This window comes from Rattus norvegicus, chromosome 8, assembly GCF_021556685.1.
Source record: "Rattus norvegicus strain SHRSP/BbbUtx chromosome 8, alternate assembly SHRSP_T2T, whole genome shotgun sequence".
Taxonomy (NCBI): Eukaryota; Metazoa; Chordata; class Mammalia; order Rodentia; family Muridae; genus Rattus; species Rattus norvegicus.
Genome location: NC_141541.1, coordinates 94,407,045 through 94,551,223, shown reverse-complemented (window position 1 = coordinate 94,551,223; position 144,179 = coordinate 94,407,045). Strand labels below are relative to the sequence as shown.

General features: G+C 41.3%; 2 protein-coding genes and 2 pseudogenes across 6 annotated transcripts; 2 read left to right on the top strand and 2 right to left on the bottom strand.

The window, feature by feature from the left end:
- Positions 1-9,733: 9,733 nt before the first annotated feature.
- Fam162a-ps1 (family with sequence similarity 162, member A, pseudogene 1) lies at positions 9,734-10,257 on the bottom strand (annotated as a pseudogene).
- An 8,890-nt stretch (positions 10,258-19,147) lies between these two features.
- On the top strand, positions 19,148-20,114 carry LOC148004285 (nicotinate-nucleotide pyrophosphorylase [carboxylating] pseudogene; annotated as a pseudogene).
- Positions 20,115-20,328: 214 nt separating this feature from the next.
- Rps20l4 (ribosomal protein S20 like 4) lies at positions 20,329-20,732 on the bottom strand. Its single transcript, XM_087564173.1, has one exon. The coding sequence runs from the start codon at positions 20,721-20,723 to the stop codon at positions 20,364-20,366; it is 360 nt and encodes a 119-aa protein (XP_087420299.1). The 5' UTR covers positions 20,724-20,732; the 3' UTR covers positions 20,329-20,363.
- Positions 20,733-64,601: 43,869 nt separating this feature from the next.
- Positions 64,602-137,852, top strand: Ibtk (inhibitor of Bruton tyrosine kinase). Of its 5 annotated transcripts, none has more exons than XR_015626659.1 (29): positions 64,602-64,785; positions 69,856-70,536; positions 76,627-76,723; positions 78,359-78,483; positions 84,363-84,473; positions 85,817-85,987; positions 88,052-88,169; positions 88,257-88,437; positions 90,512-90,635; positions 92,656-92,833; positions 94,418-94,592; positions 95,536-96,138; positions 96,923-97,009; positions 97,754-97,836; positions 97,912-97,949; positions 98,376-98,472; positions 101,075-101,176; positions 102,914-103,498; positions 104,602-104,662; positions 105,176-105,297; positions 108,381-108,493; positions 111,110-111,258; positions 112,534-112,694; positions 115,318-115,410; positions 115,911-116,054; positions 123,921-124,067; positions 134,446-134,517; positions 134,911-135,043; positions 136,699-137,852. XR_015626659.1 is itself a non-coding variant. In XM_087562234.1 (29 exons), exons 2-29 carry the CDS (start codon positions 70,216-70,218, stop codon positions 136,828-136,830), a joined length of 4,056 nt encoding a protein of 1,351 aa, XP_087418360.1. In that variant the 5' UTR covers positions 64,602-64,785; positions 69,856-70,215; the 3' UTR covers positions 136,831-137,852.
- Positions 137,853-144,179: the final 6,327 nt, after the last annotated feature.

Here is a 144,179-nt window from a genome sequence, read left to right as displayed (position 1 = left end):
GCCATGTTTAAAATCTATAAATTTCCCACAAAGCTGCCAGCAGTTCAACTTTGAAACAGTTACTTCCTAATCTTATAAAAGTGCAGAGGAGTTGTGCAGAGGAAGCAGCCAGACTTCATGCTCCATTATGGGCCTTTACCATATGCATCTGAAGACCACGAACATGGTGTTGCCATTCATGGTACATAACCCTTGCTCATCACGATGGCACGATAAGATCCAATAGAACCTTGCTGGACAGAAAGGAAAGGTTTTGTGCAGATTATCGAAAAGACCAGGGTGGTTCTATTAAGGTCTAATTGCAGGTATTTACAAGTGATTCTCAACCTGTGGGTCTTGACCCCTGTAGGTAGGGGTTGGGGGAGATTTAGTGACCCTTTCGCAGCAACTACATATTGGATACTTATATTAAAACTCACAACAGTAGCAGAATTTCCATTATGAAGTAGCAATGAAAATGATTTTTTGGTTGGGAATCACCACACACGAGGAGCTGTATTAAAGAGTAACAGCATTAGGAAGGTTGAGAAACAATGGTCTTACACTCTGCAAGAAAAAAGCCTTACCTTTCTCCAGCACTGTGTTCTACATGTTCTTCTGCCCTTTGTTGCATTTAAGTAGATGGGAGCAACATTTCGAGGAACAATTAGAAACTCCAGTGCTCTACAAAAGGAAAAAAAAAAAAGCACATAAAAAGTTGTCTAATCAAGACTTAAGACCTTATTTCTAGTCCTTTCTTCACCAAAACTTTATATAACCTTGGGGGCACTTCTCAGAGCCTATATTTCCTCATCTGTGAAATGAAGGCATTAGACTAGAATGATCTTTCCTTTCAGTCTGAACGCTCCACAATATGTTTCTGTTTCTCAAATGTAATATACATTTAACATGGGCTATATCAGAAATCTAAATCTCTATGTAGGTCTTTGAAAAATTATTTTGCTGCCAGGATCAGAGGATATTTTTCAATTTGAAGTCATCAAAACGTTTTATAGCACAAATATATAGGATGTATACGTAAAAGGCTGAAAGTGGAACCTTGTTTGTAGTGGTTTGAACATGTGTGGCCCGCACAGACTCATGTTTGAATGCTTAGCTCATAGAGCGTCACTTTTAGGAGGTGTGGCCTTGTTGGGAAAAGTGTGAAGTTTGAAGGAAGTGCGTCACTGTAGGGGCGGGCTTTGAGGTCTCCTATGCTCAAGCTACTCCTGCGTGGTACCCAGTCTCCTGCTGCCTGCAAATCAAGATGGAAACCTCTCAGCTCCTTTTCCAGCTTCTCCAGAAACCGTGTTTGCCTGGACACTGCCGTGCTTCCCACCATGATGATAAAGCACCAAATCTCTGAAACTGTGAGTCGGCACCAGTTGAATGTCTTCCTTTAAAAGAGTTGCCTTGGTTTTGGTGTCTCTTCATGGAGATAAAACCCTAAGATAGAAGTTGGTCCTAGACACTGGGCTATTGCTGTGATAGCTCTGACCATGTTTTTGTTTGAAGGAATATAGGCTTTGGTACTATGGATTTGACACGTAGTTGAACACTTTAAGTGGGACTTAATGGGCCATTCTAGGAGGACGTGGAAGGTAACAGTGCTGAGGGTGATTTGAATTACGGGGGCCTGGCTCAAGAGGTTTCAGAGAAACCATGTTAGTATGTAGCCTAGAGACCGTTCTTGTGTTAGTTTGGTAAAAACAAAAAAAAATGTGGCTGCTTTTTGCCCTTTGTCGGAAAAGTTTGCCTGAGGCTAAAGTGAAGAGTTTTTGGATTAATTGCATTGGGTAAAGGAAATCTCAAAATAGCCGAGTATAGACTCTGCCATGTGGTGACTAATGTTAACTCTTATGAAGACTGGTTTGGTTTTTTTTTTTTTTTTTTTTTTTTTGGTTCTTTTTTTCGGAGCTGGGGACCGAACCCAGGGCCTTGCGCTTCCTAGGTAAGCGCTCTACCACTGAGCTAAATCCCCAGCCCCATGAAGAGTGTTTTAATGAAATGGATCAAGCTGAGCAAGGAAAAAAATAAGTGTGTGGTTCAAGGATTAAAAGGGAACCAGGAAGTGGAATGGAGCTAAACAGATAAACAGTGAGATAAACAGATTAAAGATATTAATTTAATATCTTTAAATATAGAATTTAGGGAGTGGTGGCCTCAGGGCAAGATTCCACCTTGTGACAAGAAATTATTAGAGAAAATCTTAGGCTCAGATGTTATGGTACATTACATGCCTTTATTTTTTTTTTATTATTAACTTGGGTATTTCTTATATACATTTCGAGTGTTATTCCCTTTCCCGGTTTCCAGGCAAACATCCCCCTAATCCCTCCCCCTCCCCTTCCTTATGGGTGTTCCCCTACCCATCCTCCCCCCATTGCCGCCCTCCCCCCAACAATCTAGTTCACTGGGGGTTCAGTCTTAGCAGGACCCAGGGTTTCCCCTTCCACTGGTGCTCTTACTAGGATATTCATTGCTACCTATGAGGTCAGAGTCCAGGGTCAGTCCGTGTATAGTCTTTAGGTAGTGGCTTAGTCCCTGGAAGCTCTGGTTGCTTGGCATTGTTGTACATATGGGGTTTCGAGCCCCTTCAAGCTCTTCCAGTTCTTTCTCTGATTCCTTCAACGGGGGTCCTATACTCAGTTCAGTGGTTTGCTGCTGGCATTCGCCTCTGTATTTGCTGTATTCTGGCTGTGTCTCTCAGGAGAGATCTACATACGGCTCCTGTCGGCCTGCACTTCTTTGCTTCATCTATCTTGTCTAATTGGATGGCTGTATATGTGTGGGCCAAATGTGGGGCAGGCTCTGAATGGGTGTTCCTTCTGTCTCTGTTTTAATCTTTGCCTCTCTATTCCCTGCCACGGGTATTCTTATTCCCCTTTTAAAGAGGAGTGAAGCATTCACATTTTGATCATCCGTCTTGAGTTTCATTTGTTCTAGGCATCTAGGGTAATTCAAGCATTTGGGCTAATAGCCACTTATCAATGAGTGCATACCATGTGTGTTTTTCTGTGATTGGGTTACCTCACTTAGGATGATATTTTCCAGTTCTAACCATTTGCCTACGAATTTCATAAAGTCATTGTTTTTGATAGCTGAGTAATATTCCATTGTGTAGATGTACCACATTTTCTGTATCCATTCCTCTGTTGACGGGCATCTGGGTTCTTTCCAGCTTCTGGCTATTATAAATAAGGCTGCGATGAACATAGTGGAGCACGTGTCTTTGTTATATGTTGGGGCATCTTGTGGGTATATGCCCAAGAGAGGTATAGCTGGATCCTCAGGTAGTTCAATGTCCAATTTTCTGAGGAACCTCCAGACTGATTTCCAGAATGGTTTTACCAGTCTGCAATCCCACCAACAATGGAGGAGTGTTCCTCTTTCTCTGCATCCTCACCAGCATCTGCTGTCATCTGAGTTTTTGATCTTAGCCATTCTCATTGGTGTGAGGTGAAATCTCAGGGTTGTTTTGATTTGCATTTCCCTTATGACTAAAGAAGTTGAACATTTCTTTAGGTGTTTCTCAGCCATTCGGCATTCCTCAGCTGTGAATTCTTTGTTTAGCTCTGAACCCCGTTTTTTAATAGGGTTATTTGTCTCCCTGCGGTCTAACTTCTTGAGTTCTTTGTATATTTTGGATATAAGGCCTCTATCTGTTGTAGGATTGGTAAAGATCTTTTCCCAATCCATTAAAGGCTAGGCTCACAACCATTACATGCCTTTAATCCCAACACTCACTTTTGAGACAGAGGTATGCAGATCTCTGAGTTCAAGGCCAGCCTGATCAACAGAGCAAGTTTCAGAACAGTCAGTCTTAGGCAGTGAAGGAAACCATGGAAAATAGACAACTGGCAAAGAAGTAATTGAACAACAGGGCCATCTTTCAGCCCCAACAAGCAGCAGAACTTGGCAGTTTTGGGCACATGGTTCTGGCTTTGATGACAAAGGAAAGTCACTGAAGCTAGATGTGTGGCAGGAATATCCTTGCATGGACTCCTGGAAAGGTTATTGTGTACTATGAAGGTGAATCCTATTTTGCCTTAGAGACCCCAAAATGTTCGAGATGCCAGAACACTGGGATACCTTCCAGGAAAAGCTGCCAACAGGGAGTAGAACCAGCCCAAGAGAAAGAGGTGTGTTGTGGTCAACAAATTGACTGGAAGGACGTGGAGATCTAAAGAATATTTTGATATCAGATAGGGAGATGCAGGGTTTGGAATTTGCCCAGCTAGTTTTCAGTCTCGCTTTGGTCCAATATCTCTTCAGTATGCCCCTTTCCTACCTTTTGGAACAATAATGGATAGCCCGTGCCACTGTATGTTGGAACTATGTGATCTGGTTTTGATTTTGATATTATAGGGAATTAAAATTAGGAGGTTGCCTTTGAACTTTAAATATTTAAACATTGTTGAGACTGTTATAGAATATGGGGAGCTTCGAAGCTGAACTAAACGCATTTTTGCATTATGTTATAGCTACAAGCCTATGGGAACCAGGGAGTGGAATGTTCTGATTTGAATAGGTGTGACCCCCCCATAGACTCATGTGTCTAATTACTTGACCCATAAGGAGTGACACTCTTTGGAGGTGTGGCCTTGTTGGAGGAAGTGTGTCGATGTAGGGGTGGGTTTTGAGGTCTCCTGTGATCAAGCTATACCCAGTGTGATACCCAGTCTCCTTCTGCTACCTACAGATCATGATGTAGAACTCTCAACTCCTCCAGAACCATGTCTTCCTGGACACTGCCATACTTTCCAACATGATGATAATGGACTGCACCTCTGAACATGTAAGGCAGCCCCAATTAAATGTTGTCCTTTATAAGAGTTGCATTGGTCACGGTGTCTCTTCATAGCAATAAAACCCTAATTAAGACACTCTCCAACCTGAGACTGTCATTCTTGATAAGAAGCAGGGTGACACAGTGGTTAAGACACTGCTCATCCTAATAAATCTAAAGGTCAAATAAAGATTCCAGAATGTGTGTAGGCAAGGACATTTCTAAAAAGAAAGCATAGATGTGATCAAAGGATATCTGGAAGAATGCTCAGAGAGACATGGACAGTAAGACTGCAATGAGAAACCACCTCACACTTCTTAGATATTGACTACTATCAAAGAAAAGAGACTGGAGAGGTTAATAGGGTTTAAAACAGTTGCTATGCAAGCCTGAAGACCTGAGTTCAAATCCCAAGCACCTATATAAAACACCATGGCTATACATGTTTGTTACCCAGCACCATGGAAAGCATAGGCAAGAGTACTGTGGAAATTTGCTGGCTGCTGGCCTAGCTCCAAGTGCAGTGAGAAACTCTCTCTGAAGAGAATTAAACAGCAAGCAGCACAGCTGGATACCTGAAATCTGGCTGCCACATAAAAATGAATATATACGCTCATACCCGCACATGAACATATGCTACATCTCTCTCACCGTCTCTCTGTCTCTGTCTCTGTCTCTCTCTGCACGCCCCACATGTACACAATGAAAGGTTAAGTGTTGGCAAGAAGTGGGAAACAGGAAAGTCTTATACACTGGTGATGCTATTGAAAATTAATTCAGCCACTTTAAAAAAACGGTATTGAGGTTCTCCCCCCACACCCACACACAAAATTTAAAATAGAACTACCATGTCCCCCAGCAATTCTACTTCTGGGTGTGTATTTAAAGGATCTGAAATCAGCATATCAAAGAGAAGACATCTCACGTTGCACTGCAGCCCTGTTCACAGTAGCCAGAATATGGAGACCTCCTGGAGGTGCATCAGCAAACGTGTTGACTTTTTAAAATGAGGTATGCACTGTGGATTACATTCATGCTTTGAAAGACAGGGAATTTTACCATCTGTGGCAATGTGGATTAACTCAGAGAACACTGTGCTAACAGGAACGAGTCAGGTGTAGAGAAACAAACACTGACGAACTCACCTAAAGATGGACTCAAAAGCTTTCTAGCAGAGTCTGGAGGGGAGAGGGTGGATAGAGAAGGGAGAGATGCTGGTTAAAGGGCACAAAGCTTCCATGAGAAATGAGGGGTAAGCTATGGTGTTTTATTGCACAGCAGTGTGATTACAGTTACAATAGCTAAATGATAGATTCTGGTTCATCTCACACAGAGATGACAAGTGACGAATGGCAGGTGTGGCTACATTAAATGACTTGGTTTGATCATTGTAGAGTGCGCGTATACATCAAGATATCACAACATACCCCATAATTACACATATTTTTACATTTTAATAAAGGATGTGAGGTGTGTGTCTGTGAGGTGTGTGTGTGTGTGTGTGTGTGTGTGTGTGTGTGTGTGTGTGTGTGGTGGGGGCGGGGCAGTGAATTTCCTAGTGATACCTACTTCCTCTGATGTTTGAAAACAACTGAGAATCTGAAGTCTTTGAAGAGGGAAGGAGATGCAGCGAGATAGTTGAATAATTCTGGTTTCTTCTCGGTTGCTGTGATAAAAATCCTCTGATCAAAAGCAACTAAGGGGAGGAAAGGACTTATTTCAGCTTGCCGGTCTCAGTCCATCACTGAAGGAAAGGCAGGGCAGGACCTTATAAAGGGACCAGAAGGCTTGCCATTCCACACAACACGCCCTTCTACCAAGGAACTCATAGTCACAGAAGTACAACGGAACCATTGAGAAACACTGCTTACTGGCTCACTCACAGATCCATGCTTAAGTAGCTTTGACCACCTACCTGGAAGTGGGGCTGCCCACAGTAGGCTGGACTGCCCCCCATCTATCAGCAATCAAGATAAATCCATACAGATAGGTCCACAAGTCTCCCTTCTCAGGGACTCTAAGTTGTGTTGTTGACTGGTAAAGCTAACCAGAACCCCAGCCCCTCATACCAAATGAGAAAGCAGCAAGTGGCTGGAAACTTAGGTCAGAAAGGGAAAAGCTCCTGGAGAATGTCCTTCATCACCAGCATCTGCCACCAGGGCTGCACGGTCCTTACAGACTCTACGCTCTATGGTCTCCATGGCAATGAGGACCACTTAAGCAAACATTCCTTGCAGTCACTGCATTGCCAGATAGGCTGTTTCTCTAGCTTGGGTTTTCTGTGATGTTCAGTACAGAAAAGAAGTTGAGGTTACGTCTCATGAATGAGAAAACAGAATTCCTAGGGAGGCAGAGAAAAAAACTGAAGAGCATGAGGTAAATTTAAGATTTCTGGAGATTTTTGGAAGCATAGACATAAATGCATTGGTGAATTCAAATACATTCCTGCTGTGGTTGGTGTTTTGCTCAAATTCACTTTGTTTTGCTTTGCCTGCATCTACTCTCCTGGGATATTTAGGCCTGATCACTCTCTGAGAAAAACACATTCTTTGTCACCATAACAGTCTGGGCAATTTGTGTTTTTATGGTGATGATCTTGGAAACTTCATGCGTCATCATTGTCCTTTCTACTCAAACATACATACAAGATAGAGAAGAGTAAAATTCCTCATCATTTGCTATCTTAACGTGGCAGCTTTGTGATCAACCATCAGATCCAGTCTGCGTTTATTTCAAAGGATTTTGGAAGCAACAGCTACAAAAAGTGTTGGCATTTACACAATCAAGTAATTCTGTATAAGTTTTTAGAATGGGACCAAGCATCAAATAATTATGTACACATGGTGCTTTACTGTCCAAACAGAAGTCTCCATTAATACCTCACTTCTCGGAATGGGGAGGTGGCTCAGTGAGCACACCCCTTTTATGACCTGAGTTCGGATTCTCAGTATCCACATAAGAAGTCAGCCATGGTGGCTGTGATGAACCCCAACACTTGGGAGAGGGAGACAGGCAGAGCCCGAGGGCTCACAACCATCAGCCTGCCCTGCTGAGCCGGGTTCAGTGAGCCCTTCACTCTCAAAAGGTGGAAATGGTAGTGGAGAATATTGGGTGTTGATTCTGTACCCCATTCACATAGGTGAGTGAACCCCCACAAATACACAGACATGTATACAACATGTATACATATATATAAACACTACACACAAACAAATCCACACACACACATCCATGCACACACTAACTTCTTAATAAAGTCCTGCAATTTTGGAAGGATGGATGGAAAGATAGATTTTCTTTCTGGATTGTTTGAGGTGGTCTCAGTGGTAGGTCATGGTGAAGCTTAAAACAAGGCTTTAATATAAACCCTTTTAGTTTTAAAACCATACTACATTCTGGGTTGCAATAACACTATAAAAATGATTTGATAAAGGTTTTTGAAGAAAAAAGAGGAAAACTGCAAGTGAAAACAAAAACAGAACTCCTCTCTCCCAGGAGGAATCGCTTTTGTCTAGGGACAAGGCCCCTGATAGGTTGCTTATCCAGTCCCAAACATTCAGCTCCAAACGGAGGCACACACAAGCAACACCATCATCTTTATTGCCTCGTGTCTCCCAGGCCTGTGGTCCTTATAATTAAATTTAGGCTATTGTAGACTCTTTCTTTTATCACATCTATCTATCCTAACAGTCAGATTTAGGATAAAATAAAGGAGTATTTTTTTATTTGTCCTATAAGACAGCTCAGTGGTGAAAGGCTTTCCAACAATGGTGATGACCTTAGTTCAGTCCTTAGGGTAGGAGAGAATTGACTCTAGGAAGTTGTCTGCTCTTCTCTCCATAAGCACCATGATGTGTGTCCACCTTCCTCAGAATAAATGATAAATCAATGTACCATATAACACACACATATGTGTGTGTGTATATATATATATATATATATATGATTCTGTCCTTCATAAACATAGGTGAGTGAAGCCTCCAAAATACACATACATGTATACAAATATACACATATACACAGTACACACAAATACACAAATACCACATACATATCCATGCATACACTAACTTTGTAATATATAAAGTCATGCAATTTGGTAGGATTTATATATGGGTCGGATATGTTCATATGTATGTATGTGTGTGTATGTATGTATGTATGTATGTATGTATGTATGTATGTATGACATCCTTGAATATACCTGCTTTCCAAGTCTTTGCTTCACATTCTTGGTGTCCAGGAACACCTGTAGAAGAAATATTGAAAGGGTTTATGAACCACATTTATCTAGATCCTAAAAATCCATTAAGGACTGAGCTAAATGCCTTACCTGAATCATCTCAAAACAAATCTAAAGATGTGAACTACAGTGACCCCACTTTACAGAGATGTGTCTGGAGAACAGCATTTGGCAGAGTTACTGGTACCAGTCAGTCCTGTCTGACGCCAAAGCCTTTTCTCCTAACAACCACCTTTGCCTGAGAAAGTATGAGGGGGTGTCAGACTGAGGGCAGAGACAGGGTAGATTGTATGGATCCTGAAATGTGTTCCCATCATTAGGAACTCATATATCACAAGAGATTTAACTAGGCAGGAATGTTAGACAGTAGCAAAACCTCACATTAAACTAGGTTAAGCCAAGCAATTTTTATTTAGTATAAAAATTGGTAGCTTCCAGAAGGGAACCAGTCTAGTTTGGTGTTTTATTATATAGGCTGACTGTGTCCATGATGAAGATGATAATTCCTGATGTCTTACAGTTAGGATTATGGTCTCTGTAGCTCATGACTTCAACTAAATAACCTTCTTCACACCAGTTATGTTTTATTTTTGTGTGTTTGTTCTTTTCTTTTTTTTTTTCTTTAAGAAAATTTACTTGTTTCTCTACAGCGAAATAGGAAAGCAGAATACGTCTGTGCAAAGCACATGTCTGCAAAGTGGGTCTCAGATCATATCCTTTCTAAAGCAGGCTTCTTGTTGTAACCTTACTCCTGGCTTTTCCAAATCCAGCACAAATACATCTAGTCCGTTTTGGCCTTCATAGCTGCCTCCACTCTCAGACGGGCTTTCCTTTCTAGGTTCAAGCTTGTTAAAGACTCATGTCTTTTCGCAGCCTTCTTGCCCTCAATAACCATATTGACGCATCCTGCCACTGTCAGGGCAATCATTAAATAGCTGACCTTCACCCGGATCTTGTTCTTTGCAGCGTCAAGCATCTCAAATGAGATTGTCTCTGGTATCTCTTCCTCCTTCTTGAAGTGGCCTGACCATAGCAGAATCTTCCTCTTGAAGTCTGTGGACTTGTGCAGCGGCATCCTGTGTCTCTAAGACTGGGTTTGGAGCTTTGGGACTTTCCTGTGGCTTGGTGCAGAATCCATTGATCCTCTTCAAGTCAGTGTTTCTAACCTTAGAGACGAGGAAGCATTTCTTTCATATAACCTAAAACAATGTCCAGCCGCCAGGCGCAGGCTGCGGAGGCTCCACATGGCCGCCTGCTCCGCGCACAGCACCCCACGCGCCGCTGCGCTGGCGCTCCTCTTTTCTTTCTTTTTTTTTTTTTTTTTTTTTTTTTTTGGTTCTTTTTTTTCGGAGCTGGGGCCCGAACCCAGGGCCTTGCGCTTCCTAGGTAAGCGCTCTACCACTGAGCTAAATCCCCAGCCCCCTCCTTTCTTTTTTTAAGGATCTCTCTGTGTAGTGTGTAGCGTTGGCTGTTCTGGAACTCACTCTGTAGACCAGGCTGGCCTTGAACTCAGAAAGATCTACCTGCCTCTGCCTCCCCAGCACTGAGATTAAAGCACACCACCGCCCAACATGACACCAATTCTTAAAAGAGAACTCGGTTGATCTTGGATCACGTGCTCATTTTTTGATTAGTTACTATTGAGGGAAAGTGCAGTCCTCCTGTTGGCTAGCCCAAGAAAAGCAATATGTTATTAACAATAACCCTTTCTAGAGGGTCACACTACTTGGACAAAGAAATATCTAGCTTATTCTTAAACCGTAGATCAATAATACTGGAATAATAACCTTTTCCCCTAAAGCTTATTTTTCTTCTTTTTAGCAAAGAAATCATGAAATGTACAGAACTGTTGCTTCACTCTGAAAATAATAAAAAAAAAATTACCTAAGGTAAGAGCCATTCTTATAAGGAGAAGTGGAGATGAACCATTTTTATCTGAAATAAGTCTGATGGATTGAAAGCAATCTTTAACTTGGAATCTCCCGTGACAAATTATCTGCTAACATGCCTACCTTTGTTCTCCTCATCCAGCGTCCTCTTCTCTAATGGTGAGCAGGTGACTTATATTGAGAACTTGATGGTAGGGATATTGACAAACTAGCCCGGGGGTGGGGGTGGGGGATTGTTCTTTTCTGTTCTCCTTCCCTTCTTTCTCTAATTGCCTAGAAAACCAAGCTTTTAATACTCTCCAGAAGACTTCTTTACACTTTTTTTTCTAGTGGAGAACTCTTCTTATATTGTATCTAAGGTATTGAGTGTGTTCCCTTACTTTCTCCCATCCTTCTACTAGAAGCAATGTGCTTAAGCTCCCATTTACTATATTTGTGCCTTAATCAGAGCTATTATCTGTTTAAAATATAGTGGTGATCAATAAATATTGACTCTGACCTCATAGGTAGCAATGAATATCCTAGTAAGAGCACCAGTGGAAGGGGAAGCCCTGGGTCCTGCTAAGACTGAACCCCCAGTGAATGTGATTGTTGGGGGGAGGGCGGCAATGGGGGGGGAAGGACGGGGAGGGGAACACCCACAAAGAAGGGGAGGGGGAGCCCAGACCCGGTGAGAGAGAGACCCAACCGCCTGGTCAGGTGGGCACTCCTGAGGCTGCAGAGCGGAAGAGACCACCAACACTGCTCACCCCTGCCCACATCCCTGGCCCAAGAGGAAACTGTATAAGGCCTCTGGGCTCCCATGGGGGAGCGGCAGGACCCCTGCCAGAGACACCGCCGGACCCTGAAGGAAACAGACCGGATAAACAGTTCTCTGCACCCAAATCCCGTGGGAGGGAGAGCTAAACCTTCAGAGAGGCAGACAAGCCTGGGAAACCAGAAGAGACTGCTCCCTGCACACACATCTCGGACGCCAGAGGAAAAAGCCAAAGACCATCTGGAACCCTGGTGCACTGAAGCTCCCGGAAGGGGCGGCACAGGTCTTCCTGGTTGCTGCCGCTGCAGAGAGCCCCTGGGCAGCACCCCACGAGCGAACCTGAGCCACGGGACCACAGGTAAGACCAAATTTTCTGCTGCAAGAAAGCTGCCTGGTGAACTCAAGACACAGACCCACAGGAACAGCTGAAGACCTGTAGAGAGGAAAAACTACACGCCCGAAAGCAGAACACTCTGTCCCCAGAACTGACTGAAAGAGAGGAAAACAGGTCTACAGCACTCCTGACACACAGGCTTATAGGACAGTCTAGCCACTGTCAGAAATAGCAGAACAAAGTAACACTAGAGATAATCTGATGGCGAGAGGCAAGCGCAGGAACCCAAGCAACAGAAACCAAGACTACATGCCATCATCGGAGCCCAATTCTCCCACCAAAACAAACATGGAATATCCAAACACACCAGAAAAGCAAGATCTAGTTTCAAAATCATATTTGATCATGATGCTGGAGGACTTCAAGAAAGACATGAACACACTTAGGGAAGCACAGGAAAACATTAATAAACAAGTAAAAGCCTACAGAGAGGAATCACAAAAATCCCTGAAAGAATTCCAGGAAAACACAATCAAACAGTTGAAGGAATTAAAAATGGAAATAGAAGCAATCAAGAAAGAACACATGGAAACAACCCTGGATATAGAAAACCAAAAGAAGAGACAAGGAGCTGTAGATACAAGCTTCACCAACAGAATACAAGAGATGGAAGAGAGAATCTCAGGAGCAGAAGATTCCATAGAAATCATTGACTCAACTGTCAAAGATAATGTAAAGCGGAAAAAGCTACTGGTCCAAAACATACAGGAAATCCAGGACTCAATGAGAAGATCAAACCTAAGGATAATATGTATAGAAGAGAGTGAAGACTCCCAGCTCAAAGGACCAGTAAATATCTTCAACAAAATCATAGAAGAAAACTTCCCTAACCTAAAAAAAGAGATACCCATAGACATACAAGAAGCCTACAGAACTCCAAATAGATTGGACCAGAAAAGAAACACCTCCCGTCATATAATTGTCAAAACACCAAACGCACAAAATAAAGAAAGAATATTAAAAGCAGTAAGGGAAAAAGGTCAAGTAACATATAAAGGGAGACCTATCAGAATCACACCAGACTTCTCGCCAGAAACTATGAAGGCCAGAAGATCCTGGACTGATGTTATACAGACCCTAAGAGAACACAAATGCCAGCCCAGGTTACTGTATCCAGCAAAACTCTCAATTAACATTGATGGAGAAACCAAGATATTCCATGACAAAACCAAATTTACACAATATCTTTCTACAAATCCAGCACTACAAAGGATAATAAATGGTAAAGCCCAACATAAGGAGGCAAGCTATACCCTAGAAGAAGCAAGAACCTAATCGTCTTGGCAACAAAACAAAGAGAATGAAAGCACACAAATATAACCTCACATCCAAATATGAATATAACTGGAAGCAATAATCACTATTCCTTAATATCTCTCAATATCAATGGCCTCAACTCCCCAATAAAAAGACATAGATTAACAAACTGGATACGCAACGAGGACCCTGCATTCTGCTGCCTACAGGAAACACACCTCAGAGACAAAGACAGACACTACCTCAGAGTGAAAGGCTGGAAAACAACTTTCCAAGCAAATGGTCAGAAGAAGCAAGCTGGAGTAGCCATTCTAATATCAAATAAAATCAATTTCCAACTAAAAGTCATCAAAAAAGATAAGGAAGGACACTTCATATTCATCAAAGGAAAAATCAACCAAGATGAACTCTCAATCCTAAATATCTATGCCCCAAATACAAGGGCACCTACATACGTAAAAGAAACCTTACTAAAGCTCAAAACACACATTGCACCTCACACAATAATAGTGGGAGATTTCAACACCCCACTCTCATCAATGGACAGATCATGGAAACAGAAATTAAACAGTGATGTAGGCAGACTAAGAGAAGTCATGAGCCAAATGGACTTAACGGATATTTATAGAACATTCTATCCTAAAGCAAAAGGATATACCTTCTTCTCAGCTCCTCATGGTACTTTCTCCAAAATTGACCATATAATTGGTCAAAAAACGGGCCTCAACAGGTACAGAAAGATAGAAATAATCCCATGCGTGCTATCGGACCACCACGGCCTAAAACTGGTCTTCAATAACAATAAGGGAAGAATGCCCACATATACGTGGAAATTGAACAATGCTCTACTCAATGATAACCTGGTCAAGGAAGAAATAAAGAAAGAAATTAAAAACTTTTTAGAATTTAATGAAAATGAAGATACAACATACTCAAACTTATGGGACACAATGAAAGCTGTGCTAAGAGGAAAACTCATAGCGCTGAGTGCCTGCAGAAAGAAACAGGAAAGAGCATATGTCAGCAGCTTGACAGCACACCTAAAAGCTCTAGAACAAAAAGAAGCAAATACACCCAGGAGGAGTAGAAGGCAGGAAATAATCAAACTCAGAGCTGAAATCAACCAAGTAGAAACAAAAAGGACCATAGAAAGAATCAACAGAACCAAAAGTTGGTTCTTTGAGAAAATCAACAAGATAGATAAACCCTTAGCCAGACTAACGAGAGGACACAGAGAGTGTGTCCAAATTAACAAAATCAGAAATGAAAAGGGAGACATAACTACAGATTCGGAGGAAATTCAAAAAATCATCAGATCTTACTATAAAAACCTATATTCAACAAAACTTGAAAATCTGCAGGAAATGGACAATTTCCTAGACAGATACCAGGTATCGAAGTTAAATCAGGAACAGATAAACCAGTTAAACAACCCCATAACTCCTAAGGAAATAGAAGCAGTCATTAAAGGTCTCCCAACCAAAAAGAGCCCAGGTCCAGACGGGTTTAGTGCAGAATTCTATCAAACCTTCATAGAAGACCTCATACCAATATTATCCAAACTATTCCACAAAATTGAAACAGATGGAGCCCTACCGAATTCCTTCTACGAAGCCACAATTACTCTTATAGCTAAACCACACAAAGACACAACAAAGAAAGAGAACTTCAGACCAATTTCCCTTATGAATATCGATGCAAAAATACTCAATAAAATTCTGGCAAACCGAATTCAAGAGCACATCAAAACAATCATCCACCATGATCAAGTAGGCTTCATCCCAGGCATGCAGGGATGGTTTAATATACGGAAAACCATCAACGTGATCCATTATATAAACAAACTGAAAGAACAGAACCACATGATCATTTCATTAGATGCTGAGAAAGCATTTGACAAAATTCAACACCCCTTCATGATAAAAGTCCTGGAAAGAATAGGAATTCAAGGCCCATACCTAAACATAGTAAAAGCCATATACAGCAAACCAGTTGCTAACATTAAACTAAATGGAGAGAAACTTGAAGCAATCCCACTAAAATCAGGGACTAGACAAGGCTGCCCACTCTCTCCCTACTTATTCAATATAGTTCTTGAAGTTCTAGCCAGAGCAATCAGACAACAAAAGGAGATCAAAGGGATACAGATCGGAAAAGAAGAGGTCAAAATATCACTATTTGCAGATGACATGATAGTATATTTAAGTGATCCCAAAAGTTCCACCAGAGAACTACTAAAGCTGATAAACAACTTCAGCAAAGTGGCTGGGTATAAAATTAACTCAAATAAGTCAGTTGCCTTCCTCTATACAAAAGAGAAACAAGCCGAGAAAGAAATTAGGGAAACGACACCCTTCATAATAGACCCAAATAATATAAAGTACCTCGGTGTGACTTTAACCAAGCAAGTAAAAGATCTGTACAATAAGAACTTCAAGACACTGAGGAAAGAAATTGAAGAAGACCTCAGAAGATGGAAAGATCTCCCATGCTCATGGATTGGCAGGATTAATATAGTAAAAATGGCCATTTTACCAAAAGCAATCTACAGATTCAATGCAATCCCCATCAAAATACCAATCCAATTCTTCAAAGAGTTAGACAGAACAATTTGCAAATTCATCTGGAATAACAAAAAACCCAGGATAGCTAAAGCTATCCTCAACAATAAAAGGACTTCAGGGGGAATCACTATCCCTGAACTCAAGCAGTATTACAGAGCAATAGTGATAAAAACTGCATGGTATTGGTACAGAGACAGACAGATAGACCAATGGAATAGAATTGAAGACCCAGAAATGAACCCACACACCTATGGTCACTTGATTTTTGACAAAGGAGCCAAAACCATCCAATGGAAAAAAGATAGCATTTTCAGCAAATGGTGCTGGTTCAACTGGAGGTCAACATGTAGAAGAATGCAGATCGATCCATGCTTATCACCCTGTACAAAGCTTAAGTCCTAGTGGATCAAGGACCTCCACATCAAACCAGACACACTCAAACTAATAGAAGAAAAACTAGGGAAGCATCTGGAACACATGGGCACTGGAAAAAATTTCCTGAACAAAACACCAATGGCTTATGCTCTAAGATCAAGAATCGACAAATGGGATCTCATAAAACTGCAAAGCTTCTGTAAGGCAAAGGACACTGTGGTTAGGACAAAACGGCAACCAACAGATTGGGAAAAGATCTTTACCAATCCTACAACAGATAGAGGCCTTATATCCAAAATATACAAAGAACTCAAGAAGTTAGACCGCAGGGAAACAAATAACCCTATTAAAAAATGGGGTTCAGAGCTAAACAAAGAATTCACAGCTGAGGAATGCCGAATGGCTGAGAAACACCTAAAGAAATGTTCAACATCTTTAGTCATAAGGGAAATGCAAATCAAAACAACCCTGAGATTTCACCTCACACCAGTGCGATTGGCTAAGATCAAAAACTCAGGTGACAGCAGATGCTGGCGAGGATGTGGAGAAAGAGGAACACTCCTCCATTGTTGGTGGGATTGCAGACTGGTAAAACCATTCTGGAAATCAGTCTGGAGGTTCCTCAGAAAATTGGACATTGAACTGCCTGAGGATCCAGCTATACCTCTCTTGGGCATATACCCAAAAGATGCCTCAACATATAAAAGAGACACGTGCTCCACTATGTTCATCGCAGCCTTATTTATAATAGCCAGAAAATGGAAAGAACCCAGATGCCCTTCAACAGAGGAATGGATTCAGAAAATGTGGTACATCTACACAATGGAATATTACTCAGCTTTCAAAAACAATGACTTATGAAATTCGTAGGCAAATGGTTGGAACTGGAAAATATCATCCTGAGTGAGCTAACCCAATCACAGAAAGACATACATGGTATGCACTCATTGATAAGTGGCTATTAGCCCAAATGCTTGAATTTCCCTAGATCCCTAGAACAAACGAAACTCAAGACGGATGATCAAAATGTGAATGCTTCACTCCTTCTTTAAATGAGGAAAAAGAATACCCTTGGCAGGGAAGGGAGAGGCAAAGATTAAAACAGGGACTGAAGGAACACCCATTCAGAGCCTGCCCCACATGTGGCCCATACATATACAGCCACCCAATTAGACAAGATGGATGAAGCAAAGAAGTGCAGACCGACAGGAGCCGGATGTAGATCGCTCCTGAGAGACACAGCCAGAATACAGCAAATACAGAGGCGAATGTCAGCAGCAAACCACTGAACTGAGAATAGGTCCCCTATTGAAGGAATCAGAGAAAGAACTGGAAGAGCTTGAAGGGGCTCGAGACCCCAAAAGTACAACAATGCCAAGCAACCAGAGCTTCCAGGGACTAAGCCACTACCTAAAGACTATACATGGACTGACCCTGGACTCTGACCCCATAGGTAGCAATGAATATCCTAGTAAGAGCACCAGTGGAAGGGGAAGCCCTGGGTCCTGCTAAGACTGAACCCCCAGTGAACTAGTCTATGGGGGGAGGGCGGCAATGGGGGGAGGGTTGGGAGGGGAACACCCATAAGGAAGGGGAGGGGGGAGGGGGATGTTTGCCCGGAAACCGGGAAAGGGAATAATACTCGAAATGTATATAAGAAATACTCAAGTTAATAAAAAAAAAAAAAAAAAAAGAAGGGGAGGGGGAGGGATTAGGGGGATGTTTGCCCGGAAACCGGGAAAGGGAATAATACTCGAAATGTATATAAGAAATACTCAAGTTAATAAAAAAAAAAAAAAAAGAAGGGGAGGGGGAGGGATTAGGGGGATGTTTGCCCGGAAACTGGGAAAGGGAATAACACTCGAAATGTATATAAGAAATACTCAAGTTAATAATAATAAAAAAAGATGAAACAAGAAAAAAAATAAATATTGACTAAGTGAATGAAAACATATTATTGTTGTTATTTCTGCTGCTGCTGTTGTTGTTATTATTATTATTATTATTATTATATGTGTAAGATGCTGATTCTCTGATTTGGTAAGATTCAAGACAATGGAATCCAGAAAATCATTTGTAAAACTCAAATCACCACAGACATGTCTAAATTGATATCTCAATGTATAATCATATACCCAAATGATTCTCATACCAGACTTTTGGTATGAAGTAACAGAATCGAATGCTTAAGGAGGCATAAAATGCATACATTTCGGTGAGTTTTGGAGTCCAGCAGAACCAGGTTCTATTGCTAGCTCTTCCGGTTGTTGTTACTATGCACTGAGTGCCTGTAACACTGGGTGGTGTGACACAGCAACCAGGTAGCACTCACAGAAGTCCTTCATGCACTTGTTGTGCACAGAGAAATCAAGCTGGAACTGGACTGGAAGTTTCCTCCGATGAGAGCTTTCAAAGTGCTTTGGAAACTGCTGAAGGAGAAAATTCACCCAGCATAGCAATGTAACAGGCCAGACTTGCCTGCTAGTGCAACAATGACAGCTTATGTGGAAGGAGCCAGCCACTTTCAGATTAGATTTGAAGCCCACTACACAGAATGGATGAATACCTGGTACTGTAAACCTAGTCAAAGACCCTGGCTTTGAATGCCAGAGGCCCACAGGGCCAACCTACGACTATTGTTTTGTTAACTGGAATGATGTCAGATTTGCCTCTAAGTGTTTATATTCATATACATAGATGAGTGCTATTCTCGGCCCTGATCAGAGAAACTTGTTTCACACAGGCAATTGTTGGTGCATTGACCCAAAAACTGATCGATGTGCTAAGAGTAAGTGACCTTTAATTGCTTGTTCCTTAATAGGGCTCGAAGCTCCTTCCCTCACAACAAGGCTCATGAAAGATCACAAAAGAGAGAGCAGGAAGAGTGTAAGATATGGAGGATGGAAACATTCGATCTGAACAATGGTGGACACACGGACCAGCTGGCTGCTCCAGGTCACCATGAGCCCTGAAGGCCTGCTGCCCCTACTACCCTGAACAGCTGACTGAAAGAGGAGATGCTTGGGCCTCAATTTTGCATCCTTGATTACCATAAAAGTCAGCCCCAACGCTGGCTGCACTTGTGAGCCAAATCTCCCCGGGTTCTGGCAGGGAGACCTTTCTTTGATGCCATATTCACTCAATTGCCTAATGTCCTGGTGACTCCGGGAGGGAGGAACCTGTAGTCACTGTGGCAGAGGTCAGGGGACATGCTGCTGGGGAAACGGATGGCCCTTAACACCTTGGCCTGCCGCAGTGGAATTGCCAGCAAACGGCAGTGACAGCTGTAAATGTGGCCAGGAGCACCGGCTGGACTGGATGCATGGCGGGCACAAGGAAGACCATACCGGGGTTCCGACTGGTAGAGAAGTGTGGGCTCCTATTAAGCAGGGCTGCATGTCACCAGTATGACCAGGAATGGTTGGTGATGGTGAAAGACAACCAGGTGGTGGCAGCCGGCAGCATGAAAAAGACAGTGCAGCGTTGAAGGCCCCTCGGGCAGCCCATATCTCCCTGAAGGTAAGAGGCGGAATGTAGCAGCCTGAAGGAGGCCTTGCAGGCAGCAGAGACTGGGGCTGACCTGGTAATGCTTGACAACCTCAAGCCTGAGAAGCTGCATCCCACAGTAGCTGCACTTAAAGCCAAATTCCCCAGGGTGGCTGTGGAAGCCAACGGGGACATCACACTGGGCAACCTCCATCACTTCTGTGGAGGGCACACTGACGTCATCTCATTCGGGATGCTGACCCAGGCCACGCCTCATGCCCGCCAGTCCTAAACTCGAAGAAGATGCCACCAGAATAGACTACTGCGGCCTGTTTTGTTGGGCCTCTCAGGATCATCTTTAGGTTCAGAGGCCAACAGGAATACCTGGCATTAACCTAGGCTTCCTGCTGGCTCTGCCATCTCCAGCTTCTGTGTCTTGCCAGGGCTGACTTTGGTTTTGCTCGCTTCAGTTTTTTCATCTGTTAAATGGGTCTAATAAATGTTCAGCCTTACTGGGCTGTAGATGACAACTAAATAAAAAAAAAAGATTTGCAGGATGAGAAAATGCCATAAAACTGCCATTCTTTTTTTTTTTTTAAACAATTAAGTCAATTTATTTAAACAGTGGACTTAGGCATCTGCAATGGTGACTTCAACCTCCACTCCAGGCTCAATACTGATGGAAGTAATCTGCTTAACAATCTCTGAAGGACTGTGTAAGTCAATGAGTCGCTTGTGGATTCTCATCTGGAAACGATCCCACGTCTTGGAGCCTTCACCGCAAGGGGTTTTTCTGGTAGTGATTCTCAATGTCTTGGTAGGCATGCGCACTGGTCCTTTCACTTTCAGATTCTTCTCCTTTGCGCCTCTGATCAAGTCCGCACAAACCTTTTCCAGCGACTTCACGTTGCGGCTGGTGAGCGTGATTCGAATCCGGTGAATCGCCACTTCGGGCTCCACGGGAGTCTTCCCGGTATCTTTAAATGCCATGGCTGAGGCGTAAAAACTGCCATTCTTAACATGCAAGGCAGCAAAGTCTATTGGACAAGACTGGTCCTATCGACATTTCATCCTGGATAATAGGGGCGGGGCTTAAAAGGCCCCACCCTCCCTGAGGCGGCATAGGCACCTAATGATGGCTGAAAGAGGGGAAGTTACATTCCTCAGTTGTGTATCCACTGGTACATTGCCCTTATTTATGTAAATAATCCCTGACTCAGGCTTAAGTACTGTGAGCTATACATACACACACAAAACAGACGTGAAAGCAAGACGTGGATTGAGAAGGAAGAAGGGATGTGGTGTAGGGAAAAAGAAATGAGAGCTTTGAATAAAGAACAGTGTGTGTGATAAGAGAATAACTTTTTACAAAAGGATAAAATATCAAAAACAAAAGAAAAAGTCTCTCATGTCATTGTAAGCAGACACGGGTCTACAGCCCCTGTGGCGCCATAGCGTTAGACGTAACCGCCTCACTCCCGTGACTGACCATTGATGCTAACTCTTGACCAGTGTGCCTACATGCCGCTTCCCTTGAATAAAGGTCTAAAGTAGATACGATTTATTGTAAGTCCATTGGTTTCTACGAGGAAAAGCACCACAAAGAACAAGGTAGAAACTGCATGACCTTTTCTGACCAGGTTTCAGGAGTCACTCCCAGTGGATTCTGTTAGCCACAGGTGAGTCACTCAGGTCAGCTCAGTTCCAGAGGAAAGGGGAATGTTTTAAATTCACCACACGGGCTCTACCACCTAGCATTTTAGTAGGCAGAGGGAAAATTATTCTTCTGAATTTTTCAATCTATAAAATGTGATCCTTTGAGGATTAAAAGAGATGCTGACTGCATTTATCTCAGCAAGCTTTCAAATATCCTTCTGCTATTGAGAAAAGATACATGGGAAAACCCTTACAGTCCCCCCAAAAGCTGCCATGAATTCTATCACCCTGGCTATCAGAGAAGAACATTACTCTCTTATATTTTCCTCCAATTATCCCTTGCTAGCCTACTGTGTTCTGCAGGAATACATTTGTAAAAAACAAATTCTAAAATATTTTTAGACATATTCGTTCCGAGTGCCAATCAGTTAGCCCAAATATGAGTTTGTTGAGCCCCATCCATGTGTCTATCACCATCAGGTTCTCTCCCATATCTGCATATAGTTCTATTTACTTATTATTAGCCATAGTTACTTGCAACATTGTAATTCTCTCAGGAATGAAATAAAATATCTTACCAGAAAAAATATCTGTTACTTATTAAATGATAAGATGCTTTATGAGGCTAAAAGAGAACAGGAGAGAGTGAGAGCTGATCTTCATCTAATACAAAAGCAAAGACTTTAGAGATTATCAGGTCCTGGGCTAAAATGTCACACTGAATCTATAACTAGTTACACAATTCGTGAAGAATGGGGAAAAAAGTCGGTAACACGGGTGGGATAATCATCCTTATTTTCAATCTTTGATCAATTCTGTGCCAACAGTTAATTTCATCAGCAGTAGTCAGAGCTGCTCCCTTGTTCTTTTCCTCCCACAGACCAAGGCAGATTTGATCTCAGCACAGGAACCTTTCTCATGGAAATATATTAAAAGGCTTAATCAGTAGGAAACTCTGGATAGTGTATCTGTGAAATACAGAAATAATTCTGCATGGAGAGCTCAGAACCCCTAGAAGCCTCTGCCCTGGGAAGCCCATTGCCGCATCTGTTCTCTGACATATGAGACTCCAAGACTCAGGGACAGACCCGGGTTAGCCATAAAGTTTATATTTAACATTTGTGGTTTCCTAGAACTTTCTTTTATGAAATGTGGATCTTAAAATTGGCCAAGAAATTCCTCTTAGCTCTGATTTTGTTTTCTAATCTCTGGAAGCCTTTGCTCTGTTTCTCAGGGCTCTGACTTACCTTCCAGAAGGCACGAGAGAGATGGGTTTCTGTGGGATGCAAACATCCGAAGGACTGTCTGTCTGTGTCTCTCTGTCTCTCTGTCTCTCTGTCTGTCTGTCTCTGTCTCTGTCTCTGTCTCTGTCTCTGTCTCTGTGTGTGTGTGTGTGTGTGTGTGTGTGTGTGTGTGTGCACGCGCGCGCTTCTCCTATTGTCACTAAGAAGGGAAGTTAGCCAATTCAGCAGTGATCACCATTCTGTTGCTATGACAATATTCTTACCTTGTGAACAGTGGTGTCTCTTGACACTGGGTCTTCCAATGCCCTTTCTTCACTTTTCATCTTCCCAGTGACTGGTGATCACTGTAGGTTGGGGAGAATGTCCTAATCCCTAAAACCTCCTTTTTTTTTAATCTACTCTCAGTCTCCCTCTGAAGGGAGAGGATGCATCAAGACCAATGTTCAGAAAAGTAGAAAAGAAGGTAAAAGCTCTCTGTGGTTTCACAAAATTGATGTCCACCCTACGTTTACACCATGAGCCCCAAACAGGCTGGTTGTAAGCATGGAACACCCTGTCCCTTTCTTGGTGATCGCGTTGTAAAGTGACTGTGGTCAGGAGGAGACTTGAGAGGCTTCTGGGAAAGCAGAGCTGTTTGCTACAATTTAGTGACAAGTTGACAGGAAGCTCTCACAAAAACCTCCCTGTTCTAAGAAAGGTGGTCTTTCTAGCCAATTTTCTCTTGGAAAGTAAAATTTTAAAAATCAGGGTATTAATTATTCCAGCAGCAGGATAAATCAGCAACCTATAAAAGTGAGTAGAAGGAAAGGTTTGAGTTAGCCTGCTCCATCCAGTGTGGTTCAGCATCTCTGGAATTAATAATTTCTGTAGAATTTCGAGTTGTCTTACTTTTCCATATTAAATGGCCTCTGGAAAATCACAAGTGTATATGAGTTTTTTAATATTGATGAAAATTAAACATATAGGCCCAAAATATCAATACCCAGCTAATCTCATTATTTAAAAAATCAGGGGCTGGAGAGATGGCTCAGAGGGTGAGAGCACTGACTGCTCTTCCAGAGGTCCTGAGTTCAATTCCCAGCAACCACACGGTGGCTCACAGCCATCTGTAATGGGGTCTGGTGACCTCTTCTGTATATATGCAGAACACTGTATATATAATAAATAAATAGATCTAAAAAACTCAGTCACATTACAGTTTAATTACGTGGACAGCTGTCTTTAGTTCATAGTAATTCATTCCAGAACAGACAAAATATAACAGTAGATATTAAGCGTTGCTACACTGATTAACTACACATCACTACGCAATCATCAAATGTGCAAGGATAATTCTGTTTTACCCCTGAAGCACTGAGTTCATTGCCAGAGAGACTTTTGTGGAAAGTGTTAAAGGCAAAGACTGTACATGTAATTGAGCCTTGTTCATTGAAACACATAAAACTTTCAAAATTATTCTTAAGGTTACCAAAGTAAGATTTCTCTTTCATCTGTCAAAGTTTTCCTACAAAAATAAAAACCATGCCGTCTATGGCAGTGAATCAGAGTCTATAGACTAACTCTAAGCTGCCGTTCTTTCACTGTTTAAAAAACAATCACAACTAAGTAAATCACACATTATTTCAAATAAAATTGTGTGTGTACATGTGTGCATGTTATACATGTATGTTGATGTGTATGGTGTTATAACCAACCCAATATTGAGGTTTTCCTGTCTTTCCTAAGTACAATTCTCAGGTAGACAGTGAGCAAGAGATATATAACAACCACATGGAAAGGGCCCTTTAAATATCTAAATAAGTGAATTATTTCGGGTTTCAGATGTAATCTGAGATGAGAAGTTTCTCTCCTGAGTTCCTATAGACCATATGATCATGTTCACACACACACGCACACACACACATGCACACACACACACACACACACACACACACTGAATATAAATAGAAAATTAAGAGTGTCTAGTAGGAGTGGAGAGATGGTTCAGCGGTTAAGAGCACCGACTGCTCTTCCAGAGGTCCTGAGTTCAAATCCCAGCAACAACCACATGGTGGCTCACAGCCATCTGTAATGAGATCTGATGCCCTCTTCTGGTGTGTCTAAAGACAGCGACAGTGTACTCATATATAATAAATAAATAAAAATTTAAAAAAAGAGTGTGTAGTAGTGTGTCCTTTCTATGCATCTCAAACCTAGTATGTCCAAGAAAGTGAGCATTTGGGCAAATCATTCTGCTGACAGTTTAGTAATAATAATAATAATAATAATAATAATAATGATAATAATAATAATAATACGCGGTGCTTCTTGTTCACGGCCTTGCCTTGTTAATACAGGCTTACAGACAGGTCTCCCAGCCACTGTTTTACCCCCTTGAAGTAATAAAATCCAGGGATTTGGCTGCACCAAAGGAAAGAGGATGTGCAAAAGTACCAGTCTATGTCACATGTGGGAAAAAGTGTGACCTTGGGTGATAGTTCATCTTTCTGACCTTTAATTTTCTGCTTCCTGAAATGGAGATGATCACAACTTGAGGAAGTTTACTGGGAGGAGTAAATAAAATAATGAAGGGGGCGTGGTGACTCAGTGGCTCAGAGTTGCTGTAATGAGGAACAGCCTCTTAGACCCCTCCAGGGTCTGCGTGTGACTTGCGGGGTGAGTTCATTTCAGCAGGTTTCTTTATTCCCTTGTTAATCACCTGCAATAGACTGGACAAGAATAGTAGCTTGTAGTCATCCAAAATATGAATAAACAGCATTGAAACTGGCTCAGAGCAACTGAGAAAGCAAAGGCTGTGGGAGGCCAGTAGCCATTTACTCTGCCCAAAATAAGAGTAAGTGAAAGAAGCCTTCTAAAAAAAGGAAAAGAAAGGAAGAAAGGGAAAAAAGGAAGAAAGAAGGAAGGAAGGAAAAAAGGAAAAGAAAGGACAGAAGGAAGGAAGGAAGAAAGAAAAAGAAAGAAAGAAAGAAAGGGAGAAAGAAGGAAAGAAAGAAAGAGAGAGAGATTTGTATGGTAGAAAATAATATTATACTAGTCACCAGGTACACAGAGAAACAAGACACTATAAGCAGCTCTTCTCAACCTTCCTAATGCTATACCCCTTTATTACAGTTTCTTGTATTATGGTGACCCCCCAACCATAAAATTATTTCATTGCTACTTATAGTTGTAATTTTGTTACATGAATCATAATGTAAAGATCTGACATGCATGGCATCTGATATGTGATCCCCCCCCCAAAGGGGTCGTGACCCACAGGTTGAGAACCACTGTTCCATTGAGCGAGCTAAACAAGAAAATCGAAGAGCACACTATGCCTAGGAAAACTTTGACTGCAGTGTATGCCCGGAGAGTGGGAGAGAAAGGTCGGATTGACCGGTGAACTTAGTTTAAACGGTGTGTGCTCCTGAAATGCTCCTGAAAATCCTTCTTTGGAACTTGTCATTTCTATAAAATCAGGACAATTGATCGCCCTAGCTCTGGGACACGGCGTGAGCTAGCTAATGCAACCTGGGATGGCATAAACTGAAGGAGATCCTAGGTGAAGAAAGACGTTGGCAACACAGAAAGATTAGGAAGCTCCATAGTGCGTGTAAAATGTAGGGCCGTATGGAGAAGTGCTGCAGATACATCTGGGCATTTACTACACGGAAAGAGAAGGCTGACAAGGTTGCTGCCTTAATAAGAAATGTGGCTGAATACACACATCTTTGTAAAGTAAGCCATAGAACAACATGAGATTGGTCAGGCAATGGGGAAGGAGGGGAGATTCAGAGGAGGATGTTATGGGGCTGGCCTGAAGGAAGGTGTTCTTGAGGACATTAGGATGATTTTATGGGGAAAATAACCTGGGAGAAAAGGTGAAGGGAAATCGCAGGAGGATGCAGAGAGATTAGAAAGCCAGCCCTGCTCTGCGGGAGGCGAGCAGAAAATACACCTGGCACCTCACGCTCTGGCAGAACAGAACGGCTGATGCTATAATGCAAAAGTGAGTCATTCCTCCAGCTGGACTCTTTCTCCCTTAAAATTTCACTTTCACCAAATATTGTCCTGGAATTCTATTAAAAAAATTATCCTCAGCTGGAGTCAGTTCAACCATGGCTCTATGTCTCTTTCTTTCTTTCTTTCTTTTTTTTTTTATTAACTTGAGTATTTCTTATATACATTTCGAGTGTTATTCCCTTTCCCGGTTTCCGGGCAAACATCCCCCTACTCCCTCCCCCTGCCCTTCTTTATGGGTGTTCCCCTCCCCATCCTCCCCCCATTGCCGCCCTCCCCCAACAATCTAGTTCACTGGGGGTTCAGTCTTAGCAGGACCCAGGGCTTCCCCTTCCACTGGTGCTCTTACTAGGATATTCATTGCTACCTATGAGGTCAGAGTCCATGTATAGTCTTTTAGGTAGTGGCTTAGTCCCTGGAAGCTCTGGTTGCTTGGCATTGTTGTACATATGGGGTCTCGAGCCCCTTCAAGCTCTTCCAGTTCTTTCTCTGATTCCTTCAATGGGGGTCCTATTCTCAGTTCAGTGGTTTGCTCCTGGCATTCGCCTCTGTATTTGCTGTATTCTGGCTGTGTCTCTCAGGAGCGATCTACAACCGGCTCCTGTCGATCTGCACTTCTTTGCTTCATCCATCTTGTCTATATGGGTGGCTGTATATGTATGGGCCACATGTGGGGCAGGCTCTGAATGGGTGTTCCTTCGGTCTCTGTTTTAATCTTTGCCTCTCTATTCCCTGCCAAGGGTATTCTTGTTCCCCTTTTAAAGAAGGAGTGAAGCATTCACATTTTGATCATCCGTCTTGAGTTTCATTTGTTCTAGGCATCTAGGGTAATTCAAGCATTTGGGCTAATAGACACTTATCAATGAGTGCATACCATGTATGTCTTTCTGTGACTGGGTTAGCTCACTCAGGATGATATTTTCCAGGTCCAACCATTTGCCTACGAATTTCATAAAGTCATTGTTTTTGATAGCTGACTTGCTTTTTCTTTAGTTGCCCTGGGTCTTCACAGTGCTAGCACTAGCTGAGCCAGTCACAAGCATGTTAGTAACCATCTTCAGGGGTTCATTCTCCACAACACTGGCTTTTCAGGCATAAGTGTGAATGAGAATGGTCCACTGTCTTAGTTAGGGTTTTACTGCTGTGAATGGACTCTATGACCAAGGCAACTCTTATAAGGACAACATTTTTTAAAAAAAAAAAAGATTTATTTATGTATTTTATATATGTGAGTACACTGATGCTGTCTTCAGACATACCAGAAAAGGGAATCGTATCCCGTTACAGATGGTTGTGAGCCACCATGTGGTTGCTGGGAATTGAACTCAGGACTTCTGGAAGAACAGTCAGTGCTCTCAACCGCTGAGCCATCTCTCCAGCCCCCGCTTAATATATTTATTTTTATCTTTGTTTTATTTTTTTATGCTTGAGCATTCCGCTGCATGTACACTTACATGCCAAAAGAGGGCATCAGATCCCTTTATAGATGGTCCTGAACCACTACATGGGTGCTGGGAATTGAGCTCAGAACCTCTGGAAGAGCAACCAGTGATCTTACCTGGGTAAGCCATAAATGGGGCTGGCTTACAGGTAGTCCAGTATCAAGGTGGGAGCACGGCAGCATCCAGGCAGGCATGGTGCAGGCAGAGCTGAGAGCTCTACATCTTCATCTGAAGGCTGCTATTGAAATATTTACTTCCAGGCAGCTAGCATAAGAATCTTAAAGCCCACACCCACAGTAACACACCTACTCCAACAAGGCCACATCTTCTCCAACATGGCCATACCTTCTAACAGTGCCACTCCCCAAGCTGAACATAAACAAAATATCATCCCTCCATAAGCTCCTGTGTTTGTAAATTGGCCCCCAGTTGGTGGAAGTGTTTGGGAAAGATTAGGAGAAGGATATGTGGCTGGAGGAGGGCGTAGACATTTCCAAAGATTCTCACTGTTCCCAGTATTCCCCTCTCTGCCTCTGCTTGCTGTCCAATGTGAGCCCTGGCTGTTCCTGTAGCTATGCCTTTGCTTCACCATCATGGACTTTGACCCTCTGAAACCATAAGCCCATCAAACGCTTTCTTTTACAAGTCACCCTGTCACGGTGTTTTGTCACATTAAACAGAGGTGATAGATGAGAATCAGTAGCAGAGTTGAAATTGTATGTTTTTCTAGTGATCCGCCCCTTTTCGTCACTCAGATCTCCCATAAGTTGAGTCCCACTGCTCAGCCACGTTCTCTCCTCAGCCACTACGTCGTCCTTTCTCTCCCCCACACCCAGCTTGCCCTACCATAAAATGCATCATTCACGTCTCATTTCTCGACAAAATTATGAGATGTGTTGAGTACATTCTCACATTAATAATATTTCGGCTAACAACACTTTCAAGAGTCTACAGACCATTTACCAAGGAAACTAAATTATTTTAAATACTCGTGTCAAAATTAATGAGCCGAAGCCTTTCTAAAGTAGTAACCTAACGTTTTATTGTGGGTGAAAGCACAATTCCCCAATCTCTGAAATTCAGCATTCCTTATTAGATCCTTTCTTAATTAGTGAGAGAAAAAACAAACGTCATGCTCTGTATTTTTCCATACTTTTAGTGACAGCCATGTTTTCTCTAAATTCAAAGGACCATGAAGCCCTTTTCCAATGTGAATGTATCTTCGGAACAGCACAGGACTGCTACGAATGGAAAGTAAAATTTATGTTCTTGTCATCAAAAATCAAAGTGGAGGTTAATCTATCTTTTGTTTTGGTTTTCTTTCTGCATTTCTTAGTGGGTGTTTTGGTACCCAGGTATTTCTAGCTGCTGAGAGCACACACTCTGTCTGAAGAGTGGGATGACCTTTTCAGAAAGGAGGCAGTGTTTGTAGGCTAAACCACAAAGCGAGAGGAAAGAGTTTATTGGGTGACTGTGCAGGAGGAAAGCTCATTAAGGCAGCAGCCCTGAGTGTTCTTCCCATTTCTCCATTCCTCCCTGGCATTGCTAGATGGGTCATACTGGCTGCTCTGTGTGTGTGTGTGTGTGTGTGTGTGTGTGTGTGTGTGTGTGTGTGTGTGTGTGTGCGCGCGCGCGCACGCGCTGTGTGGGGAAGTGGTACAGAGAGGAAGCAGTAGGTGGCACACCAGATATGTGAAATACAGCCCCAGTGCTTCTGGAAAATGGAGTGCACACAGTCAGCCTTCATCAGGAAGGCAGTTGGCCTAGGTTATCCCAACCCACCATCAAGTCTCAACTGTGCTATTCTGTGTGACTGTAACCAGATGTTCTCAATTCCCCAGGCTCTGAATACACTTAACCTTTCTTCCCGAAACTATTCTAAATGCTTTACCTTTCCCTTAACTTAAAAAAGAAATGATGCAGGCTCCGGAGTTATCTGTATGCTGACTTTTTCTCCCAGCTTTGCAGAGCCCCTTTCAAATAGCCTCTTCCTTTCTCTGTGCTTTTTAATCTTGTAATTTTGCTTTTTGATAGCAACCCCCCAAAAATTTCTGTGTGCAACTTAAAAGAAATAGTACAAGACAAATCATCTCTAGTCCGAGAGCAATGGGGTTATTTGCATATGTAATCCCTTCCTGCATCTTCTGCCAGCATGGCCTTTCATCTCCAATCTTCCTAATGTAACAAAAGAATGAGTTATGGTATTACTGACAGAACACTAAGCCCATCATCTTCTGAGGCTCTGGCAGCTCTAATGGGAACCAAAGAAAATTCAAATTATACATTCTCTCATGAATTGATTCCTTGTTCCTGTCTCCCTCTCCTATGTTATCAACTGTCTTACCTTTTTAAAATTCAGTTCCCTATCTGTCATGTAACAGCCCTAAAGCTGCCTTTGAGCCATTCTCAAAACCAGTCAGTATTCATTGATAGAGACTTAAAGTATTTATGTGTTGTTTTGTAAGATAGTTAGGTTTACTATTAAAGATTTATTTATATTAATAAACCACCAATTTCAAAGAGATGAAATGGAGAGCCTTAACTAGTGATTTGTGTTTATACAGCGCCATCTAGTGACTGATATGTTTTAAAACCCCATGTCATTGGGTCCGGTTTAGAATGGCGTTAATTCCATCTCTTTGAAATTGGTGGTTTAAAGCGATTATTGAGTTTAAACTTTGAACTTTTCTGTACTCTTTTACCCCTACCTGTCACAGTAAATAAAAGACATACTTAGCTGAGATTAGGTGTTGTGCCAGGAAGTATTCCTGATCCCCAAAAGACCATCAAGGAGCTGCTTCCGATGCAGTAGCATTAGGGTCTCTTTATTTCAAGCCCTGGCTCTTTTCCAACCCAACCCTGACACAGCAGGATAGAAGGGACGGTGAAGCAACCTGGAACCCTCAGTAGGACAAGGTTTTATAGGAAGTGGAAGTAAGTGAGGAGCACAGGAGAGGTCTCCCCTGGCAATCATCTAACTGAATGTCTGTTATAAGTCAACTGGTGAGTGCTCTGAAGCAAGACCATATACAATCACAAACGTCCAAAAGTACATGTGAAACAATCAGACTAATCTTTGATTAAATGTTACTAGGAATTAGCTAGGGGGTAACTGTTGCAAGGGCAAGACATGGGGTCCTTCCTGGTCCATGGGCTGGTTGGTCCCAAGATGGAGTAGGTTTGGCCTCTCATAGGGAAGGGCTCTTCTTTTAAAATCCTCTGACTTAAATCTGTCCTCAATGTTTACATGCATGGGAGTGTTTGAAAGTTGTCTTAATTATGCTCATTAAAGAGATATGTCTACGGGAATGATAACCAGGCTCTAGGAGCTGACTCCCTTTTAGGAAGATTGAAAAATATTAGCAACCTTCCCTCTGTCCACACAGAAAGAAAACTTCGAAGATCCTACACAGATCTAAAACTTCTGATTGGTATGATTTGTTCTTCTTAGAATCCATTTTCTCTTCCAGAGACATCTCGCTTGTCCTTGGAGGTGGCTTTGCTCCCAGTATGATGTATGATGTATTTCCCCATGGGATCTCTCTCTCTCTCTCTCTCTCTCTCTCTCTCTCTCTCTCTCTCTCTCTCTCTCTCTCTCTCTCTGCTGTTCCAACCTCCTCCCAGCTGCGGGGTTTCCAAAGTCCTTTCACGTTTCCCAGGGCCTCTCTTCACTGGGTTCTCACCAGCCCTCTAAATCCGCAGTGTCTATCCCCACCTTCCGCCCCTCTGTGGGTAGTGCCCCATTGCCTCTGGAGGGCCAGACTTTCTCAGGATCAGGATGGCTTTCATCCTATTGTGCCTTCTTACGCTGTCCAGCCATCTTGCGGATAAGTGGCTAGACATTAAAGCATAGAACATGCTGAGAGAAGTCTCAAATGTTTTGACTAATTGGAGAAAATTAAAGATATAACTTTTAGGCTTCACATGGTATCTGTTGAACTCCCTAGTACATATAACCCATCACCGGGATTCCTCCTCGGTCGGTTTAATAGTCTTCTCAGGGTTCCTTGACACTCAGGAAAAGCATTCTTCATCACTAAGATACAAACACGAGTACTCTCTTTTGGAGTGGCAGATGTCTAAGCCCATTCATTGTGTCGAGTTAAATAAGAACCGGTGGATGAGGTCCAGAGATGTTTCTGTTTCAAAGGACTCCCATACCTTGTTCTTCATTTCAACTAAACCACTGCAGCGTTCTCCTTTCAGAAGTGGCATGGGGAGCTCTTGATCTCTTCCAACACCACCCCCAGACTCTTAACTCAAAGGCTCCTTTTCTGTCTATGGCATTAGCGGTGATTTCGTAATTAGTGGTTAGAACTGACAAGCAGCACAGTTTAAGTGGTTGTTGGGACCCTCGTTGATTAAAGATTTTTAAATTAAACACCAATTCAGTACTCAATGTTATTTGAAAGAACCAATCTTCCACAGCAGGAAGTTTGGTGGAAGAATGCCAGGCAGTGTTCACTTCCAACCTTCTCTGGTGGTGCCAAGCTTATTTTATGTTAGAAATGGAACAGGATTAAGCAGCAGATTTCTAGAATGTAATCATTTCATTTTCACATCGAGATCTGAAGGAGGTTTAATTATTTTTAATTGCATAGCCAGATCCTTCCTGTTATGATACAAGATCATGATGAATACACTATCTTACAACCTTAACTATGGCAAAAGCTCTTCAGTCTCTCTCTCTTTCTCTCTTTCTCTCTTTCTCTCTCTCTCTCTCTCTCTCTCTCTCTCTTTCTCTCTCTCTTCTCCCTTCCCCTCCCCCTCTCCCTCTTCTAGTCACATGAGTACACATACACATGCACACGCATTTTAACTACATACAAAAATGTATTTATTTAAAGCAATACATAATTCATAATTCTTTGTTGGTATTCCTTGAGGGACCATTCACTTTTTCTTTTTTTAAGAGACAGGGGCTTCTCGTGTGTTGTTTCAGGTTGTCTAGTTCTGGGCCTTTGTAGGAACCTATAAGATACTGATGAATTTTCATCAATCCTATACAAGTTAGAAATATTTGGGACAATCAAATATTCACTCCCCATTTCCACCCCAACTCCTCTTGGACCACCCCCAAAATGTACCCCCCTCAATTGTCTGTTTCCTGCCCCGAAGATCATGGACTGATTAATCCTTCAGAACTGTAAACAAGCCCCCAATTAAATGTTGTCTTTTATGAGAGTTGTCTTGGTCATGGTGTCTTTTAACACAACAGAACAATGACTAAGACAGAAACCTAACAATACAATAGTATCCGGAGCATTGAAAGGTAAAAACTCAAGGATGCAGGTTACTAGGCTTTTGCCATTATTGACAGATTTATGTCATTATGTCAGGATTGTGTTATCAGGAGACTAGATTGGTGGATTTGTTATAAAAATGAATTTCTGTCTCACCTTCTCCTCTCCCTCTCCCTTCTCCTCCTCTTCTCTCTCTTTCCTTAACAGATGACATAACAACAAAGAACCCCTTACCACATGAACACTCCCTTGATTCAGAGCTTGTCAGCTTCTAGACTTACAAGAAATACATTTTTTTAAATGTAGTCTTGATTGTCCAGGAACTAACTCTGTAGACCATAGAGGCCTCGAACTCACAGAGATCCGCCTGCCTCTGGCTCCCAAGTGCTGGGGTTAAAGTCATGAGCCACTTCCACCCACCTCCACCCCGCAAGAAATTCTTAACTTTCATAGGTTACTTAGTAGCAGAGAATCACAAAACCGACTATGATATTGGGTAAGAAATGATGGAGAAACCAGTCATCCTTCCACCTGAAATGTGAAAACTTCCACATCTATCAGCTAGAGATGCTAACCACCAGAACTACTCAGTCATCGACAGTTTCTGCAATTTATAGAGCCGTAAAGTAGCTTCCAGGTAATGAAAGAAAGACCAGTGACCTCAAAGAATCAGGCAAACCACCTGGTTTCCCTTTGTAGCATCCTTTTGACCCAGTTCAAGGTTAAATTGTTAAAACTGTAAGTCTCCTAAATCTTTTTCTGTGTTGAAGATATTGGAATTATAGATTGGTTTCAGGAGCTCAAAAAATCCTTTCAAGCCCCAGTTGTTCACAAATAACTCCAATTAGAAACTTTTCCCAACCCCCCTCAGATGACTGTGATTGTCATTTGTGCCATGACAACGCCATTGTCATTTACGGGGGATGTTCTAACTTTGTTACCTGTGATATATGCCTCAGTCTTATTCCAAATGATGCTTTACACTGGTTGTCAGGGTTCCTATGCCTGTGCTCAATAGATAAGTTTCATTCAATTTACTGTCAGCCGTATTAATTCAGTTAGTTCGCATGGATTTTGTTTGCAGGTAAATATACGATCTTGGAATCCCTTCCTCCACATTCATACTACATTCCTCCTTCCCCACCTGCCCCCGCACTGGAATAATTCTAACCTCAGATTTACAAGTGGATTTTGAGAATCAATGCATCATTGGAAAGGGGCCAGACGAGAGCATCACTTAACTATTAGCCACTGTGAATTTTGGCATTTAGAAATGGACCAGCTTGATAGGTCCAAAAGAGCAATAGCGAAACCAAGGAAGTAGATTCTTCTTTCAAAGAGGGAACAAAGGCGCAGAACACTTGCCTTTGAGTGTGTGCTGTGTCAGCAGTGAGTAAGACGAGCAGGACTCCTTGTGGTCCTTAGTGAGATGTCTTTTAGCACAATTTGCTCCATAGAGTTAAGTTTAGAATAAGGTAATCATTGATAACCACATATTCAATTTATTAAAGAGAGAAGATATGGTGTTTGTTTTTCTGTGCCCAGGGTTACCTCACCTAATATCTATCCATTTACCTGCAAGTTTCATGGTTTCATTTCTCATCACAACTGACTAGCATTCCATTATCACTTTGTACTCCATCTTCGTTATTCACTCGACTGCCGAGAGACAGTGAGGTTGTTCCCACTTCCTGGCTGCTGTGACTAGAGCGCAGTGGAACATGGCTGCGTGAATATCTGTGGAGTGGATGTTGAGTCTTTTGGGCACGTGCTAAGAAATGATATCACTGGGACCTAATATGAGAGACTGATATTTTAGTTGTTTGAGAAGTCTCCATAGTGATTTCCAGAGAGGCTGTGCTCTCTCTGCTCTCTTTTATCTGAGTTCCTAGCTCCAAATAGCCAGGTATGAGTATACAACATGGAGTAGCCACAGAAACCGGTAAATTATACAGGACAAGGGGGTGTGAGTAATAGGGCAATCGTAGGATACTGGTGACGTGAAGCTGGAAATGGAAAACTGGGGAGGAGGGATCCAACTGGGGAATAGGGAGGGGCATCAATACCAAAGGGAAAGAAGGGGGTGTTTGATGAAGCCTTGAGGAATCTTATTACTTTATATTTACCTAAAGAATCATCCAAATTCATGTAAGTATATGAACACATATGTACACATATGCACATACATGTAGTGTAAATGAGTTTGTGCCACTAGGGCTGACAGTGCTCCACACAAGAAGTATAAGCTAACCAAGACCCCTCCAGTCTGAGGTACAAGGCATCTCCTTTAGGAAGATTGGTTTGAATAGTTGAGGTGACTCACAATATCTGTGGACTACGGCTGTTGGCTTTGGTTGCCTCTTAGTGGGTGAAGACACTGCCAGAGTACCAGGGGTAGACCGTGAAACATTTTCTCACAGAAATAGCCACATCATCATGTATGAACGATGACAGTATCACTAGACATGCTGACTTGGCAGGAGTAACACTCTCACAGGGTCACACCCCAGGACAAGGAAACAACTGCTGACTGCTGAGGGAGGGAAGGAGCCCCCTAGTTGGTTATCCAGTGTAATGTGGTGAGCCCTGAAACCATATACACACAAAGACAGACTCACAAGTTGTACGTATATATCTGTACATGCATATACATAAACGTGTATGTATGTATGACATGACAACTGGGAAAGAAAAGGCTACCAAGTTGACAGCGATGGAGGTCATGGGAGAAGATGAAGGTAGGGGACTTGGGAGGAGGAGAAGGGGAGAAATGATGTAATAATGTTTTTATTAAATATATAAAGATTTTAAAACAAGCAAAAAAATAAATTTATCTTTGTTTTTTATTTTTATCTGTGTGTGTGTGTGTGTGTGTATGTGTGTGTGTGTGTGTGTGTGTGTGTGTGTGTGTGTGTGTAAGAAGATCCTTTGGAACTGGAGTTTCAGGAGGCTATGAGTTACCTAATATGAATACTGGGAATACTCAGGTCCCCTGGAAGAGCTACCAGCCCTTTTAACTACAGAGCCTTTTAACTGCCAGCTTCTGTATTTAATTTTTTAAACCTGATTTTAAGGATGTTCTGTTGTGAAACACAGTTTAGATCATGAGCATAAGCTAACAGGTGTGAGTTGGTATTACACTGAAATCCTTCTCCCCAGTGTGTGTGTGTGTGTGTGTGTGTGTGTGTGTGTGTGTGTGTGTGTGTGTTTGCACAAATGCAGGCTCTGAGTCCAGAGGAGAATGCTGAGTGTCCTGTTCTATTCCTTTCTGTCTTACTCCCTTGAGACAAGGTCTCCTACTGAAACGTGAAGCTTGCTCTTTTAGCTTGGCCCACTGGCCCAAGCAACTTTCTTCTCTTTACCTCCAACAATAGGGGTTACAACCTAGGCATGTTAGCATGCTTGGCTTTTTACATGGGTGCTGGGGATCAAACTCAGGTCTTTAGGCTTGAAAAGGAAGTGTTATTACCCAGTGAGCCACCTCCCTACCCCTTGATATCATTAGCAATGCAAATAGACTGGAGGAATTTATTTTCTTCAAAATTAGAAATAAGTGCATTGGAACTCAGAATTAGGTGGCACCCCTGCCTAAAAGACGCATGGTGTCAATTATTTGTACAGTAAATGGATAGAGAATCCCAGATTAAATTATTCACAGTTTGAACCAATTAGCTTTTGATTCAATGACTGTATCTTTAATGACAAAGTTATTCCGGGAAAAGTTGAGCGCCAGAAAAGTTTTTCCTACCTGAGATTTCCCTGAAGGGTAGATCTTCGGTGAGTCACTCTGTACTTACATTAGCCAATAAAATCACGGTGTGTATCTGCTTCCTGCAGATTTTAATTTGCAGCTACAATAAGCTGCAAGTAATGGGCCTTAGGTTAAATGGTGGGACATAAAGCTCAAGTCAGAACTGGGATAAAAGATGCCTTGACAAAAGGTGAGGTAAATGTCAGGGCCATGGAGGCCTAAGAAGCCTTGTAGAAAACCTTCTCCCATCGGGTAGCTTGATTAACAGCCCTCACCCCTGATGTCATCATGTATACTTGCACTGGGGTTCTTGCAACTAAGGTTTGGTGCACACAGCATCTCTGGGAGAGGACAGAAATAGATATTTTGGTACTGGACAAACATGGATTTCCCACTGATTGCTCCCCACCCCTTTAAGTTATCCTTTGATTCTCCAAGTATAGTTGTACTGGCTGGTTCTGTGTGTCAACTTGATACAGAGAAAAGAGCCTCCCTTGAGGAAATGCTTCCATGAGATCCAGCTGTAAGGCATTTTCTCAATTAGTGATTAAGGGTGGGAGGGCTCATTGTGGGTGGTGCCATCCTTGGGCTGGTAGTCTTGTCTTCTATAAGAAAGCAAGCTGAACAAGCCAAGGGAAGCAATCCAGTAACAGCACCCTTCCATAGCCTCTGCATCAGGTCCTGCCTCCAAGTTCTTGCCCTGTGTGAGTTCCTGTCCTGACTTCCTTTGGTGATGAACAGCCATGTGGAAGTGTAAGCTAAATAAACCCTTTCTTCCCCAACTTGCTTCTTGGTCATGATGTTTGTGCAGGAATACAAACCCTGACTAAGACAACAGTGTTTGGAATGATTTCCCCCATTTATTGATTCACAATTTTTAATGTTTTTTCTTTATTATACTATCCCTGTATGCTATACAATTATTTAATAATATTCTTTTTATTTCAATTTTAAAATTTGGATGCCAAGGAACACTCTGAGTGTTTATGGCACCCTACAACTAGGCATACTTCTGCCTAAGTGAAATAGAAGGCTCCACATATTGGCATATGGTATGATCCTGTTCAGGTATTTTATATGGGGAAGAGGGAATGTTTGTGTTTTTCCTACAGGATGCTGCAGGAGTGTGTCAGCGGCCAGAGTGGCTGGTGAGATGCTGATCCTGGGAGCATGAAGATTCAGCTCTTGTGGTTCGGGTCCCTGGAGTCATTCCTGTGCTCTTAGAGGAAGATGGAGAATTCCCCTTCATCTTTTGTCATCACAGAGATTTTGGCGTTGCTCCAGTCATTGTTACTGCTGCGCATGTCCCGTCCCACCACAGTCTACACTCAGACCCTCTGTGCACTGCTGCTTTCTGGAGAAGACTGGACTCCAGCTGTTACCCCTGCCCCGCCCCCCACTCCCCTGGCGGCTGTTGCCACTGTGACTGGTGTTGCCATTTTGCAGTCTGTAGCTTCACAGGAATGTCATCCGTGTGAAGCTGCTGGAGACCAGGGAACTCTGCCCTGGTTGTGCAGATCTCAGACATGGTTCCATTGCCTGCCGGTTGTTCCAGAGAAGGATGGCCCATCCTGAACTGTCTTGGGAAAGACCTTGGCATTTCTGCTGCTATTGTAGCAGCCATCTTAATGGCTGGAGTTAACCTCCCCCTTCCTTGTCTTGCTTAACATGAATAACCTGTGTGTGTGTGTGTGTGTGTGTGTGTGTGTGTGTGTGTGTGTGTGTTTCTTTAATCCCACAGGCTTTCACCCGATTCTTGGTGCCGTGTTGGTGTGGGCATCGACACTATACTTACTAATTTTTAGAATTTTATTCATTCCTAAACAAGCAACTATTGAGAACACATTGGTGTTTCAATGAGTATGATGCTGGTATTTTATATAAGAGAATCCTTGGTATTAGACAGTATGCTACATCTCAAGATGATACTTGATACAGGAAGAAGGTGAATAGAGGTGCTGTCTTGGGCTGTCTCCTTCCCTGGCCCCAGTTGACCCCCGTGATCGTCAAAATGTCAGCTTCTTCTGAAACAAGGCACAGGATCATTGGTTAATGATACGCTGTGGATAGTTTAAAAGGCAATCAGAGTTCAAATAGTACAATAAACAACGTCTAGGTTGCCTGTAACTCCTTTCCACACTCTGGCCTTCATCGATGAGAAGGAGAGCAGCCCTGGCTCTTTAGCGAGTGATGAACATCTGCAAGCTGCAAACAGGAAGTGGCAGCATGGAAGGTAAACAGGACCTTAAACTGACCCAAAGATAACATAACTAGAAGATAGGTGGGCAACAATAAACATAGAACTAGTTAGGTATTATCCTTAAATTATAGGAAGAAACTTCTAGCTACCAACCAGGCTTACAATGCTATGGTAAATCATGTCCCCCTTCATTGATCCAAAGGAAAAGGGTGCTGCTCAAGACTCAAGTTCTAGAAGAAGAGAACAACTGTGCTCCTTCAATATGGTCTACCAAGGACAATGTCCCTGAGTGTCCTTTTGTTTTTCTTTTCTCATCTTGTTTCCACTTTTATTTTGTGCTGTGTCAGTTTCCAGTCTCTTTCCACCTAGCACCTGCGGGTACCTCCAGCTTGCTTTTGGGTTTCCTTCTGCAGCTCTTCTTAATACTCATGGGTAAAGACCAGAAAAGGGACTCTGTGCTCCATTACCATGACACAGACATGGATTATCTAGGGGCTCCTCCACAAAATGGTAATCAGTTCCCAAACAACCCAGCCCCCTTTGCCCTACTTTGTCCCCTAGAACTTGCAAAACAATTCACTCCACAATTTGCATTTCTCAGCATTGCAGAGGAGCACCGGGTAAGGTCCACTGTGGAGGGATGAGGAAAACAAGATTCTGAACCCAGGAACCTTGCAAGGAAAGCAAGTAAGTACTCCACAGGGTGATGTAAGACAGCAGGAAAAACCACTGACTCACAAAGATTTCAAAATGGCTTCTCAGAAGAAGAAATACTCAGCAAGAAACTGAGTCAAGTCTTGAAGAATAAATAAAAGTTATCTAGTCAAAGATTTCCAGACTCAGAAAAGGCCAAAAGATAAACGGAGGTTCAGATAATGGGTTTGGAGAAGTCCCAGGCAAACTCCTCAAAGCTAATCAGTGAAACGGGAGTTAGGGAGTTGATGCCTCATGAACAGCTGAAGAACAAACCAGAAACTCTCACAGGCAAGAACATATTCTGAGGTAGTTAGGGCATGAGATGATGCGATCAGATCTGAGTCCCAGAAATATAGTTCTGGCAAGGACTCTAGGACATGGCTTGGAGGAAATAAATCTGGGTAAAAGGAAAACCTTTTTGTAAATATTTGAGTAATTCAGAAAAGGAGTGAAGAACACAGCTATGGATTTCAGAGGGAGCATACATACAATAAGGACCAAGGAAAAACTTCTGGGAAAACACATCAAGAATATACCTCTAGTTGAACAAGTTGCCTTCATTGCTCATGGTACAGGAATGTTTCTCATCATGAGGGACTAAGGAGTTTCAAGGAGATGGTAGTAAAAGGAACCTATTTGTCTTGAGTAATTTGGGACATAGTTTAAAGACAGGGACTTAGTCAATGGAGCAATTTTATGTTTGGAAATCTCAATAAATCTTACGTCTATTAGCAGGAGAGAGACTGAGTCCATTTTTATGGGTGTATAGCGACCTTTTTTTGAACCCATTTTATCATGGTTTACATAGTATAAAGACATAGAATGTTTAACTATGAGTAAGTGAGATAACAATCAAAAGACAGTGATTCCGTGAGGATTTCTATTGCTTTTTATTACTATAATATTTGATCAAATTAATCAGCTGAGGAAAAACACCAGAGAGAGAGAGAGAGAGAGAGAGAGAGAGAGAGAGAGAGAGAGAGAGAGAGAGAGAGCACAAGGGAGAGGGAGAGCTCACTAGAGTAGGACCGAGCCTGTTGGAGATCGTGACTTCATTAATGCACTTCACATACTGTTTGATGCCTTCCTTTACTATGCACTGGCTAAGATACAGGAAAGCCAAGGGAATGTTCATCTTATCTCCAGCATCGTTTCTGTCTGTCCAGTGGCTATTAATGTCCATTTGATTCCCAGGAAATTGTTCCTTTTTAGCTCCTATGCGGAGGTAAGACCGAGGCTTTCTTTACTTTCATCACCAGAAGAAATGGTTCAGTGGTGGGCCCATGACCTATGACCTTGACTGTGACTATTAGAACACGCTTTCAGCATTTTTCTGTTGAGTGTGAATAACAAATGATTTCGCAAGGGCATCTTGAGACCTTCAGGGTCTGGTATGAAAGCAAGCCAACCCTAAGAGAGAAAACAGTAGAAACTCCATCCTGTTCACATTATTTGATCTAGAAGATTAGGACTCCCTTGAAGCCAATTTTACCTTTGGGATTTTCACTATGATTACATTTTATTAATTGAGAAATCTAATCTCACTATTCCATGGTTTCTATCATTGCCTCTTAAGAAATCACTGTATGGAGTGGGTAGAGGTGTCTGTTGTCAAGCCTACCAACCTGAGTTCAATCCCTGGGACCTACTTTATGGAAGAAGAGGACAGTTGAAAGATGCATGCACTCTTGAAGATAAAAACTAAATAAAATATAATAAAAAAGAATGATTAAGATGATGGTGTCAGACTTAACAGACAGAAGAGTACCTGGCCTATGTCACTAAATGACAGAATCAACCAAGGTATCCATCAGCAGGGGACAAATGAGATGTTTTGAATCTTCTGAGGGCCAAAGTCTTACTTACCTTACTATCAAATAACTTACTTAATTTAAAATTAAAAACACCAATCCATTTCAAAATACATTGTACGAAATTTTGTGAAAGTGTATCTAGACTTTTACTTATGAGTCTCTCTCTCTCTCTCTCTCTCTCTCTCTCTCTCTCTGTGTGTGTGTGTGTGTGTGTGTGTGTGTGTGTGTGTGTGTGTGTGTGTATGTCGGTCTATCGATCTGTCTGTCTGTCTCTGTGTGTATGTTGGTCTGTCTGTGTCCCTGTGTCTCTGTGTCTCTGTGTCTCTGTGTCTGTCTCTGTCTCTGTCTCTCTCTCTCTCTCTCTCTCACACACACACACACACACACACACACACACACATACACACACACACACAAAGAAAAGGCAAAATATAAGGAAAGTCCAAGTGAACTTGTCAGATGGCAAATGCAGTGGGGTTTGTGAGGTAGAAGGCAATTTGTCAGGCAGCTAATATGGAGCAATTACAGAAAACTCCCCAGGGTTCTTCCTCTTTCTCTGCTAATCTGTTAGCATTAGAGAAGGCAATGGGCTTGCTCTGCTTCTGATAGGGGAGATGGGAGTATTTCTATCTCTGTGACCTTATGAGCAAGTCATTTAACCTCTTGAAACTTCATCTCTCTCATTTAAAATATTTTTATTCTAAGATTTAAGTGATACACAATAATATACTCTCACCATAATATAATAATTGTTACTCTAGTCACCTCACTGTGCTGTAGAACATCTGAACTTAATCTCTGTGTTTTTGGTGTCTTTTATACAACCTTCCTCTGTCCCCTGCCCTTCTCCATATCCTAGTGTCTAGAGATGTCTCTTCCATGAAATAGACCTTTCCAGATCGCAGAGGGGAGGGAGAAGATGCAGTATTTGTATTTGGACCCTAGTTTGTCACTTACCACCATGGTCAGTTCTTCAGTCCATGTTGCTGCAAATTATTGGATTTCAGTCTTTCATGGCTAAATAAGATATATTCGTACCTATCACCTTGGGTGGTACTTAATATTACCTTTATTCAGTGGTTTCCCTGCCTTCACATGGATTGTATAGCATTTCTGGTTTCTGTTGGAGAATCTGCACATTTACATATTGCTTGGATGTATTCATATTCCTACCAATGACATGAGATTCTCCCTTTATCCACATTCTCACCAGAACCTATTCTTTTGTGTCTTTTTTTGCTAGGTTATTAAATGAGGGGCTATCTCCTTAAGATTTTGGTTTGCCTTTTCCTAGCAATTACTAATGGGAGAATTTTTTGCATATACCTGTTGACTGCTTGTATTTTCTTTGGGAAAGATGTCTGTTTCAGTCATTTAATCATGTTTAGTTAAGTTATGTTTTACTGCTACTCAGCTTTTTAATTCCTTATATACTCAGTATATTAACCATTGATGACATGAATAGTTGGCAAATGGTTTCTCCCATTCTATAGATTGTCTTTTCACTCTGTGGTACTTCATTAGTCATGCACGATCTTGTTTAATGTAATTCCATTTGTCTGTTTGCCCTCCCTCCGTCCCTTCTTTCTCCATTTTCTACTTTTTCCCCTCAAGAGAAAACATTGCACTATATGACCCAGGCAGGAACTCAGAATCCTCCTGCCTAGACCTCTTGAGCACATGATGATGATGACGATGGTGGTGGTGGTGGTGGTGGTGATGGTGATGGTGATGGTGATGGTGGTGGTGATGATAATTTTGCTTTTATTATCTTATAAAATAAGGTTTACTTATAGTTATAATTGAAGTGTTCACTGTGCTTTATTATAGTGGTCTCATAGTCTTGTGTCTTACCCATAGTACTTCAATCCACTTTGAGATGTATCTTTTTTTTTTTTTTTTTGAGATGTATCTTTATATGGTAAGAAATAACAGTCTGGTTTTGTATCAGTTTCTCCCAGTACTGTTTATTGACAAGACCATCCTCCTCCAATACATGTTTTGTTGTTGTTGTTGTTGTTGTTGTTGTTGTTGCTGCTGCTGCTGCTGCTGCTGCTGCTATTTGTGTGTGAGAGAGGGACAGTCACAGGTCAGGGAACTAAAGCTGTATGGACTTATTTCCTGTTTCTTTATTCTAGCCAGTTAATTCATATGCTGGCTTTTATTCCAGATGTGTGATGTTTTACTTACTATGGCTTCATAGTACATTTTGGAAATGTCCATTCTACACAAAGTGCTTTATAGTTCAATGCAATTTATAGGACCCAATCAACCCTATGTCCAGGAGATCCCACTCATGAAAACATGGAGGCAGACAGTGATGCAATAAGCAAGAGGTTTAATGATCCAGTGCACTGGGGTGGCCCTGTAATCGGGACAGAGGTGATTTTTGGCGTTCAAATGGAGGACTGCTAAGGGCCCTTCCCGTTTCCCAGTTAGCCCTTCCCTTTTCAAGGTTAGCTCATTCACATGGATGACTGCTAAGGGTGGCTAGCTCATTTCCTGGAACACAGTGTTATCCTACATTCTTTGGACAGTGTGTTAAAGTCCCAGCCACCTGGTATTTGCCTGAGGCAGCCTTTGTCCTTAAAGTTTGAATCTTACATTCCCCCTTTCTCTTTGTACAAGCTCCAATCCTGGAGCTATGCTCTGGGGTCTTGGGTAGCTAACTCATATTCTTTAGGTCCTGTCTTCGGGGTCTCATATCGTTGGCGCAGGACCATCAGCTGTACTGTACCTATTCTCTCTTCTATGAAGGCTATAAGCTTGTTCAATATGCAGGATCTAAAGGTCAACAATAGCAGAACAAATAGGGTCTTAACAAGGTGGATATGATGGTGGCTAGTCAAGGGGATGAGTTAAACCAAGCTTCAAACCAGCCCTGACTGTTCTCTCTTTCCTTTGGCTAGCCCTTCTCTCCTCTTGGGCATCATATCACAATTTGTTCAACCCGAGTCCACAACTTTTCTCTTTAGCCATCTCATTGGCTCTTTGCCTTTCTGAGTGAATCTGATTATTGGGTTATAGGTAGCATTTGCTCAGAAAATATCTCAATACCTTCGGTTCCCTTGGTAAGGCCTCTCAATAGTGTAATTTCTTTGTTTACCGTGACCAAGTCCCAAGAAGAGGAGGGGTTCCAGTAGGTGTCTCCTGCAGTCTTGCATCCCCAGGTGGCATAATAAAACCGGTGTGGACCCCCACACCAGTGAACTTCTGCCCAATTTCTTCCATTGAGGGTAAACGTAAGTGGACACCTCTGTGCAAGGAATGCACATCTTAACACACCCCCCCCCCAGGCCAGAGTCCTTTTTCTCCCACATGGGCAGTTTGCTTCTGCCAGCACTCTTGCCATGGGTGGGGATGTCCCAAGAGTCAAGTCCTGCTGCCAGCTGACACAGGTCAAAAGTGAGGTCAGGCCAACAGGTGTTAAGGGGTTTGGAGCCCAGGTTTGACAGACCCACACATGGGGGCAACAGGAGTACCTGGGGGAAGAGGGGGTTGCAGGTTTCACATGAGAAGTATGTACCTGGCCTGCAGCACTGTCCACCGTAAGGATTGTCCAAGTGACTAACAGTACCAGGAAGGGTCCCTTCCACTGGGGTTCTAGCAATCTTGCCTGATATATCTGGATGTAGACCCAGTCACCAGTCTGAAGATGGTGAGGGCTCTCTGGCATTCCTGGAGCATATAAGGCAGATGGTTTGGGCCAAATCTCATGTTATATTGACTGAATGGCTTGAAGCCTCAAGAAGAGGTTCCTATCAGTGAGTTGGGATACCTCTAGGGAAAGCCCAGTGAATACCAGGGGAGTTAGGGCACCAAACAGGATCTCAAAAGGGGTCAAGTTAAAATGGAAAGGGGTGTTCCAGGCTTGGAACAGGGCCAGGGGAAAGAGAACCACCCAGTCAGCACTGGTCAGTTTAGTTAAGGTGTATTTTAGGTTCCTGTTCATTCTCTCTACCTGCCCTGAGCTCTGGGGACAGTACCCACAATGGAGCTTCCAATTAGTCCCCAATATCTTTGCAAATCCCTGACTTACCTTAGAGACAAAAGCAAGATTGTTGTCCCATCCAATTATCTTGGGCACCCCAAACCTCAGTAAGATTTCTTCTAATATCTTCTTGGCTACCACAATAATTATTTCCTGCTTGGTAGGGAAAGCCTCAACCCATCCAGAGAAAGTATCTACAAACACTAGAAGGTATTTGTAACCATATTTTCCTGACTTAACTTCTATAAACTTGACTTCCCAACAAACTCCCTAGGTCTCTTTGCTGTTTTACTTGCTGACATTGACATACCTTACACTGTTCTACTGTCTTTCTGGCTAAAACCCTAAAGTTTATTACATATAACTTAACTACTCGGATAAGCTTCTTATCCCCTAAATGAGCCCATTTGTGCATTTGGCAAAATGAGTCTTTTGTTTGTTCTCTAGGGAGTATAGATTTCCCCTCGAGTGTGCCATTGTCCTTCCTCTTCTAAGCAATTTGGGCCTCTTCTTCTGTTGCACATTTTAAGTGAGGCCATGCCTTAGTCCAATCCCAGTTTCCAGTGGCTGTCTCTTGTAGGCCTGCAACCAGGATAGGCTCCTGCATAGCCATTTCTCAAGCCACTTGATCTGCCTGGTTATTGTCCTGTGCCACTGAGTCTCTCCCCTCCTGATGTCCTGGGCAATGAATAACACTCACAGTTGCTGGCTTCATCAGGACATCCAAGAGATGGCAAAGGCATCTGCACTGATGTACTGTGGGGGTAGAGGTTCAGCCATCCCAGATGACATTTGTGTTGTCCACCATGGCAGCATCCACTCATTTCTAGCCCTCATGACAAAAACTGTTCCTGTCTGTAGACAAGATAGCCTCGGCTTTCAGCGGGGGTGGACAGGTCAGTCAGAGGGGTCTTCCCTCCACCCGTGGGCTTCTGCCAGTATTTGACACTCATGCTGGCGTGGCTCCAGGTTGGGATTGGGCAGCAATGTGACCAGATTGAGTCCAACCAGTGGAGAATCCAGTCCATGTCAGCTGATCAGTGGTCCCATCCTCTGGGTCTTTCCATTCAAAGGCAGAGTATTTTTATTTATTTATTTATTTTTTTTATTATTAACTTGAGTATTTCTTATATACATTTCGAGTGTTATTCCCTTTCCCAGTTTCCGGGCAAACATCCCCCTCCCCCCTCCCCTTTCTTATCGGTGTTCCCCTCCCCACCCTCCCCCCATTGTCCCCCTCCCCCCAACAGTCTAGTTCACTGGGGGTTCAGTCTTAGCAGGACCCAGGGCTTCCCCTTCCACTGGTGCTCTTACTAGGATATTCATTGCTACCTATGAGGTCAGAGTCCAGGGTCAGTCCATGTATAGTCTTTAGGTAGTGGCTTAGTCCCTGGAAGCTCTGGTTGCTTGGCATTGTTGTACATATGGGGTCTCGAGCCCCTTCAAGCTCTTCCAGTTCTTTCTCTGATTCCTTCAACGGGGGTCCTATTCTCAGTTCAGTGGTTTGCTGCTGGTATTCGCCTCTGTATTTGCTGTATTCTGGCTGTGTCTCTCAGGAGCGATCTACATCCGGCTCCTGTCGGTCTGCACTTCTTTGCTTCATCCATCTTGTCTAATTGGATGGCTGTATATGCATGGGCCACATGTGGGGCAGACTCTGAATGGGTGTTCCTTCAGTCTCTGTTTTAATCTTTGCCTCTCTCTTCCCTGCCAAGGGTATTCTTGTTCCCCTTTTAAAGAAGGGGTGAACCATTCACATTTTGATCATCTGTCTTGAGTTTCATTTGTTCTAGGCATTTAGGGTAATTCAAGCATTTGGGCTAATAGCCACTTATCAGTGAGTGCATACCATGTATGTCTTTCTGTGTTTGGGTTAGCTCACTCAGGATGATATTTTCCAGTTCCAGCCATTTGCCTACGAATTTCATAAAGTCGTTTTTGATAGCTGAATAATATTCCATTGTGTAGATGTACCACATTTTCTGTATCCATTCCTCTGTTGAAGGGCATCTGGGTTCTTTCCAGCTTCTGGCTATTATAAATAAGGCTGCAATGAACATAGTGGAGCACGTGTCTTTTTTATATGTTGGGGCATCTTTTGGGTATATGCCCAAGAGAGGTATAGCTGGATCCTCAGGCAGTTCAATGTCCAATATTCTGAGGATCCTCCAGACTGATTTCCAGAATGGTTGTACCAGTTTGCAATCCCACCAACAATGGAGGAGTGTTCCTCTTTCTCCACATCCTCGCCAGCATCTGTTGTCCCCTGAGTTTTTGATCTTAGCCATTCTCACTGGTGTGAGGTGAAATCTCAGGGTTGTTTTGATTTCATTTCCCTTATGACTAAAGATGTTGAACATTTCTTTAGGTGTTTCTCCGCCATTCGGCATTCCTCAGCTGTGAATTCTTTGTTTAGCTCTGAGCCCCATTTTTTAATAGGGTTATTTGTTTCCCTGTGGTCTAACTTCTTGAGTTCTTTGTATATTTTGGATATAAGGCCTCTATCTGTTGTAGGATTGGTAAAGATCTTTTCCCAATCTGTTGGTTGCCGTTTTGTCCTAACCACAGTGTCCTTTGCCTTACAGAAGCTTTGCAGTTTTATGAGATCCCATTTGTCAATTCTTGATCTTAGAGCGTAAGCCATTGGTGTTTTGTTCAGGAAATTTTTTCCAGTGCCCATGTGTTCCAGATGCTTCCCTAGTTTTTCTTCTATTAGTTTGAGTGTGTCTGCTTTGATGTGGAGGCCCTTGATCCACTTGGACTTAAGCTTTGTACAGGGTGATAAGCATGGATCGATCTGCATTCTTCTACATGTTGACCTCCAGTTGAACCAGCACCATTTGCTGAAAATGCTATCTTTTTTCCATTGGATGGTTTTGGCTCCTTTGTCAAAAATCAAGTGACCATAGGTGTGTGGGTTCATTTCTGGGTCTTCAATTCTATTCCATTGGTCTATCTGTCTGTCTCTGTACCAATACCATGCAGTTTTTATCACTATTGCTCTGTAATACTGCTTGAGTTCAGGGATAGTGATTCCCCCTGAAGTCCTTTTATTGTTGAGGATAGCTTTAGCTATCCTGGGTTTTTTGTTATTCCAGATGAATTTGCAAATTGTTCTGTCTAACTCTTTGAAGAATTGGATTGGTATTTTGATGGGGATTGCATTGAATCTGTAGATTGCTTTTGGTAAAATGGCCATTTTTACTATATTAATCCTGCCAATCCATGAGCATGGGAGATCTTTCCATCTTCTGAGGTCTTCTTCAATTTCCTTCTTCAGTGTCTTGAAGTTCTTATTGTACAGATCTTTTACTTGCTTTGTTAAAGTCACTCCGAGGTACTTTATATTATTTGGGTCTATTGTGAAGGGTGTTGTTTCCCTAATTTCTTTCTCGGCTTGTTTCTCTTTTGTATAGAGGAAGGCAACTGATTTATTTGAGTTAATTTTATACCCAGCCACTTTGCTGAAGTTGTTTATCAGTTTTAGTAGTTCTCTGGTGGAACTTTTGGGATCACTTAAATATACTATCATATCATCTGCAAATAGTGATATTTTGACTTCTTCTTTTCCGATCTGTATCCCCTTGACATCCTTTTGTTGTCTGATTGCTCTGGCTAGAACTTCAAGAACTATATTGAATAAGTAGGGAGAGAGTGGGCAGCCTTGTCTAGTCCCTGATTTTAGTGGGATTGCTTCAAGTTTCTCTCCATTTAGTTTAATGTTAGCAACTGGTTTGCTGTATATGGCTTTTACCATGTTCAGGTATGGGCCTTGAATTCCTATTTTTTCCAGGACTTTTATCATGAAGGGGTGTTGAATTTTGTCAAATGCTTTCTCAGCATCTAATGAAATGATCATGTGGTTCTGTTCTTTCAGTTTGTTTATATAATGGATCACGTTGATGGTTTTCTGTATATTAAACCATCCCTGCATGCCTGGGATGAAGCCTACTTGATCATGGTGGATGATTGTTTTGATGTGCTCTTGGATTCGGTTTGCCAGAATTTTGTTGAGTATTTTTGCATCGATATTCATAAGGGAAATTGGTCTGAAGTTCTCTTTCTTTATTGTGTCTTTGTGTGGTTTAGGTATAAGAGTAATTGTGGCTTCGTAGAAGGTATTCGGTAGTGATCCATCTGTTTCAATTTTGTGGAATAGTTTGGATAATATTGGTATGAGGTCTTCTATGAAGGTTTGATAGAATTCTGCACTAAACCCGTCTGGACCTGGGCTCTTTTTGGTTGGGAGACCTTTAATGACTGCTTCTATTTCCTTAGGAGTTATGGGGTTGTTTAACTGGTTTATCTGTTCCTGATTTAACTTCGGTACCTGGTATCTGTCTAGGAAATTGTCCATTTCCTGAAGATTTTCAAGTTTTGTTGAATATAGGTTTTTGTAGTAAGATCTGATGATTTTTTGAATTTCCTCTGAATCTGTTGTTATGTCTCCCTTTTCATTTCTGATTTTGTTAATTTGGACGCACTCACTGTGTCCTCTCGTTAGTCTGGCTAAGGGTTTATCTATCTTGTTGATTTTCTCAAAGAACCAACTTTTGGTTCTGTTGATTCTTTCTATGGTCCTTTTTGTTTCTACTTGGTTGATTTCAGCTCTGAGTTTGATTATTTCCTGAAAGGCAGAGTATTTTTGACTTTGGGGTACCCAGCTCAGGCAGAAGAAAGCACCTTTCAAGTCTAAAATGGTGTACAAAATTCCGGAATGTAGCGAAGAACTCAGAGTGTAGGGGTTACAAACAGTAGTGCCACTCTACCACAGTTTATTTTTCCAAAGTCCCGGACTGGGTGATAATCGTTAGTGCCTGGATGGCAGAAGCAGTGTGTTCCAGGCAGAATGGCACTAAGAACAAGCCAAGCTGGAGGAGCTGGGGGATATGTGTCTTAATTCCTTTTCATGCCTTCCCCAACATCAAGTACTGGTGCACTGAGACAAGGTCAGCCTGGGTTTTAAGCTCCACATACACAGCCTGTAGATATGCATACGCATGGCCTTGCCCAGCCATTTCAGCCCTAGCAAGCCATTTTGGAGAGCAAATCCTGCAAGGGATAGGGGCAGTCAGGGATGACCATGAATGAGTGGGATACCCAGTCCACGCTCAGGTCGACAGTTCTTCAGGTAGTTCATGAATTTTTCCCCTCACTTTCAGAGTTACCCTGGGATTGGGGAGGGGGTCTGAACTCTGTCTTCCTCCAGGGCTAACTAACACCTTTACGGTTTGGGAGCACTTTCCCCAAGACCTGGGATTTCCTCCTCCCAGCTTCTGTTTTTTAGGGGACTCTCGAGTCCAGTGGCCACTCTCCTTGCAGTAGGCACAGTGGTCCTTTTAATGGGTTCTGTCTCTCTTCTCTGTTTTCCCTAACTACTGTAGTCATGATTCAACAGTAAATTCCTTTCCTGTCACCTTTCTTTTTTTTTTTTTTATCTCTCTTTCATCTTCTTCCTTTCTCTTTCTCTGTTCCTTCTCCTCCGTCTCCCTGTTATGGTAGACTTGCTCAGCAGCCTGCACTAAATCCCTCGACGACTTATCCTGTAGTCCATCTAGCCTTTGAAGTTGTTTTTCCCTGATAGCTCTACTAGCCTGGTCTATAAAGGCCAAAGTTGCAGCAGTTTTGTGCTCCTTGCTGCTGGGGTCACAGTGTGTATATTGGTGGAATGCTTCCATGAGCCACTCTAGAAAGGCTGAGGGTGACTCGTCTGGTCCCTGCTTAACCTCACAAATTGATGGGTCATCCTGCAACCCCCTTGAGACCTGCCAATGGAGTCTGGTGACAGACTTTCAGGTGTTTCTTACTCCTGCTGTATTAGTGGTCCCAGTCAGGTCTAGTCAGGGAAGATCCGCTGTCAATGACAGCCTGGTCAATTGATGGTGTCCCCGTATCTAAGGGGACATTCTTTCTGGCCTCCTGCATTATTCTTCTCGCTCTTTGGCCATGAAGAGCATTCTCATGAGTTGTTGGCTAGCATCTCGAGTGGGCTGGTGAGTAAATAAAACAGTCTCAAAGAGATTAATCGGCCCCTTGGGGTTACTGAAAAGGGGGATAAGGGGGTGGAAGATCCATCAGCAGCAGAGCCACAGTGGAAGACTCCTGGAGGATGTTCTTTACAGACTCGTTGGTCTCTACAGGGTTCTTCTTCATGGTCAGGACCTGCTTCGAGAGTCTTGGAGACAAAGAAAAATCTCTTATCCAATGGGGTGGTGGTGGTGGTGGTGGTTCTGCACTAGATCCTTCCAGGTAACTATATAGGCCATTTGGTCTGAGTACCCGAGGGATCTTGGCCTAAAGATTCTTTCCTCTAGTGGTTAACTAAGATGTTTGACAGGGTAGATTCAGACTGTCCCATGTCCAAAAATAGCGTCAGTCACAGTCCAAGTCCAAGAACACAGAGAAAGACAATCCACACACAGTTTCACCCCTGCCATGGGTGCAGAACAGGACTGAAGTCCAAAAACAAAGAGAAAGACAATCAACACAGAGACAGCTTGCTCTTCTCATGGGCACAGAAGCCAGGTTCAGGTGACCTGCCAGCTTATGCTGGAATCAAGTCCAACAGGTTCCAAAAGGAGCAGAGTCCTCCCAACTCCCTCCAGACCAGACCGAACCAGACCAAAGGCTCTCTAAGCCCTACAGATGCTCACGAGCAAACCGAAAGCAAGCCAGACAGCACAGATATCTGTCCGAGTCCACACGCAAACAGACAAACAGAAACTAACAGGCTGAGGCACCCCTGCCATGAGCACCACAGAAGACAGGTGACCCGCCAACTTATGCTGGAATTGAGTCCACAACCAATAGGTTCCAAAAGGAGCAGAGTCCTCCGGACTCACTCCAGGCCAGACCAAACCAGAAAACTTGGCAGTGCCTGCCACTGTCCCCGAATGAGGTGAACTCCCTAAACGGAGTCCAGAGCGTCCTCCAGGACTCCTGTAGCACATGACATCCAGGCACGTTCCACTGCTTGTGGCTACCTCTCCTTGGCAACTCTTGTTCAGTTGCAACCCAAAACCAAATTTCCCAGCGGCTGCACAGATTCAGAGAACCAAAGAGAAACTAAACAGACATTTAGAGAAGACACAGACAGAGACAACTGTGGTACCTGCTCAAGCTTTCCTTAGGTCTCTGGTCACCGGTTCCTCAAGTGGGACGGATTCCCGGCCAATGCACCAAATGTAGGACCCAATCAGCCCTACGTCATGGAGATCCCACTCATCTAAACACAGAGACGGAGAGCGATGCAATAAGCAAGAAGTTTAATGATCCGGTGCACTGGGGCGGCCCTGTAATCGGGACAGAGGCGACCCTGAATGACAAAAGCACACAATTTTTATACACTTGTGGAGGATAGCCTTGACCCTTACATTCATCAATGGCGAGATATTCTTGGCACGCGCTAAGGACCCTTCCCTTTTCGAGGTTAGCTCATTCACATGGATGGAGGAGTGCTAAGGGTGGCTAGCTCATTTCCTGGAACAGGGTGTTATCCTACATTCTTTGGACAGTGTGTTAAAGTCCCAGCCACCTGGTATTTGCCTAAGGCCGCCTTTGTCCTTAAAGTTTGAATCTTACAAATTCCCACCAAAAGACTAACAATTTTGTTCAATAAAAAATTTTAAAAATCATGTTTCGTAAACAAACAAACAAACAAACAAACAAACCACTGAATGCTGAATGGCCAAAGCAATTTCAGTGAAAAGGAGAAAGCTGGAGTTTTATGATGACTAGCATCGTTTAAATCCTTTTGAACATATTTGAAGGCCAAATTTCTTTCCCATAGTTGTTATAGAAAACCATACCCATAAACAGGAAACAGGAATTCAAGCAGCTCATAACTGGAAAGCATAAAGAGAAACAGAATTATAGCAAATATTGGCCTTTGGCTGGCATGGAGTTGCCTCAATTTCTCTGTCCTTTTTCAAAAACTCTAAATACCCTGTGGTAGAAACTTTGAAAAGATAGAGAGGAGACAAAAACAGTGTGTCCACTCCTGACCTGACAGCCCCTTCCCTAACTCCATTTTGGGGCATCCCTGTTTTGGTCTATTGTTATGTGTTGTAAAGCTAAATTCTATACCCAAAAGTTAGGCCTAAGAGTAGCTTTTCATGTTTACGAGCTTTTGTTGTGCAAACCTTGTTCCTTGACTTAAAACTGTAGGTTAAATAAAATTGGCTGCAGCCAAGTACTAAAGGGATTAAAGATAGGTGGGTTAGGGATGACCTGGTTGGAGGAGAAGAGTTGGGGGGAGGGAAAGGAGAGAAGGAAGAGGAAGAGGAGGAGTAGGAGGACAAGGATGATGATGATGAGGCAGCCTCCATGAGGAGAGAGGAACCATGAGCACATGGCCAGGAGAAACAGTAAGTATCTGGGGCACACCATTGGGGAGATAGCCAGGCCAGTGGTTAGAAGAGTAGATTAGGGGTGACCCCCAGGAATTGTGAAAGCCAAGTAAAGTAACCATATTCTGAGTATCATTTATTTGTAAACTAGCTGGGGGACAAGCTTAAATTCTTCTTACTACACAGCCCCTTTGAAGTAATTATGTATGGCTTTTGGGAGAGCAAAACTAGACACATTTTTACAAACAAACACAAAACTAGGACCAAGAGAAAGGAAAAATAAGGCTTTTATATGGGTTAACATTAAGTTCTATTCAAGTTCTATATGTCTGTTTTTCTATATTTATAAAGTTTATTAATTTCTCCGTAAGTGTACTCTAAGTACATGTATAAAGTACCAACACCAGCACAGATTCTATGCTGGATATTTTTAATTTTCAACTCGATACACTATGGAAATACTTGGAAAGAGATCCTTAGTACAAAATTGTCTTGATCAGGTTGGCCTGTAAACAAGTCTATAGGGAACTGTCCTGATTGTTAATTGATGAGGGAAGAGACACAGTCCATTGTGGGTGGCACCATTCTCCACACATGGTATCTTGACTATGAGAGGAGAAAACTAGCTGAGAGTCGGTAAGCAAGCATGTGTTTGTTCTCATTCTGCTGTTGACTATGGATGTGATTTGACTCGATGCCTTTCTTTCTGTCTCAACCTCTTCAAAATGATAGACTTACTTAAAATTGTAAGCTGAATAAACACTTTTTCCCAATCTTTCTTGTATTTTGTCACTATCACAAGGACAGATTCCTACTTCCATAAACATTTAGTACAACATAGCAGTAAGAGAAATCAGTAAAATATGGATTGGGTGACTTCTAAGATACTGCTCTGACTTTCTTTTTTAACTTACCCCAAAAGAATTTCTATACATCCTAGTCCCTTTCTGACCTATGTGTTTCACCTTTTCCTTTCGCTTTCTCTCCTAGTACTTTGCCAGTTCTGAGGACCACTCCTCATCCTCACACTGCCAAGGGCAAGTGCAATGCTGTGTTCAGCATTCCCCTGTCCTGTGAGAATTGTCCATAGAGTCTTCATGTATTATCAAGTGTGAGAATGAGATTAGAGCGATACTGTTTATCATAACATTAGCTAGAACAAAAAGAAGAAAAATTATTGACCTGGGCACAGATATACACATAAACATTCCAGTTTCCAAAGGATTTCAGAATAACACAAAAGGCCGACAGAATAAAGACCATCAATAACTCGAAGATAATATCGGCTCCTGTCCATTTGGCTGCTAGTGTTAACAGTTCTTCTATAATTAGGCTCATAGAAAAGATGTTCCCGAGCCACATTAACTATCCATTAATTAATTCCTTCCTTGTATCAACTTCATCAGTGGCTTCAGTGTATGAAGATAAATTAGTTTTACTTATCATTGTCCCAAATCTCTTAGGAGATAATGACAGCTAATTGAAACTATCAGAATAAAAATTAGCGTTCAAATCAGCAGACAAGACACCACATTGTCTAGTTTAAGTGGAAAAGTAAGTAATTAAGATGTGAGATACTTATCACATTTCCTAGAAAGCCTCACAGAGGGTAGAAGGCCTCCAATGGATAGCTATAGGGCTTAGAGTGGAGCTCTCTAGCCCTGCTTCTAGAGAGGGGAAGGGAGGATTTCGCCCTCACGTTTGCAATACAACACTGGGTTCATGGGGCAGTTAAATTCAGAGGCCGTTAAAAATCACATGCACTGATTTCCTGTGTACTTTGAAATGAGTGCAGATTCTCAGGAAGTTGCAAAATAGCTCAGAGACAGCCTTTCAACCTGTCCACAAATACGGTGCCGATATAAAAGAAGAAAAGCTGCGTTGGTGTGTAGGTATGTGTACAGTTCTGTGTAACTGCATAGGTCCCAAAAGCCACAATACAATCAGGATGCCACACTGCTCCACTGGTGTCGTGTCTCCTACATCCTCCTCCTTTATAGACATGCCCTCTTCCCCTCCCTCCCCATCAGCAATCATTAATCCATCTTCATTCTACTCTGTGTTCAAGACCACATAAGTGAATCATGTGATCTTTGGACATTAGATTTTTGACTCAGCAGGTTAACCCCTGAAACCCTTTCAATGACTCCATTGTATCAATAGAGTTCCTTCCTATGGCTGACTAGCATTGCATGGAACCGATGACATGTGTGTATTTATTTATCCACGTATCCATGTGTGTGTGTCCCTTTATCCATCAAGTGACAGAGTGTTGTTTCAGGTTTTGGACTATTACAAATAAAAAGTTGGGAATATATCTAGGCAGATTCTCTGCCCAGCTTTTAGTGTTGCTCCATTTCTGGAGATTTTCTTCTCTTAAGAGACAACGACTCTTTACCTAGCTCCAGCTAGCTTTGAACTCTCTATGTAGGCCAGATTGGCTTTGATCTCCTGGTGCTCCTGCCCCAGCCTCCTGAGTGCTGGAATTATAGGCAGGTCGGAACACACAGCTTTGTAAAGTTTTTAAAATCAGTGTCTCCCTTGACTGAGTTGCTCAGCAGAGCCCAGGCTGCAGTGGCTTATGCTAGTGAGTCTTTTGTCATCCTTGGTGCCTAAGTCATCTTGAGTAGCTCTTCTCGCATATAAAGAGTGGACAGAAGTATATAACGAGCCCCCATGTCTGGCACTGAGCTTCAGTGAGTCTCACCATCTGTGGCTGTTTTTTCTATACTTCCTCCCACTCTTCCTAACCACTCTTGTATTTTGAGGTGAACAGCCAGACAGCACAGTTTTATTTGTAAACATTTCAGTGTATAACTCCAAACACTAAAGTCTTAAAAAAAAAAACTAAATGCCATTATCTCCATTCCACACTTTGTCTTCCTTTAGGCATGGAAAGCTCGAATGCCAACAGTCATTAGAAAAGAGTCAACATCCTTAGTCATCGGAGAAATGCAAAACAAAACACAACCCCGAGATCCCACTTTACACCAATCCGAATGGCTAAGATCAAAAACTCAGGTGACAGCAGATGCTGGCGAGGATGTGGAGAAAGAGGAACACTCCTCCACTGTTGGTGGGATTGCAAGCTGGTACAACCACTCTGGAAGTCAGTCTGGAGGCTCCTCAGAAAATTGGAAATAGTTCTACCTGAGGACCCAGCTATACCACTCCTGCGCATAGACCCAAAAGATGCTTCAACATATAATAAAAAAACACATGCTCCACTATGCTTATGGCAGCCTTATTTATAATAGCCAGAAGCTGGAAACAACCCAGATGTCCCTTAATGGAAGAATGGATACAGAAAATGTGGTTCATTTACACAATGGAGTACTATTCAGCTATTAAAAACAATGACTTCATGAAATTCTAAGGCAAATGGATGGAACTAGATTATATCATCCTGAGGTAGGTAACTCAGTCACAAAAGAACACAGGTGGTAGGCACTCACTGATGAGTGGCTCTTAGGAAAAAAGCTCGGCATACCCAGGATATGAAGCTCAAGAAGGAGGAAGACCAAAGTGTGGATGCTTCAGTGCTACTTAGAAGGGGGAACAAAATAATCATGGAAGGTAGAGGGAGGGAGAGACCTGGGAGGGAGAGAGGAGGGGGAGGGAAAAGGGGGGCAGGATCAGGTGTGGGAGGAGACAGGGGAGAAATACAAAGGGTCAGGAAATTGAACGGAGGTGTGTACCAGTAGGGTATGGGGAACTGGGGATATCCACTAGAATGTCCCAGATGCCAGGGAATCAAAGGGTTCCCAGGACTCAACGGATATGACAGTAGCTGAAATACCCAACAACAGGGAGATAGAACCTGTAGAGATGAAATCCAATGGACAGGCACGGCCCCCCACTGAGGGATGGGGCCACCCACCCATCTCAAAAAGTTTGACCCAGAATTATTGCTGTCTAAAGGAAATGCAGGGACAAAGAGTGGAGCAGGTGTTGGTATTCTGTCTAAGCTCCACCCCCACAGCTACCTGGCAATAGCCAGGAATGCTCTACCACACAGTTGCCTGGTAACAGCCAGCTATGCCTGACACTTTAAAAGGGCTGCTTGCCCCCACCTTTTCCTCTTACTTCTCTTGCTCTTCCTTTTCTCATTACCTCTTTGTCTCTGTCCCTTCTCCACCCCCTGCTTCCCTCCATGTGCTCACGGCCAGCCTTTGCTTCCTTCCCTCTCCTACTCTTCATCTCTCATTAAACCTTTCCATGTAGAACCATGTTGACTTGGTTTGCTATGTCCGGGCTCAAGCCAAGATTTAAACTCCAATATTGGTCCTAACAGTAGGGACTGAAGGAAAGGCCATCCAGAGTCTGCTCAACCTAGGGATCCATCCCATCTGCAGACACCAAACCCAGACAGTATTGCTGATGCCAAGAAGTGCTTGCTGACAGGAGCCTGGTATAGCTGTCCCCTGAGAGGCTCTCCCAGAGCCTGACCAATACAGATCCAGATGCTCACAGACAACCATCAGACTGAGCACAGGGAGCTCAGTGGAAGAGTTAGGGGAAGGACAGAAGGAGCTGAAGATGTTTGCAACTCCATAGGAAGAACCATAATATCAACTAACTAGACCCCACCAGATCCCCCAGGGATTAAACCAACCAAAAAGGAGGGACCCATGGCTCCAGCTGCATATGTAGCATAGGGTGGCCTTATCTGGAATCAGTGGGAGGGGAGGCCCTTGGTCTGGTGGAGGCTCGATGCCCCAGTGCAAGGGGATGCTAGGGCAGGGAGTCAGGAGTGGGTAGGTGGGTGGAGAGCATCTTCATAGAGACAGGAGGAGGGGGATGGGATAGGGGGTTTGTGGACAGAAAACCAGGAAGGGGAACAACATTTCAAATGTAAATAAATAAAATGACCAGAAAAAAAAAGGAAGGAAGGAAGGAAGAAAGGAAGGAAGGAAGGAAGGAAGGAAGGAAGGAAGGAAGGAAGGAAGGAAGGAAGGAAATCAAAACAGTCATGGACAGTGGGGAAGTAAGGCTTGAATGGAAGGGTCTGGGTCAGGGGACATCTGGGCCCAGAGAATGCCTTTCGGGAAGGACACGCAGCTGAGGGTGACTGAGCTCAGAGTAGCCCACTCTCAAGTGTACGGTGAAGACGGTGGTGCCTGGGGATTGACAGCAGCTCCCACACAGGCATGAAAGTAATGAGCTGGAGTCATGCTCACAGAATCCCATAGATTAAAAATAATTTACACTTGACGTGTCCAAATTCATGCAAAGGATATCCATACATTAAAAATTACTTCCATTTTTATTCTTTCTATGTTAAAATCTTGAAACAAAAAGGAAATTTAGAATGCTACTATATACAACTGGGTACCCATCGTGATTGCACCATTAGCATTTAAACATACTTTCTCACTTATCCATCTACTTATTATCTTATCCTTCTTGGTTTTCTAGCTGCATTTCATAGAAAGTTGTAGGTATCCCCTTGTCCTTTAGCATGGTTGTCTTAAACAGATGCGGTAAAATTTTTTACTCAATTCAAAATATTTACCATTTAAAAATGCACCCTTTAGTAGTTTGGTTTTAAGTTTTAAAGTTAGTAATGTACATGAATATGCAAGTTCCTCTGGAGTGTGTGGAATTGGAATCATTTGGGTACACACCCAGGAACTGCATAGCATAGATGATTTATATGATGGTTCTGTTCTAGTTTTTTGAGAAACTTCCCAAGAGCATGTGAGGTATCCATCTTCAACTGTGTTCACTTTATTTCTGTAGAATTTTTTAAACAAAGACTTATTTTATGTGAGTGAACATTTTGCATGCATATATATATGTACATATATATGAATGGTGGTTTGAATGAAAAATTGCCCCATAGGCCCATAGGGAGTGGCACTATTAGTGGGTATGGCCTTGGTGGAATAGGTATGGCTTTGTTGGAGGAAGTGGGTTACTTGGGGCAGGTTTTGAAGTTTCAGATGCTCAAACTAGGCCCAGTGTGGCATTCTCTTTCCTGCTGCCTGCTGATCAAGACGTAGAACTCTCAGCTTTTTTCTCCAGAGTCATGTCTGTCTACACGACACCATGCTTCCTGCCAGGACAATAATAGACTAAACCTCTAAACTGTAAGCCAGCCCCAACTTTTGCTTTCTTGTATAAGAGTTGCCATGGTCATGGCATCTCTTCACAGCACTAGAGACCCTAACTAAGACACATGGTATATAACAGTTGTTAAGGTGTAACTCCTAGTCTTATGTAGAAGACATTATCTTGTAGCATCTCCCTGGTTCTTACAGTCGTTCCTTCCCCTTTCCCATGATGTTTCCTGAGCCTCTGTGTTTTAGATGTTTTAGCTGTGTATGAGCACCTGTAGTCAGTTGTTCTCTGCATTTTGACTGGTTGTGAAGCTCTGTGATGGTCTCCATCTGCTTCAAAATAAAACTTCCTTGATGAGGCATAAGAGCTACACTTATCTGTGTGTATGCAGATGGGTATTTAGACCTTGATGAATTGTGCTCTTTATTAATATACAGTAACCTTTAAAAATATCTAATTCTCTTAAGTTATTTTATCATATATCAGCACTGGTACACCAGCTGATTTTTAACTTCCACTCATTTGATACCTTGATTTGCATCCTTTGACTCAGATTCTCTGGGTGTACGTACCAGTGATGTATGTTTCTTAGAGACAGCAGATAGTTAAACTATTTTTTTTAAATCCTGTCAGCTAGTCTGCATCTTTTTATTGATGAGTGGAGATCATTTATATTGGAATTTATTGGAGAGAGATATTTACTAAATCCTACAGCTTTCTTATGAGGTTGTCTGGTTAATTCCTTGATCATCTCTCTGCCGCTCCCCTGCCATCTCTCTACACTGTTTGTATCAGAAGTATGCTGGTTTAGTATGTTGGACGTGCTAGTTTCCTTCTTACTCTTCATTAAGTTATCCCTCTCCTGTTTTATCTTGTGCTTGAGTCCATCTTCTTCTCTATAGTACTTCCATAAGTATCTTTTGCAGGTTGGTGATCAAGAACCATGCTATTTTGTGTTTGTCTGATACATCCTCGCTTCTCCACCAATTTAAAGAGAGCTTTCCTGAATATAACAGTTTTGCTCCATAGTTTTTCCTTTCAGTTTTGGCTCTATGGTTCCTTATCCTGGATTTTAGGGCTGCTCATCAGATAGCAGATGCGATTCTCATGTGCTTGCCCTTGTAGGTGATTTAGAGTATATCTCCGAACTGCTGTTAATACTGTTTTTTTTCTTTATGTTTTCAACATGAATGACTATAACGTCATAAAGAAGTTCTACTCTGGTCACATCTATTCACAGTTGTAACTAACTCTTGTGCTTGAGAGTCCATTACTTTCTCTAGAACTGGGAGAATCTTTGGTATAATTTCAGTGAATAGATTTTCTAGATCCTTAATTTTTCTATCAGCTCCTTCTGTCGATAACGTCTTAGAATTGGTTTCTTGATTATATTCCAGAGCTCTTGAATGCTGTGGTCATGCTTATTTATTTTTGTTTTATTGATGTTTGAATGTAGTATATCCTTTATGTTGTCCTCCATCTCTGGGTTCTTTCTTCTGCTTAGTTAAGTCTACTGGTGACAATTATTCTTCAACACTTCTTTTTATTTTTCAATCCAAGTTTCTTTCCTACCCATTTTCCTGACATTTTTCCTCTCTGTGCTCCTTAATTTAGTCTTTATGCCATAGATTGAATTCATCTGCTTGTTTTCATCCTCTTTAAGCTCACACATAGGTTTTACTAGTAGACGTTAAAAACCTTCAGCTGACATTATAGCTATTCCAATTTGTTTCAATTCAATAGTCAAGGAATTACAGTTTAACAAGACAGCTGTGTTTTTTTATGTTTCTTATGTTTTGTGTTAAAATTTTACATCTCTTCAGTGAACTATCTCTCAACGCATTTTAGCTGTAGTTGAGTATTTTTGCATTGAGAATCCTTTCCCAGTACCCAGTACCACTCAGTGAGGAAGAGACGAACTATTGTCACAGCAACAACACCGAGCTGTATAATAAGCACACCAAACCCAATTAAGTCTCAGTAGTATATTACCAGTGTTGCAAACCAGAAAATGGCAAAGCCAGTGTGGAGTGTGGTATTAGATAAATAGTCGCTTATGGTTAATACTGTAATAGATAGAGGAGTCATGGTCTTAGAAAACTTGAGCAGAAGCAATGTTCAGTCAAGAAAGGAGAAAGAGGAAGAGTGGAGAAGACTGTTATGGAAGGACAGAAAAATGAACAAGCCGTTAGCAAGAAAGGGAAAAGATTCCCTCAATAATGAGAATGCTCAACAATAAAATTAGATAAGCAGAACTAAAAACAGAAGACATAAACTTTTTACAACTAAGATAAAATTCAAAATATTACTAAAGGTATACTAGGAAGGAACACAGAAACAAGGAAGAAAAGGAAAAGATTGCCCAGAGACGAAACAAGATGCACAAAAGCTTTAGACAACGGTGTGAAGAGGAAAAAAAATACTTAAAAATCTAATAACTCACCAATATCACTAAACCTGTAGTAAAAGGGGAGAGTAGAAGCCATGGGAGAAGAAAAGTGAGGAGGAGGAGGGGGAGCAGGGTCTTTTTCTCATCCAAAGATAACTCAGACTATTTACCTTCTGGTATAAAATGCTTAATTTTTACTTTGGGGTAAAAGCTGGACAGTTTGCCTTCAGTCTCCAGTAAAATATTAAGTTTTTATTAGCTTGGAATTTAACTGATGTGACCACTCAAAACTATGCATTTATGATATCAATTGGTGCCACCAACTAGATTCCTTTTAAGCCCAACAGTGTATACCAACCTGAAACTCATGCCGTTTGTGCTGTGGACAATGACGCTATATCAGAGTTTCTCTTAATCCTGTCAGCACCATGACAACCTGGCAGAGAAGTTTTACTTTGTAAGTAGCTTTTTAATATTCTCTCCTCTGACACTTACTGAAGCAGGACCAGTTCTGTCCCCCATTTCCAACCTCAAAGACACTCATTCCTTGGCATGATTCTGTTCATTCTGCTTTACCTAGTTACCTTCTACTTCTTACCTAGTTTGTCATTTTTTTCAGGAAGTCAGATGAAACCTATTATCTTCTTTCACAAATTCATTAGAGTTACAGTATATTTTTGTGTATATGATTATGGCTATATGAACATTTTGTACCCCCAATGTTTACAGGTGTTTGAAACATGGCAACTTCTAGATGGTGTATTGTGTGCTTGGCAGTCTGCTAAATGCTCCATGCGTCTATCAACGCATTTTCACTACAGCAAAATGCATTTCGTTCCCATTTTGCAGATGAGGAAATTAAGGGTTCAGAAAACCTAAATGACTTACCCAGATACAAGGAAGAGACAGATAAAAGATGTGAACTCAGGTCAACACATTTATTTGCATTATTAGCTTCCAGATCACTAAGGTTCTTTGCTCACGAGTGTGTTATTATACACAGCTTCCTTCCGTGTCATTGTTTATACTTTACGGAATGGGTTTTGTTCCACGTCAGAGTAGGAAGTAAGAAAGCAAAGAAAGTCCTTGTTCTGGGAGGAGAGCTGGGGAGCTCGGTCTGTTTTCATTTCTCCTTCACTTTGATCTAGCAACTTACTTTCCTATAAAGTCTAAAAAACAGGCAATTGGGCTGAAGCAGCATAGGAAGGTATTGAGTTTAACTCCGTTTAATTGATTACAGTGTTAGTAGCTTATACAGCAACACAAACAGGGCAGAGGTTCAAACAACTCCCCGCTCCTAGTGCTGTTTTTCTCTGAGTCATGCTACTCCTCCCTGAACATGTTTACTAAAGCGCCTCCGTATCAGACTTTAGCAGGAGTATGTTTCCCATTCTTGACTGATTATTGGCTTACTTTCCTCCCTAACAGTTTCCAACCTTTAAAATGGCCTTTAGATTTAGAGTCCAGAGAGAAAACCTCTTGCAAGCCTGGCGTCAGGCACTGAGTGATGTGACCCAAGTCAGCAGCTGTCCGCACAGTGGCCATCTGAAATGGCTATGGTGCCTTCTGACAAAGAGAGTGACACTCAGACAATCCGGGTACAACGGGCGGGGCACAGAGCAGCAGGGCTGAGTCTTGGGGAGAGGACACCTCTGGTTTTCCAGTTATCCCACTACTAGTGGTCCAGGAGGCAACTTTTCTAAGATGCCTACGTTTCTACCGAGTAGTGCTTGGGCATCCAGCTAGCTCCTTGTTTCCTCCATCCCGGCCTTAACCTCCCTTCCGAGTCTCGACCTGAGGGAGACAGATCTTTTAAGGTGACATCTGGCACCAAGAGGGACAGTACTGGTTCTTGAGTCTAGGGCAGCAGGGTCAAGCTCCTCTGGGACTTTGGGGAAAGGCCACAGCTGAGGTACTGCCACGCTAGGCCTTGTGGGCAGGCTTCGACCAATCACTGTAGGGCATATACGAACTCTAACCAATCAGCGCCCGTCTTATTCCCGAGTCCCGCCCGCTCTAGCCCAGGTTCCCCGAACCCCGTCCCGGCGCCGATAGTCGCGGCTGTCGCTTTCGCTGCAGCCGCCTCCGGAGCTGACTCGGGCATCCCGGCTCCTGGCTCCCTTCGTTGTCCCCGGTAGCTTTCACTAAGGATGAGTCCCTGCGCGGCCGCGCGCCTGCCCCGCGGAGACCGCCGGCGCACCTTCATCTAGCGACTGGTGAGGGCGGGGGTGACGGCGTCCTGCCAGCTCGGCCGGGGAGCGGGGCCCGGGGAGGGAACTCGCGGAGGGGGTGGCTGCGAGCTTCGCGCCGCGTGGCACGGGCGGGTGGCCTGGCAGCGCAGCCCCGCGGCCCCTGCCAGCTAATGAATGGCCTTGTCCCGCGAAGTGCTACGTCGCCGAGCTGCCCGACACGCCCTCCAGCGACGTTGCTTTTCTAGTTCCGAGGGTTGACTGGTGTCACCTTCCTTCATCCCTTCCTAGAGGCTCCCTTGTCCATTAAATCCTTGGTGGAGTTTACAAAGTTTGAGTTCGCGCGGGCCTTGCTGAGTTTGCAGAAGCAGATCTTGCTTGAACATTCGCTGCTGGGTGGAAATGGACAGGGGTCTGTTCTGCAGTGACGGGATGGAGGGGCCTTTTGTTCGTAGGTATCAGGTTGCAAAGGAATTTTGGTTCAGAGGGGAAATGGCCAACCCCGACTTAAGCCATCTTTAACTCTGTTATCTAACAGTCATAAAAGTTGAGTTGTGTTAGTCAGAGGGGATGTTTTTTCTAGGAGGAGAAGTTGAGTAGCACCTGTTTCCTTTTACCTCGAAGTAGGTAACACTTAGAAATAGTTTTCCCCCTAATAGATAGTGTGGCTACCTCCTTAATATGCAAAATTTCAGGCATTGTTTGTGGTCAGTTCCTCACTCTCTGTTGAGTTCCTTTCATTTGTTTTTGTTGTTTTAGTGACCTACCTCTCAGTACCTGAGGACAGAACTATTTTTTAAAACGTGTTTAGCAAAGCTTGAGTCACATCGCAGCTTTACGATTTTTCAATTGGGTGTGTTAATTTTCGTTTTTTTTTCCTTTTTAGTAAAACTTGTTTGAAGGACTTTCACTATGCTAATTTTTATGTGATGATTTAATTTCATTTTTAATTTTCAAGATGCTTGTGATTATAAAATTCTAAAGTAAACGAGTACACCCATTAAAGGATGTCAATATGATTTGTTACTTCCATTGACACAAACTAGTTTCTTATCCTGGGGGAATAATTCTTTACCTCATCCAGAGATGCACCATTTCACTCCCTAAATTTTGGGCAAATTTTCTTTTATGAAAATGAGAGCAGTATTGTACTAAAATTCTAGGTTTTTTACACAAAGAATATTTGAGAAAAACATTAGAATATAAAATTAGCAACGTTAAATTACTTAGGGTCCTAACATTGTAAATACTTACTTTTAAAAATGTTTTTAGGGCCTGTAAACACGTCTCCTGATTATGACTCAATCTGTAGCCTGTAACATTTAAATTAGTACAGATGCAGATGTACAGGGGGGGGGTGTTAAGGTTATAGGGTTCAATAAACAATCATCTTGCCTTACTGATTGTGAAAATTATGAAGAATCTAACATTCTCTCTCATGTACTGCAAGGAGTTTACATTTCTTGTATGTGGGCAAGGCATATGTATGTCCAAGGGAGGTTATCACCATTAGCTCAAAGGAAGAAATGGAGGAAGAGAGCTCTTGTCGATTGTCTATGGTTTTAGGGTAGCAATCCAATTCTATGACCTCAAATGACAGTTTTCTCGACTACACCATATTGCATCCTATTGGCATTCCTGTTTTGAGAAAGCCAGTTGACTGACAACTGATATCCAGAGTACTCCTCTCACTCTATGGTTCTTAAGTAAGCTACTATTTTCTCATAGGAAGGTTGAAGCTAGTCATATTTATAAGGGCAATAATGAGGTTGAAATGAGACATAGGTAATTTAGATGGTTCTGTGTGTACATGTCCATGCAAAAGCACAAAATATGGTATGACTATAAGCACTGAGAAGTCCCTTTTTATTTTTGTTTGTTTTTTCTTTTTTTTTTCTTTTCGGAGCTGGGGACCGAACCCAGGGCCTTGCGCTTCCTAGGCAAGCGCTCTACCACTGAGCTAAATCCCCAACCCCGAGAAGTCCCTTTTTAAAGATTTGGTTGAAAGCATTTGAAGTAGAAAAGGCCCTAATTGGTGTTTTCTGACTTATTTACCAGGATGTCCTATTTTCAACTTTAATTTTTGTTAGATGCTTGTGCTGTATGGATGAAAAGTCTCATTTAGAATAGGTCAGGAGATACATTTTAATCTCGTTTCATACAAATGAAAATATTGAAGCTTTAAGAAAATTCAGAGGTGTGCTTTTCCTTAGGGAAGCTTTGAACTTGGGTCAGGTACTGAGCAGTAGCCGAGAGCTCACACCTCATACAGAAAAGAGACGGAGGGAAACAGACTGAGACTGACCAGGCCTCTAACAAGGCCACAGCAACACACAGCCATACCTCCCAGTCTTTCCCAAACAGGACAACTAGCTGGAGACCAAGCGTAGGGAACCTTTGGAGTTCATTATCATTCATACCACTACAAATATGCATACCCATCTGAAACTTTTTAAATAGTGTGATTTTTAAAAAGATAGATAAATTGATTGATTGATTGATTGTGAGTACGCTGCCGCTGTCTTCAGAAACACCAGAAGGCATCGGATCCCATTACAGATGATTGTGAGCCACCATGTGGTTGCTGGAAATTGAACTCAGGACCTCTGGAAGAGTAATCAGTGCTCTTAACCGCCAAGCCATCTCTCCAACCCACCCATCTGAAATTCTACCTGGACTTTGAATATATATATATATATATATATATATATATATATATATATACATACATACATATATATATGTACATATATATATATTGAGAATTACATGCCTACAGAGTGTTTGATTAAACCCATTCCACATTTTTCCCCCTCCAGTTTCTTTCCTGTTCTTTAAATGTTTCTTTCTTTCTTTCTTTTTTTTAAATCCACTTAGACCACTTAATGTGGCCAGTGTGTACTTGGATGTAGGGTTATCTGTTGGATTGTGGGTGGCCTCTCAGGAGCCACGCCCTTGAGGAAAACTAACTTTCTCTTACCCATCAGCCATCAATTGTCCATAGCTTTTCAGCTAGGGAAGTGACTTCATGACCGCCTCCCTGTCCTATGCTAGAGTTTTGTCTGGCTTTATCTTATTCAGATCTTGTGCATGCAGTCAGAGTGTCTGTGAGTTCATATATCCAACCACTTCATTGTGTTAAGAAAAACACTGTTTTGCTGCTGACTACCTCTGGCTGCTGAATTATGTTATCTCCTCGTCCTGGAGCTTTGGGATGATAGGGCATGATACAGATGTCCTGTTTAGGGGCGGGCACTCCACAGTCTCTTACTCTGCACGCTGACAAGTTGTACGTCTCTGTCTCACTATCTACTGCTAAAAGAAGCTTCTTTGCTAAGGACTGAGTGATGAAGTCCTTAGAAATCAGTTAGATGCTGTGCTCATTTAGCAGAATAAGAGTAGATTCCCGGATAGGGGTGACCTACCCAACCATGGATTCTTGGTCCTCATAATGGTGCTAGATGTGAGTTCTGTCTTGGAGCAAGCCTTGAGTCCAGTCAGAAAGTGTTTACTCTGTGACATTTGTGCAACTATTATTTGTGTAACCTTGCCAGATTGTTGCTGTAATTCACAAAGTTCACAGTTGGGTAAGACTGTTGATTACTGTTTTGTTTTGTTTTGTTTTGGATCGGGGTTCAGATATACTAGGGGAGTAGGTGATTAGATTTGTTTTAAAAACAGAATTACATTCTTAATTATGATTGAATATAAGGCCTTGTTCAGGACTCAGTGTCGACTGGCCAGAACCTTTGTGGTGGAACAATAGTTGGGGTTGAACCATTCCAAGTTAGACCGGCTTGGTTTTTGTCAACATTTCACACCTGTCATGTGATGTCATGTCCCCTTTTTTCTTACCCCATCACTGAAGCCAGAAGCCTTGCATTGTTATCTTACCCTGCCATTGTAAGATTCTGAAAATAAATGAATTGTCTACTTCAAGCACAAAAGGCTGTTTAATAATATCTAACCCATCCCGATAGGAAAAAGCAAGAGTGGTATGTGGGTTTTAGAGCTGGAAAGAGTAAAATGAAGGATTTGTTAAATGCCAAGACTTTTTTCTTTTCAGGTTCAGATTAAAGATTTGAAGTGGGTGGGGTTTTTGTTTTTGTTTGTTTTTGCTTATTTGCTTTTGTGGGACTGTGTTCAGTTAAAGACTGTAGGTTTTCAGAAACAGGCCTGGAGTTATAGTTAGAAACCATGTAGTTCCTTGCTCTAGTTTCTAAAGGCAAATCATAATTGTCAGTATCAAAAAGCTAGTTAGATGTTAACCTCTACTTATTGTGATTTCAAGTGGAAAATAATATATTTGGACCCTTCCATATTATATTATTATTATATCTGTCTAATATATACATGTACCAAACTTTCCCCTGTATACACAGTGGACTCATGCCTGTCTCCGAAGAGTCTTATAATTGCATTTTGTTGTTGTTGGTCCTAAAGATCAGATGGTATGGAAAGCTTTACATCTACATGAGGGAAGGTTTCCCTTCTCTTGTCTTCAAAAGTTTTATAGAGCATTAAGAGTTATAGTGAATCTCATCATCATTTTATACTTTGAGATTTCAGTTCATACTTTTTGTACACATTGATTATAAAACCCTCTTATTATCTTTGTCTCTGAGCTAGCTAGAATTTATATTAATATAGGTATAAAATATCAAAAATGATTTCTTTCCAGATAGCTGTCTAGTTGTTCTGATATCCTTAGTTGAATGATTTCCCATTACAGGGACCTTTCAGGTGAGAAGACTCATTGCTTACCATGCAGTAATAGCTGAAGCGCTAATTGTTTTGGTAATGGTTAAGGTGCAGTTTTAGTTGGTGGCCATTTGAAAGAGGGTTCTCTTGAAGATAATAAATCTGAATGTGTTTATAGCTTCTGGGGACATAGCTTATAGAATGTGAAATACAGGAAATAATGACTGAAGACATGAAGATTCTGAAGAAAGAGGCCTGCATGGAAAGTTGATCTGTGTGTCTTTATTTTATTTTATTTTATTTTTTACGAATTAAGAGCATTTAGGGGTGGAGTTTCTTATACTGTGAAGTACCACAAGTTAGATTTGTAACTTACTTTACTTTGTCTCCCTGCAGGTCACCCTCGCAATTATGGCTATTTGAAAGGCGCAGACGGTGTGGAGGGGGAGTTCCCCTCCTCACTCCCCCTTGGTGCTTGACTCCAGGAATAATTTATAAACTGGGATTTTTTTAAATGAAGAACTTGTATTTGATATGAACTTTATAGAATTATTTATAAATTTTTGATTTAAGTGCCAAAAGATTATACAGAGATATATAGTTTTATATAATTGTTGTGACTACTTAAATTATAACCCCAAAGGGCCATCTCTTCTTGATAACTCTTCCTGAATAGTATCTTTGTGTCCTGGCTTTTTTAAAAAAAATTTACTTTGGTGACTGTTCTGAAGGAGTAAGCAATATAAAGCAATTAGGATGGATTCTGCCGCCCCCGACTGCACGGCCAAGTGCAGGTCCCTGAAGCACGCTCTGGATGTCCTTTCTGTGATAACAAAGGGCAGTGAGAGGCAGATCAAGATCTTTCTCTCCAGTTACTGCTACAACGCGGCAACTGTCAAGGACGCCTTCGGCAGGAACGCGCTCCACCTGGTTTCCTCCTGTGGGAAGAAAGCAGTGTTAGATTGGCTTATTGAGAAAGGAGTGGATTTGCTGGTAAAGGACAAGGAGTCAGGCTGGACAGCACTGCACAGAAGCATTTTTTATGGACACATCAATTGTGTTTGGTCTCTGTTGAAGGTAGGCATCACTAGCTTATTTAAAACTCTTATTTATTTAAACATGCACTCTTCTTATTTTCTTTTTCCTTTTACTGAAATCAGATTTTTTTCCTCATATAAAATCCTGATTATGGTTTCTCCTCTCTTTACTTCTCCCACCTCCTCCTTAATCCTCTCCCATCCACACCTCCCCCTTTGTGTTTCTCATCAGAATACAAATAAGCCACACCTTGAATCCCAGCACTTGAGAGGCAGAGGCAGGTGGATCTCTGTGAGTTTGAGGTCAGCATGGTCTACATTGTGAGTTCCAGGACAGCCAAGGCTATATAGTGACATTCTGTCTGGGGAAAAAACAAAAAAGAAAAAACATAAGGAAAAGAAACACACTTCTCTGAGACAATGATAAAATAAAATAAAATAAAATAAAATACAACAACGTTAAATAAAAGCTAACGCACTGCAATAAAAACAAACAGACAGAAGGAAAAGAGCCCAGGAGAGGGCATAAGAAATAGAAGCCTATACATTCACACTCAGGAATCCCTGAACATGCTAAACTGGAAGCCATAATATAGATAGAAGGAAATATATAAATATAAATGAATAATAATAAAACACTGAGTTTAAAAAAACCACAGACATGACACTGGAGGCAGGGGACCTCCAGTCACACTGCTAAGTTCAGTATTTGTGGCCATCTACTGCTGAGTGTGTAGCCTGCCCTTGAGCGTAGTTTGTTTCCCCGTGAGACTCCCTTGGAGAGAACGAGTGTCACATGCAGGTGGTTATCAATTAGAGGTGGCTTCTGGGTCAGGGATGGGGCTTGTATCCACTCTTTTCAGCTCTGACTCCGCCTGTGCAGGACTGAGTTCACATGGGCTTTGAAGGCCTTGTTTCACGTGTGTCCTCCACCCTCTGGCCCTCACAATCTTTCTACCTCCTCTTCTGTGGTGTTCCCTGAGCCCTGGGGATCTGATGGACATCCTGTTTAGAACCAAGTGCACTAAAGTCTCTCAGTCTGCACATTGTCTGGCTGAGGCCTCAGAAGTTGCTCCTGTCCACCTCAGGAGAGTGTTTCCAATGATGGCCAAGCAGGGCCCTGATCTGTTTCCCTGGCTGGAGGTTAGGCGTGTGCATTTCTTAATCTATTTCGTGTTTCATTTTCTAAGAGAGGTTTATTTGTTTGAAACTTTTACTGTTAGAACTCATCTTTAGATTTAAAATCCTACATATGTGTATTTACACATTTTATGTAAAATTTCAAATATATATCAAGGGTGACTATACATGATAAGCTATTGTGCAATTTTATATTATGGGCACTACTGTATGCTACTGGGAAAAAAAAACTTGAACAGAATTCATTTGAACAAAGAATGATTTATGACTTGGACATACTTAAAACCATAGGGGTTTAGTGTGAGACTGTAGCTCGGGCAGGATGCGCACCTACTCTCAAGGCTCAGGTCTCCACCTCCAGCACCCCACGCTCCCACCTCATCCCAGGAAGGCTCAGAGAGCTGTTTTGGCAGCTTGGACAGAGTGGAGAACCTGAATACGGGTTAATTAGTGCCTGTGACTGTTCATGTCTTCCGTCCGTTTTCCTATTTATATTAGTTAGGCTTCTGCTTGCTTACATGAAACAACTATTAAAATCATTCCAGTTTAATGTAATTCCATCTTTGGATATGGAAAAACCTTGTAAATTACCTACTTTACAAGGATGCTAGTTGTTGAACATCATTTAGGGTAGGAATAGTATGTCTGCTTGTTTAACTGGAATAAAATGTTTTTAGTTTAAAAATTTAACAATTAAAATCAGCTTAATTTATATGAAAATTTCTCGCTCAGTAGATTTTATCAAGGTTTGTTATGTGAATACCCAAATCAGAGAGTGTTTTGAGAAATACTCAGTGTCATTGATCTAATGAAACTGAGTCATGCATTTTAAATATTTAACTTTGCTTTATATAGGCATTTTTTTCAAGTTTGTTTGGCCCAGAAGACACAAGTCTTTTTTATCCTCAAACAACATGTAGCTAAATTAGGAATCTTATCATTAGTATTTTTATCTGTTTCATTTTTTTTTAAAGACTTATTTTACGTATGTGAGTACACTGTAGCTGTCTTCAGACACATCAGAAGAAGGCATCGGATCCCATTATAGATAGTTGTGAGCCACCATGTGGTTGCTGAGAATTTAACTCAGGACTTGTGGAAAAGCAGTCACTTCTCTTAACTGCTGAGCCATCTCTCCAGCCTCATCTATTTGATTTAAAAAAAAAACTTATTGTTGCATTTTTTGTACTATATACTCATCAAAATAACTTCTAATGTATATTGTTTGTAAATATCGCTTTTATTTCCTCAGAGGAAAGGATGAGGTGAGACCTGTACCCAAGCTGTTCAAATACAGCCCAGAGTGTTTCCTTCTCTGTTTAACCATCTCAACCTAGGTCTAGGCCTGGAAGCTTCTAGTCTCTGAACAATCTAATCTTCTAATCTAACTAATTCAGTATGGCTTCTCTTGGCCTCTGACTGAATTGCTCCGCTTGGCCTCATCCTAACTTTGGCAGTATGTTCTAATCTTGGGCTCCTTCTCATTCTCTGGCTCATTCTGTCTTCACCTTTGTCTAACTTCTCTCTGCTCCCTGTCTCTGAAACTATCCTGGTAAAACTGCCATACATACTCAACAGACCCCCTCAATTAGATGTCACTTACAAACATGGCTGCTTCCTTCGACAAACTAAGCTAACCTTCATTCTTAGGGACTAAAGTTGTGCGCTAAGGATGTCTGTACTCCTGCCAGGTCGCACTGTAGTCCAGACATGTCTGGTTCCAGCCTGATCACACAGACCTAGAGGGTCTTTGGATGTGATCCCCTGCTAGAGCAGCCATGTTACTGGATTAAAATTCCTCTACAATTGATAGTGTAATATCTATTTTTTGTAGCTAAGTTGTTTTAAGGGCCCTATTTAAGACATCTTGATAAATTTCCGAGCATAATTCCAGCAATTCCAGTTTTGTCTACAAAAGGGATAGTATTAGTCCTTCCCCATATCTGCCCCAACTTCTGTAAGAGCCTCACTTACCCCTTTCTCTCCATGTAGGGAAAGCTAAAGAGTTAAAGCACCAGTTGGCCCCAGCCTTATCCTGTCTTACCTCTGTAACCTTGCCTGGCAGCATTGCTAATCTGTTGAGCGTTGGAGGGTTCTTTGATTTTCTTCTGAGAGGTTACTAGTCATAAGTCTTTATTTAGGGCTTCATTTAAAGAGTTGTCATGTGTCCTAGATTTTGGACTTTGCCTGCTTTAGATTTTCATGGTGGTGTGGGTGTCCATTGGCTATGAGAAGCTGGCCATTTGCTCTTAGACTGTCTTATTATTAGAGACTTATCGACCATTGATAGATAACTAATAGTGAGTGAAGTTCACTGCTAAAACTTTTCTACCAAAAAGTTCTTCCCAAACTGTTTAGTATTCTCCTCAAGCATGTCCTTTTCTGTGGCCTTGCAATTCTCCTATCAGAGGAAATGGGTGCAGGACGAGGCCTCATTGAGGGGCTTCATGTCAGCTCCCTCGTGTACACCAGAGTACTTCAGGTGTCCCATATTGGCAAAGGACACTCTAGTCCTGAATTCAGGCTCAGGGAGTTCGCATCTGCTAAAACTTGAGCATTTTGTATCAAGTGCCAAAGTAAATTGCTCAGTAAATGTACACCCACACCGCTACACTGTCAGTCCTTGACTGCCGAACATAGGACGCCTTGGCAGAGACTGCCTACATAAAGCTACAATAGAGGCAGCAAGTCGAAGTATCATGGCTTTCACCGCTTTATTCCACCATGTGATAGAATGCCAACGGCTTTATGCTTATAGGATTCTGCCACATCTGTTGCAGTGTACTTTAAATGGTTTCATTTGTAGTATTGGGGTGAGCCTAGGGCCTCACACATGATAGGCCAGAACTCCCTGGTGAGCTATACTTAGTGTTTTTTAATCTTGGGCACTGGATTTTGCTCAAGATGAATTCAAACTTGCAATCCTAGTGAGGAGGTAGGATTGCAGTGAAGAGTCACGACCCCTTGTGCCATTGTTTTATTATATCGCTCTTTACTCGTGGGTTGGGAAGAACTTGCTTTGATTTTTCTTACTGTTATGGAGCCTAGTAGAATCCCAAAGTTGTATGGGTTGAGTGACACACTAACTTCAAAGTTTTTAGAGCAAATATCTTCTGAGTGTATAATATATGCCAAAAATTCCATGCATTAGAGACTTTATAGACATTACAGACATTGTCGTGAACATGACTGGGCTCTTATTTTTAATTAAGTTTTTTTTACTAATATGGGGAGATAGGCAAAAATAAAATAATTAAATATAAACAGGAAAGAGCTTTTAAAATATTGTAGTGTTAGGTTTTTGCACATAACAGAGACCAGTGGTAGTAACATAAGCAAAAAGATCTTAAGATGATGTCAGATACCTATAGAAGAAACATCTAGGACATCCAAGTGACCTCAGACCTATAAACAGAAACTACTTTTCAAACCAATATAGAATAGCTATAAACATGATAATTGATCTCAAATTTTATCTTCATCTAAATCCCAGTAATGGTAGTTTTTACCTTACACTGGTTAGGACTATACAGTTAAGAGGAAAACAGATGTTAGTGTTTTCAGTAGCATTAGTGCTCTGTAATGAGATGATGTATAAAGTCCATCTGTTACCCGTAGAAGACTATCATGAAATTCTCAGGCTCTTAAGGCTGCTATAGACTATTTTGTAAATTACACATTTGGGGGTTATGTATGGAAAGAGTGATCTTAAATAAGTGGTACAGACTCTGCTCAACATACGTACCTTTAGCATTCAAGACAAATATATTAGAAAGGAAGGAAGTCCCCAAGGGGGTCCTAGAGAAGAAGGTCTAGAGTCTTGTGTTATGTTGAGAGGCCACTGCATCAGATCTTGCAGACACATGTGATCAGTAAGGTCTAGTAGGAATACATGACAAGCTAGACTCCGGGGATCTGAATTCCCAAGCTCTCCTTTGTTTTGTATATAGTTTGGAGTATTATGCGCCTCAGTCTGCCTTTCTTGTTCTTGTAAGACCATGGCAGGTGAGACAGGGCACTGATCATCACATTTCAGGAGACAAACGCTGGCTACTGCTGCCTTTGCTGTGAAATCTTTGCAACCCTTACCTTTATAGACGTGAAATAGACTATAAAAAGCTAGTGTGTCTGTAAAGTGTTTTACTGCACGTATATAGGTGTAGATTGATTCTAGGCAATCAGATATACTTCTTCTGGTTTGTTTGAAATTACAGTAACAAAATACTTGAGATAAATCGCCTTGTGATGAGGAAATTGGATTTTGGTTTGTGTTTTGGAGGCTTCCCAGCATTTGTCATTGGTCCTATTGCTTCGAGTCTGTGATAGATAGTGCAGCGTATCATGGCCAGGAGACTGGGGTGGAGCATTCTGCTCACCTTGTCATGTTTGCAGGGCAGCAAAGAGGAAGAAACGCGCACTGTAGCTCCTTCAGTCATGCGGGACAGTGATGGGAGGGTACCTATTGGCCCTACCTGTCAGTTCTTCCACTGCCCAGCAGCGCCTGCCGCACACGGAGACTTGGACTGGTGGAGAGCTAATTTACCTTGAAAAGCTGTCGTGTCTACTTCTGATTTAAGTGTTACCTTGGGGCTGGAGAAATGGCTCAGCAGTTAGAGTGCGTGCTGCACTGTAGGGGACTGGAGTTCAACTCCCAGCACCCACATTGGGAGTCTCACAAGAACTGGTAATTCCAGCTCTAGGGGATCTGATGTCCACTTCTTGTGTCAGTGGGCATCTGTACACACACACACACACACACACACACACACACACACACACCCCAAAACCAAAATTTTAGAATGTTATTTCTTTCTTCGTCTACCAATAATTGAGCATTTGATATTTTTTACTTCCTTTGTCTGTGGCTATGAGAGATAATGGTTATTTTCTGTTTTCAATGTGTTTATAGGGTTGATCATTTGATTTTGATATTTAAGAGTAGATGTTACTGATTTGGAGTAAATTGATAATAATGTACTTTTTTTCTTAGCATGGTGTTAGCTTGTATATGCAAGATAAAGAAGGATTGTCACCTTTGGATCTTCTCATGAAGGACAGGCCAGCTCACGTTGTGTTTAAGAACACTGGTAAGAACATTCCTCAAACATAGTCTAGCAAGGTGCAGCTTTGAAACTCTTTTTTTTTTTTTTTTTTTTTTTTTGGTTCTTTTTTTCGGAGCTGGGGATCGAACTCAGGGCCTTGCGCTTCCTAGGCAAGCGCTCTACCACTGAGCTAAATCCCCAACCCCAGCTTTGAAACTCTTAATAGAATTCTATTTTGATTAAAATATTGAGCATTTATTTGTTTGATTATGTACAAAGAACTTTTACTTTCATGTTTTGTTTTTTTTAATTTGTTTATTCACAAACTTTGTTTTGTCTTTTTAAAATTGTATGTCTGTAAAAGTTAAAATACAGCCCAAAGGGTTGGCATTTTGTAATTTTTACTAGTTTAAAGTCATAATGTACACTCAGAAAACAACATCAGCATCTGAAGTAAATGAAAACAAAGAATAATTGAAGTAACTATTTTAACCACACATTTAAAACTTAAAAAAAAACAGTCTATTTAGTGTCTTTGAGTGTGTGTCTGAGTTTGTATGAATGTGGGCACGCTTAGGTAATACAGTACTTGCGTGAGGTCAGAGAATGGCCGTGGGTGTTGGCTCTGGCCTTTCACCTGTTTGAGATAGCACCTCTTTTTTCTTTTGCTACCTCTGCCAGATTAACTTCTGCAGGCTTCTAGAATTCTCTTGCCTTTAATTCCTGTCGCTTTGTGGGAGTTCTGGGATTGCTGATGCTTACTCCATATCTGGCGTTTACATGGTCTCTGGGGATTTGAACTTAGGTCCTTACAGTTGTGTGGCAAGCACACCATCTTTTGCTCACCACTTCCAGTTTCTTTGCCCTTTCCGTTTGGAAATGTGAATTTACAGGAAAGGAGAGGAGAACTAAATGGGAGTAGTGTGTAGTTTGTATCTAAGCTAAGTGAGAACACAGTCATCCCCCCATTCACACTACATTGTACATGACGTTCAAAATTTCAGTCTTCCAGAATAAAAATCAAGACTTGTCACAGACTTTCCTCTGATTAAATTTTATATCAGTTTGTATTGGTCATTGTGATTTTGTATGTCAAGAGTGAACTGTGAAAGTTAGTGTTAGGCTGTGTGTGTTAATTCAGACCTGTAATCCCAGTACTTATGAGGTGGTGTCAGAGGTTGAGACCGTGACCTGTTACGTAATGCATTCAGAGGCCATCCTGCACTCTGGAAATCCTGTCTCAATCCCTCGAATCCCCTAAAAAACGTCAGTGTTTGAATAGTAACATATAGTACCAGTGAGAGTATGCTCACGTTTATAATCGTGGGCATAAGCCGGAGTTCTGGACTTAGAGTTTCTTGGAAACAAGGTAGACATGGCAGGCGGCGGTTCACTGAGGTTCCCTGTTAGCTCTCAGTGAGGACGCGAGGGAGGAGCAAATGCTGTGACTGCTCACATCAGATGCAGGCTTTAACTAGGATTTTGATGTTTTGGGGAGAATTTTCTAGAATTATAGATTGTGTTAATAGTTTCATATTTATACAGTACTACAGTTGTTCTAAGTGTTTGGATGGAATCATGTTTCAGGTAAACTGATGATTTTTATGTATCTGTAATTAGGCTAAGGTGTAATTCCTTTAAACCTTAACAGTATAAGAAATATCTTCATTTTTATTTCAGATCCCACAGAAGTCTATACTTGGGGAGATAATACAAACTTCACTCTGGGCCACGGAAGCCAGAACAGCAAACACCATCCGGAGCTGCTGGACCTGTTTTCCAGGAGCAGGGTTTACGTCAAGCAGGTATTTTCAGGGGCATCTGTGTACTTTGAGAGAGAAGGCAAGCTTTGTATTTCATAATTTGGATTTTGCACATTTTTATTCTTTTGAAGGTCTAGTGATGTGATCCATTAGGAATTCCTATTTCTGTATTTTTTCTTACTGTAAAAACCTTAGTCATATCAGGACTGTAAGGTACCTTGGACATATGAAATGTTTGAAAGAGTTACTAGGGCATTTTTTTCTCAAATGCATGTGTTTCATGTTGCTGTAATTTCTCCTGTATGGTCCTGAGTTCCTAAACATGAGTGGCTGTGCACTTTGAGCTGGTAACTTGTGAAGCTTTGCTGAGTGACCTGTTTTATTTTCACAGACTGTGTCACCATCAGGATGTGCCTGCTCTCTGGTGCTCTCTGTGTGTTACTGTTGCTCTCTGGTGTTCTGTGTGTGTCAGAGCTGCTCTCTGGTGCTCTCTGTGTGTTACTGTTGCTCTCTGGTGTTCTGTGTGTGTTACTGTAGCTCTCTGGTGTTCTATGTGTGTGTTACTGCTGCTCTCTGGTGTTCTGTGTGTGTTACTGTAGCTCTCTGGTGTTCTATGTGTGTGTTACTGCTGCTCTCTGGTGCTCTCTGTGTGTTACTGTTGCTCTCTGGTGTTCTGTGTGTGTCAGAGCTGCTCTCTGGTGCTCTCTGTGTTTTACTGTTGCTCTCTGGTGTTCTGTGTGTGTTACTGTAGCTCTCTGGTGTTCTATGTGTGTGTTACTGCTGCTCTCTGGTGTTCTGTGTGTGTTACTGTAGCTCTCTGGTGTTCTATGTGTGTGTTACTGTAGCTCTCTGGTGTTCTGTGTGTGTGTTACTGCTGCTCTCTGGTGTTCTGTGTGTGTTACTGTAGCTCTCTGGTGTTCTATGTGTGTGTTACTGCTGCTCTCTGGTGTTCTGTGTGTGTTACTGTTGCTCTCTGGTGTTCTGTGTGTGTTACTGCTGCTCTCTGGTGTTCTGTGTGTGTTACTGCTGCTCTCTGGTATTCTATGTGTGTGTTACTGCTGCTCTCTGGTGTTCTGTGTGTGTTACTGCTGCTCTCTGGTGTTCTATGTGTGTGTTACTGCTGCTCTCTGGTGTTCTATGTGTGTGTTACTGCTGCTCTCTGGTATTCTATGTGTGTGTTACTGCTGCTCTCTGGTGTTCTATGTGTGTGTTACTGCTGCTCTCTGGTGTTCTGTGTGTGTTACTGTAGCTCTCTGGTGTTCTATGTGTGTGTTACTGCTGCTCTCTGGTGTTCTGTGTGTGTTACTGCTGCTCTCTGGTATTCTATGTGTGTGTTACTGCTGCTCTCTGGTGCTCTCTGTGTTTTACTGTTGCTCTCTGGTGTTCTGTGTGTGTTACTGTAGCTCTCTGGTGTTCTATGTGTGTGTTACTGCTGCTCTCTGGTGTTCTGTGTGTGTTACTGTTGCTCTCTGGTGTTCTGTGTGTGTTACTGCTGCTCTCTGGTATTCTATGTGTGTGTTACTGCTGCTCTCTGGTGTTCTGTGTGTGTTACTGCTGCTCTCTGGTATTCTATGTGTGTGTTACTGCTGCTCTCTGGTGTTCTGTGTGTGTTACTGCTGCTCTCTGGTGTTCTATGTGTGTGTTACTGCTGCTCTCTGGTGTTCTGTGTGTGTTACTGCTGCTCTCTGGTGTTCTATGTGTGTGTTACTGCTGCTCTCTGGTGTTCTGTGTGTGTTACTGCTGCTCTCTGGTATTCTATGTGTGTGTTACTGCTGCTCTCTGGTGTTCTATGTGTGTGTTACTGCTGCTCTCTGGTGTTCTGTGTGTGTTACTGTAGCTCTCTGGTGTTCTATGTGTGTGTTACTGCTGCTCTCTGGTGTTCTGTGTGTGTTACTGTAGCTCTCTGGTGTTCTATGTGTGTGTTACTGCTGCTCTCTGGTGTTCTGTGTGTGTTACTGTAGCTCTCTGGTGTTCTATGTGTGTGTTACTGCTGCTCTCTGGTGTTCTGTGTGTGTTACTGTAGCTCTCTGGTGTTCTATGTGTGTGTTACTGCTGCTCTCTGGTGTTCTGTGTGTGTTACTGTAGCTCTCTGGTGTTCTATGTGTGTGTTACTGCTGCTCTCTGGTGTTCTGTGTGTGTTACTGTAGCTCTCTGGTGTTCTATGTGTGTGTTATTGCTGCTCTCTGGTGTTCTGTGTGTGTTACTGTAGCTCTCTGGTGTTCTATGTGTGTGTTACTGCTGCTCTCTGGTGTTCTGTGTGTGTTACTGCTGCTCTCTGGTGTTCTGTGTGTGTTACTGTAGCTCTCTGGTGTTCTATGTGTGTGTTACTGCTGCTCTCTGGTGTTCTGTGTGTGTTACTGTAGCTCTCTGGTGTTCTGTGTGTGTGTTACTGCTGCTCTCTGGTGTTCTGTGTGTGTTACTGTAGCTCTCTGGTGTTCTATGTGTGTGTTACTGCTGCTCTCTGGTGTTCTGTGTGTGTTACTGTAGCTCTCTGGTGTTCTGTGTGTGTTACTGTAGCTCTCTGGTGTTCTGTGTGTGTTACTGTAGCTCTCTGGTGTTCTGTGTGTGTTACTGCTGCTCTCTGTGCTCTCTGTGTGTTACTGTTTTTAATGTTACTCTGTTCTTCAGTTTCGTTTTCATTTTACACTACGCAGTCTTGAAAAGTATTTAAATTTTACAAGTTGAAGTTTATTTTTGCTACTTACTCTGTCCTCATTTTAATGCTAAGATATTTACAGTTCACATCATGTAAGTTCATCTTTGACTTATGAGCTATGTTAATCTTTCTGTACTATTAAAAAAAGCCTGGGATTTATTGCAAGGAGGAAGGATTTATTTGGATCAGAGTTGTGGAGTCCATGTTTAGTTGGCTCTGTGGTTTGGCCCTGGTGAACTAGCATAGCCTGTCCGAGACAGTGGTAAAGAACACTGCTCACCTAACAGCAGCCAGCCAAGGGCAAGTATGAAGGAAAGACTGGGGAGGGCATTCCCCTAATGATCTTTCACTTCTTACTAGCCTCCCCTGTTAAGTTTCTACCACCGTCCTGTGACACCAACCTGAGGACCAAGTCTTTTATACAAGATCCTTTGGGGGACTGCCATGCTCCTGCCAGGCCTCTTTCTAGCTCTCCTGTGGATAGTGACCTCAGTGTCTAACTTGATTCCTTAGTGCTGCTCTTTCCCGTGCTGGTATTCACTTTTTATCTTTGTTCTTACTAGTTTTTATATTGTATTAAACTAAATAGTTTAGCTGATTCATCCTTGGGAAAACCACTCTCAGTAACTTAGAATGTGAGGTCTTTTCTATTCCATAATTTCATTTACTTTCTCAGTGAGTGAGTCCGTGTGTGTGTGTGTGTGTGTTTGTGTGTGTGTGTGTGTGTGTGTGTGTGTGTGTGTGTGTGTGTGTGTCTGCTTGACCCAAAATAGGAGCCAAAGGTCATTACAGACCCTTAGCCCATATTTGAAGATGGAACTCTCAGTTTTTAAACTTACCGTGCAAGCTCAGCTTGCCTGTGACAGTTCTGGTTTTGATGTTTCTTCTGGTGTAATTGTTAATGCCATCCTATTTAACTAAAAAATAAATAAATAAAAGTAGATGGTAAATGATGTGAACACTATATTAAGCCTCAGTGTAATAGCACAGAGACTACACTCTTTTTAATTTGAAAGTCATGATATGATGGGTCATAACTAGCAAGTTTTTCTTTTTTTTAATGAAAAAAGTTAATTATAGAGAATGTTTAATTTTGAAAGGCCAGGAATCAGAGCTTTTATAGGAGTGGGAAGAGACTAATGAATTTAAGAATGATATGTCGGTGTCCTAAAGAAAGCTCTCTTTAAACCTGAAGAAACTTACAATAATGAAAGGGTGGAAATCCTGAGCCTGGTGTCAGAGTCGATAGTAAACGTGAGGGAGATGAGCCGACAGAGCAGGAGTGGAAGGAAAGTGTACACTGCATAGTCCCCACGCAAGCAGTGCTGAGGACACATTAACTTGAGTTGTTCCTCCAGGGTTCCATATGGGGCCGGCCATCCCTCCTCAGTTTCCTGTTGAAGAGCACAAAATGGTAATCCATCCGCAGCTGTTGCTGACTGACCGTTTAGGACAATGCTTTTCCACCTTCCTGATGCTGTGACCCTTTAATATAGTTCCTCATGTTGTGGTGATCCCCAGCCATAAAATTATTTTGTTGCTACTTTGTAACTGTAATTTTGCTACTGTTATGAATCATAGTTTAAATATGTGTTATTCAGGATATCTGACATGGGACCGTGAAGTGGTTGAGACCCATAGGTTGAAAACTACTGATTTAGAGTATTGGAAAAATATTTTTCCTTTTCTGAGGTTTTTTGTGGTAGAGTTAGATTTTGTGGCTTGAGTAGGGAACTTTGGCAAGCAGTTAGGAAATAATGGGACCCTTAAGGGAGGGACCTAGAGTATGAGTCTATCTAATGGTCCTATTGTATGTGCAGTATAAAAAACTGATTCTACTCTACTTGATGCTATGAAGTTTAGAACAATACATTAAAAACCAAAAACTTCACTAATGAGGGGACATAGTTTCCGTGAAGCAATCGAGGATCAAAGAGGTTTATGAGATAGACAAGCTCTGTGGACAGGAGCGTATTCTAAGCTTCAGTCTGGGAAGAAGAAGCTGGATGGCTCCCTGCTGAGCACAGTTAAGCCACTGGAACAAGAGCTGACTGCAGTGTGATACCAAATGAACTGAATGTCATGGGGCAGAGATAAGGCCATTATATGTTCTAGAGAACTAAAGGGAAAAGCCAGGTCTGATTGATTAAAAATACAAAAATGAAAGGTTCTGCTATCATGGATTATCTAGGAATGGAATAATAATATGTAATTGAACCACATATATTTGCTTTGACTCATAGAATAATTTTTTATATATATATTTTAAGTTTAAAACCTTGGGATTAGATTTAGATTTTCTTTTACTTGTGGAATTTGTAGTACAGCTAAATGAGTATTTTATGTTGCTCTTTTTGGACCGACATGTTGTGTTTATAGATGCCTGAGTGTTCATGGGTTTATGTAGCTTACCTTATAATTTTCTTATTTTCCAAAGGATTATGACTTCCTGGAGAAGGATTCTAGGCTTTCTTTCTTTCTTTTTCACGTGTGTGTAACTTGAGAAGGAAGGAGTTGGAGAGTAGTAAGGTAGAGTCATGTAGTGCTACAGTGAGGGCAGCAAATGTGGCCTGTGGGCTAGCCTGTAAGCACAGGATGCTTGAAACTCCTGTGAACTTACTCTTTCTACTTTCTAATGGTACAGTCTGCCCTCCCACACGCTTGCTCCTAGAGGCTCTGAGTGCTAAGTGTGTCAGCAGCTGGTGGAGCCTTGGGACCTGAGAAAGGAAGTTGGAAAGAGAAAGACTTGAAAACGCATAAAATTCTTTAAGGCTTTCTAATGATATTGAAGCTATATTTGATAAAAACAGAGATCAAAAAAGGACATAGTTCTCCCCAACTGTGCATCAGTCAAATGACTGCTGTCTAAAAATACTCTTTCCATGTTTCTGTTTTATTAATAGCATAGATTCTATATGATAATCTTTGTTCTCCATTTTGCACTCTGCTCAATTCTTGTTGTTTGATAACATCATTAAATTGGACAACAAAGGACAATTACGTTTTGTCATTGAGGCCTGCAAGCTTACACTTAATGTTTAATCTCGTACTTGGCTGCTTTTTATGTTCACCTCCCATGTGGATGTTTATACACAGATATTATATAAAGTGAGGCATTTATAGTTCTTATTTTAGAACACTCATAAAGAGAATAGTATAGTGAGCACACTATAAATTATACAATTAACAATATTCTACTTTAAAGAATAAAATAAAAGGATTTTTCTCCAGACTGTTTTAATAACGTAATTCTGCTTTTCCTTAGGTGGTGCTTTGCAAATTTCATTCAGTGTTTCTGTCCCAGCAAGGGCAGGTTTACACCTGTGGCCATGGTCGTGGAGGACGGTTAGGCCATGGAGATGAGCAGACATGTTTGGTAATTGAGTTGTTCCATAGTAGATGTTAGTAAAGCCATGATGAATTAGAAACGTCACTTAGTTCCAACTGTGAGGCCAACATAATCTACAAAATTAACAATAGTTTTAAGAAATCTGTTTCCTATTATATAGCATACAAATTAAAGACTTAGATATACAGTGAAAGTATCTCAGATATCTGACCTACAGGAAATATTGAGTCAGGAAATATATATACAGTATGTGCATGTGTGTATATGTGTATATATACATACACATTTATATACATACATAAACTTATCTATATGTGTATATATAAATTATAGAGTTGAAATTAAAGGTCCGATTAAATATAAAACCTTTTCTCTGAAATAGTAGCTTATTTCCTTAAACTACTTTGTTAAAATATATGTGCTCTAAAAAATGAGCAATATCTTATATATAATTAGAATGTGAGTTTTTATGTTACTAAAACTTAGTGGTAATTGGAAGGAATCTAGTTTATTATATACCAGGCAAAGGTTGATTTGCTTTTTTTTTTTTTTTTTTTTAATGAGAAGACGTCTAGCGTGTTTATCATTTATTAAGAGAAAGCTAGCTCGTTAATAACCTTCACTGCTTGAGGATTTGGTATACTGCTGTTACTTTTAGTATGTCTCACAGTGGTCCTGCGAGCGCAGGGACCATTTATTGACTGCTTTGGTCTCAGATAAGGGAAATGAGGTAAAAAGTTAAAACTTGATTGAAATCAAATAGCTAGTAGGTGACTAAGGGGAGCTTTGAGCCTAGGGCAGGTGGCTCCAGAGAAACAGGATAATGTTCGTTTGCTTCTTCCTTCAGGGGAGTCTGTATTCATGTCTCTCTTCCCTAAAATATCAAATAATGGGGGCTCCTTTTTCCCTGTTCTTGCCTTCTAAATCTACATTTGGGATGCGACACAGGCTTGAAGCACTTGAGTCTCACAGGACCCCTAAGCAGGCGCTGCTACGCCCGGCATTATGAGAGCGACCACTCAGAGTCACAGAAAGGCGGTCCACAGGCACACACGTGCCATGTGATACACACACACACACACACACACACACACACACACACATGAGAGAGAGAGAGAGAGAAGAGAATTTTTAAAAATGTTTTAAAACTCGAATTACTTTATTGAAGTTCACTACTGTCTTTTATCTATTTTGCTCATAAGCCACAAATATAATTTCACTAGCTTACCTGGTCTTAGATAAGATGGAGACTTAAACTCTTGAAGGTATAGTCATAGCATTTTGGATATAATGCCAGAGATTCTATGTGCATTTTTATAAATGGTTCCTACAGACAATTGTATTCTAATGAAGTTGACTTTGTTCCCTAGGTCCCCAGGCTTGTGGAAGGACTGTCTGGTCACAGTTGTTCCCAGGTGGCAGCTGCCAAGGATCACACTGTTGTGTTAACTGAAGATGGATGTGTTTATACATTTGGTCTCAACACGTTCCACCAACTAGGAATTATTCCTCCACCTTCCAGTTGTAATGTACCCAGACAGGTAAGCTTCTGTTTGTAACCAGTTAAGTGTTTGTTTGCTATAAAACATGGATAAAAGTCGTAACTTTTGGAGTAATTACTTAGTTAACTTCATCTTCAGTGACACATACTTTTTTGATCTGACCCATGTGGCTTGCTTGGGCCCCAGACCGTGGCTGGCAGCAGTGAGAATGAAGAAAGGACATACAGTTGTGTGTAGGAAAGCTTGAATCAAGTGGTCACCTGCTTACTCGGATGAGGGTAACCTACTCCACCAGCATCCCAGAGCCTCTGCACGTTTGTTAGGTGCAGCAAAGGGAAAGGCTTAGCTGGTCTTGGTAGGAGGTTTTGTAGGCTAGAGTCTCAGGCTGTAAGTCTGGGAGGGGGAGGAAGCTGCAGTTGCTGATCTGTGCACACACATACTCGGGCGTCTCGGTCAGGTAAGTCTGTGCCACTCCTTGGGGGTGAGGAGTTAGTCTCCCTCTGCATGTCTGTGCCCACGTCAAAGGTGCACTTAGCTAAGGGTCTCCCTCTCTCAGGGCTTCCTATGGTTCCCACTTTTTTCTTTTTCCATGAGAAAATTACAGTACAAATTTGCATTCATTCGAAGTTAAAAATAAAAGCACATTGGACGTTGGGCGTTTGGGGGATTACTTACTAAATTACCACAGAGTTAAGTTTTTTGAAGATTTAAAAAAAATTATGTCTGCATGTGTGTGTCTCTGTGTGTGTGCACCAGAGGGCAGGTACTTTGGACGTCAGAAGAGTCGGCTAGACCTAGAGTCATAGGTGGCTGTGAACAGCCTGACATGGCCCTATGAACTGAACTCACAGCGACAGTCTCCACACAAACTAAATGAGCTCTTAGCCCGTGACCCATTTCACCTGCTGTAGATTTAGCCGTAGTATTAGATACAGAGATGAGCCTGGTTTGAGTTTTCATTTTGTTTTTCTTTTTTTGGTTCTAGGGTTGAAGTCAAGATTCTTACAAGCTAGACAATATTTTTAGTACCTAAGTTTACTACCCTCAACTCTGGAATTTTTTAGTTTGAAACCTAAATGATTATTTTTTTTAAATCAATCAGTATAACATATACCTATGCAAGCAAAGCACTACAAAAGCCTTTGCTTCTTTAATGTGTCTACTCAGATGTCGTCACACATGCTTGCTTAGCTGAGGGTATGTGGTTCAAGGTCCACCGTTCCAGCACATGACCACCATCAGAAGGTGCCCATTCCCCAAATACAGAAACCTTGTCCATGGAAATACTCTAATTAATGCAGAGTTCTCCAAATTAATGTGTAATTAGACTCATCACCTAAGACTGATATTCGCAGTGCACCACACTTTAAGTCTTCTATGTTAAATTCCTTTTTAGCTTAGTCCTCTGATTCTAAAATTATGATTGAATTGACCTTTTTAGTTAGGTATGGAAGGCTTCCTCTCTTCTGGACTGCTAATGGATCAGTAGTATTACTCCAGGAGATTTGTGTGGAGTGTCTGGTTGGATAATTTCAAAAAGATCTTTGTTCTCTAACTTACTGTCAACTTGTGGATATTTAGTTTTGTGGAGTTCTGGGCACCTTGGAATTCTGAGTTGATAAAAAGCTTTGATTTTCCAGGCAGGGGTCACGTGACAGTATTTGAAGACAGTTTAAGCAGGAGTGGGATGGTGAGGCTGATGGCTGCTCTGGTGGGTAGAGTCCAGATATGCACAGACATTCCCTCCTGGAAGAAAGCCCTCGGGCTGGAATGTCAAGCTTGCTACTGTTGTGAGACCGTGGATATTTCAGATTTAAAAGTTACTATATATGTATATTAGAATGGCTGTTTTGTATTTGCTTATTATTGCTAAAATTTTAACAATTTGGGTTTTATACAGAATTAGTTTGGTTAGTTTTTAACGCTGATGACCGAAAATGGCTACATCACTGTGTTCTGAGGATTTGAATCTTGTCATGAGTGATGAATGTGTTAGCAGTTGCTAAGGCTGAAGCAATGAGGAGGGTGTACTTGTACCTTAGAGAAAATTGCACTAGATTTTAGATACGTAGTCAACTGCAGTCTTACTTGTCATTTAAATAGATACAGGCAAAATATCTGAAAGGAAGGACGATCATTGGAGTGGCAGCAGGCAGGTTTCATACAGTGCTGTGGACTCGAGAAGCCGTTTACACACTGGGACTGAATGGTGGACAGTTGGGTAAGAAATCTTTCATGGTGATATCCAAACACTGCAGTATGATCTTAGCATAGGCATTTAATGGCATTTGTTTGTGTACATTTTTAGGTCACTTACTGGACCCCAATGGAGAAAAGTGTGTCACCACTCCTCGCCAAGTCTCTGCCCTGCACCATAAGGATATCGCCGTGTCTTTGGTAGCTGCAAGCGATGGCGCCACAGTCTGTGTCACCACACGAGGCGATATTTACTTACTTGCAGACTATCAGTGCAAGAAGATGGCAACTAAGTATGTACATTTCTGGGAAGGAGCCTGTCACTCTAAGACAAGAATTCAGCGCTCTAGCTGCTTACCAGCTGACAGCTGCATGCTGTGCTCTGTGAGAAGACGGAATGAAGGGAAACTAAGAATGCTTTCTCTGATGATGTTGGTTTTGGACAAGGATCCAAAGTTTTGCTTGCATATTATAACATAATATTTTTGAATCATATTTAACTGAGATATGTCCCGTAGAGTTTAGTTTCCTTTATAATGTATCTGGTACACATAACTAGGCTAACCATCATTCTTGGTTTATAACATGATCACTATTTCATCTATAGGGTTTGATATCTTTTTTTTTTTCCTTTTCCCCCCCCTATCTTTATTAACTTGGATATTTCTTATTTACATTTCGATTGTTATTCCCTTTCCCGGTTTCCGGAGCAACATCCCCCTAACCTCTCCCCTTCCCCTTCTGTATGGGTGTTCCCCTCCCCATCCTCCCCCCCCATTGCCGCCCTCCCCCCATAGTCTAGTTCACTGGGGGTTCAGTCTTAGCAGGACCCAGGGCTTCCCCTTCCACTGGTGCTCTTACTAGGATATTCATTGCTACCTATGGGGTCAGAGTCCAGGGTCAGTCCATGTATAGTCTTTGGGTAGGGGCTTAGTCCCTGGAATAGGCTTTGATATCTTATATACTATGTATTAAAAAGGATCATTGCCATAAATGCTCTGTCCAGCCTTACTCTTTCCATCTCACTGTGCTGCTGCTCTTGTCCAGTGTAGGCTGTTGTTGAGCATGCTGGAGTAACGTGGAGTAGACTAGCTGGTACTTGGGATACCAGAGAATACAGAATCAAATTTAGGCATGGGTACACATGCCAATTGTAATTCTCTGCCTTGTACTTATACACAAACTCAGGACTTCACCTCTGGTTTTATTTAGAGTGATACAAAATATAGGTGTTTAAAAATAATTTGGAAGTAATCTTGTGTTTCTGGTAGTTGATTGATTTGCGTCTGATTGACAGCAGCAGTGTGTTGTCTCAGGTCTTTCCACAGTAATTACCTCTGTAGGAAACTGTTTCACACTGGTGTCTCAGAGCCTTGTGCAGTGTCCGTTTTACTATATCTCATTAGAGTAGGTCGTCCAAGCATGGACATAACAGTGCACAACTACAGCTGATCCCTGGGGAAAGGTAACGTGACCTGTGGAAATACTGCCTCAATTTCAAGGCAGTTAGGGATGTAAATGTGGATGCAGCAGACTTGTTCTTGCCCGTGTGAAGGCGATGGCGAGATGGTGATGTCATCACATTGTTAACTCTAAGCTGAGTTCGCCAGACGTCAGCTTACCACATCCTATCTTCCCTAGTGACATTGATTGTAGGTTGCATTTTAGTTTCAGAATCATGAAAATGTGGTCATACGTGTTTCTTAGAATCAATTAAATAGGTGTGAGCTGACTTTTGGAGTGTTAAGTTGTAGTTTTAATCAGCATTTATAAAACATTTTAAACATATTAAATTGTGTAAATATGCCTTCCTTTCAAATTTTCAGTAAGACATTGTTTTGATAGAGATGAAAGTACTAACGGTAACTTTGAAAACTTGTTTTTTCAAAGCAAGTAAACTTACTGAGAGGAAAGACAGTGGGAGAGTAGCAGTTGGCAGGCTCTCCAGTGTCCAGACAGACAGAGGCAGACAAGTGTGTGGCCAAGGGCTGAGTGATTAGCAGTGACCGTGACTTTCATGGCATGTGTGCCTGCTTAGGTCTGGCCAGATTCAGTTCTCATTTCTATTTTATTTTAGTTTTTTCTGTTAAGATGCAGTTCTATTTAGGAGCTGATAGTATTCCAGAGCACGAAACTCTAAATGAACATGTATCTTACTTAGCAAGCAGGGTCTGGGTACTCATGGAGTGGAGGCTTTGAGGGGACAGTCGTGCCATAGGAAGGAAGAGCTGCCTGGGGGGAGGGACTGTGTGAGTGCAGATTGCACCTTTCTGTCTTCCCTAGCATAGCAACCACTGCTTCAACGGTCGTTTCTATGAAATTAAGTGCTTTAGAGAATGTTAATTATGATTTTTCTTTTTCACTCAGACAACTAAATTTGAAAAAGGTTCTTGTCTCTGGAGGTTGTATGGAATACAAGGTTGATCCTGAACACTTGACAGAAAATGGGGGTCAGAAAATATGCATCCTTGCTATGGATGGAGCTGGAAGAGTGAGTAGCGTTTTCTGTTAAAGACTAGTATTGTGATTTACATAGACCATGGTAATATGAAGTGTAGTGCCTGGCTTTGGATGGTTGCTACTGGTGCTCCTGCCCTTCTGTGACATCCTATTGTAGAACTAGGGTTGCAGAGACACACAGGACTGTCTCTAACCCAGTGGTGCACACCACTGCAGCCTAAAGGTTCATTTGTTCATCAGATGAAAACAAGAAGTTTGAAGTATTTGGTATGTAAACTGAATATTGATCAACAGCATTGAAAGATAGTAGAAAATGTCAATTATTTCTCTTAACAGTAAATAGAGGATGTATTACAGATTTGGCCATAATTGCAAGGATTGTCCCAGTTTTGGTTTTCTGTAAGTGTATATACAGTATGTGTCTGTGTGCAGAGACTACGATGCCCTTTATTCTACTACACCTGTAAACAGCAGTGTGCTTCTAGATCTTAGCTCTTAAATATAATCTTTATTCTTGTGCAAATGTATCAATACCTTTCTCTAATAAAGCTAGGGTTAAATATCTTAATTTTCAAATTATGTTTTTGTGAGCAGATGCACGTACAAGCACACATACACAACACGCAGATGCTGGGGTGCACTTATGTGGACGCCAAAGGAAGAGTTAGGGGAGCTCCTCTCTTCGTACCACGCAAGCCCTGAGTATTGATCAGGTCATCAGACTAAGCAAGCAGCTTTACCTGGGAACCCATTTCACCAGCCTAAAATATATTTTTACATAAAGATATGCTTAATACAGACTCAAAATTATGTTATAAATTATAGATATCTTTTAAATTTAAATGGTATTGTAAAGCTTAAGTATATTTAAGTTTAATACTGTGTATTATATATTACTAACACTGATAAAATTACACTCTGTGGCTACGAAAACAGTTTTCTTATAAAACAATGATATCAACTATCTTGTGAGGTATAAGTCATGGTCTGACATCTTAGGAACTGAGCAATCAGGTCAGGCATATTTGCCAGTGTTACAGAGTGTCCCTTCTCTCCTGTGCAACACCACGACCTTTGCATAGCAGTGCGTTCCTGTGGTCCTAGCTGGAGGCTGAGGCTGTACTTGCTGCTACAGTCAGTGCCTCTTGGGCTGCTCAGAAGGCCCTGTTTCAGCCCCACCCCTCACAGATAGACAGACACATGAAGATGTAATTGCAGCTCCACCTGCTGTGTGTTCCTAAGCATGAGCTGTAGCCATTATTTTCCTAGTGGGAGCCTGACGTTGGCAGGTACTATTTTGTGCTTTCCTTTAAAAAACAAAAAGAGTGGTTATGAGGAGCCATACTTTTGGAAATCATCAGTTTTAACTGGGTATGGTGGAACAGCCCTTTAATCCCTTTTACAGGACAAGGAGGCTGGCACTCTCAGGCTAGCCTGGGCTGACTAGGAAGTCTGTCTTTAAACCAGTCAGCACCTCTGAGCAGTTTTACGTTTAGAGCATGGCAGGTGCCCAGGCAAAGGCATTGGTGCTGCAGGTGGAGCTGCAGCCTCCCTCTCCATCCTCTGTGAACCTTAGCAGTACTCCCTTTCCAGTGCCCAGAACCTCTGAGAAGCTTGACACTGCGGTGACTTCTTTAGTTAAGCCTCTTTTAGTGATAATTAAGTATGTCTTCCTTTTCTCCTTGAGAGTGGGTTAGGTTGAGTTTGGTAATTATCTGACATTAAAGCATGACTCTAACATTCTAGTGTGCTGCATTATTCCAACAGGACTGTTTGCCCCACACAAGTCATGTGGGAAACAGCACCTCCTTCAGGAGTGTCATTGAAACACATTTTAACATGTGATGTGGCATAATCTATTTCCTAAAAAGTGTAGTCTAACATCGTCTTGATTTTTGTGGTCTCTCTCATTGCTGGGGAAGAGTAACCATGGAAACACACAAGCTAAAGCTTTTAGTCTGACAATGCTGTTTTTAGTTCAGATGTGCTTGTCACTGAACTGATCTGATGCTGTGTGCTTTATGTTGTGCTGTGCTCTGGTTTCCTCACAGGTATTTTGCTGGAGATCGCTCAGCAGTTCTCTGAAGCAGTGCAGATGGGCCTATCCTCGCCAGGTCTCAATCTCCGATATCGCTTTAAATAGAAATGAAATTCTGTTTGTCACACAGGATGGGGAAGGATTTAAAGGGAAATGGTTTGAAGACAAAAGAAAGAATTCTGAAAAGAAAGGTCAGTTAGTATGACTGCACTTAAGTACCCTAGTCAGCCTTCGATGTGTTGGGTACCGCTCTGCTGACCTCTAAGCTGTGTATTTGTCTGTGTGGTTAGTTCAGCGCCTGTTTGCCACAGACTGTAAGGTCACACATGGCACAGGGCATGAGTGTCCCTCTCTGTCATTAGCATTTAATATATTCTTTGGCATTGTGGTCTTTCATTATGTCCTCTCGAGTCACTGAGTCACTTGTTATATGCTTAGAGTATCTTAAGAGCATTTATGACTGCTCATTGTTAGAAACGCTTCAAAATTATAAAGCATGAAATGGGGAGTTTTACATTATATTGATTTGTTGTGTTTTATCTTTTTATAGATGACTCAAGTCTGTAACCTGCAAGGTGTAAAAATATGGGATTGACAGCTTATAGAGCCAAGAGATACCTTTTATGTAGCGTTCCCTGAGACAGATAACTAATATAAGTACTCATGAGTTTCTTAAGAGCAGGGGATGGGAATAGCTGAGAGTTAGAGGAAACATGGTGACGTCCAGGAACCTGGAATAGACTGCCTTTGAGAGTGTAGCCAGAGTGTGGGTCTGTCTTGTAAGAAGACTTGCAAATCTTCAGAGTTTTTGCATCATTCTCTTAGTGGTCTGACACAGAGTCCATGATCTCATGCTTTTCTGTCCTGGTGACTAGCTATCTGTGAGACCCCGTCCCCTTCCCTTACATTTAGCAGGTACCACGTCATGTTACTCCTCTCTTAATTTACTAAAAAATATTTATTAACTTAATTTATGTATATGAGTACACTGTCACTATCTTCAAACATACCAGAACAGGATATTTGATACCATTATAGATGGTTGTGAGCCACCATGTGGTTCCTGGGAATTGAACTCAGGATCTCTGGAAGAGCAACCAGTGCTCTTAACTGCTAAGCCCCATCTTAATTTTTTTTTAATCATTCCTTTTCCCCTCTCCTGATTGATTGTATTAGTCCCAATCTATACCATTTTTTATTATTTCTGTTTACTTAAAGTAATAGTCTTTGTGTTTATTTTCTCATTTAAAATTCTACTGTTGCCAGAATAATTGTTATAGGTGCCATGTCTACATGGAAACATTTCCTACTTTGTTTTTATAGACTGGATCTGACTAGTTATTAGTCATACTTTTATTGCATGTTCTCAATACTCTTCTTAAGGATGGGGACATTTTGTCCTGACTCACAGTAGTGGCACAGTGTGGTCATTTGGGTATTTGCTCAGTGCTTGCAAGAGAATGGAGGGAATGTGTAGTGACACAGAGGTTCATACAGAATTAGTATAGGTAGGCATGCCCGTCTGAAAGTTAACTTCGGCTGCAGTGTGGAAGGTGTATTTGTTGGGAGAAGAAATTATGGCTAATTCTGGAAATTCTCTGTGTAATTACACAGATCGCAATGCTATGTTGAAGATGGAGAGGTTCTAAATTCTTTAGAAGAACTTCATGTGTATGAAAGATACTTTTATATTTTCACATCATTTTTCTATTCTAGTTACTCTAATTTCATTGCAGCCTTGATTAATGATAGTTCGTTTATTTTCTTTTTAGCAGACATTTTACCAAACCTACATCATTCCTCATCAGATGTGTCTTGTGTCTCTGATACAAATAGTGTGTATGAAAGAATTCGACTTGAGAAACTTCCTTTTGCCCATAGAGCTGTTAGTGTCAGCACAGATCCAAGTGGGTGCAACTTTGCAATCCTACAGTCAGACCCTAAAACAAGGTATAATTGTCTTTAATATATTATGTTTTTAGAAGGAATAATCATTAGACCATTTTTTTTGTTCTTTTCAGTAGCTCCTGATGCATATTTAATTGAGGAGCTGTTATCAAGATCTGTAGAGACCGTCAGCAAATGGATATGGTACAAGAGCAATCAGTGGGGAGAGTGTGTCTTCCCCTTAGTTTATACCTGATTTTGAAAACATTGAAGACAAATGTGTATGCCCACATAGGATCTGTCTTTAGTCCATGCTATACTTGAGGTCTCAGGTTTTAAAGAATGTACTATAAATACTTCTGAGGTAGTGTGTAAAAGTTTCTGACTTTTGAATATGATAATTGACAAGAAAGAGGTCATGTGTATGGTCATGTGTTCTAAGTATACTAGGAGAAAGAGAAGAGCAGCACCAGTGGCATTGTTGAAGAGGGAGGAAGACCTAGATGTTGGGTGACCATCCATCCATTGTGGTTTGCCCAGGTCCCCAATTTAGCACTGAATGTGTCATAAGCTGGGAAACCTCCCAGTCTGAGGCAGAGTAAGGGCATTAATCACTTCCCTTGATAGTGATAGGGAGGGCATACAGCACTCAGGGTTGTAGACTGATCATATATATATATATATTCACTTGCATGAGTAACTATGCCTTTTAGTTTTATTTGCTTAGTTTCTGTTATTTTCTCTCACATAAGTTATGTGAGAAAGGAAAAACCTGGGAACTTTTCTTGTTTTTATTGTTTTCAGTTGTTTAACCTTATGCAGACATGAGTAGAAAGATTGATAGAATATTTAACATTTTGGGGTTGATATTCTTGTATTATACCAAATGCCAGAATTGAATGTTTCTAAGTTCAATTTAAGTCAACCATTTCTTTTCAAGAGAATCAGTTTGGGATCCATTTTCTTGTTTTCATCATAGTAGTAATTATCTTTGCTTCATTTCTAGCCTTTATGAAATTCCAGTTGTGTCTTCATCCTCCTTTTTTGAAGAATTTGGCAAGCTCCTGAGGGAGACAGATGAAATGGACAGCTTCCATGACGTGACCTTTCAAGTTGGCAATAGACTCTTCCCTGCACATAAATACGTTCTGGCAGTGCGCTCTGACTTCTTCCAGAAGTTGTTCCTTTCAGATGGCACTCTTTTAGAACTGACAGATGTTTACCGGAAAGACGAAGATGCTGCAGGGTGCCATCTCTTTGTGGTGGAGAAAGTTCATCCTGACTTATTCGAATACCTCTTACAGTTCATGTATACAGATACCTGTGACTTCTTAACGCATGGCTTCAAACCAAGAATGATCATGAACAAAAAGTCAGAAGACTCTAAGGGCTCCCCAGAGTCTCGTCTGCATGCTGTGAATTGCCATGTGGATGATAAGCAGAAGTCAGCATTTGAGGTGTACAGAAGCAACCAGGCTCACACACTTAGTGAAAGGCAGAAGAGCAAACCCAAGTCTTCTAAGAAGGGAAAGGGTGTTGGGGAAGATGATCCTGTAAAGATGTTGCAAAATGTCGCAAAGAAGTTTGGCCTCAGTAATTTGAGTAGCAGGTACAGTTCCTCATCCTGTGCTCCCCAGCTTGCCTCTTTCAGACCTCCTTTGAAGCATGGTTGCTTGTGTTTCCTTTCACTCTCCTGTCTCCAGCTTCCCTTTGCCTCTGGGGTAGCAGTACATGGCTGCGCACCTTTCCCTCACTGCTGTTTTCTGGCAGTTATCACTCAGAGACTCCTTATTTAGATGAAAGAACAGAAGGGTGGCTGCTGGGCTCCAGTGCTGTGCGGGGAGTCTGTAGTGGAAGAGTGGCAGGTCCTGTTGTGTGCTGGCTGGAAAGCTCTCTGGTCTCAGACCTGCGCACTGTCTGCCTTGTTGCTCACCCTGGCCAGGGCAGGTTTCTGTGGACCTCAGGCTCTCAGTGTGGAAAGTGCCTGTGTTGTTGATAAAGGCTTGCATGGAGTTATATACCGTGTCTCACAGCCCGTCACCACAAATCAGTATTGATGGTTCCTTTCCCTTACAAGAGTGCCACGTGAAGCTGCTTGTGCTAGTCTAACCTGTCATGGCTTGGAGCAGCAGGAAGGGGGTGTGCAGTGACTCCTGTTGGAAAGTAAAGAAGACTGTTACAGCTTTCATTTGTGGCTTCTCAGAAAGGGTATTAGGCATATTTTAAATTCTAATTAAAACTGATTTATTATGGCTTGGAATGAGGTTTCTTATTACTTTCTAGGAGATGACATAACTGTGTTTAACTGTAATAAATCTGTTAGATTTTGTTGCGTGTTGGTCTTAGGAGAGGACTGTATTCACCTTTTGTTAATTTGTATTTTTCCTTGATAGGTTAGATGGAGTCAGATATGAAAATGAAAAAATTAATGTTATTGCGAAGAAAACTGGTAATAAACTGAAGCTAAGTCAGAAAAAATGGTAAGTAGTAAATGAGGATCAGCTTTGCATAGCTAGAGTTTTGGTTCCCAAGCTGGAAGTCGAGCTCTTCTCGGCCCTCATGAGAAAGGAGAAGACACCTAACACCCGAGAGGGGAGTCATTGAGCAAAGAGCACTCACTGCTTAAGTGATTGAAAGAAGTCCTTCTTTCTGTTTTATTCAGATAAAGAGAGGGATTTGAACTGTTCCTTTTCTTTACTTATGAGTCTTATAAGTGGGAGTTTATGCGGACTTCCTCCCCTATCAGATTGTGTTTTTTCACCTCCTCCCCTATCAGATTGGGTATTTTCATCTCGGGGATGAGGGGTTTGCTTACTTTTCCAAGAATAAATACTCTATATACGTTGTTAAAATATTGTCTTAGATACTTCAGAGGTGGTAAGTTTTGGGGAAGGAGAAACTGACATTTTTTTGCGGCTTACTTGGCATGTTCAAATAAGAGAATTGAAGAGTTTCGAGTATGCTTCTGATGTCACTAATACCTTGCCTGCAATAAAAAAAGAAAACCAAGCAGAAGGTTTTAAAGTTTATATTCAGTATCCTTTTCAATATAGGTTTAAAAATGATTGGGCTATTGCTGTTTTCTTGGACAAGGTACATGCAGATCCATGTTCCTATTCTTGCCAGCATTTGATAAGATTAAAGCTGAGCCAACCCTTGGGCTTTTCCTCCTCTTTGCAGATATGCAAGAAATTGATCTTTGTTTGATTGGACTTCTTTTTCAGTTCGTTTCTCTATGATGTTACCATGAAGTCTGTGGATGGAAAGGAATTCCCCTGTCATAAGTGTGTGCTCTGTGCAAGACTTGGTAGGTGGCGTCTGTGAGCTGTGCGTGCTGTGTGGATTCTGCTTCCCTGTTCTCACTGCACTGTTTTTCTTGCAGAGTATTTCCACAGCATGCTTAGCAGATCGTGGATTGAGGTGAGCTGTGAGTAGGCACTGCATAGAGCAGAGGCTGTGCACTCAGACATTCAGAACTGAAACCTTTTATTTTGGATTAGCTCTTTAATTCATTTGTGTTCATGTGTTTTCAAGTTTGCTAGAAAACACCCAACATTTGGAAGTTAAAACTGTTGCTATAAAGCTGATTAAAATTCACAATTACCATTATCGAGACACACAGTAGTATTGTCCTGTGTGTCTTGTTTTCTGAAAATTTCTCTTTCCCTTTTTCATGTTATATTTTAAATTAAATGTCTCATTTCAGATTTGTGATTTATAAATTTTTTCGAGGGTCTTTGGTATGATTTTTTGTCTGAAGTTTTTCATAGTAGTAGCCCAACTTCTAATATGGTAGTGTTTTAATGCTTCAGATTAATGACTTACCCCTGCCTTGTGTGCCCATAGGCCTCCAGCTGTGCAGCTCTGGAAATGCCAATCCAGGCTGAGATCCTGAAAGTTATTTTGGACTACCTCTATACGGATGAAGCTGTGGTGATAAAAGGTACTGAAAGGAGGCTTACCTGGTTCCGTTATAATAGAGTGGTCCAATCTCCATGAATCATTGTTTCCTCCTGAAATGAACTATCCCTAGATGATTAATTTAAAATAAGTAACAGATTATTACGAGTCGAAATCAAGCAGAAAAGTTAATTTTCATCACGCTGAATTATTCCTTTTAGAATTGATTGTTATGGTTGAAATTAGTGTTAGAAGTTTTATCTCTTTAGCCACCTCTGATTAAGATCACTGAGTACAGGATGTGTAGTTTCTGACAAATTCTCTGTGGAATTTTCCTTTTCCCATAATGTATGAGCCATGAAACCGTTGTATTCAAGGGAAGTTCATGAAGGAATTGATTTATAAGTGTTTTCAGTTGGAACTCTTTAAATGTCCTGTTTGATTGGCCGCAGTTCTGAGTGCCCTGTCGGGTTTTATGCTGTTAGTTTCAAGGCTCAGGTTACACTGAGGATATGGTAAAGTGAAAAGACCTTGTGTGTTTGCAAGAGATGACTGTCTAGTGGACAATCAAACTCTGTAAGGAGATAGGCGCAATTAAGCAGGGAAATTGTCTAAAGTGGATGCATTTTGTGAGGTACCAGTCTGCATGGGAAAACTGGGTGGCCTTTGTTAAGGAGGTGTGTGCCTGAGAGCAAGACTGAAGATTTGTATACTTGAGTGTGTAATTTAAACTTTAAAATATATTTACTGTGTACGTTTTAAATAATACATGTATTTTAAGAGAAATATATATGTATTCATACCCCATATTTGCACATTTCTAAAGAACATATCTGTTACTTGTTAAAATTTAAAATTGTGCCTCTGTCACCATTTTCAATTGCACAATATTTTCACCTGTAAATTAATATAAAAAAATCTGCTATTTAACTATAACAGTGAGTATAAGGCATGGGATGTGCTTCCATAGGTTTAATATTTTCTGTGTACAGCTTTTACAATCACTTCATTTGTCCAAACAACTTTCAGAATTCTTTTTACCACTATTTTAAATGGAAATTTTTTAAAATTTGTGTGTGTGTTACATCTGTATAGGTCAGATAAAAATCAGGTATCTTCCTTTGTTGTTTTTCACTTAATTTTTTCTTTTGTATACATCTGTATCGTGTGTGTGTGTGTGTGTGTGTGTGTGTGTCTGTCTGTCTGTCTGTCTGTCTGTGTTTGTCTGTGTCAGTCTGTGTGTATTGTGTGTATGCAGGTACCCATAGAGGCCACATGAGGGTGTCAACCCCTGGTACAAGAGGTCAGGGTAAATCAGTGGAGTCCGTTTTCTTCCGTCTCGTGGATCTTTGGGGACTGAACTCAGGATATCTTTGCCATTTGAGCCACTTTGCCAGCCCTTGCTTGCTATGTTTTTAAAAAGTGATTTTTTTTTTATTATTGTATTTTGGGGGAGGATCTTACTGTCTTTAGACAGTCCTGTTTAATTAATTCTCAGTAGTATCGAAGACTGCTTTGAGAGCCCCGTCACCTGCTGCTTTGTGCTGTTGTCTTTGTACTGCATTCACATAATGCCACGTGCCCATCAGCACAGATACATTATTACTGTACACATTTTTGAAAAAGTGTGCCAAGGGGGAATACGTTTCTACTGTCGTTGTCAGGGTGCAGTTATGTTTATGGTATTCTGTTTTCTGTTCTTAATTTAATTCAAGACGTTTGGTTCAGAGACCTTGTGCCTGTGCACAGTGAACTACGATCACATTGAGCTTCATTCAGCTCTGCTTCTCTCCTCCAGCTCCTCTTGGGATCTCCCAACTTTCCCCTCCCTTGTTTGTTTTTTCCCTTTTTTTGAAAGACCATTATGTGTAGTTAATGCTTCCCATAGGTGGTGTTGTGCCACTCCGCTGGGGCATGGGGGACTTGAATGTTTATTAGTATTAGAACTATTTCTTAATGAAATGGGAAATTATAAATAAGTCAGACATTCCAATAGCCTTCCACACTGAAGTATTCACTTCAGGTTGATCGTTTCATGGTCGCATTGCGAGAATGTCTGAGCCAGTATGGTGAGTGGCAGTTGTCAACCTGGCAGAAACTAGAATGAAGTGGGAGGGAGCTGGGCCTCTGGACACGCATGGCTGTGGGTATTATGTTCATGGAGATAGGAAGCCCATGGAAGAAGCATGAGCTGTGGCTGGAACTGTTCCCTGCCTGGGCTCCTGGGCTGTATGCATAGAAAGAGTGGGGCTGAGCAGCAGCCACTGCTCTCCTGTCACCGTGGCTGTCCCGTTACCAGTCGCTTGATGCTTCTGCCGTCCTGACCCCCTGCCATGATGGCCGTGCGTGGAACCGTGAGCCAGAACCTGCCGTCTCCTCTCTGTCCAGTTGCTTTAGGTTTCTTATTTAGTTTTCATGGCGACAGGAAAAGAAGTTTAGACAGCAGTGGATCTGGTGGTGCATGTTTTCTAGTTGTCCAGCTAAGAGGAAGTTATTTCGATGTGATCACACTTTGTTGTGGTTGTCATTCTGACAGAAAAGAGTCCTAAGGCTCTTTACTTTGATGTCTTAACTTGTTTTGTTTTTACTACTTACAATGTTACAGAATAGCAGTAATTTTCTTCTTTTTCCTTTTCTTTTGTTAGAGTCTCAGAATGTGGATTTTGTTTGTAGTGTTCTTGTAGTGGCTGATCAACTCCTCATAACCAGGTTAAAGGAGATGTGTGAGGTGGCACTGGCTGAAAACCGTGAGTACTTTAAGAGTAGAGAAGTACTGTTTCCCCAAATATTGACCTAATGCTATTACAGCATTATAGCATTGACTTTGTTGTATTAGACTTATTATTCCAGTTTAAAGTAAAACACCAGTGTTTTGTGTGTGCACCTTTAAAAAGAAGTCAAGACAGTTGGGTGGGGAAGCACATGCTTTCCATCCCGGCACATGGAAGGCAGAGGCAGGTGGATCTTGAGTTGGAGGCCAGCCTGGTGTGCATACTGAGTTCTAGGCCAGAGCTTCTGTCTACATAGCGTTCCATAGCTGCACAGTGAGACTGTGCATCAAAAACAGAAGCCCAAACAAACAAAAACAAAAAGGGCAAGACATTTAGATTATTATATGCTATCATTTCTAAACACTTTGTCTCCTTAGAAATAATTGAAAATATATACAGCTTAGATTTAACAAGTATTTTATTAATAAGCCATAAAACCCTAAATAACGAAGGTGATTCTAGTCTGTCTGTAGATTTCAGTATTGAATGGTCTTGGTTGCATTTTTTTTTTCTTGTGTTTTAATTAACCTATTTCCACTTGCTGGAAATTTTATGAAGTTCTTCCCTTAGCTTAATTCAACAAAATCCATGGACTCTCTTTTCTTTCAAATCTTTTACTGTTTTTTCTTTTTTTTAAGTCAATAATTGCTTAGTTGTTTTCATAAACACTCATCTTAGAAATCAACTATTAATTTTTATTTATGGTTTGCCTGTTGCACCCTGATTCTTCCAGCTGTGGAAATGGCCACGTACTTTTCATTTTTCCAGCATTTGGTTCTTGCTGTCACTGTTTACATTGAGCTCTGGTAACTAATCCTTTCCGTGTCAAGCGATTTTTTATTTTCTTCATTAGGATAACTTTTTATTCTAATATGAAAGTTGCAGCTTTCCTAACCAGATATGTAAGGACATGCAGGAGTTTCGTATTTTCATTTCGTGATTGCTTTGGAAAATGAGGAAGAAGTTCTGTCTTTTTTTTTTTTTCTGAGTGCTGTGAGCTGTCCGCTCCTTGGTTAGAGTAGGAAACTAGTCCTGATTTTCTTTCCACAAACAAAAATGCTGCAGCAGCAAAGGGCTTTCCATGGCCTGAGTATTCCCTTCCATTGGCTCAGTGACCTCTGCCCACCGCCCGGGGTATCCCTTCCTTGCTGTACCTTCGCTTTACTGTGGGTCCATTGCTAGCAGAAGGGTCCCATGGGAGCCGGTTCACGTAGGCATGTACACGTCATCATTCTCAACCAAGCACTTCAAGGAGAGCTTCTGTGTGCTCTGCTTTTGTTCTGAGATGATTTCATCATCATTTGCAGTTTTAGCTTAGGGCGAGGCAGAGATATACTGACTGGGATTGTAACTTCTGACAGAGTTTAGGGGAGGAAGAGTGGGAGAGGACAGCTTAGCTCTTCTGTTGGCTGGGACTCTGTATGAGTCAGACAGGAGAGCTTTAGGTCGCTGTGGCTATGAGCAGGTAGAATATCCTTAGAGAGTCTCTAGCAAAAGAATACTTCATGTAGAACATTTACTTGACATGACTAGACCTAGGTTTTTGTATAATCTTATGCACTGGCACGAACAATACCACAGTTAGATATAGATGTATTTTTGTACATACAGACTAGTCAGCATTCAGAATTAATCTATTGGTTTTTCCTAGACTTACTGCCTGGTTTAGTTTGTTGTTGTTGGTTCCAAAACAAGATTTTTGTGTCGTTCTAGACCGGAGGATGCACCGCAGTCCTGGCTCAACTCTGGCATGCTGGGTTTTCACCGCCCTGTCCAACCATGTTTACTTTTCAGTGTTAAGAGAAAGATTAACTACTCTACTATCTGAATGAAAAGGGAAGTCAGTCACTCATGAAAGTGAAAATTATTCAAGGCCGTTGGGAAGAAGAACAATAGTTCTTACACATTAGCTTTCAGCTTACACTATTCCTCCTATATTTTCCTTTTTAAAAATTTTTGTGTGCAAGCTTATTTTGTCCCCTCAAAATGAGTCCCCTCAAAATTACTTTGGCATACCTTAATGAAACTCATTTCTATATTTACCCCAGCATTCATTTTTTTTGTTTTGTCTTGTTTTCTTGTTTTAAATGTTGAAATCTTTTAACTTTAGAGATGGAAGTATTTCACTTATTAAAGTAATTCACCTTCGTCTAATATTGCAAATCTCTCTTTTCCTGTAGTTACCCTTAAGAATGCTGCTATGCTGCTGGAGTTTGCTTCAATGTACAATGCCGAGCAGTTGAAACTCTCTTGTTTACAGTTCATAGGACTGAATATGGCAGCTTTACTCGAAGCAAGGTTGGTTGGGGTCCTATGCTGTACAGCTTGAACAAGCAGATGTTTATATTAAATAAAAGATGCACTTGGACTTTAAAGGGGAATCACATGTTTACCTGGATGGAAGGGATTTGACCAGTGCTAAGGAGTTAGCCCTTTCAAAATTAGAGGGACCAGGGAAACGTCAGTGTTTCTAATAGTGATTTAAAAATTGTGTTTTGTTGAGGCAGTTTTATACAAGTAGACAAGCATAACTTCGTATGTAAAGCTAACTGTTCTACATCAGGTACATGTTTGCTAAGAGTGAAAGCAGCATGTACATAAATAGTAAGAAAAAGAGGCTGTCTCAAAACATGTAGCATTACAAGCTAATGAAATTAATTATGCTACAGGCGTTGACAACTGATGTAGTACAGTTATGAGTGTGAAAGTTGCACTCTACAAATTATAGAAATAGCTTCAAAAACAACAATTTGAACGTGGATGTATACACGCACTTTGTATATATAAAACAACTATATAGATAAATATGTACATATACATAAAAATGGATGTAAACCTTCTCTTAAATTTCATTGATGCCTCAAGTACCTTTTGGAACCTGTGACATCTTGAAGATAGTTGATGTAATCCAAACATCATTTTATACTTGAAGATGTTGAGACTCAGGAACGGAGTGAGCTACTCAGGGTCAGGAGGTGATTGACAGCAGTGATAGTGCGAGGTTGAACCCAGACGCTCCCAGCACTCCTTGCACAGTTAAGCATTATGGTTTGTGGAAGACAAAGGCTGAGACATGAGTACTTGCTTCAGTTTTATCAAGATATTTGTGGAATATGTTTGCTGGTTACAGAACCTACAACTACACCTATTTCTAAAAGGAATGTTAATAGCTAGTTTATGTAAACTTGAGGAAGAACTTGGTTCCTTATTCGACAAGGTGAAATAAACATGCTTAAAAATCGTGATGACTGGGGTTGGGGATTTAGCTCAGTGGTAGAGCGTTTGCCTAGCAAACGCAAGGCCCTGGGTTCGGTCCCCAACTCCAAAAAAAAAGAAAAAAAATTGTGATGACTGCTAAATCATTTGAGTCTTAAGCAAGATTCTTTTTTCCTGTTTTTCAGGTCTCTTGATGTTCTAAGTGAGGATGTTTTGAAGGATCTTTCCATATTTTACCGAAAAATGGTAGGATTTTTTGTTTTCTCAGTTCAGATTCCTCTGTACAGGTTATTAGACCAGACTGACAATGGAGTAATTTATAATGAATGCAAATACATCATCTTTTAGGTATTCGAACATAAAGTCCCACAGAAAAGTGCAAATATCAAAATTGAAGACATAGTAAAATTAATCCATCTCTTAAAATTGTTATATAATAAAAGTCTCTGTGTTCAGAGACTTATTGCAAAGGTTAGGACAGTGCAGAGCACTGACTCACACGAGTCCTGAGAGCTGCTGGATCAGCCTGCACTGAGGAAGGAAGCAGAGCAGCTTTTAAACCCTCCATCCCCACATTTTTATGTAATGATGCTTTTTAATTAACATGTTTGAAATTTCTTTTCCCATTGTATTTTGTGAATCATTAGGCATCCTATATGCTTTCTAGTTAACATTACCACCTGACATGATAAGTATATTATCAGTTTTTGAAAATCATTACCGACTTTGTATTATGAAGTGCTGCCTTTCACACTGTAGGTTCCAGCAATGGAGAGGAGAGTCATTACACCGTATCAAGATGGACCAGACATTAGCTGTGTGCAAGCAGAAGATGGGGAGGTCTTTCTTAAAGAGGAAATAAGCCTGGAGCCAAATCACTCGTAAGCCCTGTTGTCTGTTTTTCTTTCCCCCTTGGTCTTCTTTCTTACACTGTTGGACACCGGATATTTTTATATTAACATTGAGACTATAAATTGAGAAGTTCTAATATAGGAAATATGAATGTGCGGTTTTAGTTTTGATATAATGCAATGTAATTATACATAATTGATACTTTAAATCTAAATCCTTCAACATGTAAGTATAAGAGTACTGTAGCCTTCCGAGAGACATACAGCTTAGTTAAGTACATTTGTCTCAGTGATCTCCAAACCTCCTGAGGTTATGGTGAAGACATTTAAAACAGCAAGCAGCTGCACTGTAGCCTGAAGAATGGGAGAGTGCCAGCGCTGGCAAGAGGTGAGGCTACTGTTGGGAGCTGGAACGTTGTGCCCTGTGCTAATGGCAACACAAAACTGAAACAGGTTGGAAAGTGCTGGCAGCTCCAGCAGCCAGGCTTCTGAAGATTAGGACAAGTGGATTCCATTCCTTTGTGAATTCTGCTCAGCCAAGTAATTGTCTCTCCTCCATCTTGGCTTGTACTTGGGAGATTGGTCTAGAGAGGGTCCAGAGAGTAATGTGGGAACCATAGATGGGATGGTATTTTCTTGGTGTCCTCTCTGTAGACCCTGACTGCTTCAGTAGATGGTGACTGCACTAGCTTTTTGGTATTGTACTAAAATCCTGGAGAAAACCAAGTTAAAGGTAAAGGTTTATCTTAATGTCCCCTTCCACAGTTTTGTCCATATCCAGCCAATCTCTTTGCAGAGTATCACAGCAGTGCTGCCAGAGCCTGGCTGCTCACCTCATTAGGCCCAGGAGAGAGAGAACAAGGGGTGTAAAAGTTTCTAATATAGATGCATGATATGGCAACTGTATTTCTGTGTCCCAACTAGTTCCCAATAATGACACAGAAAAAACAAGATTTATTTTAAAGTTTCACCTCAATACCTGGGCAGTCTGTCTAATCCTCTAAACTAATCTGGCTTCCTCCCAGCCATGATCTCAGTTATGCTTGCAATTAGGCCTTCTGTGTTTCTGCTGAACTCTCAAGAACTCTCTCCTCCTCACTCCTCATGGCAGATCTGAATCTTTATTCTCTCTCTCCTTCCCCTCACTGGCGGAAGTCCTGCCCTCTTCTCTCTTCTGCCCAGTCATTGGTTTATCAGCATTTATTGTCAAAGCAAAGAATAAATGTTAAGAATTGTTTACACAAACTTGAGACAGGAGATTCTTGATGTAAGCATTAAAATGTCGTGTCTGCATTGATATAAGATGTCAGCAGAGAAATCAGCACTGGAACAACACAATGGTATTCTTTACACAGAGCACATAAATATCACGCCTATAAAGGGGCCAGGACGTGATATGCTCTTCTAAGAATGCCCCAGTGATCCTATTTCTCCTGAGTATTCAACTCATTACAACGTGAACTCATCAATTTGTTGAATCAGTGGTGAAATTGGACTCCTTATTATCCAGGGTTTTCCTGTGACCCTACTTTTGAGTCTTACTCCATCTGGGATCACTTTGAATATGCGAGTCTGTGGGAGGACAGATCCCCATTTCATATTTAGACCCCCAAATTGATATTTGAGAGTTCCTCAACAAAATGAGTTGTCTAACAACTTTGGCAACCTCTGCATAGAATAAATACCTAATTAGTATTATAGGCTCACATTAGTTACACAATTATTTATTTCTGGGGACAAATAACTTGGTAGTGTGAAGTCTTTGGGCATGGAGGTCATTTGCTCTAGACAAACAATTATATACCTCACATTAAATGTATAACATGATATTGAAATTATAAAATGTATAAACATTGAGTTAAATAACTCATATAGCTACCACAGAATGGCGTGTTCAAAGCTGGCCTGTATGATGGAGTATATAGTGAGATGTTAGACATTTTATTAAAATAAGAGAGTTGTTGCCACTCGCAGATATCTACTTTCCCTTTCCTGACTCAAAGTACTTAATTCAAGCAATGAAACCCACACTCAGATGCTCTTAAAAACTGCCACAAGGGCTGGGAAGATGGCTCTATGGGAACGAAACACTACTGTAAAGCATAAGGAACTGAGTTGGGATCTCAGCTCATTGTTAAAACTCAAATCTGGCCATATGCTTCTAAGTCCCACAGCACTGGGAGGTGAGGAGCTCTGGGACTTGTGGCCAGCCAGGCTGTAAGCTCAAGGAAGGGGGCTGGGGCTGGGGTGTTGGGTGTGAAGTAATAAATCAGACTTTGAGAGGTCCAGATTTAGTGAGAGATCTTATCTCCTGTGAATAAGGTGTAGAAGGTGATGGAGCAGGACCCCGATGTCCTCACAAGCATCTCCCTCCCTCCCTCCCTCCCCCTTGTCCCTCTCCCCTCCCCCTCCCCCATCTCTCTCTCTCTCTCTCTCTCTCTCTCTCTCTCTCTCTCTCTCTCTCTCTCTCACACACACACACACACACACACATTATGTTTCTATTTGAAGATTATAGTTTATGTAACTGTGCAGTGTTGTGCCATTTTGTTTCGTAAAGACTTTATTGTGAATAGGGGAGGCTTGGCCCTTCCTGACAACAGTTTTCCTTGTCATAGCCAGGATGCTGTTCAGCTCTTCTCACTTCCTCTTGGTACAGATGTGTGTCCTCATTCTTGTCTTGATGAACTTGACAGTCCCCCCCCCCCCCCCCTTGCCCTTGGAATCCTTGAGCAGCTCTGTAGCTTGCTGCATATAAGTGACTAGGCCCACATCTCAGATCAAGTGTACTTGGTGTTCTTGGGGAAGTGTCTGTGGAAGGGAGTGTCTCACCCTGCTTGTGCTCTCCCTCACTTGGTAGCCCTTGTAGTAACTCTTGGTGACATGGTAGCCCAGACTCAGTGCTGCTCTTTGGTGGCTATTGTAGCCAATACCAGGTTCTTCAGCTTCCACAGCAATGCTGGCACTAAAGCAAGGAATAGATGACACTGATCTAGTAAGGTTAGTGATTTGCCCTGGTCTACCTGGACGAATAACTGGTGCCTGCATGTCCTTAAGTAGTTTCTGCTTGACCAAACTCTTTTCATCTGTTGATTTTACCTTTGATTTCCTAGGGAAACTATGTTCAAGAAGGCAAAAACAAGAGCTAAAAAGAAGCCACGGAAGCGCTCAGACAGTTCAGGAGGCTACAACCTTTCAGATATTATCCAGAGTCCACCGTCTGCAGGTTAGTGTGTCTTAGTATATTTCTGGTCTGTGTGTGGAGGTCAGAGGACAACTTCGAGGAGTGATTTTTTTCTTGCTTCACCATCATGTGGGTTCTAGGGATCAAGTTCAGGTCATCATGCTTGGTGGCAAGAGCCTTTACTCTCTGCTCCATCTACCCACCTATTTTGAAAACCTTTACTTACCGAAACTGTAAAAGATGCATGCAGGCACACACACACAAGTTACGAGGGTAGATCTAGAAATGAGAACGACACATGTTGGGGTCATTACAAATATAAAAGTCTATGATTTTGTATTCTCTGTTCCCTACATTCCCTCTAGCCTAAGGACAAAGGATAGGTGTTGATAAAATCATGGCTAAATGGACAGTTATGAAACTGGGGATCTTTCAGCTACCTGTGATTAAAGAAGTAGAGACTTGATTTGATTTAAGTAGTATGATTAACTTAACTATGTGTGGATATGTATGTGCATGAGTGTATGTGTGTTTGTGAGTGTGTGTATGAATATGTGTGTATAAGAGTGTGAGAGTATGTGTGTGACTATGAGTAAATACATGTGTGTGTCTGTGTGTGTGTGTGTGGTGAATAAAAGCTTTAGTAAGTAAGGACTTGAGTTTTAATTCTCTTAGAAGCTACATATGCTGGGTACATAGTGGGAACATAAGTATCCCAGTGCTCCTACTGGGAGTTGGAAGACAGACAGGGAGAGATCCATTGAATCACACGGGCCACCTAGCCTGGCCTGGTATACATAGCAGGAAAACAATGAAGGAATTCTGTTTCCAACAAGATACCCAGTGAGGACTGACCCCAACGAGGTATCATAACTGATCTGATCTTAACACCTCTGCTTTGTGTACACACACACACACACACACACACACACACGCACACACCCCATTTCTTGACATTTCAAAGTTGGAGGGGATTTGTAAAGAAATACATTATGTCCCTTACTTTAAACTTTCCATTTAAACTTTGAAACTTTAGGAAATAAACCTGGGAAAGATATGACTTCTGAGATAATGACAAAAGAAATAGTATTTGCTCTCTTGAATCTGGTTCCATATATGTTCTGATATTGCATGCTTTTTGTGACCCAAGCAGGTAATGATGAAAGGATGAAACTTAATTGGAGACCAAAAGGAAAATTGAGTAAAAGGCAAATTTCATCAGAAATAGTTGTGTGGAGATCTAACTTGGATCCTAATCCTTAAAGTTTGACAAGTGGTCCTGATAAAGTTTTGAACAAAAATAATTGTTAGCTGTGCTAATTATTTACTTGATTCTCTTGATTTTAATGGGTTTTTGAAAGTATACAATTTTTTTTTAAGATTTATTTATTTATTACATATAAGTACGCTGTAACTGTCTTCAGACACACCAGAAGGCATCAGATCTCATTATAGCATGTGAGCCAGCATGTGGTTGCTGGGATTTGAACTCAGGACCTCTGGAAGAGCCACTGAGTCATCTCTCCAGCCCTGAAAGTGTACAATTTTAAGTATAATTTTAAGTAATGAAAATTTGCCTAAAATGCATGATAGTGAGGAATAGTTTGAATGTCATTGTCAAGTTTTTTTTTTAAGATTTATTTATTTATTTTATGTATGTGAGTACACTGTTGATGTCTTCAGACACACCAGAAGAGGATATCGGATTCTATTGTAGATGGTTGTGAGCCACCATGTGGTTGCTGGGAGTTGAACTCAGGACCTCTGGGAAAGCAGTCAGTGCTCTTAACCACTGAGCCATCTCTCCAGCCCCGTCAGGTTTTTACTAGTGGCGATTTCCATAAAGGAGCAATACTTCTGAGTGTGTAAGAGACAGCACCCTTGATGTATTTTTAATTAGTCATAGAGCATTTATAGCTCGCATAAGGTCTACATCCATCCAGGTTCTTTTGACATTTTATTTATGTTCTAATTAATTAAAAATGTGTGCATCATCACCTGAGATCAAGTAGCAGCTTGCTGTGTATTATGTTTGTGATGGACCTGAATACTAGGGAGTCCAGAGGTAGGTATTTAGTTCATCTCAGGGGGTAAGGGAATGAGAGTTCACAAATGACCGAGTTTTTACAGAAAACAAACTGACAAACCCTCCAGTAGGGTGCCGCCAGGGTCAGTAGGAGCCTGTGCTCATGGGGCTGTCTGCTGCCACAGAGACTCTGAGGTGTTACCTCTTCACAGTGGAGCCATTTCCTGCCTACAGAGCACAGTGACTTCTGTACAGGAGATTTCTGGAAAGAGACAGGCAAGCCTGTGTTGGTATGGAGCCAGCTATCTCCTCTCCCTTCTTATCTTCCTGCGGACGGAGGTTAACCTCTTCAAAGCAGTTTGTGGAGCTCTGGGCCGCTGAGTCTTACTGAGTAGTTATCAGATACTTAGGATGAATAACAGTTGTGTTACAATCTTTTTCACAGTGGGCTTTCGCTTAGCCGGTGTCTTTGTCACCTTAGTTTAAATAGTGTGTGCTGGTGTGGAATGTGTACTTTAAGTTTTATTACCATCTGGATCAATAAGCTTCTTGCTTTCCCTTTGGCTCACAGAGTGTAACTCATGCTTAATATGTCTGCGGCTGAAGCTTATTTATTTTATTTTATATTTTAGGACTATTAAAGTCTGCAAAGACCAACTCTGTGGAGTCTCTTCCGGAATTGTTAACCTCAGACTCTGAAGGGAGCTATGCAGGAGTGGGTAGTCCCAGAGACCTACAGTCGCCTGACTTTACAGCAGGATTCCATTCGGATAAGGTTGAGGTTGGTCTCAAGCCTGTTCCCTCACCTCGTGGTTGGAGGTGCTGACATTTTACCTTCCTTTTAAGGTTCCCTGTGTTTTATAATTATTCTAATTGTAGAAATTTAATGTAGTTTTGAATCCTTTATGAACTAAATAATTTCTAAATTATTTTGCAAGTAAAACATATTGATGCTAAGTATATTGATAATATTATTGAATAGACATTGAAAAGTATATTTGCAGCCAAATTCCAGAAATATTTTAGAAAATGCCTATTAAAATGAGATAAAATTTATCAGAAAAACATGATTTTGAAAGTAAGACTGCTTTCCACTTTTGGAGTCTTTCTTTCTTGGGGCTCACTGGAGCACAGCCAGCCGGAAAACCGCCTCCCTAGCTGGTCTGGCTGCCATGCAGTGCCCCTCTGCTCAGCTCTGGAGGCTTCCTGAGACGCCCTCATTCCTGCTCCCTAGCTGTCCTCCACAGGAAGCAATAGAGGTACAGTTTCAGAAACCGAGTCATCCCTGCAACTTTGTCACATTTATAAAACATATTGGGGCTCTAGAAATTTTTTTGTTGTTGTTTTTGGTTTTCGAGAGAAGGCTTTTCTGTGTAGCCCTACTCACTTGGTAGACCAGGTTGGCCTTGAACTCAGAGATCAAAGTGCTGCCTCTGCCTCCCGAGTGCTGGGGTTAAAGGCACGAACCACGACCAACCGGCTACACCTACAATTTCTAAGACTATACATTTATTCTTCTTACAGAAAGGTCAAGTTTAATAGAGAAGTTTGAGGGAAATTGTTGTTCTCATCAGGTTAATCTGAGGGACAGTTGAGGTGTAGGGAAGGTGAAGCTGTGTAGTGAATGTCCTGTGAGAGAAGAGACTCTGCCTTGACAGTGCCCGTGCCATTTCAAATCGTTCTGAGCCTTGACGTTAGGAACCCAGAGAAGTGTCAATGTTTTACTGCCACTTTATTTAACATACTATATCAAGTGAATTATAAGAAATTTGTACCAAATTTTCAAATCTAATGAGAATGTTCCTTCTGAAATACGGATTCTAATATTGCTGCTTCATATCTTACATGTACTACTTTTATTTTTGTTTGCTGTTTGTTTCCTTTCCCGTGTGTACAGTAAGTAGCTGGTAGTAAGTAGTGAGGGTGGAGACTGCTTTAGCAGTGGCTTGGAGGCCCAGGATTGAAAGTGCTAGCGGTTGAGCGTCACTCACAATCCTCTAAGCCATGAACCAGATACCTGCTGTTAACTGCTACTGAGGCCTCCTTTTTTCCACAGGGGAAAGCTAAGCCATATGTGAATGGTACACCTCTTCCATGGACTAGGGAAGATTTAAAACCATGGGAAAAATCACCAACTACCAAGTCTGCTCCCCAGTTCATCCCCAGTAGCAGAGTGGACACTTCAGGCTCTTCCAGTTGGGTGGCTGGTTCTTGCAGGTAGGATATTTTCTGTTTTAAAAAATGTATTTTCATTGAAATATCTTTTTTTCATATACTATATTCTGGTCATGCTTTTCCTCCCTTATCTCCTCCCAGATCCTCCCCACCACTGCACTCATTCAACTCCAAGCCTGCCTTCTTTCTTTCTCTTTAGAAAACAAACAGGCAAAAACCAACCAAGCAAAAATATCACCAGAATTAAAAACAAAAACAAGGAACACACACACACACACACACACACACACACACACACACACACACACACACACACCCCACCCATAAAAACACAAAATCAGGAAAAAAAGCGCAAACAAAGTCTGAGACAAAGCTATTGAGTTCATTTTGTGTTGGTCATCTACTCCTGGGCATGGGGTCTACCCGTAAGAGTGATTTGTTTCCCAATGAAACATCCCTGGAGAAAACTAAATTTTCTTTTGTGAGCAGTTGTAAATTGGAGGCAGCATCTGGGCTAAGGATGGGAGGGAGCTCATGTCCACTTCCCTATCTCAGTGTGGGACCTCGTCTGGCGTAGACCTGTGCAGGCCCTGAGCATGCTGCAAAGGCTCTGTACTCATCTGTGCATCAGCCCTCTTGTATCAGAAGACGCTCTTCTCCTAATGTCCCCATCCCCTCAAGCTCTTAAAATATCTCTGCCTCCTATCCACACACTTCTCACAGCCTGAAGGGGACAGGAGCTCGATCAGAATACACCATTTCAGAGTGTTCTCCAGAGTCTCCTCTCCGCACACTGTCCAGTTGTCTGTGCATTTGTTCCCCTCTACTGCAGGAGGAAGTGTCTGATGGCTGAGTGAGACGCTCGCTGATCTGTAGGTAGAGCAGAATGCCATTAGCAGTCACTGCTCTTTCATTTAGCAGAAGAGCAGCAGTTGGTTTTCCCCTAGGCCTGTGGCTTCTCTTGTCTGATGGTTTTGGCTCCTCGAGTAGTGTCAGACATGGGTTCCATCTCACGGAGTGGCCCTTAAGTCCACTCAGGTGTTTGTAATGGAGGACAGGAAAGAGTCCCAGCCTGGTGTGGCCACTTCAGCAGGTAGGATTTTCATTCTTTTCTCTGTGTCTCTGAAAGAGTACTAGTCAGTTTTAGCCAAATGAATATAATGAAAATATTAATTTACTCTAATACACAGAAATTATCTGCATGTGTAAAAATTTGTAACCAGCTATAATAGGCCCTTTCCTCTAGACATAATTCATGGTAATATCATCAGTGATACATAATTTGTGTGAACACTTAGAACCATCTTGTAATTGTTTTGATAAACATTTAAAGAATAGTGGGTATAAAGCCACCAGTGAGGCTGTCTCTCTGCTTCAGTTCCGTGTACATTCATAAAGTGCTTAGCTGTCAGTATTCTCAGGTTTAGTGTATGCACCAGCATTTCTCCATACTGTGAAGCATTACCTAGTGAGAATAGTGCTTTAGTTTTTAAAGAGTTCTCAATGCTGATATCTTACAGTTATTTTTAGTATATATTAATTTTTTGAGAATCACAGACACATTGTTCCCACTGCTCCCCATCAACTCCTCCAGTCTCCCCCTCAAACTCATGATCTCTTCATATTTACATGTATGTACAGACACACACACTAATGAGTTCACTAGTGTGCCTCATATGTTCAAGTGATTAGAGCTAAACATTTGGGATTGGATAGCCTATTGGGGAACTTGTTTCTAGAGTAAACTGATTCCCTTTTTCTCCGTGGCCACTGATTGTCTCTAGGTCCTAATCCGTGGGAGGGGCTTTCTGAAAGTCCTTCTATCTATGTTGGCGTGTCTCCTGGTAGTGTCATTACGGAGTCCTTGCTTTAAGACAGCCTCAGTGTTAGGATTTCATGAATATAGCTTTCCTGACATGACTCATAGTGTCTAGCAGCAGAATTTCTTAGTGGAAGTAAAGAAAAGAAATATTATTCTTTAATATATAATAATACAAATTATTCTTAGGTATACCATAGATTTCAGTCATAACAGAAACTGTATTCAGAGAGTGTAGTTTTTTAATTTTCCTTACAGTATGGCTCCCCACTCCCTGAGTCTCCAGTATTGTTGAGCAACCCCATATTCTGAAAAGTGCCCATTTTTGTTAATAAAGGATTCTAGTGAGGACTTTATTTGTCTTTAAGAATGAAATGGTTGGGGTTGGGGATTTGGCTCAGTGGTAGAGCGCTTGCCTAGGAAGCGCAAGGCCCTGGCTTCGGTACCCAGCTCCGAAAAAAAGAACCAAAAAAAAAAAAAAAAAAAAAGAATGAAATGGTTGTCAAGCTTCATGTATCTGGAAGGATAAGAAGTTCTTTTGCCTAAATTTACATGACCCAGGACTCCTGTTGTCTCTTTGTTTTGTTAGTAGAATAATTTCAGGTTATCACTCAACTTGTAAAGCTTTAAAGATTTAGTTGTTATATGCATTTATGGGAATAGCTGTCATTCAAAATGCCTCTTTTTGAGGATGGCCGAAGCTAACAAAATGAATCTAATTACTACTATTACTTAGACTATAAATTAGGTGTCATCGGCTTCCTGTATAATCACAGGTTCGGTTAAGTTTGATGTTGGGCATTATAGGTTGCAAATGCTGTATTACTTTTTTTTTATGTCTTTTAGTCCCGTGAGTCCTCCTGTTGTGGATCTCAGAACTATCATGGAAACAGAAGCAAACAGACAAAAATATGGTGCAGCACCGAAGTCGAACTTGGGGTTGGTTTATAAAACACTTCAGTCAAAAGACCATGTTGTATTGTATTTCTATCCTACAGAACTGGGATGACATATTGGATCTATTTTTTTGTACATTTGATATAATAATTATAAGTCTTCTGATAGCTAACAGCCTTGGTACTGTTTGCTAGCTATGTGCTAATGTTTGGTCAGGCGGATACACTAGTGCATTAGCATACAGTGTTACGTGCTGGAGTCACCACGGAAGTGGTTGTCCTGATCTCTTATTTCTGAGAAATGCACAGAACTGATACAAGTTCTATTCTGGGGGCTCATGTTTAACCATTGTTGATCAACAGTATAAACGACATTTTAACTGTTAAAACTTAATAGGAAACATGTTAGGATAACTTTAAGCAGAGATTAATGCTGAGTGGTTTAATTTTGTTTCTAGTGTAATCATTTCTTAGGAAACTTAAGATTTCTCAGAAACAGTGAAGCCAGTAGAAGTAATTGGTTTACTCTAATTTAATTTTTAGAAAAATTATTTCTCATGGAATCAAACTTTCTCAGAAGCAACGGAAAATGATGGCATTGACTACCAAAGAAAACAATTCAGGAACAAATAGCATGGAGCCCATTCTGACAGCTCCTTCAAAGTCCCCCAAGCCAGTGAACGCATGGTATGCTCCAGTTGTTAAAACTACAGAGGCCTTGCCTTGGCTTCAGTGGTGGTTCTTGGCCTCTGAGTTTCCCCTGCATGTGTTTCTAAAGTCTTTTTAAATATTTCATTTCCCCTGTTGGCTTTAAACTTAAAGGTTGGAACTTGTGTAGAACAGCCTTTAAAAAAAGTTTTATTATTAATTTTAGATTCACTGACAGACATCATGGTTCAAGTGTGTTGACTTTCTACTCTGATATCATTCTTGCCAGTCTGTAGTTTCTGTTGAAAAGAATTTAGTGTTTTGTTTTAACATGTGATCACAAAAATGAACTTGACGTTTAGTGTTTGCTCCCTTGGTCCTTTGTCTGCATGCATGCTTGTTGTCTTGCACGCCCAGCTGAGGCAGCGCCCAGCTGTCTGGGCAGCACTGTCCACTCTGTTTCGTCGTGGGGGTCTGTGCCATCAGTCTTCTCATGGAGGCCATGGCAGTCTCCAAAGATGAATGGTGTAAAATGTTTTCCTGCTATCTTTCCAGTTTCCTGTTTAGAAACTCGTGCCATAATGCTAGGAACCCAGTTTAAGACATGGGTCGTGGGAAGGGTGAGGGAGGGACAGGAGAATCGTGTCCCACAGGGGTCTGGGGGGTTTCTGTCAGTGTTCGTGCCTATCGCTCTGTTCCTGAAAATGAAGGACTTGTGTTGTGTTGTTTTCCCCACCACTGAAAATGTAAAATATGTTGAAAAGAATAGCCAGCTGTTGATTTGGAACTGAGTCATTGCTCTCCGAGCACCAGTCGGTGGGAAGCATGCCACTGAGAAAGGAAGCAAAGGGACCAGGAAGTGGGAGAAGCCAGCCACGAGCTGTTGGAGGTTGGAGGTGGGACTGTTAAAGCACTGAGGGCTCTTCTCTAAACACAGCATGGCTGACCATGCTAGATGCTGTAGTCGGAGAGAGTAAGTTAAATACTTGAGGATCCTTTGAGCTTAATAATGTGGATTTCACTGCATCCTCAGCTTCTTTTAAAAAGCCAGCAGTAAACAAGGAAATGGAGTTTCAGGCTTTTTCCTGGCAATATCTTTCTTGGCCCCTGTGTTCTGTGGTCTGTCTCATTTTCTGTGGTGCCTTTTTATAGTGTTCAGGATTCAGATACTATGATAGCTGCATGTACTCTGTAAATGTTCTCCCATTTGGTGTGTACGTGACAGAGATCTATGTATGCATGCTATAAGAACGTCCATGTTGTCACTGTTTCCAATAACTAAATCTTGATACAGTCTTCTTATCTGTCATTAATGAATGGCTAAAAGTTTTTAAAGTATAATAAATAAAAAGTTTTAAAAGTATAATACTGCAGAGTAATGAAATCATGTAGATGTATCTTATAATATATTGATAGAGGAAGTCCAAAAAATCATAATGTATGATTCATAGAACATTAAAAACTAGGGTTTGATTGACACTGCTGTTTGCTTCTGCAGGCTGTGTTATGGTTCATGTTTATGTCTTAGTCTGTTGGTTATTTTGCTTCTGTGCTCTGGTTGGAAATACCATGTGCCCGTGTATATGCAACTGATGACGCATGCCTTGCAGTCTCCCACTGGGACCCCATATGCGTTGGTGATCCCTTTGATGTCTTTCTCCTCATCTCCAGAGGTCTTAGTTTTCTAATGAGCAACTTCTGCTTCCACTGACAAGGTCTGTGTTTAGGTGCTGGCATTCTGGAAGCTGATCAGGATAAGGAGGTTTCTGCTGGTACTTGGTTCACATTTGGTATAGATTTTCACATTTTCCTATTTCAAATTTAGACTTGGTGCACAACTTATTCCTGCTTTTCATTTGATTTATGATTTCAAGTTTTCCTTGAGCTAAGGTAGGTGACAGCTGTCACCGCAGCCACACCAGTCTGGTCTCTAGCATGTCTTCAGCAGACGGGAGCTCTCGGGGTTCTTCCTGTCTGGTCAGTGTAATTTCTGTCTTCCTGTGAGCTCACACCGGTTGTCCCTGTAGCTGTTTACGGCAAAGCCATGCAGACCTCAGGCTGCTGTGTCTTAATAGCTGTGGATGAAACATCTTTATTCTGATTATTTTCTGTTTACTTTATATGGGATTTTAGGGAAAAATAGTAAGTATTTGAAACCTCAGATTTTGATGTTCAAATTTAGTGAACTCTTTTTCTTAGTAAGCAGCGTGAGCCCAGCTCCATGTGGACGGCGCTGTGTTCCTAAAATGCAAAGGGAATTGACTGCTGCTTGTTAAGGAGAATTCTAGGAGTGTAGGGAGAAAATGTCATCAAGTTTGACAGAAACATGAGGGTATTTTCTTTGAAAAATAATTACACCATGATCAAATATAAAATGATATTTATTATGCATTCTTTTCTATAAAAACACAACTGAAAAACGTATGAGTAAACAAATGAGTGATTAATTTTATATCTTAAGATCTCAAAAGACAATTTACATAACTGACCAAATACAGATTATTTTGACTTCTAAATGGAAGCAGCATCTGAATTAATTAATGATTAAAAATAAATTAATGTTTATGTTAATGTTCTTTTATTACTTTAGACTCAGTATGTTTATCTTAAAAATGTTTCCTTTGTGCTAGGGCTTGACCCCAGGGCCTTAGGTATGCACCCCACGTGCTCCACCCTGCGCTGTCGTCCAAAACCACCTGTGTGCGAGATCCTTCAGGATACATGTTTGCTCTTCTTGTACTCATTAACCACTAAACTGAAATGACTCTTAAGTGTATATATCCAGATACCTAGGTAGAGTAATACACATAGTGTATGATTATAATAGGCAGAGGTTATATGCATTTTATCTTAATTTATTGCCACAGGCCAGAAAGTATTTCTTAGAAACTTAAAGAATACATTATATAAAATAGTTAATTGGTTTTTAGGAGCTTCGAGGCACATTAAATACAAGTTAAAATAAATATTATTATTTGTTGAGTAGTTTTCCCGTATAAATTTAAAGTTCAAATTGAACTTCAGACAAAAAAACAGAGATAATATGCTGCTTTTTATATTATAATCATTAGTTGTGTACAGAAAGCACAGTTTAAAAAGTACAACAACATTAGTTAACATAATACATAGTTTTATTTTTTATTTTTTTGGTTCTTTTTTTTTTTTTTTTTTTTTCGGAGCTGGGGACCGAACCCAGGACCTTGCGCTTCCTAGGTAAGCGCTCTACCACTGAGCTAAATCCCCAGCCCCCATAGTTTTATTTTTGAGTCACGACATGTGCAGTGGAAGTGTGTATAATGTACGGTGACTACCCTGAGACACTATTCTGTATACACACTAATTGAAAAATAATTGGCAGAGTTTAAATTATATTCTAGTTTAGAAAAGTAGAAAATTCAAAATTTGCACTTTAATTTGTAGGCTATCTCTGCAGAATGTATTATGATGGTAATTCTTTTTAAGGTAGTTACATTTTACTATCTGTAGAATCATGTAATGAAAATTTACATTTGCAGATGTTTTCTTATTTGTCTTTATATTAATATCAAATGTGCAGTTAATTAAGGCACAAATTAGCTGTGGTTGTGGAAGCGTTTTTACTAGTCTATTCACATACACATGCGCTAACTCCATATACTTTCCCAAAGTATGGTTGGACCCTGGCTACTACATTCAGTGTGGTGATGGAAAGTACTAAATGTCCTGGGGCTTTGCGTTAGAGCGAAGTTCGAGCCAGTTGAATTATAAAAGTGATGTGAAACACTGAATATATGTGTGATCTGAGCACATTTCATTTTCAAATGTTTTACTTGGAGAAATATATTTTTCACTTCTTGTGGAAAATGTATGGTCTTTGTGGTTTGGCCTGATGTCTGAATGTAATTCTTTTGAACTAGCTTATGTAAAATAATTGGAGTTATTTAACCTTTTTCACCTAGAAATTTTATTCATTAAATTTGCTGAGGCTAAGGAACAAAATCCTGACTAATTTTTGTGTGGATATAAATGTCTGCAGATATTGCTTCATAAAGTTTCTGTGGCTTTTAAGATAGAAAATATCCAGAGTCCTACTTCGGAAAGTAAAATTGTGGGAAACGAGACATGGTTTTAAATGTGGGCATACCCACTGGAAAGGCATGGCTTGCTTAGAGTGCCTGCCGCATTGGCTGCTTTACAGGTGGTTACCGTGCACAGCTAATGAGTGTGTGAGTTTAAGATATTCTGTAACTGTTACTATTTTTAAGGAGTTTTATCCTAAGCAAAGAACTGTTTTTCTCTGGAAAGGACTTTGCAGGGTGTGTGCTGTTTACTACGCATGGGAATTTCTAAGTTCACCCGTGAATCCGATGCCTGTACTTTCCTAGTCAGCCGTTTGGTGTTCCTGTATTTAGAGAAGCGAGCTGCTTGTCTGCCTGGAGTATCTGCAGCAGTGTTAGGGTCTCCGTGGTGGTCTCTGTCCATCGTGCTATCCCTGTCTTCAGATAAGGGCCCCGAGGAACCCTCGGTGGTTCTTCCAGACGGGTCTTCTACACAGATGCTTTCATAGTCAGTGGCTCTGATACAGATTTGTAAAGACTTTCGTTTTGTCTCCTACTGCTTGAGATTTTACTTAGAATAAGTGACCTTAAATGTGGAAATGGTCTTCTGATGGCGGGGACAGGCTGCTAGAAGTGAATGTGGGTCTGACTAGACTCGCTACTCTCTCAGGCCTGTGTGCCCTCTTGTCTCTGCTGAACCAACATGAGGAGTGCCAGTCAGTATTGAAGTAAATTACTGGATATTACTGTCCTCTTGGAATATTCTCACTGGATAGTCTCTTTAATTGTTGTCCCCTCTTGGCCCAGAGCCAGTGACTGGTAATTTCCTTTGTAGCTGGTAGATGAGTTTTAATTATTCTAGAATGCAATGCAGTTAGAATATATGTAATTAGAATATAATATGTAATTTCAATAGAATTGAAAATTAGGTGCATTTTCTGGCTTTTTGCACTTAGCTTGTTCTCTAGGTTTATCTCTTTTCGGTATATGAGCACTTTTTCTTTGGTTACAAAATTGTTCTAAGTATATTTGCCCATAAGATCATGTAAATCGTCACACTTTCTCCATTGGGTTCCTCATTACCTTTGTAATTCCTGGGGTGCACTGTATTATCTGTAGTCCCACGATGCATTGTTCCCTCCAAAGCAGCTTTAGCGTTTACTGTCTGATTCAGGGATCCTGGCTGGGTGCCTTTGGCTCCCATCGAACACAGCCAAGGCCTGTTAATGCCTTCAAAGCTTCACTTGGAGATGTAGGCTAGACTGACGTGTTTCTTTTTCTTGGTGTGTTAATGATTTCTTTTTACTACTTTCTAGTCTCCCTTGTTTCTGAAAAACAACAACAACAAAACCCTCACTATATTCTCATATTATGATATATTCCTCTGTCTCCTTTCAAGCCCCCCTCCCCACTCGTTTTCTGGTCTTGGCATCAAGCTCAGGCCTCTTGCGTGCTAGGCGAGATATACCACTGAGCTAAGTGTACTGAGCCCAACTTTTTTCTTTTATCTTTGAAGTAAACTTTTTAGTTTGTCTAGGGGTGTCTTTCTTTGCATTTGTCTTTGGAGGTTGCTGACTTTTTTTTTTTTTTAATTTATTTATTGTATGTATGTAAGTACACTGTCGCTGTCTTCAGACACACCAGAAGAGGGCATTGGATCCAATTACAGATGGCTGTGAGCCACCATGTGGTTGCTGGGAATTGAACTCAGGACCTCTGGAAGAGCAGTCAGTGCTCTTAACCACTGAGCCATCTCTGCAGCCCGGTTGCTGACATTTTTAAATCTTAAATTTATGTCTCTTGTCAGTTGTGGAGAGATTCTGGCCATTGTCTGATTTTTTTTTTTTTTTTTCTTTCTTTCCGGAGCTGGGGACCAAACCCAGGGCCTTGTGCTTGCTAGGCAAGCGCTCTACCGCTGAGCTAAATCCCCAACCCCGGCCATTGTCTGATTTACAGTCTTATCTTTATTGCCTTGCTGCTTCTGGTTCTCTAGTTGTATATGTTGGTCATTTAGTGTCTCATACCTAACAGACTGACTTACATCAGTGCCCATCATGTGTCTGTTCTCCATGTTCCAGTTCACTCATCTCCTTTACTGACTTTCAGTCTGGAAGGCCGTCCAAGAAAACTACTCTAAAACACTGTGTTTCAACTCTGAAATGCCTTGTTATTCTTCCCATTTCTTTTACTCAATAATATTGAGTTATTTATATGTCATGTAATTCTTCATAAGTTAAGGTTTCTTTTTGTATTATTATTCTCTCATATCTTCATTCTTCTCATATCTTGCATTAGTCTCTCACATCCCCTTCCTTCCCCCCTCTCAGTCCACACCTACTCTACCCCCACCCACCCCTCCTGTGTTTCCCTTTAGAGTTAGGGTTTCTGTTGCTGTGATAAAACACCATGACCGAAAGCTATTTGGAGAAGAAAAGGTTTATTTCTTCTTAAAATTCCACATCACAGTCTTTCATTGAGGGAAATCCTTAAGACAGGAACAGAAGCAGAAGCCATGGAGGAATCATGCGTCATGGGGGCCAGGGTTGGCACCACCCACAGTGGGCTGCACCCTCCCACATCAGTCATTACTCAGTGAAGTGGATGAGACTTTCATATAGGCTAGTCTTACAGAGGCATTTGCTCAATTAAAAGTCTCTCTCCAAGGATCTCTAGTTTGTGTTGAGTTGACAGAGCGTTAAGCAGCACACATCCCAAACATACATATTTTTATTTGTTGCATAACTGTAATAGCCATTTTAGTATTGTTGCTAATTTTAACATCTAAAGATTATCTCCAGCCTTGCTATCTCTTAATTCCTTTTTTTTATGGCATAATTTTCTTTGTTGATTCTAACTCAACAAGCTTCTACTATCACATTCAAAACTGGTAATTAAGTCATTGTAAACATTTTTATGTATCCCCCTGTGATGGTTTACATATGCTTGGCCCAGGGAGGGGCACTGTTAGAGGGTGTGGCCTTGTTGGAGTTAGGTGTGTCACTGTGGGTATGGGATTTAAGACCCTTGTCCTAGCTGCCTGGAAGCCAGTCTTCTCCTAGCAGCCTTCAGATGAAGATGGAGAGAACTCCCAGCTCCTCCTATACCGTGTCTGCCTGGATGCTGTCCTGCTCCTGCCTATATGACAGTGAACCTGTAAGCCGGCTCCAACCAGCTCCAATTAAATGTTGCCCTCATAATGTTGCCTTGGGCATGGTGTCTGTTCACCGCAGTAAACCCTAACTAAGACACTCGCTTCCTGGTTTTCTGCATACGCTTTGAGTAGCCATTTAATGGGAGTGTTTCCATGTGCTTTATTTGTGTTGCTTTTCTTTTGCTGTGTTAAAGCAATGACCAGAGCCATCTTAGGGAGGACAGGGTTTGTTTGGCCTACATGTCCCAGGCCTCAGTCTATCACTGAGTAAAGGAGGCAAGATTTGAAGTAAAGGCAACAGAGGAAAGTTGCCGTAGCCCCTGAGTTAACCTGCCCAGTGCCAGCAGTGGGCTGGACCCTGGTCAGTTATCAATCAAGAAAGCGCCTCACAGATTTTCCTGTGGGCCTGCCCAATGGGGACATTTTGTCAGTTGAGGCTCTCTCTTTGAAAATAACCTTAGCTCATATCAAGTTGACAAAAAATTAGTATACCATGTCCTGTTCAACCATGCATACTGAAACTCTGTTGGAATAGACAATTACATGATAAAAACAGAAAAACGTGTGAAACCGGTTTTTTAAATGTTTTTGTTTAAAAATCTATGAGATCAATAAAGTTTTAAATTGTTTCATTTTCTGATAGTTTTATACTGTATATTGTCCCTTAGTATGCCCCTTTACAATGTGTTATAACATGATCTCTGCTTTCTGCTACAGGGCACCTCTACACTCTCCTTCATCCAGCTCATTCCGGAATTTTTTACTAGAAGAAAAAAAACCTGTTCCTGGCCGTGGTTCAGGAGATCATGTCAAAAAAGTTTGTTTTAAAGGAACTGAAAACTCTCCAGCCCTAAATGTTGCAAGGTAATAACTTTAAAACTCCTACATCAGCTTCTACTTTAAAATGCTCCGTGCTGTTTTCTTGTTCTAAAATGATGTTAAACGTGTACTAGGCAGATGCTATAGCGTTTTGTACATTTTAGCAGACATTAGCAAGTGCGTTTCCTCTTTCTCTCTCTTCATTCTTCCTTTGATAACAGTTTTGGGGATATTTGAGTATAATACATGGTGTGCTGAAGCCACAGTGCAGAGCTTTGGAATACGTCTACACCCATGACACGGTCCCATCCTCAGAGGACTGAACATAATCACTGCTCCCAGAGCCTCTTCCCCGTACCCCTTTTCCCTACATTACCCACTGATGTTTGACAACGTAGACCTGGTGTAGTATAGAGTTCCATGTCAGTGGAAGCACGGAGGATGCATACTGTTCTAAAGTCTGACCTTTCCTACTGTATCTGTTTTGGAACTCATCTATGTGGCTGTGTGTCAGCAGTTGGCACCACTTAACTCCTTGAAGCTGTCTCTTGGTGTTGATCTACTGCAGCCCAGCTCCATGTACCTGTTATTGAACTTCGGGTGTTTCTGGTTTTAACTTCAGTTCTTTTCTTTAGTTAGTTCTTGTTTTTTGAGTAAGGATCTCATAACCCAGGCTAGCTTGGAACTTCTCTGGTGTTCTTAACCTTGGGCTCCTCTAGCCTATGAGCTAGATTACAAGTATGTACTGTTGTTGTAAAATTATAAAAAATAAATCAGTCTTTTATCCTGCTAGGTTCACCACTGCGGTGCCCCAAGATAATCTGATAGATACCTTAATCTCAGTCAGCAAAGCCTCTCACCCGCTTTGCTCCATCCCATATCGCTCCGCGATGGACTCTCTCTGAGCCTGGCAACAATCTCTCTACCCATCCAGTTCCCAAGGCAGGCTGCCACCATGGCAGAAATATCTATCCCAATTCCATGGTGGCCTTAAACTTAGTATGTGTGTAGGTGAAGATAACTTTGAACTCCTGATCTTCCTGCCTTTACCTCCCAAGTACAGGGTTATAGGCCTGCGCTATTACACCTGACTTTTCAATTGTATTTGCAAATGAACCTTCCTGATTAGTAAACGGCTAGTAAAAGAAGGTTGGTTGGATTCACATGTACACCCTCCCAGAATGTTGGGGGGGAGGGGAGTCAGTTTTGACCAGATTAATGTTTTATGGAATGACAAATGCTTTATTTCCATTTTTCCTTCCTATAAATTTTTTTTCTTTTCTTTTTATCGGAGCTGGGGACCGAACCCAGGGAGCTAGGCAAGCGCTCTACTACTGAGCTAAATCCCCAACCCCTATAAATTGTTTTTTAAGAACTCCCTGTAGGAACTGGATACGCAACGAGGACCCTGCATTCTGCTGCCTACAGGAAACACACCTCAGAGACAAAGACAGACACTACCTCAGAGTGAAAGGCTGGAAAACAACTTTCCAAGCAAATGGTCAGAAGAAGCAAGCTGGAGTAGCCATTCTAATATCAAATAAAATCAATTTTCAACTAAAAGTCATCAAAAAAGATAAGGAAGGACACTTCATATTCATCAAAGAAAAAATCCACCAAGATGAACTCTCAATCCTAAATATCTATGCCCCAAATACAAGGGTACCTACATACGTAAAAGAAACCTTACTAAAGCTCAAAACACACATTGCACCTCACACAATAATAGTGGGAGATTTCAACACCCCACTCTCATCAATGGACAGATCATGGAAACAGAAATTAAACAGAGACGTAGACAGACTAAGAGAAGTCATGAGCCAAATGGACTTAACGGATATTTATAGAACATTCTATCCTAAAGCAAAAGGATATACCTTCTTCTCAGCTCCTCATGGTACTTTCTCCAAAATTGACCATATAATTGGTCAAAAAACGGGCCTCAACAGGTACAGAAAGATAGAAATAATCCCATGCGTGCTATCGGACCACCACGGCCTAAAACTGGTCTTCAATAACAATAAGGGAAGAATGCCCACATATACGTGGAAACTGAACAATGCTCTACTCACTGATAACCTGGTCAAGGAAGAAATAAAGAAAGAAATTAAAAACTTTTTAGAATTTAATGAAAATGAAGGTACAACATGCCCAAACTTATGGGACACAATGAAAGCTGTGCTAAGAGGAAAACTCATAGCGCTGAGTGCCTGCAGAAAGAAACAGGAAATAGCATATGTCAGCAGCTTGACAGCACACCTAAAAGCTCTAGAACAAAAAGAAGCAAATACACCCAGGAGGAGTAGAAGGCAGGAAATAATCAAACTCAGAGCTGAAATCACCCAAGTAGAAACAAAAAGGACCATAGAAAGAATCAACAGAACCAAAAGTTGGTTCTTTGAGAAAATCAACAAGATAGATAAACCCTTAGCCAGACTAACGAGAGGACACAGAGAGTGTGTCCAAATTAACAAAATCAGAAATGAAAAGGGAGACATAACTACAGATTCAGAGGAAATTCAAAAAATCATCAGATCTTACTATAAAAGCCTATATTCAACAAAACTTGAAAATCTACAGGAAATGGACAATTTCCTAGACAGATACCAGGTACCGAAGTTAAATCAGGAACAGATAAACCAGTTAAACAACCCCATAACTCCTAAGGAGATAGAAGCAGTCATTAAAGGTCTCCCAACCAAAAAGAGCCCAGGTCCAGATGGGTTTAGTGCAGAATTCTATCAAACCTTCATAGAAGACCTCATACCAATATTATCCAAACTATTCTACAAAATTGAAACAGATGGATCACTTCCGAATTCCTTCTATGAAGCCACAATTACTCTTATACCTAAACCACACAAAGACCCAACAAAGAAAGAGAACTTCAGACCAATTTCCCTTATGAATATCGACGCAAAAATACTCAATAAAATTCTGGCAAACCTAATCCAAGAGCACATCAAAACAATCATCCACCATGATCAAGTAGGCTTCATCCCAGGCATGCAGGGATGGTTTAATATACGGAAAACCATCAATGTGATCCATTATATAAACAAACTGAAAGAACAAAACCACATGATCATTTCATTAGATGCTGAGAAAGCATTTGACAAAATCCAACACCCCTTCATGATAAAAGTCCTGGAAAGAATAGGAATTCAAGGCCCATACCTAAACATAGTAAAAGCCATATACAGCAAACCAGTTGCTAACATTAAACTAAATGGAGAGAAACTTGAAGCAATCCCACTAAAATCAGGGACTAGACAAGGCTGCCCACTCTCTCCCTACTTATTCAATATAGTTCTTGAAGTTCTAGCCAGAGCAATCAGACAACAAAAAGAGGTCAAGGGGATACAGATCGGAAAAGAAGAAGTCAAAATACCACTATTTGCAGATGATATGATAGTTTATTTAAGTGATTCCAAAAGTTCCACCAGAGAACTACTAAAGCTGATAAACAACTTCAGCAAAGTGGCTGGGTATAAAATTAACTCAAATAAATCAGTAGCCTTCCTCTACACAAAAGAGAAACAAGCCGAGAAAGAAATTAGGGAAACGACACCCTTCATAATAGACCCAAATAATATAAAGTACCTCGGTGTGACTTTAACCAAGCAAGTAAAAGATCTGTACAATAAGAACTTCAAGACACTGAAGAGAGAAATTGAAGAAGACCTCAGAAGATGGAAAGATCTCCCATGCTCATGGATTGGCAGGATTAATATAGTAAAAATGGCCATTTTACCAAAAGCGATCTACAGATTCAATGCAATCCCCATCAAAATACCAATCCAATTCTTCAAAGAGTTAGACAGAACAATTTGCAAATTTATCTGGAATAACAAAAAACCCAGGATAGCTAAAACTATCCTCAACAATAAAAGGACTTCTGGGGGGAATCACTATCCCTGAACTCAAGCAGTATTACAGAGCAATAGTGATAAAAACTGCATGGTATTGGTACAGAGACAGACAGATAGACCAATGGAATAGGATTGAAGACCCAGAAATGAACCCACACACCTATGGTCACTTGATTTTTGACAAAGGAGCCAAAACCATCCAATGGAAAAAAGATAGCATTTTCAGCAAATGGTGCTGGTTCAACTGGAGGTCAACATGTAGAAGAATGCAGATCGATCCATGCTTATCACCCTGTACAAAGCTTAAGTCCAAGTGGATCAAGAACCTCCACATCAAACCAGACACACTCAAACTAATAGAAGAAAAACTAGGGAAGCATCTGGAACACATGGGCACTGGAAAAAATTTCCTGAACAAAATACCAATGCTTATGGTCTAAGATCAAGAATCGACAAATGGGATCTCATAAAACTGCAAAGCTTCTGTAAGGCAAAGGATACTGTGGTTAGGACAAAACAGCAACCAACAGATTGGGAAAAGATCTTTACCAATCCTACAACAGATAGAGGCCTTATATCCAAAATATACAAAGAACTCAAGAAGTTAGACTGCAGGGAGACAAATAACCCTATTAAAAAATGGGGTTCAGAGCTAAACAAAGAATTCACAGCTGAGGAATGCCAAATGGCTGAGAAATACCTAAAGAAATGTTCAACATCTTTAGTCACAAGGGAAATGCAAATCAAAACAACCCTGAGATTTCACCTCACACCAGTGAGAATGGCTAAGATCAAAAACTCAGGTGACAGCAGATGCTGGCGAGGATGCTGAGAAAGAGGAACACTCCTCCATTGTTGGTGGGATTGTAGACTGGTACAACCATTCTGGAAATCAGTCTGGAGGTTCCTCAGAAAATTGGACATTGAACTGCCTGAGGATCCAGCTATACCTCTCTTGGGCATATAATATGCCCCAACATATAAAAAAGACACGTGCTCCACTATATTCATTGCAGCCTTATTTATAATAGCCAGAAGCTGGAAAGAACCCAGATGCCCGTCAACAGAGGAATGGATACAGAAAATGTGGTACATCTACACAATGGAATATTACTCAGCTATCAAAAACAATGACTTTATGAAATTCGTAGGCAAATGGTTGGAACTGGAAAATATCATCCTGAGTGAGCTAACCCAATCACAGAAAGACATATATGGTATGCACTCATTGATAAGTGGCTACTAGCCCAAATGCTTGAATTACCCTAGATGCCTAGAACAAATGAAACTCAAGACGGATGATCAAAATGTGAATGCTTCACTCCTTCTTTAAAAGGGGAACAAGAATACCCTTGGCAGGAATAGAGAGGCAAAGATTAAAACAGAGACTGAAGGAACACCCATTCAGAGCCTGCCCCACATGTGGCCCATACATATACAGCCACCCAATTAGACAAGATGGATGAAGCAAAGAAGTGCAGACCGACAGGAGCCGGATGTAGATCTCTCCTGAGAGACACAGCCAGAATACAGCAAACACAGAGGCGAATGTCAGCAGCAAACCATTGAACTGAGAATAGGACTCCCGTTGAAGGAATCAGAGAAAGAACTGGAAGAGCTTGAAGGGGCTCGAGACCCCATATGTACAACAATGCCAAGCAACCAGAGCTTCCAGGGACTAAGCCACTACCTAAAGACTATACATGGACTGACCCTGGACTCTGACCTCATAGGTAGCAATGAATATCCTAGTAAGAGCACCAGTGGAAGGGGAAGCCCTGGGTCCTGCTAAGACTGAACCCCCAGTGAACTAGAGTGTTGGGGGGAGGGCGGCAATGGGTGGAGGGTTGGGAGGGTAACACCCATAAGGAAGGGGAGGGGGGAGGGGGATGTTTGCCCGGAAACCGGGAAAGGGAATAACACTCGAAATGTATGTAAGAAATACTCAAGTTAATAAAAAAAAAAAAAAAAAAAACCTCCCTGTAGGTATAGTAACTCAGGTCTGCCATTCTATTGACTGAAGGCTGGGGGAGGATTGCTGTGAATGGCAGCCTGGGCTTCAGAGTGTGTGTGGGTAGAATAATGATTTCCCACTTCTCTTCCTTGTTTATTCTAATCATGGCCCCACCAGTCTCTCAGCACTGCAGGGTCAGACATCCTACAGAAGCCATCGGCTCCCACTTGATTTCATTCTGGATTTTCCTCTATTACTAAACTAAAGCAGTCTGGCTAACATTAATGGTGCCGTGAGATGGGACTGCTCATACTAGAAGTGCAAGTGTGGGTGATTTTCTCACTTTATTTTCTATACTTTCTACACTGTCTGTATCATGAGCATGTCTTGTTATCAGATAACATACAACAGATTACCTTCATATGTGATCCTGAGCTTCAGAGTACTGGTCCTCTTGGTAGGACTAGTTGTTTACATAATTAACTCATAAACCCCAACTGTAGACACTCCATAAAGGACTCATTCGTCCTGCTCGTCATTCCTTCGTAAGCAGTGCTTGCTACTCTGTTTTCCCAGTAACAGACTGGGATTGGGATGTGTTTAATACATAGACTAACTTGCAACCATGGCTCTCACCCCTCCCATGTCCTCTGCACCTTTGCTCTGTCATGAGAGTGGCCCCGTGCCTTGTTGTCTTCTTTGCTTCACTGCACCAAGCTGTTGTATTCTCTTTAAAATATAGGACTTACGCCTTTAGCATAAAAGCTAGAATTCTTAATATGGCCTTCAAGATCTACAAAGCCTGACTTTTGTCAACTTCTTCTCCTTTGTCTTAGGAAATAATCCGTGTATTATATTGTCTTTGACTTTTTGTTCAGAATCTTCTTTCTTTCTATCGCCTTATCCTTTTATTCCAACTTCTCAGAGTTTATTCAGTTGTGTATTTTAGAGTCCTCATACTTCCTTTAATAAGTCGGTTCTGGTCACAACATGTTTCTGCCATGCTTCTGTATCATGCTTCTAGTTGTTGCTAGTGAGACTTTTGGGGTTTTTATTTGTTTGTTTGTTTGTTTTGTTGTGTTTTGTTTTGTTTTGTTTTGTTTGGAAACAGGATTTTACTGTTTAGTTCTGGGTGGTCCAGAATTTGCTATGTAAACCCGGCTGGTTTCAAATTCACAGAAATCCACCTGCTTCTGCCTCCCCTTCCCCCAGGGATGGGATTAAAGGTGTGAGGACCACACCTGGCACTCAGTCCTGGTGCTGCATCTGTTTTCATCTCACGTGAAAGAGTGCAGCATCTCTGCAGCAAGAACGGTGTTTCTCTTACCCAGGCATGGCATACACTTCCTTAAAATGGGCGTATAATGAGTAATTAGTGATTGACTGAAGGAAGAAATAAATCACAACTGTAACTCCTTTTCGGGTAATATTTGCTTTGATTATAGTGAATTATATTGGGTGTCTCTGATGCACAAACTTGAAAATATAAAAATTAAGTTTATTTTTATAGTATTTTATATTTTTAAATTCTAGCAGTATACTTTGGGATTTTAATTTTTCATTAAGTTGCTGTTGGTCATGGAACTAAGAAAATCTTAAGGCTCTGTGGTTTGCTAGTTGGTCACTAGAGTGTGCTGTCACATTGGGACTAAACTGAGAAGTATATGCTGTCCTATGACTTTGGACGACTGAGTTGAAAGATCATGTCTCAGTAGCTTGATGTTTGCAGTGGAGACTAATCTTTATATAGATGGCTCTCATTGATCAGGATACAGGAAAGGCATAGATTGTTTTTCATGCTTTAATCATAGAAAACATGTAATTCACAAGTAAATGTGGTTTTTAAAAAGGCATACAAAGCCCTGTAGGCAACAAAACATCCATCACATTAATGGAGTGCCTGGAGGAGCACAGCGTTGCATTGGCCTCCGTTGGGCATATGGAAGAATACAATATGCAGGCCCAGCCCATAAGGGATGTGAAGTTTGCATTAATAAGTGGAATATGTATACAGACATTAAATGGCCATGCCCGAGTGACAGGACAGTCGGCGCAGTGCAGAGGAAGTCCTGTGCTGCATGCACAGAAGAACAGGAGCTCCACTGCTGCCACCATGACTGTCCCGAGGAGCTCTAGGGTGCAGTCATGGAATAGCAGAGGGACAGGCCACATCACTATTGGTCCTCCTTCTCATATATTTGGTTGTGAGCCTAGCCTTTAACGGCTGAGCCATCTCTCCAGCCCTATTGGTCCTCCTTCTTGTCACAGACTTTGGAATGTGGACTGAGGATTTTAAAAGAAGAAATGGAAAACTAGGAGAAAGGGAAGCCAGCCTAAACGGGAAGTAGGTGGGCGAAAAGCAGTGAGACAGGATGCTGGTGGTCACTGGGGTTAGAGTGTAAGGGTCAGGACTCAGCTGAGGAAGAGCTAAACACCATGTGCTTTTGTCTCAATTGGCGAAAATATGACTGAAAAAATGATTACTATTAATTTTTTGCCCCCAGGGCAATGGCAACAAAGAAAGGCAGTATCATCAGGGGATGCTAAAATGCAGAAGGGAAGGACTTGTGCTCGTTCTTTTAGCTCTTTTAGCCTGTTTTTTCATTTTCCTTTCACCTAAATAGCTCTGTAGCTCTGGACTGGGAAACATGAGCTATGTTTCTCGTCACCATGAAAAACTGTTTCTGGAAAAAATTACTCTTAGGGTTATATTAATTCTAATCTTATGTAAATTTTTAAAATAAAGCTAGTATAAAATCTTACAAATTAAAAGATATTGTCTAGGCAAAAGTAGCTTCGTTCTTTTAACATCTGCATTTGACAGTACTTTTCAGTTTAAACAAAATTCTTTAAAATATTTTATATAATGTTTTGGTATATTTTTCTTTTTTGGAAGATTGTATACAAGCTGTGTATTAGAATGTCTGGTTTTGTTTTTAGAATCTGAAGCTTAATAAGTTTATATTATTTGAAAGTTTAGAACTCTTAAAAATTTCTAGTTATTTTATTTAGTGGCTGTCCTATACTTTATGATGAAATTTTGATGACTTCCAGTTGTTTGGATAAAGAAAAGAAATGATTTATATAATTATCCATTAAAAATTATTAGTGGAAAGAGTTGTGGGATTATAATTTTATAAAACAGATTTTTTACAATGTATTTTGCCATTTAAAGAATTTTTGGAGACAAGCTCTCCATTGTGCTAATCTCCAACCCCAGAGTGATGTTTCTGTGTAACACGGAAGCCGGTCTTGAGTGTCAGCATCCATGAAGTAGGGTCATACGAACCTACTGAGGCTGCTTTCTAATTCCATGTAGCACAGGCCTTCCGAAAACAGAATAGTCTTTTTTAAAAGCTTTAGTTTGCATTGATTCAGTAGACCCTGGGTTTGAGACCTCCTCAGACTGTCAGTTTAGTTTTGTTAGTCTGTAACATACCATTTTTCAATCCTTTATTAGCTACTAGTAATTGTGGAAAATAGCAGGTTTCTTTATGATGTTTCTGTATATAGCTATGGTGTACTTTGATTACACCTAAGCTTTATTCCTCTTTAATAATCAGTAACTACTGACTTACTGGACACATCTAACAACCAAGTGGTCGTCAGTTGTACAGGATTTGTGCGTTGTTGAAAGTTCTGATCAGTTGGTTTCAGTTGGTTCCCAGAACTACCTGATAATTTTCAGCATCTGAAGTGTGATATTTGATGAGCTTTCCCCAATAGACTTGGCATTTGAATACTTGGTCCCCTCGTGAATACTGTTTGGGGAGGCTTTTGAAGTTTGTCTTTGCTGGAGGAAGTGTGTCACTGGAGGCAAACTTTGAGAGAGATGTTGGCCATTTCCAGTGCACTTTTTCAGCTTTCTGTTTGTGATAGAAGATGTCGTGAGCTCTTAGCTTGCTGTTGCAGCCACTGAGCATGCTGCCCCCACTCTGCCTTCGTGGACTCTTAACCTGTAAGACAAAGGTGTGACATGAATGAAAATACTCTGTATTCTGCTAGGATTAACTTGGATGGAGACCAAACATAATTTCCCTTGGTTAAGTCCTTTGAGAAGGTCTTATAAACCAGGGCTAGATACCAGAGGCTTGCTATGGTGTTAAAACACATTAAAAGGACAGACTTACTATGTATGTTACGTTTATATTTCTGTGACAAAATGCCACAACCATTGCAGTTTACAGAAGGAAGGTTTTATTTGAACTTCTGGTTCTAGATCAGGAACTCATAACGGATCCCATATTCTAGTCTATTCTGTCTGTCATCTGGATCATATTACAGTATGTTAGTTGCCCACAGAATGTGAGTGGTTATCACACAGGCCTTTGTACTTCTTATATATGCCTGATTACCATACATAATGAGTGTTACATGAACATCATTAGAAAAGGACTGCTTCTTATGCTTTCCCTGTGTCGTTCACATCTCTGTAGATTTCTTTGTTTGGTTGTACTTCTTAGGCTAGGCCAGGCCTGACTGCACACAGTAATCTGTCTCCCGAGTCAGGAGCTCACGGTTCTGCTGTATCTATTAGTAAGAAGTTTTACTTATATTGCTGAATCCTTAATCCTGATGTTTGGAATTTGTTTTACAGATGTTCACCTCATGGAACTCCAGGACTAGAAAGCAATCATGTCTCTGATTTTCCACTTGTAGACAGTCCCAAGTAAGCTTAATTGATTACCCGTGGGCCTCATCCTGAGCTTCACATAGACACAAATGTATATTAAGAAGTGGATGATTGTGTAGTTGAAATTACTCGAATGTATTTTTTGAATATTCTCTTTCCTAAATTAAGAGTTAATTATATCATCTGTTACACTCCACTTTAACTTTTTGGAATTTTCTAAAATTGTACCTGCAATACTTCCTTAAGTGAAATGAGAATTCTCCTTTCTGTGTTCGCACCTCACCATTTCCTAATTTCTGCAGAGCTTCCTTGGTGCATTATGTGATAGTCCCTGGGCAGGGGAGCAGCATTGCAAAGTAATATTTCATAGGAAATTTTACATGCAAACCTGTCAGACATGAATAAAAGTAATTATTGTTATTCTTACAGTCCCTGGCTGTCCTCCTCACTGGCGGCATCTCCCGCAGTTGCTCCAGTCACGTTCGCATCCATTGTAGAAGAAGAGCGGCAACAGGAAGCTGCCCTCATCAGAAGCCGAGAGAAACCCTTGGCTCTCATTCAGGTAAATGACATACTTAGAGTGAGACCTGTGCTACATTTCAACCCTAGGTCGTTAGGAGTTTCTGTCATTTGGTTTTCTGAGGCAGTGTCTAATGCTGTAGGCCAGGCTGGCCTCTAACTCATGGCACTCTTCCTGCCTCTGCCTTCCAAATGTTTTATTGTCCCATGTAACTTTGCTACCCTGCCTGAGCTCTGGGAATGGATTGTGCTACCAGACCCCACCCAGAGAATGTTGGATCCAAGGATGAAAACAAATTCAACTTGCCTTGTGGCCAGTTGCTGGGCACTGCTTCCCTCCCGCCTGTAGGAGTGGCCTTGTCAGTACTCTTAGCTCCACAGCTCCCACCTGCCCTCAGCCTTAGGTGCTTAGTTCTGCTCCCAGCCGAACACCTTCCGTCTTCTGCCTGTAGGGGCGGCTGTAGGCCACCGCTGTGCCCACGATCCCACATGACTGGTCACCTTTTCTCCCTCAGAAGCATGGTGAACTCTTATCTCTTCTCTCCTTGGATCTGTCAGTTTGCCTTCAGGGACCCAGAAGTCCCACCTATTCCTTCTACCCAGCAAATGGCACTTGGCTTCTTTATGACAGATCAAGAACCAATTGGGGAACAGGATCTTAGCATCAGCACTGCCCCTACATATTATTGGTGTGATTACCACACCCAGCTCATTCATAGGTCTGTAGAAAATTGTATTTATTTAATTTAATTGATTGACCTTGAGCAACTGATTAGGTCTGCTGGAGTAAAATTCAAATGCATGTAAAACTAGACTGAACCATCCATTAACTAAAGTAATTAATTGACACTCAGGATAATTAATTTGAACTAGCAAATTGTGATCAGGGTTCTATTTTCAGTATTGGCAATGCTATGTCCTCTTTGATGTTTGAAATGTAGCCAGTCAAACAGTTTGATGATGGTTCCTGCTGTTCTCAGCTTCTACTTCAGCTCCTAGATTGTAGACAACAGAGACCTTCTTTGTCTTATGGAAAGGTGAGCTTATTTAAGAGGTGGAAGATTTCACAGACATCTGAAAGAATGCAGATGCAGCAGAGACCAGCCTTCTAACACTGGAGAGTGCAAACGCAGGATGTAGAGGCTAGTGCAGTGGCAGGAAACACCTACCTCATGGATAAAACTGCCAGCAGGAATGGACCCAGCACTTCATGCAGTTTCTCTTCCCTGAAGCGTAAGACTCAAATCAAGGGCTGGCAGATGCCTCAGCAACTTAGAGCACGTATTTCCCTTCCACAGGACCTGGGTTTAGTTTTTAACACTAATATTAGTTGCCTCACAACCACCTCTATCTTGATTACTAGGAATTCAGAAATTTTCTTCTGGCCTCCAAGGACATTGGACACATGTGATGCACAGTCATATACTCACACACACACATGCACATAAAAATTTTAGGAAGAGATTCAAATGTGTAAATGGGTCAGGAAAAGTGTTAGGCTAAGTGAGAACGGGTATCTGATTATTCTAGCTCAGGCTTGAGGTTTCTAACAAGGCCAAGGGTTTCTGATTCACTTTTGCAGTTTTGTGTGTCTGTGCGACATTTCATTCGCTCCAAAAGAAGCCAGAAGACCACTACTGTACCCTGCTAATCTGTTCCACTTTAAAATGAGGCAAATCTTTTCTTCTTTTCTCCCAGGTTGAGGAACATGCAATACAGGACTTGCTGGTTTTCTATGAGGCATTTGGCAACCCTGATGAGTTTGTCATCGTTGAAAGGACACCACAGGGACCAGTGGCAGTGCCTATGTGGAACAAGCATGGGTGCTAGCTCACTGGAGAGGACACTGCTCCTAGTTGTGGTTACCCTGCCTACATGAAGAAAATGCATGTGCAAGCGTTCTTAAGATTTGTTAGCTCAGTGTTCCCGTCAGAGCAAGAGTGGATATGATTTCTTCCCGTAGTTTATAATGTTTGTATGACTAATGAGACATTTATCAGAATTGTGATTTTAGTGACTGTCATGTGTAAATGTGTCAGGAAAAATGTTAGGCTAAGGTTGCTTGGATTGTTTCTTCTAAATTACCTAAGGAAAATATGGGTGAAATTAAAGCTTAGGAATAGTTCACTAAAAATAATTTTTCACTTGAGAATATGGGTGATTTAGAAGAGCTTGCCACATGTGTTTTTAAAGAAGACATTGATGAGCTTAAAGCGGAGCCTCAATCATTACTGCTGATTCACTGATGGCCAGAATGTTCCGTTTGCCTGAGTAGATGTCTCTCTTGTTGCTTTTTCACTGGACTGTTCTTAGGCCTCTCTACAGTTGCTGGACAGTCTATGATCATAGCTTCTGTGGGAGATTTGGATTCATAGATCTTTTTTTTGGTTGGGTGGGAAGGTAGTAAGAGAGGACAGACCTACTTGTGAAAGATTCAGTGTCTTAAGGTGTTAAGTTTCTCTAAAATAAAGCATAAGATTGCTGAATAGTTTATCAGAGTGGTTGTTTATAATTACTTTTTAGTATGTATAATCAGAATTTCTGTGAGCCTGGATTATATGTATACATGGAAATTTTGGTTATTTTCTTTATAGTATACTGTTTGGTTTTGAATGTTTAAAATTAAAAGAAAAACCATTTTAAAATGTGTGCTTCGGTGTGTAGACCATGAGAAAGCTAATGCTGAAGGCCTGGGAAAGAATCCCGGCCAGAGATAAGTCGACAGTTCCTGCCTGACTTCAACTAAGGGGAAATTGGTTGGAAGTAACTAACTCGGTGTTTTAGCTCAGTTCCACCCACAAGCAGCAGCCATGTGAGCAGACGTGCAATAAAAGTAATGTTGATCCACTTCACTTTCATGTGTGTGTGTTTGACTCCATGTGTAGATTGACACTAGTGCTATCCACAATTTCCAGCTATCTGCAATTATTTCCCCTCAGAGCCACACTCATGATCAGTTGTGTATGTGTGTGTGTGCATATATAATATATATATATATAAATATATAAATTATATAAATATATATTTTTACTCGGCTAAAAATCCCATTTATAGGATATAAAATTTTATTTTATATATATGAGTAATTTAAGAAAAATGAATTTTATGATGCCTTTGTGATGTCAGTAAAGAAGCTTTCCAAAGTCCTTGGCTTGTCGGGGTTGATACTCTGAAGACATTGTAAAGGGTGGTTTTCTTCTGATCCTCCATTCTGTCTGGGAAGAGCCCTCAGGAATTCTGTGGCAATGAAGGGCCTGAGGGTGTGCTGGGGCTGACAGAGCATGGGGCTCTTGTTCTTCCTTTATAATCCATGGCCAGATCGCTTCTCCTGTATGGTCTCTTTTATGTAGTGAGTTACTGTGTGAAATTTCACATGGGAAAAATGCTTCTGTGAGAAAAGTGAAAGATAAGCCTTGCTGTGAACTTTGGTTTTTCATGAATGAGTCCATGAAGGTGACAGCTGATATATCACCCTGAAAACCCCGGAGGATGATGGGAGTTTTTTTCCTAACAGTATATTCCTGAAGTCACCCATCCATCTCTATCTGCATAGCTTCAAGCAAATCAATAGAACTGAAGAAAATCTGTGAGTCGCCAATTTGATCATTAGGATAGGTCCTTCAAGCCTCACCTAGACAAGCCCAGAACTTGAGTCTAGAAAGGTGATGCTGTGTGATGGAGAACCAGCAGGAGAATGTATTAAGATATAAAAGCAAGAAAACTGCCAGTCAAGCCAAGTCAATTTCTTGACTAATTAAGTCTCTAAATTCTAAAAACATGCCTTTTTTAGAAAATCCTGCTTTCTGTGAACAACAACTTGGTCTGACTGCCAGCCGTGGGTGGGCAGCTCTTCTGTAGCTCTTCTGAAGGACATGGTGATATATATTGGCTTACCTTTCTTTACTTTATATACGGAAGGAAGTGAAACCCAGAAAGTGCCCAATAAGAATGGCGTCTTCTCCCTTTGTAGTATGGTTCCCCTTCAACTACAGCAGGCTGTGTCTTTGAAACTGCCATTTATCTATAACAGTTCACCAAGAAAAAATATAAACGACAACCTTTGCACATAGGAATATAAAGCTTGTTGTCCAGAGACTTCAGCTTTGTTAATACAGAGATGTCTTCAGGAAAAAGGAGAGCCCTCTCCTAAGGAGAAATGGAAGCAGTGAGCAGAGACACGCTGAGGTAACCCCAAACTGTGACAGATACCAAAGCCACTGTCTTGGTTCTACATGTGTTATCCACCTGTACACTTTCTGAGCTGTTTCTCTGGTTCTTGGCCAGCCATTGGCTTGTGTTGAAGCGAGACACTCCTATTCCCATTCTTTCTTGAACTGTAGTCCTCCACCCTCCACCTGAATCACTCTGGCCGAAGCTGTGGTTTGTGCCTAGCCTCTTCTTCATTGTTAAGTAACCTACACACTTGGTGGTCCTCCAACGTCTATCACGATGCTCATCCATACCGTCTACTTAATCTTCCCTATGTTTTTCCTATTGCTCCTACTGTGTTATCTGTGTCTTTTAAAACAAATTCAAACATTTGGTCTCAGGATTCATTTACTATCTTTGTTACATTTACTTATTTGTAAATGTGTTTCATCAGCATCTGTCTGTACACTGCATTGCCCACAAAGGCCAGAAGAGGGCATCAGAGTGCTGGAATTGGAGTTACAGATGTTTCTGAGCAGCCATTTGGGGGCTGGGACTCAAAGACAAGACACATAGCTGCTGTTTTCCTTGCTCTGTGGTGGATTTTTCAGGTAAAGTCTAAGGATATTTTTTCCCTGATGTTCTGAACTGGAATTCCTACTGCATGCTAAACAGTTCCTGCAAAGCACCTAATTGAAAAAAAGACATCTTCAGTCCTTTGTCTTCTCAGTAGTCAACAGCCCCAGAAGATGCAACCCTTTTCTGGCACTAGACTTTTTGTTTGTTAGCTCCTTATGTCTAGCAGGAACGTTCTTGAACTGTTAATAGGATAGCTCCATTTTAATACTTTCTATATGTGTGTAGTTTAGGAAGCTTCTACAGCAGTAGGTTTCTTAAGACTGTGGGAAAGACTGTCTTTCCTCCCAGTTTCCCTCTTCTACTCTGTCTTCTCATCTCCCACTCCAATTTATTCCTTCCTCCTTTGTAATTTCTCCTCTGACCTCTTATTCCAGTGTATTCTATCTCCCCTCCCCCGAAAGCCCCTGTCTACTACTTCTTAGTAATTCCCTGACCTCTGTGGGTATTCTGTTCCAAATGAAACAAATATATCTAAAGATTCAAAACTAAGTTCCACAAATGAGAGAAAAATATGTGATGATTATCTTTCTGGATATGGGTTGCCTCGTTCCGAATGATTATTTCTGGGTCCACCTATTTATGAATTTCATAATTATTTTTTAATAGCTGTATAACATTCTGCTGCGTAGATATACCACGTTTCATTACACGTCCGTATGTCGATGGACGTTGGGTAGGGTTTTCTGACCATGTAGGAAGCTTCTAGATTTCTGCTGTCTAACTTCGTGTTCTCGCCTGCAGAGGCTGGTTCTGTAAGGAACAGCTTCTGAGGATTCAGTGCATAGGGCACCTGGACCTGTGACTGATTTGTGAGCCCCTCACATGTTGACTCCACCCAGATTTAGAAGATCCATCAATTCACTCATGAGAATATCCTGTAAGGACCCCAAGAGAGAAATGCCAACATTTTCAGCTTCTTAATAAAATCCACTTGACTGGCCAGTCGCTTTTAAGGCAATGGTTTTCAACCTTCCTGATGCTGAGAACTTTTAACACAGTTCCTCATGTTGTGGTGACCCCCAGCCATGAAATTATTTCCATTGCTACTTCATAACTAATTTGCTACTGTCATGAGTCATAAGGTAACTTTGTGTTTTCTGATGGCCTTTGGCCCCTGTGAAACGGTTGTTCAATCCCCACTCCAGGGGATGAGACCACAGGTTGAGAACAGTACCCCTGCTCATCTCTCTAGGTAGATATGGAACTTTAGCTTGGTGGTCTCTTAACTCACAAGAAAGGACAGCCTAGGGGCACGGACCTGTAATTTGAAAAGGACTACTCAGAAACGCAAACAACAGCAGCAAAAACAAAAACAAAGTAAAAGAAAAAGAATCGGGAGAAAGTACAAGTATAATACAAACAAAATGAGAAAAAATATGATATACAAAAGCACCTTCATAAAACCACATTTGTCTGATACTACTAAGTGCTTTAGCTCAGTCCTTTGGGTTCCTGTTTATTTTTAGCCATGGTCTCTGTCCAGGTTGTATACTGTGTAGATTGACAAATCTGGAATTCTGCCTCCCGTGTGCTGGGATTACAGGCATTCACCAGCATGTCTGGCTCCTTGAATGCACTTTGTTAGAAATAACAGCTGTTCTAAAAATATCTCAGGATGGTCTTAGTTATTAACTCAATTGAACTTTTGTTAATTTTACATTTTAGACAAAAATCTGTCTCTAAGGTATGTCTCCCTGTCCTTGAATAAGTCCTGTATGGATTCTGAAAATAAGTTTAAAACAAATTACTAGTCACACTTACCAGAAAGAAACATTCAGCTTACAATTCTAATATTCTCATTTTCAGATTGGCAAAATGGAAATATCACTAACTTGGAAAGGAAGAGAACCATTGGCGACACACTCGGGGTTTCTCAGTCCTTTGTGCTGTTGCTGTAAAATGGTCATGCCCTTGATTCATTGGCCAATCATAGTGGAAATGGGGAACTTTTAGGGAAAGAATGGCTTAGAGTGAGGTTGGGGATTTAGCTCAGTGGTAGAGCTCTTGCCTAGCAAGCGCAAGGCCCTGGGTTTGGTCCTCAGCTCCGGGGGGGGGGGGGGGGGGGGGAGAATGGCTTAGAGTGTGGTTCCAGTGAGATGTCTACTCTTAGAGCTACTTTTCATTATTGCTGTCACTGACAAGTCTTTATTTAAATCCCACAGAGTGTAGGCTTCAAGGACAGGGAGGAGGCTGGGGGTCTGATGCTCACGTGGGACTTGGGATGTCCCATCAGGCTGTGCTGGAAACACTGGAGTTAAAGGAGGCCACTAGGACTTAGAGGATACGTTGGATCTTTCACTTTTCAGGTTAGGAAGCCCTACAAAGTGAAAGTCAGGATTATTAAGATTTTTTTTGTTCCCTTTGATCTTATTTGCTCTCAGACTCTGTGATCTTCAGAGTTCAAAAGCAACTATATACTTAATGCAATACATATAACACATGTAAATAAATACATATAAATGCATATATGTAACTGGATTGCATGCATAATTTGACAAAGTTTGATTAGGGTTTCTTTCACTAGTAACATGCTCTCGTGCCACGTGGTAAACTATTACTGAATTCTCATAAATTCTACTGTAGTGCCCTTCAATTCAGAAATAGTTTACAAAAATAGCAAGCATTTTAAAGCAGCAATTTTTGTGTAGTGAATGTAGGGCTCCTTTAAATGGACTGCTGATTATGACAGAGTACTGGTTTTATCTAAAAAGCCCCATGGTGAAGTTAATTTGGGCATTGTTATATTGGACAGAGATCTCTGTTTTCAGGGCTGCTAGGAACCTGTAAAATGCCACTGTAATTTCTCCCTTTTATTTGCATATTTCTTGGGGGAGCCCTCTGGGAGATTATTCTGGATCACTCTGACATTAAAGTTTGATATGGAAGCTATGGAACTAGTCAAACTAGTAATATTAGGCTTAGATTTTTTAAACCTACTTTTAATAAGGGTTTTCAAATACTTCACACACACACACACACACACACACACACACACACACACACATTCACACTCTTACACCCTTTCTGGCCCACTGTCAGAAAGTAGGAGGGGAGAGGGGTAAGGAGATGTGGGCCTGTTTAGATGTAGTTCTTTGGAGGCAATTTCAATTTCCGTTGTCAGGATACCAGCAGTCCAGTATAATAGTGTCAGGATACCAAACAAATCAGCAGCAGTGGCACGATCCAGCAGAAACAGCCAGGCTTCCTCCACATCACAGGAAAAAGTCAGTGAGAGCAACCATGAAACAAAGTCAAAGATCAGCAAAGACTAGAGACCAAGGAAGCCATTGCAAAGCTAGCAATGCAAGCGTAGCGTGCAGTCACTGGCCATTGAGTCCTATTTATACTCTTCAAACATCATGTGTCTGTCCACTGGTCTTTCCTCAGCAAAATACCATGTGAGTCTGCATCACATGATGCTACCAGAAACTTCCACCTGAGTAATACTTCTGCCTCCTAAAGGTCTAGGTTTTGTGTGACCAGCAGGTACATTTTGAGTATTTTTCCTAGAGAAGGACACGTTTATACTCACACACACCTTGTACACAGATGTTCTTTATCTGTTGTAATAGAAAAATACCAGAGGTTACCTAGATCCCCCTCAGCCTAAATCCTTTGTGTTGCTACTATAGTCTTTGCTACTATTTATTTTTTTCCACAGCCAGAGGACGAGTGTCACTTCTGAGATGGAGAAATAGTCCTTGTATTCCTATACACTGCATACTTTGAGGTATAGTAATAGTTCCTACTTGAGCAGAGTATGAAATACTGCTGATTTATATAAAGAACATGGTAGTTGGTGAAACAGAGATCAGAAATGCAGCTACTGCAGTTCTTCAGCAGAACAAGCCTGGAAGAACAGCAGTTAGAGCCCCAGAGCACAGCTGCTGTGTAAGAGAAAACAGTCTGGTCTCTTTTGTATTAAAATACAAATTTGCCTTGGTTCGTGATTATCCTTTAATTTTCATAGAAGTACTGCTGAGATCACATGCGCTTCATGTCTCGCTGTCCCCCAGTGGCTTCATAAAGCATGCTTCCAGTTCCCTTATCAAGCACTTGGAAATGCATCCTTAGTTTCTTCTAACGGGAGAAACTGGCCATCAAAGAGTTACCTAAAAACCAAAGGAAAGAAAACAATCACCAGAAAATGTGTGGCAGTGAAAAGCTTCATTTTAAAGCTTCATTTTAAGTATGAACAAAAGGTCCTAAACACACACACACACACACACACACACACACACAGAGTGAGTGAGAGAGAGAGAGAGAGAGAGAGAGAGAGAGAGAGAGAGAGAGAGAGACATTACCACCACCACCACCACCACCACCACCACCACCACCACCAACAACAACAACAACAACAACAAAGATAAGACAAAAAACAATTCTATAAA

What these genes read in the sequence shown, in the direction of transcription:
- Ibtk (XM_087562234.1), top strand. Translation starts at nt 70,216, where the DNA reads ATGGATTCTGCCGCCCCCGACTGCACGGCCAAGTGCAGGTCCCTGAAG. An exon ending in CGTTGTGTTTAAGAACACTG is followed by an intron (nt 76,724 to 78,358) that starts GTAAGAACATTC and finishes TTTTTATTTCAG; the next exon opens with ATCCCACAGAAGTCTATACT. An exon ending in TGGGTGGCTGGTTCTTGCAG is followed by an intron (nt 112,695 to 115,317) that starts GTAGGATATTTT and finishes TATGTCTTTTAG; the next exon opens with TCCCGTGAGTCCTCCTGTTG.
- Rps20l4 (XM_087564173.1), bottom strand. Translation starts at nt 20,723, where the DNA reads ATGGCATTTAAAGATACCGGGAAGACTCCCGTGGAGCCCGAAGTGGCG.